Raw genomic sequence first — 144,179 nt, 5'->3', positions numbered from 1 at the left:
AGTATTTTCATTAAAAGTAGCCTTCATAGTTCGAAGTACCATTATCCAAGGCAGAACAAAGCTGAACATTGGTTTGTTTGGTTGCCTTTCTCTCCCACCACACATCTGACATTCAGGATCACAACGTACTCTGCAAGTCTTCATGTTCACTGTGCCAAGTTCTTCAAGTAAGCTGTGAGGGTTACTTGTCATGGTAGTCAGCCCTCCTGCAGTTTTAAGATATAATTTAATAGCTGGTCATGAACAACAGATGTTGAGAAGTGGGCAAACACCATATTGAGAATGTGAAACAGGCACATAAGCTGCAAAAAGCAAGGAGTAATCTGTCTCCTCTACTTTGAGAGGTCCTTAGTTGGGCAGCTCAGCTACATCTTGCAACAGGTCACACTCTTCAAGAAAGTAGTCTTACTCCAGGCAAGCAATAAGAATAGATAGGATGGATAGAAAATTTGACCTGTGAGGGGAAAAAAAAGGAAGAAAATTAAGTTCAGCTGGTGAACTACATAATAACAATTTCAAAGATGGAGATGTAAACTTCCCTGTGTCTGTGGTAGAAATGACAAAGCTGCAAGTGATCACTCAAATACACTTTGGGGCAAAAAAAGAGATCTGAGGGGCTGTGAAGCCTAGGAAATACTGTCCAGTAAATACTGTCTGAGGATTCGCTGTTATTGGAAATGTTGAAGAATAGTTTAGACAAGAACTATGTCCTAAATAAATATATTTAATCTTCTTTTGTTGTACAATATGCAGAAGCAAGCTATTGATATATACTCTGGGCTGGGGTTTCAGGACTAATAAATAAAGCATGTTATCCCAGAATCACAGAATGGTCAGGGTTGGAAGGGAACCCTAGAGATCATCTAGTACAAGCTCTCTGCTAAAGCAGCTTCACCTACAGCAGGTTGCACAGAACTGCATCCAGGTGGGTTTTGAATATCTCCAGAGAAGGAGACTCCACAACCTCTCTGGGCAGCCTGTCCTAGTGCTCTGTCACCCTCAAGGTAAAGGAATTTTTTTTCTCCTATTCAGATGGAACTTCTTGTGTTTCAGTTTGTGCCCGCTGCCCCTTGTCCTGTTACTGGGCACCACTGAAAAAAAAACTGGCCCCATGGTCCTGACACTCGCCCTTAAGATACTTATATGCATTGGTAAGATCCCCTCTCAGTCTTCTCCAGGCTAAACAGGCCCAGCTCTCCCAGCCTTTCCTCATAAAAGAGATAGTCCAGTCTCCTAATCATCTTTGTAGCCCCCTTCTGGGCCCTCTCCAGTAGTTCTCTGAACAGGGGAGTCCAGAACTGGACACAGCACTCCAGGTGTGACCTCACCAGGGCAAAGGAGGAGGACAACCTCCCTCAACCTGCTGGACATGTTTCTCCTAATGCTCCTTCGAATCCTATTGGCCTTCTTGGCCACCAGGGCAACCTGCTGGCTCATGGGCAACTTGCCGCCCACCAACGCTCCCAGGTCCTTCTCCGCAGACAGGTCAGCCCCAGCCCATACTGGTGTATGGGGTTGTTCCTTCCCAGGTGCAGGACCCTACACTTGCCTTTGCTGAACTTCATTAGGTTCCCGTCTGTCCAGGTCCTGCTGAATGGCAGCGCAGCACAGCCACTCGAAACAGATACACGGTTTTGTATCATCAGCAAATTTGTTGAGGGTAAGCTCTGCCCCTTCACCCAGGTCACTAATGGCTAAATTGAACAAGACTGGACCCAGTCCGGTTATGCTGTACAAATTATGCACTAACACACTATGAAAAGAAAACCTCTACATCTACTATCGAGTATATGCAGATGATTTTTTCTCTTGTCAGACACTATCTATTTATGAGAAATGGAGAAAGAAGTAGAGGAGGTCAGACACAATCTTGGTATGAGGCAGCTCTTCCTCTTACAGTGATTGCAATCTGGGATCGTTCTGAGCTGTACAGTGTGGAATGTCACTTGCCAACACTGTTAGATGGGTGAGAAATCTGGATCATATTAGTAGATGATTTTGTAGATGATTAACTCAAAGGACTGTCTGCCTGTTCCTGGGTTAATCTCCATTCTTTGTATATTAATCTCTTTTCTTTTGCCCAACAGATAATTTTCTTAACTTTTTGCACTGAGATTTTGAATCTATATCTTCTTAAACTAGCTATTCCTTCTAGTAGGTCTGTGCCACAGCTTTCAAATTTCCTGCAAATGTATTGCTACTTTATGAGCTTTAGATCCAAAGGAAAAAAGAAAAAGAAGAAAAAAAGAAAAGAAAAGAAAAGCCCAAATCCCTTATACCAATGATATATCATATGGGTTTTTTTCCGGGTCGCTCGACAATAAAAAAGTAGGCATGTGACTCCCTCCTCCATCTCCCTGGCACCACTTACAGATAGTTTATCTTGGCCTTTCTTCGTTTGTTCTTACCTCTCTGTGGGAGTTAGTTACGAAAGGGCTTTCAGCCCAATTTTTTTTTCTCTCTGAATTTATCTCTCATTGTTTTCTTTAGAAGACCGCTATGTATATAAAGACGTGACAAATGGAAGCTGGGAATTACAAGGGACAGAGCAGTGGGACATCAATGTCACCTAAGTTTAGGCACCTGACTGAGGCTTTTCAGGTACCTGCTCATCTGCAGCATCCCTGTGGCAGCAAGGAGATGAAGAGGTCTCCAGAAGACCATTCAGTAACCCTGGGACCTGAGTCACTACCTGGAGCTGTCTACACATCAGCCGCTGGTGTTAGAAGGAGACCAGGACAGAGAAGATAACACTTCTGACCCAGGCACCTTGCCTAGGTCAAGGTGTGCTCCCCTGCTCAGAAAGGGCAACCACCAAAGGCACCTACCACAGGCCCTTCTGCACAGAGAGGCAGGGTCTTCAAGCAGGTAATGACCATGTCCGTTGGGATCTTCACTGCAGGGTGAAGAGGCCATCCAGTTCTGAGCTCCTGGGTTAGACCAGTGTCAATGGGATCATTTCCACATCTCACTCACTGTGCCTTCTCCAAGAAGACAGTTCTTGGTAGCACTTGGACTGGTCTGTTCTTCTTTCTACAGACATAGAGTTTTTGCTCCATACTGCTTTCCCAGTGAGCTTGCCCATCCTTCTGGGGACAAAAAGAGTGGTGGGAAGGCAGGCAGGGGGTTGTCAGTACCTGTGTGACTTAGCCTGTGGTGTCACTGCAAGGTGGGTGAATCACCAGCCCAAAGTAAAGCAATTCTTGGCCTCAAGCTTATACATACATTTGTGCCACCTAGTGAAAACACCTCATGGGTGGGTGAATGAAGGAGTAAGAGCAAAAAGTGAGAAAGCAAAGGGCCCCAATGCACTTGAGGCAGGAGGGTCGACTCAAAGTGCTTTGCCCTCACCTGTCTCTCTCTCATGGCCATTGTTGCTCCTCAGGCAGGAGCTTCTCATCTGTTGCAGTTTTCAGCAATGAAAGTAAACAAATTCTCATTTTGGTTTGTCCTTACACATGGTACTCCAACCAAGCTTTATCTGTCCAAGAGCTGATTCAGAAAGCAGATTACACGCCTGCCTTAAGGACAAGTAAATAATGCCCAAGTTTAATCCACCATCACAAGCATGTCAGGGCACAAAGTCAGCAGTGGAGACATACCTAAGGGTTTACAGACATACACATCGCCAAGCAAATTAAATCCTGATACTTTCCTTGTTTAATCCTTCATGTATAAATGGTTGTCTTTCACTTCTTCCTCTGTTTGAGAAATGTGTGCAGGCAGATTGCAACATCCTCAGATATGCTTATTATTCAAGATGATTTTCAAATCGGTTTGCAGAATGTTTCCCAAGTGCAGAGCCTGTGAGTGTTTTGTAACAAAGCGCTGGTTTTCTGAGCTTTGTTGGTCGAGTAACTTGTGCATTACTGGGTTTGCCTCAGGAGTAGAGAACACAGTGGAAGGCAAATGGCAAGCTCTCATTGCCATCATCAAATACACTGCTGGGAAGTTATTGCCAGCTGAAGCATCCCTCTAGACTGAGTGTGCAAGTTAATAGCCTGTCTTCGCTTAGATGTGAATGCGAGAGTGTCGTGAACTCAGAACTTGGTATGGGATTCAGATAATTATTTATAGGCATGTGTTTAGACTGTTTGCTCAGCTCTGGTGGTGTATCTGTACAATTATTCAGTTAGGTGACAATGCATGTGGCAAAGTGGCAGCTCTGTAGCCTTAATTTATTCATCACAAGGTGCATTGGTTTCTTGATCCAGTTTCTGCAGCAATATTTAAACCTCCAGCTGGCACGATGTAAAGTAACATTCTAAAATAAAACCATGACATTTGCAGCCTTTCAGTATTTAGAGCGCCTATAAGAAAGATGGGGGCAAACTTTTAGCAGGGCCTGTTGCAATAGCACAAGGGGTAATGGTTTTAAACTCAAGGAGAGCAGACTTAGACTAGATATAGAGAAGAAATTTTTCACAATGAGGGTGGTGAAACACTGGAACAGGTTGCCCAGAGAGGTGGTAGATGCCCCATCCCTGGAAATATCCAAGGTCAGGTTGGACGGGCTCTGAGCAACCTGATGTAGTTGAAGATGTCCCTGCTCATTGGTGGAGGCAGGGGAAGGTTGGACTAAATGACTTTTAAAAGTCCCTTCCAACCCAAACTATCCTATGATTCTAAAGGAAAGAGTAACGAGTGGTCTGGAGTGGAGCTGACTGCACACATAACCTTGGCATGATGCAGGATGAAGAGCTGCTCAGACACCGTGTTCCTGAATCTGGGGAAGGCACATGCAAGAGAACATGGTGTGTCAGTGCAAGCTGCTGGACCCCTCTCATAGAGTACCCTATGCTAAGTACTGGCAGAAAAGGAGATCGGGTCCCAGTTCACCTCTCCGCTGACAGCCCTGAATTGCCATTTCCTACTTTTGCATGTGCAAGCACATGCTTGCTGTCCAGCGCAGTGATTCGGATGCACCTGTAGGGTCCCAGGATTACCAGGAGCTAGTCCAAGCACAGCCTTAGCACAAACTGCTGTGCATGTTGTCAAAAGCCATGTCCTCCATAACCAAAAGACACTCAGAGATCCACAAACACTGAATCAGGCCTTAAACTTTTATTATGTCTCTTGTATTGGTCAAGATGTGGGGTATTTTCATGAAAAAATACTTCAGAAGGCTCACATTTATATTAAAGAGGTAGAGCCTACATTGTTTAAAATTATGTTAAAAACAGGTGAAATAAATACAACTGTATATTTAAAAAAGCCAATACAGATAAAAAGGAGTTTATGATAAATAATCTCAAAATATTAAATTCCTAAGTGCTTCTTAAGAAGAAAACTCTCAGCCAAGTTAATTAGTGTTTTAAGAACCACTTTTCTCAGTGTCACTAATGTGACTTCCAGTGAGTCACTAAAAGGGCTCCGTTTTGAAACGATTTCCAAAAGATCTTTTGAAAGTCCATCTTGGTTTACAAGTTCCATCATTTGCTTAACATTATCTGAGAGAAGCAATGTCGCTTCTGTCCCACAAATTTCTAACTAATAATTTGTTTTCATATCCCAGTATTCCACATTAGCATGGAAAAAACCACTGTGATAGTTCGGTATTTTTCCATTTGCAAGAGTTTTTACTGCAGCTTAGTATGGAGAAAAATATAGTGGTGATACCCAAATAGAGGAGTTTTATTCAAGAATGTATATAGCTGTTTCTGCCTCAGTAAAGAAAGTGGTGCTTTTCCATGTTATTCTTTCATTATCCCTGCAGTTTTCTGAGGGTAGCCTGGGCCGATGTCTTGCTGGGCACGTCACAGTAGTCTTACCACTACCGCCTTCTGTGGGACAGCTTTAAGCTACCAGGTGGCCTCTGGCCAGCACAGGCCTGCCCATGCACCCTCAACCTTGTCTGCTTGCTTGGACTCCTGGCCTGCACCTTAGGAAAGTGATGGAGACCCTGGCTCCATCTCCAGGGTCTCGCATCAGCACATGTAAATAATAAAATCCTGTGCTAGCTTTTAGAAAAGAAGAGCTAGTTGTTTTTACCAATGAGACAATAGAAGGTATTTCATTGGCATAATATATTATTCCAGTTTGGAATTTGGGTAGGGAATCTCCTCTAACCGAAGTATGTCCTGGGACCTGGTAGAACAATGACATTGTTGTCACGTTATACGCACACAGTCATTTTCACCCCACATTGCCAGCTCCAGAAAATAATCCCCCAGGAGTATAATATTCTCCAGCACCATATTTGGGCATAATATCAAAATGAATTTAAAAAGAAGTCCAGCACTCTGAGGCTCTGCAGCACATCTTCCTGCAGTGCCGTGGGATCATCCTCACATCCCGTTCACATCATCAGACACTCCTGGCTTTTCTGGCACAGACAGATACGGAGAAGGTGGTTGATACGTTATGTGATTAAAGGCTAATCACCAGAAACACAGAGGCCTGGTAAGGAGCAGATGAACAACAGACTAGAGGAGCCCTAGCAACCCAACAACCGGGAAAATGATTGATACTGAATTGGCTGCAATGAAGACTCTCCAGGGAGAAGTACTCACCCGCTACGTCAGGTGTGAAACCCACCAAGACGAGTTAACTGGAAAAATTATCTCTACAGAATGCCTTGCAGACTGCCAGGGCTTATTGCCTGCAAGGGCGCAGGGATCACTATGGGATGCTGGGCATTTGGGGACTGTATGACATTTTTAAGGAGATTGTGGGAAGGTATGAGATACGGGATATTTAGGGGATGGAACAAAGGTGAGGAAAGGGAGGCATCAGGGTGGATTGGAGAGGAACAAGCAAGTGAAGATAGAGGTAAAAGGGGCTAGTTATGCGTAAACAAGTTGCTAGTTAGTGCATTTGCCTGCCTGAGCCCTGTGCTTCATCACCACAGCCTAATCGATATTCTGGTTACATCCTATTTATAACGATCTTCTGTTCTCAGTAGGAATGTGTGAATGCTAGTGAACTTCAAGCCAGACTTGTAGGCAAGTAGAACAAGAGGTGGGTGTACCAGCAACAACAGCAGGATTGTGAGCCTCCACGCCTAGTACATCTGGGTGCCAGCACCTGGGGAGACCAGGGAATCTGGGTCCTGCTACTGCAATGATCGTCCCATGTTTTTTTTATATATATACATACACACACGTAAAAAATATATATGCACACAAACACATGCATATTTTCCACTAGTGGACTTCAATCCTAATTAGGTGGAGAGGAGGAACAGTGCTGGGCAGCATGTGCTCTCTGTGAGTGCTGTGTGTTTAGGTGGGTGCTGGTAAGGCACTGTTTCAATGTCTGAGGCTGGGAGGTGGGGTTCGGGGGGCACGGACTGAGAGAGAGAGAGAGAGAGAGCATGCACTCAGCCTCCCCACTGGCAGGACTTCACTATCAAAATGTCTTTTTGACTTAAGAGTTCAAAGAAGAGGAAGAGTATATTAAATGTATATAGAGATCTGAATATATGTAACACATACATAAACTTTGAGAGATCACAATAAAAGCAGGACCACATAGCAGACACCTCTGGTTGGTGCAGGAGTACATTGTGCCACTGTGCATGCTGCTTTCTGTCAGCAATTTTCTTCCAGACACCCTGTTTTCTGTGGCATTTAATAACATTTGGAATGTTTCTTCACTGGAAGGAAAACCCTCTGAACCTTTGGCAGAGTTGTGCTGGGCTCCTGGGAGTGCACACAAGCAAACTGCAAGCACAAGATGCCAAGAAGCAGCTCTTCAAAAATTTCTCGTCTGACTGCAGAACTATGAAAGCCATCTCAATTGCTTATATTCTCTTACCCTTATACCTGAGTAACATTCCTCTTTGCGTTAAAAGAGAAACTGGACTCTTCTGCAAGATTTTTTTGCTGAGTGAAGGGTTGCTTTTTAAAAGGGAGCTTGTGCCTAGTTTTGTGGATGGAGATGTGGTTCTGATGTGATTATCCCCTCTTTGTATTCATCAAGAATTAACTCACAAGAAAACTATCAGTATTCCATTATAACCCTTCCAAGTCTGGCAGCCCTGTGCAGTGATTTCTTTACAGTGAAGTTTTTGAAATAAGGATGAGGATTCTCCCCTCCCTGCTCACCCTCCCCATCCTAATTTTTTACATTTTTAGTAAAGTTTGTAAAAAGATACAATAGATAGTAAGGCCTGTTACTAGGGTTTCTTAGAACAGCAGCTTTGAAGATACCTTTTTGAAACACTGTCCTTTACTTCATTAATAGTGGAAGCTGTCCAGGAGTAAACCAAAACTTGAGCAACAAGTATGACAAACACAATTGTTTTTTCCCCAGAAACAAATTGCAAGCCTTCTGGTACCACCCTTGCTTCTCCACCTGCCATCAGACTCTGCTGTCATACTGTCTGGTCCTTTCATAACTCTCAAAACCAACAAGAAATATTGTATTTCATTTCCAAAATAATTTCAGCTGAAATCCAGCTTTTAAGATTAGTCTTCATCCCTTCTCCATGAACATTAGCGGCACCAGCCTGTGTAACCTTTCCCAGTGTTCGTTTCACACGTATGGAAGTACACAGATGGCCAATTATGCCAGTGACTGCACTGAATTATTATGTATAATTAGAGACGGGAGCAAGTTTCTAAGCTGAGAAAAAGCCAGGTCTGATTTATCAGACTCATGGATTTACGGGCTTGAGGAGGGCAGCTGGTTTGTCTCTTATCTGTACGTGCAGTGCTTTGGCACAGGTATTTCATGAGCCGTTCACATCATGGATGTAAGGAGGGGACAGGGAGTGATGTGAGGTGCAGAGGAGAAGGTGATTGCTGCCAGGAGCACAGTGAGGAACTGGGGGCAGTGGGGAGGCAATGGGTGCCAGCTGAGGGGCAGTGAGGGATCGCTCAGCATTGGCCAGGGCTGCTTCAGGGCACGGGTAGGCGCACGAAACAACAATATTTCTCTTCATAACTCTTCTTGACTGCAAGGTATAGATTGCTCAGCTTCTTGCTAAATATTCCAGATTGAGAGAGGGAAAAAAAAACCCAGCAAACCACACACACCATGAGAAAAAGGAGGTAGTGTTATTATTTATATAAAGAGGATGGCTGAGGAGTAAGCCCACTTCTCCTCCTACCCAATCCTGAGATGACTTAGTGGCATTCATGTCTACCCCGCTATGTTCTACAAGGAACTCAAGGCTACACTTTTCACTTCAGGGTCGAGTAGAAAGACTTGACTGTGACAAATCAAAGCTTTTAGACAACTGCAGTCAGAATTAATACTAAAAGAATTACATGCAGACTGGTATTTTGTTCTCTTCTTTCAAGTTTATTCAAGTACAAAAGTAATTAATTCTTCAAGCACAGTTGAACCTTGCCTATTTTGTACTAAAATCTGGGTGACTCACTGGAAGTTGTTAAGTTTTTCCAATTCATGAGGATGAAAGCAATGAACAGCAGAAATTAATGCTTCTCAAAACATACATATTTTCATTTGATAACTTTTCTTTAATGTCATTTCAGATACTATGGAGCTGCTAATCAGTCACAAAAATACAATTATGGTGTATTTGCTAAGCGATGACATCTCAATAGAAAAGCCTCCTAGCCCCTTAAAAGATGTCCAGTGTAGTGGTCTACTGAAATGAGGGAGAGATTGCTGGTTTTATGAACCATCTAGAAAAAGGGCCAAAGGTGCTGACAATTATTTTTCAATATGGACTACTGTTTACTTTTATACATGTTTTGCAATAGCTGAGACTATATTTAAGGTGGCAAAATGTTAGATATTTGGCAAAGCTCCCTGAATATTTTTTGCAGGGTATATTTATTAAATTTCTATAGCAAGTATCTGAATACATTGCTCTATGCATTATTTTTTACAGTATTCTGTTTCCTCTCTACTTGGTCAAATAAAGCGTTTTTCAGCCAACAGACTCATCAAAACTTATCTGTCTCTAAACTTCCTTCCCATTTTTTAGGTGTAACGTTTGAAGAGTTATTACAAATATTTTAATGCCATGTTTATGAAAAACTCTTACTATGAAAAATAAATTATAAGGGATGTGCTTATCACAATTTTAAGGTTGTCAAGTTAAAAAATCATAATGATAAGAAATGCAAACCTCAGTAAAAAGCAGCACAGCGTGGCATGTAGTATTTTCTAGTTAATCTTGTTAAAATGAAGCTACATATATGTAATTCTTTCTGCCAGTACAAATCTAAAAAGCAGCAATCATCTCACATTTAACACTGAACCATCTCTGTATGGTATATATCATGTAATAAGCCCCCAATTTAAATAATATACATAAAAAAAAAAAAAAACCAAAACAAGCCACCAAACACCACCACCACCAAAAAAAAAAAGAAAAAAGAAAAAATCCCAACCCCCCAAAACTCTATAGTTTCAGCATTAGTTTTACACAGGTCTGAAGCTTGTTAGATGCCTTCTGGATTGCTACTGCTGCTTAATATTATCAGTGAGCTCCACTAACACAGTTTCTGCCTGCATATTAACAACAACTCTGCTATATTAATGGCTCACCGTTTTCTCATTCTCAACCTCCCTCTCCGAGGTTATGAGCATGGATTGCAGTACCAACAGTCATGACAATGTTGTAATTGTCATTACAAAAGTAAAAAAAAAAAAAAGGCTGAAGTAATCATCTGTTCCAAACATCATTAGGTCAGCTAAAGAGGAGTGTGATCAAAACAGTTTTATACCACCCCTTAAATGCTGCCTGGTTTAACCTTCTTTCATGTACAGCTGTGAAGCCACTAGTTCAAGCTTTCATTCTGATCCAGAGAGAATTCTCTGTGGGTTGGTTTTCCATCCAGAGATTAAAATCTCAGCCTTAGCTTCCAAGAGAGCCTAATACTTCTGGTTCCCATGTCAGGGTATCCTGCTGCATACCAAGGTATGGCCTGAAAAGGGGAATAAAATAACCAGGGCTAGCCAGATGACTCTTTTATTCCAACTTGCTTTACTTTTGGAAGAAAAGCAAAGCTGTGCTGAGCTGGGACACAAAGGCTAATAATCAGAACGTTTTTGTGGGAGGGAAAAGCCTGAAAAAATTCCACTTTGGAAGGATGCAGACATTTTTTCAGCTTGTTTTCTGGGCTGTCCAGCTCCTCTGGCTGCCTGCTACGTAGGCGGGCTCCCGCAGAGCTGAAAGCCTGCTCCACAGAAAGAGATGGCTGGAGAGCATGAGGGAGAAACCCTGAAGCCTGCTGACTACCGGGAAGTGAGACTGACCAAGGGACCGCTACTTTCTCCTTCCCTGGGCTGATATGGAGACCCTGGGCAGTGGATACCCAGCTAACTAGCAATCTATTCTCCTGTTAACCAAGAGGCCGCTGGTGTCAGGAAAGCCACCATTTGAGATGACAGCTGCGGAGGCAGTCAGCCGCTAACCCAGGAGCCCTGGCTCTGGTGATAACTTGGGTTCCACACTGCTCAGACACCAGCTACACCCTGCAACCATCAGCTGGAAGACTTGGACACCTTGGCCCACCTCCAGCTCACCAGAAACAAGCAGACAGAGAAGGCTTTGAAGACAGTCAAAGAGCAGGTTGACCTGGCAGAAGAGTTGGCTTGAGAAACTCTTTTCCAACAAAATTTCTCAATGGAAATCTGTTTCATAAGGAGGCTCCTGATCAACTCCTGTAACATATACAATAAGACTGAGCGATAGATTTAGCATGCGCACATTTAGGGGAAAAGTGAGCTTAGGTTGGTTGTAGGGAGCGTCACTGTGTCAGACCCTACCAGCTGTTCAGTGGCCAAGAATCGACCCCAAAAGCAAACATGGGCAGCAGAACGTGTAACGAGTCTGGAGCAGGGACCCGCAACTGGCCATGCTCCCTCGTTTCAAGTGAAGGTGGCACGGTCTGATGTGTTAAAAAGCTGGGTTAATGAGTTTTGTCCATTAGAAACCTAACATGTTCTGGGAGAGTTATCACACAGCTGGTAGCACCTTTTGAAAGTTTCAATAAAAAAGGCCTTTGCTGAAAAAAAAAAAGATGAATGTAGCTAGTCATCTAGTTCCCATTTAAACTAGGTTCTCTGCACCCGGACATTTCAAGATTTAATGTGCATTGTTCCCTGATGCTATTAACTGCCCAAATGTGGCCCAAGACAAAAATTAAGACTAAAACTTTAGAATAATTAAATTTGCTGCCTGAAGAGAAAAGGTTATTTATAAAATATCTAGCAACGAGGATACATTTAGCAGCACCTGACATCCTTTTGCTGTGCTTCATATGAGGCAACAAGATTGCTAATCCCCCTTATTTCTGGTTTTATGTATTTTCATACTTTTTTTCCTTTCTTTTTCCCCTCAAAGGGCTAAGATAAGCATACTCAACAAAGGTATTTTTAACTTAGGCCTCTGATCACATTCCTGCAGGACAAAGGAATTGTAGATCTGCCTGCAAATATTATGTTACTTCTTTTAGTTGTCTTTATGCAGTTTTGGATTAGGCTTTCAGTATCTACCTGCAGGGAATTCATGCTGAGCCATAAAAGCCTATTACAGCAGTGACTGGTGAGGCACTAAAAATACCTTAGTCTGAAACAGCTTGTTTCAGTTCTTTATCAGGCACTAAGAAAAGAAAGAAAAGTGTGCTGCATAATATCTTATAGGAGAAGGATGATTTGCAGAGGGCAAACACCATACCTCTGGAAATGATAGAAGAAGAAAAGCGAGAGTGTGACAAGCTAAGCACTGAATGTTCCCTTCCATAAAAGAGGAAACTTCACAAAGCAACTCTATATAGTCAAGAGAAGCTACCCTGAGAAAAGGTAGCCCCAGTTCAACGCTCTTGTTCACAAACTTGGCCTGCACCAGCCATTATTCTCTTCTCTTTCTAATTCAGCTTTAGATTACCTCTTCCTCCCTCTGTGTCTCATCACTTCATCTTTCCATAATTTCTCAGACAATATTTTTTATGATTTCTCATTTGTTGTCCTCTCTCACCTTCTGATCCTCTCCTACTGATATGCTGATACATCAGTGATTAATTAAGCTTCAGTCTTCAGCCTTGATTAAATTTTCCTTCTCTCCCATCATAAAACCTTCCCCTCTAACTCTGATATGTTTCTCTTACTTCTGCTCCCATCCTGCAGACTAGACTACCTTCCTCCATATGAATTTCACTTGACCTATTTTGTTTTAGCCATCTTCTATCTATCTCTGTTTCTCTAATGTAGCTGACAGTTGAGCCAACATTAACAGCCCAACATATTTTTACTTCTTAGACCTCCTCACAGGCAGGCCTGTTGCCTGAAGCACAGCTGGGGTTTTCTGACTCTTCCTCGCCAGCTGCAAACCCAGGGAGCTCATTCTTTCATAATACAGAATTGTTATACATTTACTTTGGTCTATCGTTTACTAATTCTTCAAGTCTCTGTATGAGTATTGACGTGACACATGGTCGTAGTGTCACCATTAGAAATAAATTGTGCCTTTAGGCCTTAGCCTTTCAGGAATTATAACAAGTCATAGTTCAAGTGTAGATACAGCTCAAGATCACAGTTCTTGATTTGTGAGATGAAATTCAGAGTGTTTCTGTTGTTAAAGAACGAACAAAAATATTTAGAGATTTTAAAAGAGAAAAACACTCACGCCTGTCTATAATTTGCAATTCAGGTCTCAGATTTGGCTTGGGAACAAGACTAAGTGTGAATCTATCTACCTTTTCTTGCAATTCTTCTTTCCAGAAGTCAAGTGGATATAAAACACCACCATCCACAAAGTTCAGTAATTCTGATTCAGCAGTATTTTTACCTGTCATTACATGGTGTGACATGACTTAAACCTGAGGCTTTGGCTAAGCAGAAACTATTCTCCTTGTTTTTTCCTATAGTCTGATGTTCCTACAGTTCAGAGGCAATGCATTATACAGCTGATTTTTTCACAAAATAATGCAACTAGCAAGGAAAGTTAGCAACAGAAAAAGGGACATCTGATGCATTGACTGTAATAACTACTCAGAAAGACTGAGTTTTAAACAGCCTAAATCAATGAGCACTGAGGGGCTGTTGCTCTAGCACATGCCAAGCCTTCCATCGAGAAAAGAGCAGGTTCTATAATCAACATATTATTAATATTTATTAATCATACACTTCGTTAGTCCATATATTTCTGGTCAGGAAAGTAAGTGTCTGGGAGATTTGGCAGCCCAAAGTCTGCCTGCTGCTGCTGCACTTCCCCACGGCTCAAGGCCTGAGCTGCCGCAGGCAGTGACTTCTGGTTGTTCCCTCTGTCAGTCCCGTGGCAGCGGGGAAGCTGCCCCCAGAGCCTTTCCTAGTTCTCATCCTGAGTAACACCCCACTGCACTTGAGTTAGCAGGAGTTCCAGGGAAGAGAAATCCCTGAGCACCCCTGAGTACCCACAGCAGCATGCTATTAAAGATACACCCATGTGCTGAAGACAGGCATTAAGCAACTTGTCCTTTGGATATTGCTGAAGGCCCCTGTAGAGGGAGACTGACCGCAGAGTGAAAGAAAGAATAAAAATATGAGGTGCAGAAGTTTTTAAATGCTCCAGTTTGCATGAACTGGAAGCTATTAAAAATCATAAGAAAGGAAATGCCAGAGCCCTGCACAAGGTCTACACAAAGTTCAGACTATACAAGCTAAACATTGTGCAACACCACCAGCATGTTCAGTATATCTTATTTGAATGAAGTGTAAATAGAGTTAGTTAATTTACTAAGTGGAGTCTTCCTTCTCTGTTATGGTTATGTGGAAACATCTTGTTTTCTTTTTAAATAGAAAAATAAATCACAGACACTCCCATCCCTTGTTTGCAACCATCACCCCCTCTTCCAAGAAGCAGCCCCTGACACACTGCATAGACAAGCTGTATCGAAGGCATCTTTATTTAATACAACAAATCTGTTACACGGTATCAGCATAGGTCAATAGTGGAAGCTCTGATAATGGTAAGTAAGTTTTACAATATCCATGAAAGAGCTCAGTAAAAAGCAGAGCCTCAGGCTCCATGGTTCCTGCTTATAAGGTAACAACCCCAGAACCATTTATTTTTGATGATGCTTCTAAATGAAGCAAGTAGAACATCAAATTTGAGGGTTTTGGGCGAGCATCAGAACTGAAAAAATAAGCCAGGAAAGGAACTGAATGGCTCTCTGCCATCGGCCCAGAAGCCTAAAATATTATGTAGTTCTTATGAAAATGTCTGAAGAAGCAAAGAAAGCACACAATACTTTGTTAGGATAATAAATGTTTGGTAAATATTTTACCTCCTCCTAAAGGGTAAGTCTGACACCTATGAACACGGTTACAGCAAGTTGGAAAGTTAGCAGCACCTAGAGCAGCAAGAGATTTGGCAGAGTTCTGCTAAACCCAATGACATTATGTTGTTATCTGATGCCAACATTAAATAATAGCCATTGTTACAAGACCACAATAAACACACTAAAAACGACCGATTTGTCCTCAGCAATCTGCTCCATGCACCTGAAGTGGAGATACCTACAGCTATCCATGTGACGAATCTCACATGCAACATTTTCATTAAATAAAAGTGTTCCTGTGAAGATGTGTGTTGTGTGGGGTTTAGTCTGACCCCTGTGACACACCTCTTCCAGCACATGTACTTGCCTGATACTTAAGTGAGTCATTGGACACTCAGTTCTGTTTAACAGTGACATTAAGGTGGTTGTCATCCAGCAGGAAATTCCTACAAGCCTGTTTTGGCTCGTCCCAAGCTTTGTCCATTGATCAGAAATTATTTATACGAGAAGGGGTCTCTGAACACCATGGGAATGGTGAGTAAACAGCGCAGTACAAAATGGGACAGTATCTGTAAAGGTCAAAGACCTCAAGCGAAAGTTGCTGAACTATTGTGTAAATGAAAAATTAGCCGTTGATCAGAAGCTGACCAAGGTCAAATCTCAAGCTGCAGGGTTCAAAGGAGTCCAAGAATTCCCAAGATGTTTATTGGGCTGGGAAAGCTAAGCCTACAGATAATCCACAAGAACTCATACTAACCCTTTTTATTTTTTTTCTGATTATTTGGTTTGGGTTAAGCATGACTTGTGGAGATCCATCAAACCAGAGATCAATGACTTCCCTCAAAATGCAGTGGAAGACAAACAAAACAAGTGGAAGACTGTTGACCTGCCATTGTTGGCGAACTGTGCTGCATTTCTTGTAATCGTTTCAGCCTACCTAAAGAACTGGTGTTTGTGAACAAGAGCTCTAATAAGACCATTACAGACTACATCTTCAATAACCACACTTTCCAAGAAAAGGAAGGAAACCATTGAGACCAAAAAAGAAAAATGCAAGAACTTCTTGAACTCTGAGCCAGTCAGTCTGCATCACTTATATATCCTCATGGACTGGACAATGTGATGCTCTGATCTCTGACATTGTGTTCTGTTGACTTACTATATTCTCTATAGAAACTTCGGGTTACCTTGCTGTCCTGGTTTCAGCTGGGATTAATTTTCTTCTTAGTAGCTAGTACAGTGCTGTGTTTTGGCTCTGATGTGAGAACAATGTTGATAGGGCAGTGATGGTCTTAGTTGTTGCTGGGGGATGTTTATACTAAATCAAGGACTTTTCACTTCCTTGGGCCCTGCCAGCCAGAGGGCTGGGGGGGGGTGGGGGTGGGCACTGAAAACTGGGAGGGGACACAGCCAGGACAGGTGACCCCAACAGGCCAAAGAGGTATTCCATACTATGAGATGTCATGCTGAGTATATAACCTGGGGGAAGAAGGAGTGTGGGGACATTTGGCGTTATGGCATTTGTCTTCCTGAGTAACTGTTACGCGTGATGAAGCCCGGCTGTCCTGGGGAGGGCCGAACACCTGCCTGCCTGTGGGAAGCAGGGATGAATTCCTTGCTTTGCTTTGCTTGCATGCGCGGCTTGGTTTTACCTATTAAATTGTTTTTATCCCAATCCTTGAGTTTTACATTCCTTTTGGATTCTCCTCTCCATCCCTCTGGGTGAGGGGGAGTGAGCGAGCGGCTGCCTGGTGCTTGGTTGCTGGCTGGGGTTAAACCATGGCAGGTTTTCATCAATCAGCTGAGGGAACAATCCAAACCACTGAGGACAAATCCAGTGAGATACTGAAGCCAGCTTCTTGTCTGAACTCTGAAGCCAGCTTTTCCTGCAGCACTTCAGTGAAAATGCTTGTTTATGCTTTTCCTGTTATAAGCGGAACTAAGAGGGATCACTTGGGAGACTGAATGTTGAAGGCTATAATTAATTAACTGCAAGTTGTAGGCAATTAAAGATGTAGATCCTTAACTCTTGAGTAAGCTAACAAGGAGATGTACTGAAAGGCACATTGCTTCAAAGTAATGTACAGTGCTAGTCTGGGAGAAGAGAGAAGATGAGTACCTATGCTGGTACTTATACACCTTAACTGTACAGGTTGTCTCGGCCAAAAGGAGGGAAATACCTCAGGAAGCCTGTGTTAAAAATCAAGGAGCTGAAAATGCAAGACCAGGATGAGTATTGTGTCAAGGAATCATTTTTGTCCTTGGTTATATAAGGCAGCCTGGAAAGATCACGTTGGGCTAAAGTCTCTTCAAGGATGATGTGCTCCAGATCTTGTGACTATCACAGAAAAAAAGAAGGGGTTTCTTCCCACTTGAGGAATGATCTTGCACCAAACCATCTGTTTTCTTTCTTTGATCCCTTTACTAAGAGGTGGAATTTTCAATTAGTAAAAATAAGACTGAAAACTTTGTCTATATTTGTTTCACCTTATTGCAGAAGTTTCACAAAGATTCCAGTACCGTACACAAGATGTAGATCCTATGTATCTGGCAAAACTTTGTCTCACAATTTCTTAAGGACAAGTTCCAAAAAAACCCATTTAGGAGTCTAAAGCACTGTTCAAGCAGAAGACATGAAGGTCCAAGACAGTGATTCAAAAAGAAAAAGTCTTCCTCCCCAGCCCTCCACCCCTGATGCCTGACAGTCTGTCTGTACCTAAGCCTTACCCAGAAAACTTACTGGGGTGTCAGATGCTGTGGGGTCACCCATGGCTGGAGATATTACCGTCTTGCTTGACCTGAACATCTGATATCAACCCATCTCCCATCTGAGATTCCTTGGGACACACAAAATAGGTGTGCCTCTCAAGAGACCCATCTGGAGGCCTCATCTGCACGTACTGCACATACGCTGAATTTAACGAAGTGACAGCAGTAATTGCCATTAATGGCAGTGGCAGCAGTAAGTGATCGTGCTTGTGCAATACCTTAGCTGTTAGGACAGTGGCCAAGTAAAGAGGAGGCTGAAGATGCTGCTCCTCATTTTCCACCTCCCGGCCTGCTTTTAACCACTCGGCTATTATCAACGAGACGGAAGACGGCCTGGTTTGTCTTTTCAAAGGATTGAGCCACTCGGTGTATCTGAAAGGGTGGACATCTAAAAGGGCAGCCTGACCCATGCACAGGCAGCCCCTCGCCCAGTGCCTGGCTACTGTGATTCTTGTTCTGAAGTGCCTGGTGGTGCCCAGCCAGGCTCTGGGGCATCTGGGATCTACTGGGAGCAGGGAGCCTTTGCTTTGCGCGCTGCAGCAATGGGTGACAGCCTCCAGCTCCAGTCTGGGAGCTGCCTCCAGGATCTCCTAGCAGAAGGATTGCTCTGTCACATCCCGCCAGTGAGTTACAAGGGGATGGAACCCTGGGGCAGAGGTGGCTCAGGGGGAATGCCACCAGTGAAAGCTGTCAGACTACAGCATACTTTTGCCTATAATCTGTTCTTTCTTCCGCCGTATGATCATTACGAGAACTTGTGGTTTCACAGCCTCTCAGACACTGGGTGCTGAGAATGGCCGTGCCCAGCTGCTGGGGTACCACAGAGGACAATCCTGCACCAGCAGCAGGTATGAAACAAGCCTTGGGGTTTCTCAAGTTAGCTGAACTCTACCGCCAGAAACAACATGCCTGCAAAAGCCCTGGTGGAATTAGTGTGTCAGAAACCATGGCATTTTCAATATTTCTGATTTAAAAAAATATACTTGGAGGAAATAATACCAAAATTGCCAGATATTTAAGGCTGAGTCATGTTTCCATAAAAGTCAGTGGGAGATTTGCCACAGACTTTTAAAAGACAAGGATTAGACTCTAAATAGCTCATTTATGAGGAACAAGTGATCGTTTAATGTACCAGCGTTTTTCCAAACTGTTTTAGGAAAATTATTAATAACTGAAGAAAACTGAAAAAAAAAAACCCTGAAACCTTGAAAAATGCTTAATTACCATAGCAACGCTCTGTGTTACTGTTGAATATCATAACTCCAAAGAGACATAGAGCTGCCATGACCAGACGGTTTCTTTTAAAATTTCCTGATTGCTAAAATCAAAGAATTGTACTGTATAATCCTCTTTAAACACAATAACAAAAACAGCTTCTCTCAGCATTAGTCACAGTCTGCCAAACAGTTTTCCACACCTTTCCATACACAAATGGAGATCACCTTTACTTAAAGCTTTTAAAGATCTTTTTTTTACAAAACGAAATATGGAATTGAGTTAAATAATGAATGATATTGCAAGATCTGTAGGGAACCTTTCCTTTCATGACTCAGTCTCGCCAAGGGAGGCAAACAGTCTGAACCCTCTCAATATTAAAATCCTACACACTTGCACTTAATGACATTGACTTGCTGCATAGAACATAAATATTAGCAGCACCCAAAAAACATAAAAGGAAACAAATTTATCATACTGTTATTAACAATGGTTATAGATTCAAAAGCTGATGACCTGCCTCTGAAACCTCTGTGTGGCCTAAATTTAGCAAAATACATGATAATTTTAAGTACACAGAAATATTACTGGTATCCTAAAAGGTGTCATTTAGCCTCTCAAAGTGAAAGGACTACCCCTGACCTCTGCAAACTTTAGATCAGACTTTGAAATTGCTGAGCTGGAGGATTTGTGGCCATAGCAGGGGGCAGGCAGACAGAGGGGAATAGTGCTGGGCAGTACATCGCTGCTCCTTAGAAGGTGTCCTCTTCCCCCACCCCTCCCTCCAGCCAGTAGTCCCTTGGAAAATGGATGCAGCAGCAGGTACCTTTGTGTTATTACCAGAACCTGTTATGAATGTTTGTATCCTAACAAATTTAGAAGACAATTTTAAGTAGTCAGGTCCATTACAGAGGACAAGATCCACACATTCACAGTCTTAACACTGACCTCTTACAACTGCTGTCAGTTTAAGTCACTGAAATTTTGTCAACTTAGAGCAATTTTGGCACACAGGAATGAAATCTTTGAGAAGACAGACCATGGAAAAAACCTGATGTTCATGTATCTGTTTGCCAATACGAGTCCCACCAAAGCTGAGGATGTTTATGGTGCAGGTGACAGCAGAGGGTGGAGGTGGTGGGCCAGCTTGGTGGAAGCAGTGCAGCCATGACGTGGCAGGGACACATTTGCAATGTATAGTCTTCAAACTCAGTTCTTCCCAGTTATTTTTGACTGCTGAGGAGCAGAGACCCTGTTATAACAAAGGAATCTTCTGATATACATGGAATACTATAGGGAACAATAATACAACTTTGTGGAGGAAGCAAGCTGGTTTACTTTACTTCTGGCTATTTATAGCTCACTTGAACATTTTGACAATTGCAAACAATTCTGTAGACTAGCTATTTAAACACCCTGCTGAATGTATCCCAACAGGAACTTGAGGAGTTTATTAATTTTCTAGCCAGAGAGAATTAAACTTCTGATTCAATGGAGAATGTGCCAAAACAAGTCAGCCACTGAATTTTTAAACTTTCACTTTTTATAACTGATCTTTTAATTAGACGGTTACCCCAATTGCCTCTCTCCTTTTCATGTGCAAGTCAGTCATTTAACATGCAAAAAAACCCCAAACCCCTCACTTAACAGTTCAGCACAGAAAATAGCAATATTTTATACCGGAACTTCATTTAAAATCTGAAGTCTCTTGAGTACTGTATTAAAAGGAATAACTTTTTGGAGGGATGGATCCATAGCACCAGCTTCACCACACTACAGGAAAACTTTCATTCAGCCATTACTGTCACCAAGGAAATTGAAGTTAATTCTAGCTACCACCTTCTTGGATACAGACTCCTGGTAAAAAATGTATAGCCTATTTTTGAAACCTCTGTAAATATCTCTAATGACTTTTGTTGCTGCCTAGATCAGTTTCCTGACTAGCACATTCCAGATAGCCTACATTAAAACATGTTTGATATTATGTGTTATTAGTAAGTGAGCACTCTTACCTTTTTAGATACAAGACATCTTTACATCATTTGCATTTGAAAGGGATGAGTAATTTCCAGCTTTGAGAGAATTTAACCCACATGATTTCTGCATAATTTTGCATTCCACTTAAAAATTACCTCTCTCCTGCCATACCTTTCTTATCCTTTTATGCTTAGGTTTCCCAGTATCTCTTGCCCTGACAGTTTGTCCATATCTCTCATGAGTACTGCTTGTGAACTCTCAGAAGGAAGATGAAAGCTCAGTCCTGCTCTGTTTTTCTTCAAATCGCTTCACCAATGTCTGCTGGGGATTATCCATGGAAAATAATTTAAGAAAAGAATTTTTTTACTACATAAAAGGCAAAGTAAAAATAAGATTTATCTTCTACCTGATTAATATTTGTGCTAACATAGCATTAGACTCTTTCTTTTAATCAATACTTATCCCCCATCTTCCATGGAGCTCCATGCAAGCCTGTTTCTACATGGTGCAAACAAACAACAACAACAACGAAGTGTCCTAGACCTTCTCCCTCTCATGCTGGCTTTTGAAGCAGATTCATTGTCTGCTTCTTTTCCACCAATAGAAATCAACACTGAAAAAAATAGAAGCAAGTCATCTTTTCTGTGTGGGTAAATAAAAGCTACTCTTCAAGAAGAATCACAAGTCATCTGATGTACCTTTTGCGAGTGTTGTCAGTGCAAGAATGTTCTCTGTGCTATGTACAAGATCTAAAGGATACATTTCACTACTGAAACTGCTGCCCCATCTCTTTTTAGTCCGTGTATAATGTCCTATGGCAAAACAAAGCAATGCACGTGGTCCGATGGTGAACAGTGCATCCCTTTTTTCATGTTTTACAGTCCTAACTTTATAATTATTTGCACTTGTGACCTTGTTGTTGTTTGCATAAATGACATATTTGCTTAGATTTAATTTTTTCAGATTTCCCAGCTGTAATTCTTATTTTCTGATTTCTCAAACTTTCATCTTAATAGCATTAAAGATCAAGCTTTGAGTAGGATTTCTCGGGAAATATACTGGTCATAGTGTAGTGTACTGGCTGTTTTTTAGCCAGTCTATAGTAACATAAAGTATTGCATGTCTGATTTTTGCTATGGTTTTATTATTATAGGTTTCACTACACTTGTTTTATTTGGCTGAGGTCAGTCAAATTATGTAGGAAGAGCAAACTTCCTCTTGTAAAGAGATCTGATCCCCACTCTTTGCTGCCCCCTCCCAATATTGCTGGAGCAGAAGCCTAGCCTCCCTTCTTTAAAGCCATGTTGTGAAAGATGCCAACGAGATAGTCCTTAAACATGATGCATCCCATTCATCTGTATGTCAAGGGAAGCAACACAACATTATTTATGAATGCTATACACATATCCACAATAAATTACTACAGCATTTTTGTGGGCCAAAAATTGTAAGAAACACTATTCCTAATCATGTTTGCTATGCACTTCTTTTCTGTAAAAACACATGGAAGTGGCAAATCAGTTACTGTTTTTATGCATACAGCATTGTATCGTGACTTCTCGCTGCATAATCTAGCATAGTCATCAGAAGTCATCACTTTTAGAACAATATCTGCATTTTCACTTAGCTGCTGTGCCAGCAGCATCTTCTTACTCTGCATTGCTGGGTTACTTGCACTAGAAACAAGACCATGAGGCTTCCCTGGACTTCAGTTTGTCTTGCAGGGATCACTGTTCTCAAGGGATGTCGTTGAAGTAGAACAATTGGCAGAACCAAGTCTCAAAAGCTATTTTCAGAGCCTCCACTGAAACTATTTTCTGCCATTTCTGTTCTGGTAGGCTGAGGACTAGCCTATGATATACGAAATCACCACAGGATTTCTCTGTTTATTGAGTAGTATCTGTAAGGGTGTTTTTTCCCCAACATTAATTTTCCTTGGTCAAGGTTTGACTTAGTCAACTTGCCAGTTAAACCAGATTGTCTCACAAAAAGAGACCTAAAATCAGCTTTTATTAAGTCTAGCCATATCTAATAATATCAACATCTCCAATAAATTGATTGTCTTCTAGATCTCTCAACTGCACTGCTTTATTTAAACTTATATACTTTACACCATCTCTTAAAAAGTCATGAAGGTGAAGAAGAATGTAAAATTAAATCAAATGTTGGTAACAAATTTAGATGAATTTGTGCAATTCCTAAAAGAGGGGAGGAAAAAAGCACGTAAGTAAAAACAAAAATGAACAGAAACAATCAGAATCACAAAAACCAACATATGACCTTAATTCAGAGGTTTATCTGATGTGACCTCTGCTTCCCCTTCTGCTTCAGTGTCTTTCCAAGGAGTTATTCTTCACAATACTATCCCAGGCCTGAAGTCTGTTTTACCATCGCTCCTTCTTTGGTCAGAGTAATTGTACAGCATGCAAATGTAAGTCAGTTTTATTTAAGAAAAGAAGAAAAAAATAGCGGGATTTTGCTTTGCTAGACACAGAATAAACAAATGTAGAAGTTTTCCTGCCTCTGTGCCTCGGAAGGTCTCACACTTTGCTTCTCTGGGTAACGTTTATGGGTATTTTCCAGACATTGCCTTCAATACATGTGCACATGTATGTATGTGTAAGCACACACAGAGCCTGCTTCTGGATGAGTCACCCCAGTACCATGAAGTTTAGCCCCAGGTTACCATCAGACCACTACTGCAGGTGGTGACAGTCACAGTTCTTCCCTGGCCCTACTGCCTAACAAAAAGATCTGCTTGCTCTTTTTATGGACCCTGAAGTAAGCTTTAGAGTGAGTCTTGGCATTATTTTTCTATTAAAATCTGCTCTAAGTCAACCTGTAACACCTCCCAGTAAAGAAAAAAAGTTCAAAGTCATTCATTATATAATTGCTTCACTTCTTAAGGTTTAGGCTACATAAACTAGCCTCAGGCCAGGCTCATTTCTCAAATCCCTTGAACTGCTATAAACCAAACTAAATTACCAGATCAGTTGATAAGCCAACATTTTGTTGTGTGACCACAGCTCCTTTCACCCACACTGACCAGAAACCCCAGCACACAGAAGGAATAAGATGGGCTGCTCCTGGACTATTACTGCTTTTAAAGAATATTTTGATATTATAAAAAGGTGTTACAATAGAGTGTTTATTTCAGTGATCAAATATTATTTATTCCACAGGATTTCTTACACATTCAATCCACGTGGTCAGTGTTGTCCTATGTCAAGTGAAGGTTGTGCACCAGAGGAAAATATGGCTCCCCAAACACCTGCCTCTTTCATTCCAAATCTGAGTGCTGTAGTAGATAGCCAGGACTGTATCCCTGCACCTCTCCTCAAGCCCTGCATAATGCTGAGAAGGTCACCCAAACCACAGTTTCCAAAAAGCGGCCACAAGTGATGCATTCCTCATTTTCTGGGTATCTACTATGAAACAGCTGTAGATGAATTTGCAGGCATAGTGAGTACTCACAACTCCAGCTGGAGATAGTTCCCACTGCATAAAACTTTATAAAAAGGTTAAGTGCTCTGAAACATGAATTCCAGGCTGGCTATCTAAAAGCAGCAGACGTTTCTGACAATAGAACATTAGCACAAACCATTTCTACAGGAATGCAGTGAAGACAAGTTCACTATCATTTGTGAATCAGAGCAAATCTGCAGAGATGTTGGTAGTGGAACAGATAGCTTTCAGGTGCCCTACCATAGTACAGGATCAACAACTCTGAATGAGTATTCTTCAAGACATTGAAAGGTTTTGCATGAAACCAGAGCAAAACCTGAACCCCTTATCCCACCACATGTATATGTAGTGTTATGCACACAAGCAAGGAGAGTTGAGGAAAGCAAGAGGAATAAACAAGCATTCCAGGCTAAACTACTTGTAGCTATTTGTAAATAAATATAGTTGTGGCAACACTGCAAGGCAGACATCCTTTCGAAAAGTTAGGTGTTTCTCCAGTTTAAAAAGCTTGTGAAGCTCTGCCTTCCACACAAGATGAGGAAAGGCAGGCATCTCCTAGAGTATCCAGCATGGTGGGTTACTTAACACCGGCATCCAGACCATGCAAAGAGTGACTGCTTTCACATTGCTGGGTTTGAGTACGTGCCCGTATCCTGCTGAGGCAAAGCGAGGGGCTCAGCTCTGTGTACCCTGGTTTCCACTGAAAGGAAGCCCAGCTGAGCATCACAGAGGCAATCGTACTATTTTTTCATAAATGACCAATATTACATAAGGGATCAACAGCTGCATGTAGACACGGATAAGCAACCAGAAAGGTACAGCAAGGAACAAGTTTACAGCATAAAGCCTACCTATCCCAGCAAGACTGTGGGAGGCTTGGGTTAAATTCCTTTTACTGCCTGAGGGAATCTGACCTGACATCTCCCTCCTCAAAGTGAATATGCCGATCACTAAAGGTCGACTATTTTAAGGCACACGGGTGAGGTGTCCCATTATTTCTGTTCAAAATGTTCCACTTTGCATGGAATGAATATTCATTGGGCTCCTGAGAGAATGAAAGTGCAAAAATGTGTCTATAACTGGGTTGTTAGGGTGCTCAGCTGGGAAGGTGGGTGAGAGCAACATAATCTTTTAGAATATGAGAGCATACCTAGCTAAGCAGCAGCACAGCAAGGGCGTTGATGATCTGTGTTTGGGATGAGGTGCCCACCTTAGCAATAGGACAGTATCTGAACGTTTAAAACTGATTGTGGGAGCTGCCCTCAGGCACAGTACCGAAAAGGCTACTTGGAAATCAACAGTTGTCTATTTAGGGCTGAAAAATGTGAGGAACATACAGTGTGAAACCACTCACAGAATGATGAGAATGACTCTCCTACAGCTGCAAGAGGGTTTCTCCCTCTAAACTACCCTTATATGTAGATCTAGGAATAAAAATGATCCTGGCAGAGAAGTAATTAAGTAGAATGAGTATCAGAGGTCTGATAGTACATTGTCCTAAATTCAGCAAAAAGCCCTTCATCTAGATATACTAAAAAGCAGATTAAATAACTGTTCACATGAACTCTTCCATGAAGGTATTTTTCCCTTTAGACTCTTGCTTTAATGACTGTGTAATTATTGGAATGAATTGGGTTTGAAGGAACACTAGCATTTTTAACATAGGTTTTATCAAGCAGTGACAGTATCTTTTGTCTTGTCATAACTTCTTATTTTCATTCTCTGATGCCTTACTGTTGGATCAAACTTTTCAATTGTGAAGTAGGTAATAAATTCACCTCTAGTGAAAAGGTGTTAATTTAAGTCTGTTTATACTGACTTCTGCTGGCTTTCCTCAGGAATGAATCTGTCTCACAAAGTTTATTGTGAAATTATTTAGAGAGATGTTGACAAAGTTAGACTCTACAGGTAAAGAAATAAATTTCTGTATATTGCCCTACGGAGAAGGGTATGTGCACATGGCTTCTTTTATGGACAAAATCTACAGATTTTAACAAGAGGGAACAATGCTGTTTTAAGGTTTAGTGACAAAAATGCTTTAGGGATCTGTATACATTATCCATTAGACCATTTGGAATTATATTTTAAAAAGTAAAGAAAACTTGATATTCCTACATGATTTTAGTTCTAGTGGGGAATCACACAGCATCCACAAGAATGAGCGGCCAGTTCACACTGACAGATCACTGACAGCTCCACTAAGGAGAAGGCCTGCTCTGACTGTGGCCCATTTGACTGGAAAGACAGCAAGGTTTTAACTAAGGAACACCAGGGATGCCTGGGCCTTTTCAGTTTAGTCAAAGATCATTTCAGATCTTCTGGCTGCCAAAGACCAGCAGGTTTTCTTCTGTTTGCATGTATGTGGCTGGTTTGGCAATGCAACTTAATTTTATGCGGAAGAGCAGCAGCAGCCACCGCCTTCACGTGAGCTTTGCTGTATAATTAAGTTTTACTAACAAAGACAGGATGCACCAGATTAATAACCTCTTCTTTACATTGCAGACTGGTAAATTAGAGTTGGGTTTCTGTCCCTCTAAGAAATGTTTCTAGATTCAGACCACTGCTTTGACACTTTTAATTTACTTACAGAACTTTTATGCCATCCATCTTCCATGAAGTGCACTTCTACCCGATGGCAATGTGCTGATTTATGTTAGCTGATGATCTGGGGACTCTGTAGGAAGATTTAGGTTATATTTTTTCAGGACACTTGAGAAAAAATATCTGGGGCTTGGCATGCTCTCACATTCCAAAAGAAAGATTTTTGAGTGCCCAGGGAGAAAACAGCCCTAGCAAGAATTATTTAAGAAGAGACAGAGAGAGGATTACATCAGAGGAGGGAGATCATCCCAAGCTTTTGGTTTACTGGCAGAAAACTAGGCTACCTCAGGAGCCCTCTAGGACTGCCCTCAGGACAGCACTAGTAGATTTTATAAACCGCAATTATACACTAGGAAATATTTCTTCTGTTCCTGTTTATAGATCCTTATCCCATCTGCTGCCTGGTAAGTGTGAACCTTTCCTTCTCCAAGGACACCCATGTGTTCTGTATAGGAACCAGAATGTACATTTGTCTATGCTATGAAAAAGGATGCACTTAATCTGCTTTGAGACTCATTGCCCTAAGACCACAGAGACCTGGGAAGGACAACGGAAGGCTGCCCTGTCCCTCCCCTGCACTGTCCCCAACAGGTGTTGGTATGAACTGTCCTTAAACACAGCCGATCAAAAACATGCAGATGTGTTCTTGAGAGCAACTCCAGTACTTCAACAGCCAAAATACTCCTTCTTAAAAGATTGCATTAATAGGGCAATTTAGAGCAGACAATATTTAGTTGCAACAATTTCTTGGCCTTCCTCGCTGGTCTTAAAAAACAACTGATCATTACTCTTTTTATAGTGATCTTTTTTACATACTAGAAGACTTATCCTGCCCCCTTTTTAGCCGAAAGGAATGGAGTTACCTTTCTTCATGGATTGTGTTTTCTAAACCCCTTAGCATTCTTTGCTTCTCCTCTTGATTTTCTCCAAGTCACCATCTTTTTTAAAATGTATCTAAAAGTGGACACAGTGGCCTGAGATCCAGTTGGCTTCCAAGGAGAGCAGAATAATTACTTCCCAAGGGTTGTGTACAATATTCCTATGAATGTATTTGTCTTTGACCAAGACTTCTTTTTTTCTAAATATTTTGTTGTTACTCATAGCCAGTTTGTGATTCACTACAACCCCCATATCCTTTTCTGTGTAATGTCACTCCTGTTACATTTGTCTATTGCATTTGTCTTTGTTGAATTTAATCTGCTTCTAATTTCAGATTATGTATGATTTTTCAGACTAATTTCCAGTTCTGGTTCTGTCCCTTCATATTGTCCACAGATTTTCTAAATGTTTTAATTGAATTTCATCATTCAATCATTAATAAAAATACTTAGAAGAAATGGGACTCCACGTGAGGTGCCTCTCCAGTTTAATGTGAATCACTGAAAATCATTCTTGGCAGTCACTCAGTAACGAGGACATGCAGAGGAGGGAGTTCAGCAGTTACTTTACTTGGGTGTGGGTAAACCGCCCCAGTGGCTGTGGTAGTGCCTCGCTCTTACCCAGGGAAATAAGATTTTTCTTAGCAGTGTAGTCTATGACCCCTTTTCCCAACATCCACCTTTCCAGAAAAATTATGCAGTGGAAGGGAGTAAAGAAGATGGAGCCAGACTCCTCGCTGGTATCCAGTGACGGGCTGAGACGCAATGGTCACATGCCTAAACATATGAAATTACATTTAAATGCAAGAGAAAATTTTGGGGTGTTTATCCTGTGAGGGTGGCCAAAGACTATAACAAGTTTCTCAGAAAGCTTGTGGAGTCACCATCTTGATGACACTCCAAAGCTGAATGGGCACAGCTCTGAGCAACCTGCTGTGGCTGACCCTGCTTGAGCAGGATTTGGACTAGAGACCTTCTGAGGTCTCTTCCAGCCTCCATCATTCTGTGATTCTATGAAATTAAGACAATGAGACAATTATATACCCTTGCTTGAACTCAGACAGTGTTTTGCTAGCAGTTTTAACTTTTTAGAATAATAATTTTAAATAGCCTGAAGTCATGGTCTGATCTGTAGTCATTCTACTGGAAAATCCCGAAGGTCAGTCTGGGGATTAGATTAGACACTTTGCCAGTCTGTGCAATACTGTGAATGACAAATAACATTTCAAACAGCATCTGAAACTCTGTAATTGTCTCCTCTGGAGATGTAGTGCACATCTTTTTAACTCTAGATCAAAGGTTTTTGTCCCAAAGTTTGAGCACTGCTATCAGACAGTTTCCCTGTTACAGCCTCCCTCTTCCCACCATTCCACCTTTAAAAAGCAGCACATTGTTTTGAACGAAGCTGAAGCCCAATGCAACATTATTAGTAAAGATCTACATTCAAATCCATGACTCATATGACCCAGGGTAGGCCTCTGCAGTCAAACGGGAGTGTTGGCAAGCATCACTTGTGACCTGGACTCCGTCCCCTGTGTTCCCAGAACCTCACAGTCACTTCATTAGTGCCCACATGGATGAGTAACGTGAATAGCATGAGTCACAGTCAGGGACTGGATATGCCTCAACAGTCTTTCCACTGTGCCTAAGGTTTTTGGATTAGTCAAGAAGCCCATGTCCCAGCAGGGTGGTCAGACTGGCAGATGGGCGTCTCTGGCCATGTTACAAGAGTCTCTAATCACAGCCATCCACCGAGAAGTTTGTTACTGGAGCAGCACCGCATATAACAGGATTATACCTTACTGAAGAGCTGGGCCAAAACTTACTCGTCTTGAAGGTGAAAATTTTCAACATTTATCCCTCCTAAAAGGGGTTTACCTTTCTTCCCTGCTGAAGTCAGTGGGGAACCTCTGGCTTCTGACTTCACCATGCACAGGACTTGACTCTTAAATGAACCCACAGCTTTTACAGATTAGTGTGACTTGGAAACTGATGGACTGGCCAAAATACTTTCAGCTAGCCTTGTAACCTGATTTTGATACTCGGCAAAAATTGTAAAAGTATTCATGCTTCTTTTTGCTCTCTTATTTACCAGATAGTTTTTCAGCATTTTTCCACTTTCACACCAGAGTTTCTGGTTGGGAAATTCTATAAAATTCACTCAACTATAATGGAGTTTTAAATTATCTGTTCAGACGAGTTACTAAAATACAATAGAAGCACATGTTCCTGAACAGCAATGCAATAGCAGGGTGTGGAAAACATAGCATTTAACACAACCCCGTCTATACATTTCTCTTATATAGTTGAAATCCATACTACGTCAGCTATGATATAATTATGTAATGGTGCCTCTTCTTTTTCTCTAGTATGTTATGAACACTATTGTTTTCTCACTTATTGGTAAACTTGCCTAATAATTTCCTTAAAAGACTAAATGGGGCTTTTCTGTTAAATCTTCCCTTGGAATTTAGGTATCCATAAATGTGTCTCTTTTATTGACAGATCTTCACATTTCCTTGTCTCAGATAAGTGATTCTCCCCAAAAGATCATTTTATATAAAGACATCTTCTATCCTATAGGTGAGATACAGATGGGAAAGCCTCATTTGTAAGTCTTGCCAGAGCATAGGTGTGAGGTGGACACTGGACGGCTGCATATCAATTGTTTCTGCAGAAAAGCGAGGACTTTGGTGATGTTACTACTGAAAACTGAGGTGCCATGGGGTTGCAGACATCTAAAGTAGTCAGGAGGGTTTTGTGAAACCCTGAATGATATGTGATTTAGGCACACTGAAAGGTAGTTAGGTAACAAGTCCTCCAGTGAATCTGGCCTCTTGACCTAGGTATTTTATCATATTGGTCAATCTTAAGCAAAATGTGGAAATGGTGAAGCATTAGCCTGACCGCTGAGGGGAGGTAGTAACTACACAGTATTCAAACCTAACGCTGCTTGTTTCTTCTAAGAACTCACTTTGATCTTGTGATCTTACACCTCTAAATCCCTTACATTTCCTCATCAAAGGTTGTTGAAATGTTGGTTTTACCAAAGACTGACTGCATATAGCTTTTTTTTTAATGGTAGCATGACCCTCTAGTGAGGCTAATTCACAATTTCTGTCTGACTTGAGGGTATATAGAGTCACATTTCTAATTAATATTCACATGGCTAGTTTACTAGGAGCTGGAAAATTCAAACCTGCAAGACAAACACAAAAATGTGTTTTTCTTCCTTTTCCTGGCAAAGCTTACAGTAACTGTGCAGATAGAAGAGGGTGTGTGGACTAGCAAGAGGAAAATGGGATAAAACTCTTAAGAGTAATTCCTGGAAATATATTCCTGTTAAGATGCTTCTGTCTTACTGCAATAAACTATAGAGATAGCACCCTCCCACTTCCAAAAAGAGCAATCAATCTTGCAGATTTACAACAGTGAGTCATGAATTCCATGAGGCACGTCAGTGTGAATGCTCATACACAATTGGTTTCTTACTTTGAAGTTATATTGGGCCAAGGCGTTTGCACATTTCTGAGACAAATCTACTGCTATAGCACAGAAGGCACATCCCCATTACCACATAGTGCTTAGCTATTTCAGGAATTAAGTTTAAGAGCTCCCTAAGGTTAAATACAGCATCCTGTGTGCAAGCCGAGTTGCTATGGTGACACTGCCTCATACTTGCATCACTCACTTGTTTAATATAGGCCTATGGCCTTCTGTTTTCTAATTGCTGATGGACTATCAAACTGTCTTAGATTAACTGTACAAAGGTGATGTGAATCATATTTCAAAACACCAAACTATATGTGATACGATTAAACCTGAGCAAAATACATCACCACGAACAAAACTCTGTTTGGACAGATTTTAGGTTAAAGCAGCACCTTTTAATTTGAAGCAATATTGTTGCAACCTAGTAGACACAAGATATGTTCCAGGAGGTAAAGCTGGAAGTAGGAGTTACAGTTACGAAAGCAAGCCACTAAATATCAGGAAAGTATATTGTTGTCATTAGAAAACACTAGCATGAGAAACTGCGTATTTCTAAGGTTCTGGTCTCAGTCCTTTATGTTGTCTTGGTCTCCACTCACTGTGAGTTGAACCTCATTACCTACTACTTGGAAACAAAAAAGTATGTTCATCAGATAAGGAAACCAGTAATATTATTTATTTATTTGCAGATAGTGTTTATATTTATATGTTTATTTAAAATTTGAAAAGTATGATGCTGTTTCAGAAAACTTTCTGAAAAAGCAATATATGATGTCTTGTCTATGGCTCTGATAATGATCCCGTGAGATAGCAACACAACTTCTTGATAGGGTTCTTAACAGAGATCACAGCAGTTTCCATAGATGTGGGTTTGGGTTTTTTTAACCTCTAGTAGAAATGATCAAAAGATATGTGAAAAGTTAGCATTTTCTAAAACAGTTAGGCCTTTTTTTTTTTTTTTTTTGGGGGGGGGGAGAGCACTGTGATATTTCTGTTGTGCTGGGAAGGCAAGATGTTTTCAGCCAGCTGGTGCAATTAAGTAGTCCTGATGCATCATTAAGAGGCAAAATATAACCAGAGTAGACATTTATCAGAGATCTTATTATCTACAGGAAAAAAAAAAAACAAAAAACCCAAACACCAAAAAAAACCCAAACCACAACCCTCTGACTGCATTTCTTACAAGCTTCAGAACATGCTGGAAGTGAAGGCTTCTCTGTCTCCTCCTCAGCATTTGGGCTTCTCCCTCAAGATTCTGTGTCACTCAGCATCTTTTGCAACCCAGTGATGTGCCTTCTGGTCAAACACAGGCCAAAAGAGAAAATCTGAGACATGTACTTCATTCTCTGTCATTTCATTAAAATTATTCAGAGGTAACACTTTTTTTTTTCTGTTCTCTGACATTCAACATGTTACAGCTCCTTCAACATCAGCATGCAAAACTGTTTTGTGTACAGCTACGTTTCACCTGATTAGGTGTATCCAGGCACGTTTTTAATTTGTAACAAGCAGCATATCATGCTAAATACTTCCCAAACACTTTGTAATTACTTTTCTTCTGATGAAGTCAGAATTTAGGCCCAGAACAGTAAGTGCTAGTTCTTGGAAGAGGAACAAAAAGTGGTAATTTATACAAAAAACCCTTGACTATTCTGCCAAGCTGACTAAGGTGATAAAAGGGGCCTTAAATGTGGATGAGGTCAATATATTCTTATCCCCAGGATGTTGTTCATTACGTTTGCTGGGTATATTAAGCTGAAGGTCACTTTTTTCTTAATTTCAAAGTTTCTGTAGCTAATGCTTATAAAAGAATAACTTAATACTGTCTACTCTGTTGTGCTGTTGAAGATGTCTCTAACATACTTGGAATGTGGTTTTATTTCCATTTTATTTTTATTTTTTATTAGTGCAGTAAGTGGGGAGTGGATATACTGAGATATCTGATTCACAGTAGATCAAGAAGCATATTTTTAGGAAAGAAAATCTTTAAAATACTGCAGATTTCAGCTTTCACAGTAACATCTAGTTTCATCCTTTAACGTATGTTCCTCTGGAGACCTGAGGAGTCTGTAGTTCAGAGGCTAACTAAATATTTTCCATGAAATCTGTGGGTATATAGATCCTAAACAGGAATTAAGAATTATCATTTAAGAAAGGAACAGTAACTAAGATGGTTACAACTCCAAGCTGTTGCCTTCAGTATCCGATGCTTATATGTCACACGCTGCAATCTAACAGACAGACCTCTGAAAGCTCATTCATCATCTTGGTTGCATGTATCTTGCAGTAGTAAATTGGAAGGGGGTCTTAAGAAAGTTGAGGCTAATTACCAAAGAAGTGTGGCAAGCAGTGAATGGGCTATTTGCTTTGGAGGGAATGAGCATGTGTGTTCAAATGAGGAGTATCACTGTACCATTTAAGGACAAGGGTTGGGAATCAGGGATCCCAAACTGATTATAAAACCCTCCAGTACCTAGAGAGAGCTAGCAATGAGATGCAGCCCTAACCCCATGTTTGCACACGTTTGCAGTAAATATAAGGTGCCCTATGTAGAAAGGTTTCAGGATGAATTCTACAAATTGCCAGGGTAGAAAGAGTGTTTTACCTCTCACCACAGTAAACATTTGCTAGCAATTTAGACAAGCCATGATAAACAAGCCACGCTTTCCACCAAGACAGGACGACTGTAAAAGGGGCATTAACATTTCCACGCAAGGGAAAGCAGCCTGTGAGCATCAGCCTGGTCTGGAATTAACTTGGGAGCAGTAGTCACAAAGGAGGTAGAAATCTAAATAGAAACCATAGTTCCAGTCCCTTCCTGCTTCTTTCCCATTCTGCATCCCTGATCATATGGACTAGGTAACTGTTAGTGTCTATGGCTTGTTAGCTAAACTTTCAGATACAACCTTAGGAATAATTGATGGTTTTCTTTAACTTTTGTTGGCAGGCTGTTACTAAATATCTACAATAGTGTTTATTTGGCATTTTCAAATGAGCACTTTTGTTTTCTTTAAATTTAATCTCTCTTGTATTACAGATTCAGAATAGCTGAGTAAAATTAAAATATACCAATCCTACAAGGAGGTACTTACCATTAGTATCAGTGTCCTGGGCAGTACTCAGAGAAATGCAAATACTTTGCTCCAGAATATGAAAAAAGCACAAAGGCATTCCTCTGCTGAGATGTTTTGGGAGCTAGAAATGGAAAACTATGTTCTCAATATCAGCATTATCCATATAACTTTTCTCTTCTACAGGTGTTTCCTTGGGAAAGTATCAGAGCCTTGTGGGTTTAGAATCATATAATCCTTTAGGTTGGAAAAGACCTTTCAGATCAAGTCCAACTGTAAATCCAGCACTGCCAAGTCCAGCACCTAAATGCCACATCTGCAGGTCTTTGAAATACCTCCAGGCATGGTGACTCAGCTGCTTCCCTGGGCAGCCTGTTTCAATGCTTGACCACCCTTTCAGTGAAGAAATATTCCCAAATACCCAATGTAAACCTCCCCTGGTGCAGCTCAAGGCCATTTCCTCTCACCCTTGTTACTTGGGGGAAGGGACCGACACCTAGCTCGCTACAACCTCCTTTCAGGTAGTTTATGAGAATGCCAAAAAGTAATGCACTTCCAGGGCTTGTAGGGAGACTGGTTCGATGAGGTGCAAGTCCATTGTAGGGATACTCAATCTTTGGCAATTTGATGGGTAGTGGGGAGTGAATTTAGAGACTCTCAGCGCCTAACTTCAGGCTCCTGCTCTGAATTTTCCTCTGGCAAAACAGATCTCTGGCTATTGAATATAAAAAGAGTAGGAAGAAAATCTCTTACTTAGTCGACTTAGTTACCAGATCAAATGGTACTAGTCAAGACTTAGATGAAAATAAACATGATGATTTGAGTGCCATTCCAATAGAGGATTTTAGCATGTAGAAGCACTGCAGAATTGTTATTGTTTTTCAGTACAAAGTCATGCATGAAGACTGCCTCTGTCCTTTTTAAGGATAGACTTTCTACATCTGCCTGGAGTAGATGGCAAAGTAAGAATACAGGGCAACTTGAGCAGTCACTGCCAGTGTTGTACCCATCCAACAGATAAATACAGGAAGACAGTCTCCAGAGTTGTCAGCTTGGTAACTTTCAAAATAATTTCAATCCGTGACAAAAATTCCAATAAAAAAGCATTCTTCTTGCCAGAAATCTTGTGATGAACACGTAGTACTAAAATCAGACTCCCTGCTGCCTTCCAATGTAAAAATAACTCAGTTCTTCTGAGCACACCAGAGAAGACAAAGCATCCTAACAATGTTTTAGAGTTAATGAGGCAATTATTGGATGCTAGATAAAGATGTGTTTCTAACAGTGTGTTTAAAGGGTAAGCCATGGGATGGATGTGTACCTGTTCTGTATTTCCTGTTTCACAACAACTATTTTTAAAAATCACATGGGCTTAATTGATATATGTGTAAGCTCCTTCTCACTCTAATGAATTAGACACATCTTAAACCAAACAAAAATGTCATTTGAAATCTACAATTAAATAATTACAAATATATTACATTAAGATTATACAGTGGACACCGTATTATCACAGAATCTGAAAGATTTTTCCGTGCTTTCTATCTTCCTTCTTGCAAGAGCTTAAGTCACAGTGGACCCCTCCACCCTGGTTATGCTGGGGACAACTCCAGAGACCCATTACTGATTCAAAGGCAACAAGAAACAACTTTGAGGGATACTGTCAAGATAGCAGCACTTTGAAGTCATTATCATCTACAGCTATAGTCCTTGCTCAAAACACTTCTTCTCTAGATAAAGCAGATACAGGAAAAAAGAATAACAGTATTTACACAAAGATTTGCTAAGGTCACTGAGGAAGGCTGGTAAAGACCTTGGCACAAGACTTCATTAGTCTTTACACCATCCTTCCTTTCCAATTGTAAGTTTCTGCTGATAAATGTCTACTCTAAATTGAATTATGAGTTAATTAGCTTTCAGAAGGCTGACTCAGAAGGCTCAGAATCTGTAGCCCACCGATTTGAAATAGAGTTCTTAGACACAGCATATTAATTGTAACAGAGAAAGAAAGAAAGAAAGAAGAAAGAAAAAATCCCCTAGATTCTTTTAACTTTTTTTTGAAAGAATAGTCATTTAAAAATCAAGACATGTAACTAGTTTCCAAAGCAACAGTAACTAAGAGAAACCAGTCATGGTTTTTGTTTGCTGTTTGACAACAGGGTTAATAAATGGAGGCATGAAATACTCTATCCAAACCCACAGCAGGATTAACTATTTTATATTACAAAGGGAATTGCAATAATATCATTAGCATAAGAAAAAAGATAATGTACACTTTAGTTTGTAGCAAATGTAAATGGTAAATTTGAGTATCAACTATATTTTAATATTGACAGTAGTATCTTGGTAATGAAGTGTAAATAGCTTCTTATTAACTAACAGAGAAATTAGTCAAACAGAAAATTAAGAGCTGGGAGGAAGAGCTTTCAGTGGAGTTCAAGGGATTGAGATCTTCAATAAAGACAAAATTCTGCTGGAACCTGACTTTTATCTTTGGTATATATGCAAATGTCTAAGAATCTATACTCATTTTTGCAATTCAGAGCAGAGCACTATGTTCAATCAGCAGGGGGTTTTATGCTTTTAACAGCTTGATGAAAATATTCCTACTGAAGCAGTATTTTGCAGAAAATTAGGGTTTTGGTTAATTTTCCAAGGTCTGCTTTTCATGCTCCATTTGATTTTTTTGTGAAATATGAAAACCTGAAAGACAAAACATTTTCTCTGAATCTCAAGATCTTATGTTTGGAAATGCAAGTAAGTGCCCTGTGAGTTTCTTTATCTGCCCATCGCCATCACCTTTTTGGGTTGCTCTCCTGAGAGCTTCCCCAAGGTGCACTGCTTTCATGAACTCCACTGATGCTTCTATTTAGCAACAGGTTGATCATCAGATACAGGATAAATAGAGAAACTAGACCAAAAAGAGAATTAAATATTGCTTGCGAAATAAAATAACAAAACGGTCACTGAAAAACTTCCACAGAATATGTGTCTGCATGTGTCTGTGTATGAGTATTGGTCTTCAGCATTTTTGAAACATGCAACTAGCTATACGTTACCCAACTAGCTCTAAAGATCACCATTAGTTACTGCTGTCCTGTGTAGCCACCAAATGTACAGGGCACATAGCTATTAAAATATGCATGATTAACAGCGGTGATGGAAACTTTTACACAGAATACTTCAAATTCACAGAAACTAAAGAAACACTTTTCCTTAAATCACTTGGGAAGTTTCATCTGCTACAGAGTCAAGCCACATAACTGTGCTATACCCTGCCCATTACAGATCTAGCTCCTTAGAAAATTATTAGCTGTGCAACTATCCCTCAAATGACTCAGTCCTGCAGAAGCCTACCAGAAACAATTGGCTCATCTGTGGTTTGTGCTAGCTTAAAAAAGCTTATAAAAGCTGTCTGATCCTGAACGCCAGTATTACCCCACGGGGCACTGCAATCGCCACATGCAGGATTTCATCAGTAACTGAGGATTTTACAATCAGGAGTCTCTTGAGGGGGATCCCCCTTCCTCCTCTTGGATCAGGAGAATGATGCTCCCCTCTGCATCCCTTGCCTGTGCCTCTGATGGCTCCACTATTACCAGCAGCCAGATTAGCCCAGGGACTGACAAAAGGAGAAAAGATAAACGGGACAAATACCATCTCCACAGCCCACCTTGTCCTAAAAGCGTCTGACTTTTCACGCCCTTTAAATAGCCCATCACTACATTCTCCCAAGCCCCAGGGATGTCGTGTCGATAGGAGTGGGGCCGCACGCAGCCCCCTGGGAGGCAGTGGGTCACCGCGCCTGTGCTGCGGCTGGGCTGGCCGGCCCTGAAGCTCCATCCTGGACCTCCTCTGAGGCCTCAGTCATGCAGAGGAGGGACAGCCCTTCTTGCTGGGTTTGTGGCCAACAGCATCTGCCCTCAAGGACCTGTCAGACATTTTTCTTTGGCTTTTGGGCCTGACACACCAAGCCGAGGATTTAAAGGGCATTGGTGTAGGGATAGGCACTTACAGGCCTGCCCTGCCATGCAAGAAGAGCTCAAAGCTTTAGGATGTTCCATCAGGATGAAGCCTCTACAATTTGTGTTGAAAATCAGACTTCCTCTCCACGGCCATCTTTAGTAATTTGTGTAAGATTGATCTGATCTGGGAGAGTACACCAGGACCTAGTTACTCTCAGAAAGTACATGCTTGAACTTGCTCCAAGGGGTCAACCCTGAGGCATGCTCATGTGCAGACACCACAAATCTGGACTCTCAACAGGCTGGAGAAGTCCAGATTCATTTCAACAGCCAACATACTGGGGCCTTTCCCCTTCACTCCGTGCCAGGATTTTTCCAAGGCTCAACGCTCACTTCTTGCAAGACGAAACCTCTTTAATGTATCAACTTGCTGTATGCCTGATGAAGTGTGTTTAGGGACTCGTACAGCAAAGAATGCTGTATAAATGTAAAGAAGTGCTATCACAGCTATGTGCACTTGTGGGACAAAATTAAAGGGAAACGGTTCCAGGTTGAGGCCACAGTAACTTGGTAATTGAAATGTTATCCACAGCATCCTTTAAACAATGAGCCAAATGCTAAAGACCTTATTTCAAACACTGCTTATTATTTCCTTTGAAGCTTTATGCAAGTAATGTTTAGAATAAAAAAAATGAGCTGGTAATTGAGGACTTTTCCCACTGTTTGTATACAATTTTCTTTTTAAAATATAAGGAGAAAAGGAAACAAAGGTTTCACAATGAGAACAAACTGAAATGCAAGAACTTCTGTGGGAGACTGAAATAGCAGCAGGATTAAAAGCAGAAAATACATGCATCCCACAGACTCCTTTCTTGCCTCTGAGGCCTCTCATTCAAGTACTGACCAGGACCACTGTGGCTTTGTTTATGGCATCTGACAAGCTCGAAGCCTCCGGCTGTAGGACTGCATTAGATATTTTTTAAAGCATTTTTGGAAGCTCCAGGGAACAATAAACCAGTATTAGGAATCAAATTCAGCTCTTCCACATTTGCTCAGCACTCCATCTATATTGTTAATGTGGAGGCAAATTTGTGTCTCTGTGTAGGCATGGGCGTGTGTGTGTGTGTATATATGTTGAAATATTTTATTTAACTATCACAGAATTACAAAGATCTGCTGTTTATATTGTGGAACTCCAGATAGTTTCAGAAGGACATGTGATATGATACCTGCATCTTCTTGTTTTATAAAACTGATTGACAGTATATATAACTTTTGTTAATTACATATAACAGTTATTTATAGCACATTAGCTTAATTTAAATAGCTTCTCTTTCAGGTTTAAGGGTTTCAGGGGAATTTTTAAGTATTTGTGGAAAAGAATGGATTTTTAAGGCTTGTTTCAGCACCACTGGAGTCAATGATTTCTCATCAACATCTGCAGGACTGAAGTCACAAAATTCAAATGGCTTACAGCTGTCATCTTGCCCTCTAGTGGTATTTCTTTAAAGCCACCACTGAATAAATAACAGATGTACTAGAGTATTTTAAATTCATGAAAAATATAAATTGACTTACGTTGCAGCTGGAGAGGCAAATAGATTTAAAAAATGCCTAACTATTCTAATTTTCCATAGCACAGCAGGCAAGATAAGGCTATTACAAAAGCTCTGAAAACATCACAGGAATATTTGCAATTGAAGGTCAGGCAACTCAGGTAGCTTCATTTACTTTGTTGGTAAAAAATACCCCCTTCTTTTTTTTCAACTTCTCCAGCATCTCAACTTTCTTCATCCCTGATAAGAATATACTCATGTTTTGGCATTTGATTTCCTGTACAGGGGCTAGGATGTCAGACTTGTTGGATCACTAAATATCACCCAGTTTTGCAAGGACTGTGAGCAAAGGTTAAAAAACCATCATGACTGCAGGAATTTCTGCCTGTGATTCTCTGCAGAAGTCTCTCTGGCTTCATAGGATGCAGAAAGACAATACTGAGATTCAAAACTTCCAGCAGAATGAGGAAGACAGAGGTCTTTTTATGCTCATCGGGAAACGGTGTCCCGACACTGTCAAAGCACTTCTGGGCAGGCTATGCTGAAGCTGATTTATAGCAGAGTAAAGGGATGCTGCATTGACCCAATCTATTTCCTATGACACTTCTGCAGTATGTCACATGCTTCTTATCTTGCAAAATATTTTGCTATCTGTTCGCACTGTTCTGTGGGTAAAAACAAAAGAGGCTGGGGGCAAGCCAAGAGAAAGACAAGTTGTTCTAAGGCAGAAAAGTCACCGAAAACTAAGAGTAAAGTCCTATAGCAACCTAGGACTTATACCTCTTTCTTAAGCCTTGTCACATGTTTCCACCTGCTTTTACACTGAACTGGCACCATCAGGTGAGGTTTGGGGAGCTGATCTAGCTGGAACCCAACTCAGCAGAAGAGGAGGTGACTTCACCTAGATCAGCTTTCCTATCCAGTTCACCAGGTAAATCTTAAGACTGAGTCAGGAGAGGGAAGACCTTCCCTGGAAACATGGACTTTGATCAGCCTCACCTGCAAAGGTCCTGACTGAGAAATCTAGCAGAGTTTTGGAGCAGCAAGAAGGAGAGGGCACGAGAGCACTGCTGTACAGGACCTCTGTGTGGGACATCCAAGCCCTCCATGTATCCTAGAGATTCATGGAGAAGAATTGCCTCATCTCTCAGAGTCAAAACCAGCTTTCTCCGTGGGATCATTTTTGCACAATTCTGTTCAGGAGACAATTCAAGATGTAACCTCTACCAGTTTTACACCCATTTATATTACCACAGGAGAGGAAATATGAGCCTCTGGCTTTTATGTTTCAGCATTTTTAAGTAGTCCATGAAAGAAGACTCTGTCAGAGCTACCTCACTGAAACTGTATGATGGGGAACAGACACTGCTTCCCTGGCAAAGTAAAAGATATCAGACTTGGGGCTAAATTTCTCCCAAAGCTTTTCACTTCTAAATAGCACAATCAGAACTGCAATATTCATAATTACGAAAATTCATAAAGACAACTCATGTTATCACTATTATACTCTGAGATGAAGTTACATTGGCTCTCATCTTAAGGATCGTGGCCACTGGAAAGGCCTGTTTGCAAACAATTCTAAAAGCAATACAAAGAAGTACCTTTTCAGAAAGATTTTTCTTTGTAGTAGTGTTGCAAAAGAGTTTCTACTTTGCTCTGGTGAAGTTACCAGATAACGATAAATATTTTTCTAAATTTTCCTCTGGGCCTAATCCTGAAGTCATCACTCTTGAGTCTGGCAAGCACCCTTTTGCTTTGAGGGTACAAGTACAAAGTTTCATACCAGTAAAGACACTTCTCACATCACCAGGAATGTTGCTGTGCCATGCTTTCTTTGATCATTCAAAACAAAGCATAAAATTTTACTAGAGATGATCGTGAGCCACAAAATCTTAATCTGTAAGTAAACACGTTTTTAAATACATATTTTGGCTCATTCTGCTGTGGAGATAGTCTGGCTAAGAGTTCATAACCTGAAAAAATACTAAGCAACTTTAAAGTATACTGACCTCTACACAGAGGTTTGAGTTCAGGCTACCCTCCAATTCTTCACTGTGAGATCATAATCTACCTTAGTTGACTGTCTTGATCAATTAACTTCCCTAATTGCCTTTAAAAGCCAGGCGAAATACACCAGTGACTGCATGTTCAGCCTGATTCTTTATTGTGATTATTATCATAAACATAGTTTATGAATCTAGAGATGCATTTGGATAATTCTGGTATTGGAACATCTATTCTGCCCTGACACTATTAGGAAAAATCCCACTGATGCCTGACATTTACATGCAATGCAGATTGGAGACAGAAACTTTATTTTAAGTGAGAAATAAGTTAGGTTAGTTACATTGTTCAACGATTACTAAAAGCAGTTCACTCCAGAAGATGGGAATCAGTCAAGCTACTAAACTGGTAAATGATGTATTGAATGTGAAACTTAACCACTATATTGCCATCCCTGACTCAGGAAATAAAAGCTTTGATATAATATTTGATATAACATAAAATATTCTTAAAATTTCCAATGAATTTTCTATGTCCTACCTAACTTAACAGATGTTCGCTTCAGAATAAGTTTAAACAGCCTATGCTTTCAGCATCAAAACCTCATAGACCCAAACTTGCAAAAGTGTCTACTGATCTAGGATATTTCCATTTTTACAGACTGAACTCATGATAGTTAAACAGTCTAAATTTTACAGTGTACTAAGCATGCATGCATAAGATGTCTCAAGGCTAGCAACCTAAATCATGAACCACTCCTTAAAATCTTTTTAAAATTTTGTCTGAACCACAAATGAAACACATTTCTGTTGGAGGCAATGCTGGTGTATGCAGTTTATATATGTGTATGTGTATATATATATCTCTTTTATTTATAAGGTATATATGTTCATATTATGTACGATCCTTTTTTATATATAAAGTAAAAATTTTTCCAGGTGTAAGACAAATAAATTTTGAGAAGGTTCAGGTCCACCTTTAGTTTCCAAGAAATGGTAGGACAGTCAGAACATTTTCAAAGACCTGTCCAAATATCACTCCTGCGGTGAAGTTGGGAGCAGCATAAATGGAGAAAGCTAGTCGCCAGCATAAGCATTTGGCCCCTAGTACTCCAGCCATTCACTTGATCACAAAGTTTCTTGCTTCATACTCTGAAAAGACAGGAAGCTATCATGCAGTTATCCACAGGTCTGGATAACAAATACTCTTGGACAAATGAGTGTGGACATAATTTTGTATTAACAAAGAGAGAAAAGAATGGAGTGGGAGTGCTATGCCTAACATGGGAGAGGCAAAAAGGAGATCTACAAAAGGCTGTGGTTCGCCTAACTGATCTTAAGAAGCACCTTAATGATTGATGTGTCTTCTAAAGGCTCGGCAATGAGCTCAGTTTCACTGAAAGCACTTAACATGTTTCCTTTTACCTGCACTGTTGTTGTAGGACTACCTGGATTCCAGTATGACCCTCACAAAGTCCCTGTGGTCAGATGGCGCTCAAAGCTCCATGGTGTGTTCTGTGGCTCTAAACATGAAAGCCTACACAAAAAGCAAGTAATGGTCTTGCTTGGCCTGAGTTGTAGGACAAAAAGGTCAGCAGACTTTCTTGCTTACCACCTAGCCTTTGGCTTTGTTTAAAGCTGAGAAGATACCACCAGTCTGTCTCTCACGTTCTGGCCTGAGAGAAGGAGACAGATTTAACCTTTGGCAAACTGAGGCCTTTAGGGACTTTTGTTTCAATTTTGTGGGCTGTGTTTCTATGAGAAGAGGAAGCCACTATACAGCACAGAAATATACGACAAGTGATTACTGTGTGCCAGATCTGTGGAGAGAGGGTGGGAAGTGTTCATCTGCATATGCTGTAACACTTCATTAAATGCAGTAAACTGCCTGCAAAATTTGCATAGTGGAAAGAAGGCATTTCATTTTTCCCTCTCTGAGAGAGACAAAGACTACTGAATATATCTCAGCAGTCATCATCTTAAGAGGATTCTGTTCACTACAGGGGAAGTAGTACCTGGTAACACTTCAGTGGGACTAGGCTCCTGCCTTGCGTTCGTCAGCTGCCCTCAGGCTCATAATTCCAGAGATCAAAAAAATATATTCCTAGACTAGAAGAAAATTTCCTTCAAGATTTTATGCAGCAAATATTCACTGCTACATTGGGTCTACATAAGTTAAACATTTGTAGAGTCACATAAGTGCAAGAGAAAATATCAGAACAGAGATCTTCAATGTGGCTGTGAAAGAAACGCTTCAATTCAATTGTCAAGATGCAGGATTTTGCTGTCAGACAGTATCATACAAGAAGGCTTTGCCATCTAGTTTGGGTGATCCTAGGTTATCTGACTTTTAGTACTTAAACTATGCCAGGAAACTGACAGCCATTCATATTTTCACTAAGTTACTTCTTCCAAGAGAGTCCTCAAGTGATTTGCCTTCTCTTGCATGTATTTGCAGTATGTAATTATTTTAAAGCAGAAAGAACACTATGCTTTTGCGCATCTCCTTTTGACAGTAGTCATCTTGGATTTCAGTAGAAATTACTCAGATTGAAAGGGATGTGTTATTGTAATTGACTCCTATTTATATGCCCCAAAATATCATTTGCTGTGGGTGGCGGGGGAACCTCCACCAACATGCTGATTTGTTCTGTTACTACATGTTCTTTGAGATTATCAACAACCTGAAAAAATGAATCTGCCATATGTCTATACTGAGCCATTCTCCATTTGGTTGAATGTACAATTCCTATTTTATAGAGCTCTGGAATTTACTCTCAAATCATGCTGAATGAAGAGACTTAGTACCCAGGTAAATCAATGATCTAAAGCCAAGCAGGACAATTATGATCATCTATCTGACCTTCTGCAACACATTTAATTCTATCTAGTCAAAGCCCAATCAATTTGTGGTTAAAGCAGGCTAACTACTTTAGGATGATATCCACTGTTTCAGTCAGCTGCAGAGAGCCTGAAAGTATGGGACAGAGCATCAAACATTTTTCTAAAGAAAACGGAATCAAGCAGCAGACATAGCTATGCAATCGCACCCATAGAAAATTACGCTTTTGGGAATGCACCACGTTTGGAGTATATCCCTAGATACTGTGCAATGTTGCTGGAGAATTTCAGGTCCTCTGTGTATCCTATTCTTTTCTTTCTCCAACAGTCACATGAAGACATAACATTTTATATAAAATAAAGTAAATGATGAGTACAAGGAAATTGTGGCTTGTCAACTAGTGCGACATGTCAGCGGAGGGCAGTCAGATCACCTGCCTGCAGGAATATTTCTGGTCCATTCACTGATTCGCTAGGGAGCAGAATCTTTAGTCAGGGCGAATACCTTTTCTGGCCTGACATATTACATCAAAGCACAAATATAAATGTGACTTTGTTATCAACATCTACAGGATACATCATATTAATTATTTCCTACCAGATAAGAAAAGCTATAGCCAAGTAAGATTTGGTGAGATCTTAAACACCATCATGGTGGGAAGTCCAGGTTCTGGTGCTATTTTGCGTGTTCTGGTGCCATTCTTTGATGACATGAGGTGGGAATCTCCTTTTCCATTGTCTTTTTCTCTCTTCTCTTGTTTCACATTGATCACTACATGCTTTGCAGAATTAGTTTCTTCTATCAAATTAGGACTTAAATCTGCCATAGACAACTGTTGTCACCTTGCAATCCCAGCTACTTGCTGTGGTGTTCTGAACTGCCTCACTCCAGTCCGTATTATCACTAGACCATTTTCAAGGCAAGTAATACTTTTTGTTACAACATCAGCTTCTCTTTGGTTACACACTCAAGAACTTCCCTAGCCTTCACTATTACCTGAACAGCAATGTCTGCTGCCCTTGATCCTATAAAATGCTTGTGTAACTCACAATGTGCTGCAAAACCTATCATGAATCCCCACCTGCAATAACACACATGTGGACCACAGGCTGCACCTTGATACGGGCCATGGTCTATGAGAACAGCTTCTGCTATTTAATGGTGAAAAAAGCTTACCTTCAGTTTCCTCCCTGCTCACCATAGAAGAGTGCACCAACTAGAAGATACCAAGGAGCTTGCACCAGCCCCACCAGCAGAGCCTCCTCCTGGCTGCCAGGGGGAACCGAGCGTTACGGGAAGAGAGGCGATTCCGCTGGGCACAGCAAGCACCAAAGCAGGGCTCTGCGGAGGTGCAATGGCACCTGGAGGACAGAGGACTTGTGGTAGGAGGTCTGGGGGTGCAAAGAGTCAGCCAGCCAGTGACAGGTATAGGTGAGTGAAAGCTGGGTACAGGACTTTGGAGGGGAAAAGTTAGACCTGGATTGACTACAGTGGCAGTGATTTTTGAGGGGAAGAGGGAGAGGAAGCATTTTGTCAGAGAGGTGGAAGATAGAGAATGAAGGCTTGGTGCAAGCCAAGACATATGTCTGTCTAAACTATCAGAGCAAGGTAGTAGCAAGCCCAATGTAAGGAAACTTGGGAACTGGTACTCTAGCGAAATGACTACAGAGTAAGACTGGGCTCTAATCTTGGCTTAAATATTGATTCGATGTATTGCCTTGGGCAAAGAATCAGTTAGATGGGATTAATTATGTCTATCTACCTATTTCAAAGGGCTGCTGGAAGGATTAATTAGTCATTGTTTGTAGATTTCTTTGAAGATGGAAATGTAGAACTGTATAATTAAATGAAGTCATCAGACATAAGGTTATGTGACTTTGATGTTTTCCAAAAATGCATAAATTAATACCATAACATCTACTTCCATTTTATTCTTAGACATATTTGTAATCCTGGATAAGGAATTAATGGTGCTTGTAAAACATTCCTACATAGCGGTTAAATGAATGAAATCCACTTTATAAATAAGGCTATATTAAAAGTATAAAGATTAAAGCAATAAAGCTTAGGTTTATATATCAAGCTTTCTGTTGATATTCAAAGACTTAGTGAATCTGAGATAGACCACTGCTGTTTTTAAGTATTTTTTTATCTATAAAACCAAGTATCTGATTACTTTCCAACACTTCGGAATTGTAGCTGATGTTCCTCACGGCAGCAGTGAAACTCCACTGGAGAGAAAGGAATTACCAATGTCCAGGTAATAAGGATTACAGTCTAGCACTGGAGCTGTGCCTGCTGGGGTGACATGCTAGCCGATGCGCACACATTTCAGTGTCCTCTCTAGGACAGCCTTGGGCCAGAATACATGGGAAGGATGACGGATCTTGCCCATCTCTCGCTTAAATGAACTGAAAGATGGTGATACACAGTGTATATGTTGGCACAAAGTTTCAGAAAGCATAAACTGTCAAACACATACCACATCAACTACACAACTTTCTGTCGTCATCTCAGGCCAAATAGATTAATAGCTATGACAGAATCATGTCTTTGAAGTTCAGTGGTTTTTTGATTCTGCATACCTACTCACATGAGTGTAACAGAAGTTCCTGTATAGTTTTACCCCATGATATAACACTGACTAACTTTATACCTATGGCAGAAACAGTTTCTGGTGATAATGAATTTGTCATCTTAAATTACTCTGAAACCATCATGGAAAGCTGCTGTGGAAGTTTCTAGACTAGATTTGTTATCAAAGACTTTTTTTTTCTCTTTTTTAAATGGAACTCTATTCTGTTTCTGAAAGGACACAACAGATCCACCACCACACAGTTTGCTTCTTTGTAGATGTTGCTTAGTATTCCTATAATTACAACAGCACAAATGAAGTTTTGTTTTCAACTGGTTGTTTTCCAAACAGCTTTTCTGCACTGATTTATTGGAGTTGGTGGGAAGGGGGGAGCGAGAGGGAGTGTTAGATTCCTTCAGGGTCCAATCATCCCACCTAATTTTTCACAGCTCCTAAGATCCATACCACCCCCTGGTAGGACCCATCTGCTGGTACAAAATGGTGCCTAGGACATTATATGTCACAGAAACAGAAGTTAGCAAAACAGCTAAACAGAAATAAAAGATGACTGTTTGTATTTAATTATCTTTAGATCACATGCAGAAAGCTTCCTATACCCTCTTATGGTAATACTCCTTGACCACGGAGCTCAGAATACAGTCCTTATGCAAGTCCATCACACCCTGTGGAAGCAAACCTAAAGAAGATTTCAGCCAGAGAATGTATGCCTCCTCCCTTTGTTAGCATCTGTCTGGAATAATTCTTACCCTTTGTTAGCATCTGTCTGGAATAATTCTTACCTCCGCAGCCCTTTTTGCTTTGTCCTTCTCACCTCCGCCCTGACTCCTGCTCCGCATCAATAGACTTATTGATTCATAATTTATTCAGGAGACACTGTCAATACTCACTCAAATTCTTCACTGCTTTCACCTCCTCGAACAGCTGGCACACCTGCTGAAGCCAGGTGTACACATCCCTCTCCTTCCTGAAAGCAGCACCTGTTAATGACGGCCACTCCCCAGACTTCACTAAGTGTTAAAAAAATATTTAGCCCACACTAAGGCAAAATGTTGTCTCTCACTTGGTAATGGACTGTTCAAATCTCATCATGAGTCTTACCGCATATTCAGATTCGTATTACATACAAGCATGAGTACATAAGCATATACATCTGCTTATATGTTTTGCCACACCTTACAGAAATATGTCCATGTATGATTGGCTTTTGCTTGAAACGGGACTTGGCAGTAATTAATCATGTGGAAGTGGTGAGGTTTGGTGCGACAGAACCCTGAAGCAATCTTTGAGGGACGCTATGACAGGCTTATTATTTACAAGACATGTCAATAGGAAGCGCATATTTCAGACAACTCTTTATGAAGGGGGTTTTCCTCAGGGGCATTGGGAAGAAAACATCCAGTACTTCCTCTCCTCATCTGGACTGCTTAGTTACAATTCACACACCTGTCTGCCTAACCAAGTGCATTACAGACACTCTCCATCCAGAGGTTTCCTGGGTCAACTATAGCAACTGAACTGGATGCAGAACAGAGGTCTGTTTTATAGAAAAGACGTAGAAAAAAGTTGTTAAGCATTCCAGACAAAGGGTCTGGTTTTCTACAATTCTGTACCTGTGTAGAGTGAGAACAGATGGCTGTAAAAAGCAGGAAGATCAAAATTATCTACTTGCAAGTCACGTGCAATCTCTGCATCTCACTATCTACACCATCACTACAAATATAAGGCACAGAAACATGTCTCTGTGGAGGCCGAGAAGAAAGGAGTGGTGAATTGAAACACTAATTTTATAGGATCAGAAGGAGGCCTACCCTGCATAGATGTAAACTGCCAAGAAAAACGTGAAGAATTGGCTTTAGCTGCCTCCAGTACCTGGGCTTAAACACTGAGTCACTCCAGTGGCTGGCCATGGGTCCTCAGTTGCCTCATGCATAGACAGACACACACACACGTCTGACCTCAGCCAAGCCCACACCCTACAGGCTCTCTGCCACACAGCTGGGACCCCCGCTCCTTCCCACAGCCAGCTCCTCCAATTGTCTCACTCTCACATGTGCACACCTGGCTCAGCAGCAATCACGCTGACTGACATACCTCACCCACTCCCCTTACTAACACCACAGCCAGTGCCCCCGGTGATCCCATGGCCCCACTCCAGCTGCTGGGCTCTCAAACCTCCTTGCACACAGAAGAGAACCCTGCGCCCAGGAAAACAAAAGTAGAGTTTAACGAGAAGACGGGACAGACTGTGCTGATCAACTGCAGGGATTGTCAGATAAGTCTACTGACCACTACCTGTTTACATGCAACTGCTGCCTTTTAGCCCCTTATCCCTCTGTTTTCCCATGGGTTTTTTTCTCCCCAAACCGGGGAGGGATCTCCCTTTCCCTGCTTGCAGTTCCTTTCCTAAACATCCTATGGAAAGTTTTGCACAATCCCAAAATGCTCTTCCCCTGCAACCCATAATACATCCTGTACTCTCAGGCAGCGACCCCCCTCAGTCTGTGAAGTGCTACAGAGACACACTCCCATCTTGCTGACAAAACTTTCTGTCTGTATAACAACAGCAGACCTGGATTCTGACAAAATTCAACATGAAATGAAAGCCTCTTCCCCTTACAGATTCCTCTACCAGTACAGCATCATCCCGACATCTGAGATGCTGTATCCATGTTCTCAGCTGCTCCAGAGCTCTTAGATCTTGCTGGCATCTGACACACAGTGATAGCTTGCTTTTGCATTCCTTGGTAACCACGTGGAGGGAAAAAAGGTGAAGACCTGCATGAGAAAAAAATACCCAATATGAAACAATACACTCTGGTTGTAACCCACCCCTCCCCTAAATCCAATGCACTAGCATTGTTCAAAAGCTGTTTATAAGAACATTAGCTGGCATAATCTTGTTGCCAGCTTCCTCCATGCTCTTTTTATTTCTATGTTCAAACGTGTGCGTTTGGACTCTTCACACGGCATAGACACCCCATGCTAGCCAACGTCTAAACCTGCAGCAACAATTGTGCCCTTCTGAACGGAAGGTTTGTTCAGCTGTAACATTACTGATTAACCACCAATTCAGCACAACAATGTTTTAAACTAAAAAATAAACCTGCTTCAGAAAACCTGGCATTATACTCGGCATTGTGTGTTCCAATACATACACACATGGTGCTGTGATGTACAGTTTCTAAAGCTGAGCATTTTCCTGGGAAGAATGTATCCCTGAGATGCGAGGGATGTATTGGTCAGGAGTTTTTTCTACCTTGAGAAAATTTTCAGCTAGGTATATATAACCTGGACACAATGCCTCCTGTAACAATAATTTCTCTCTGTACAAGAGTGGTGCAGCAGGAAAAAAAGAAAAACAGGAAAAAAAGCTTACTTTCAATAAGTATCGAAATAAATTTTCTATCAGTGACTAGAGATAAGTTACCAGCTCAGCTTCATCTGAAAACTGAAGATAATTATGTGTCCCTCACCAAATACATTTTCATAATACAATCAAGTCACGCTTATATTTCAAGATTTTCAGAAAGTCTTGAAATGCATTTTAAAAATCAGTGCCAGGCAAACTCTGAAAGGAATTTTCTTAACCAAGGGCAATGTATTGCTTTATCATAACAAATGCATTTTGCATATTAACAACATGATTAAGTTTTATAAAAACATCTCAGTTATTTACAATAGCTGTTATTCAAGTGACACTGCTCATTTCATCTAATTAATCCAGCTCTTAAGTTGAAATTGGGAAGAAATTGTATACAGCAGCTAAAAAAGAACTAGATGAGACTATATATATAAGTGCTTTCCAATTTAATAACATACTTGCACTTCTAACATAATGATAATGCTCCCTAGGTACAGACTGGAAATCAGATTCAAATCACCATAGGTTTGTACATGAACATAATGAACGCTAGGTATTCTTTGAAAAATAATCATAACACCCTCTTGCCAAAAAATAGCAACACTTCTTTTAATTATTTCCTCTATAACAGCCCCTTTTCCATGTGCAGAACAGATCACCTCCTGTTTAAATACCACAATCGTGACTACAAAATACCAGAGTCAGCCAATACTAAAAACACTTATGTGCTGTATATGTTCATAATAAAGAACAAAAATATGAAAGCACTTGCGAAAACAGACTGTGCACGTTAGCTTTGAGGCAGCACAGATTTGCACAATGACAATCTTATCTTGATACTGTGCTTCAGTCTGCAGTGGCCTGTTTTGCCTAGGAGACACACCTGCCTCATCATTTATCTGACATAAAAGACAGACCATTTTTTCAAAGATATATAAACACCTTAATATGTCATGTCAGTGTCATCTGGAATGGCAATGAATATTATTTCTATTCCAATGATCTTCTTTCAGATGCATTTAATTTTGGTTTTCTCTCTCTCTCTCTCTTTTTTTTTTTTTAATTAAAAGACAAGCAGGTGAAGCAGATGATAATAGTGCTTTACCTCACATGTGGTGTACTGTGGTCCATATCCCATTGTGGCACTTCTCCAGAGACTGAAAGAGAATGAAGGTGATTAGCAAAGTACTGAAGTCTCTGGAAAGGGGATGAGAAGGGGCAAGATGGGGAATGCTCATACATGTTCTGTATCAAATTACATGCTGAGGAGGAAGCAGGAGAACCTTCCTCAAAAACCAAAAGGGTGTTGTAAAATAAACTATGAGAAATTGCCTAGAATATGTTTCAGAAATCTGAATGTTATTTCTGCTGGTGATACACAGCAGCCTTTGGAAAATCACTTTTCTTTGCATTCTGTTTGTAAAATAGAATAGAATATTTTCAGTTGGAAGGAACCTACAATGATCATCTAGTCCAACTGCCTGACTGCTTCAGGGCTGATCAAAAGTTAAAGCGTTATTAAGGGCATTAAAATGGAGACATCAATACCTTCTTCCTTCTGTACTTTCTCTTGGCTATTCACTGTACAATTTCCTTGTAGCCAAGACTTCTTGTGTCTCTTCATGTTTATGTAGAGAGTTTAACATAATGAGGCCTTAATGTGGACTGAGGCCTTCTGGTGTCTTTGTAATACCAGTATTTAAAAGTTAGCTAACTTTTATTTACAGTTCCACCACGGGCTTCAAAAGAAATTCTGATATTTCTATGAATGTGTATGCAATTTGACTTACAGATTTAGTAAATAATTTAGACTAATATTTACCAATCATTGTGAGATATGGAAATTTAGCTTAACTAAGATGTACAGACTACTTTTACTCCCTACAATAAGTGAAGCATGTGAGCCTCCAGAACATTAGTAGCAACAGCATACCTAGCACAAGTTGAGTAAAATATTTTTAAAAATAGCATTATATTTGGAAATTTGATGCCTTCAGGATGGTTTCAATGTTCAGTGACGTACATAGTTTTGCCAATGACTATAAAGGGAAGGAGTGTTTATGAATTACATTCACTCATTCCTCTTGCTATTCAATTAGATGTGGCTGATATGTTAAGTGGTTTTCAGTAAGAACATAAGGGACCAGCAGGAATGGCTTTCAACAGCATTAATCAATAATGCAATAGCACAGTGGTTGATAATGAAAAGGCAGCAGTTACTAATGGTTAGCACCGTGCTCTGAGACATTGCTCTTCTCTCATTGTGGAGTGATGGTAACCCTTCTACACCATAGCCAGGTAAGCACGCACCCCAACAGGACATTTCTTAAGGCTTTTTACCATTTCCCGCCCACTACCAGAGCGCTACAGAGTTGCAAAACTAACTTGCACTTTCATGCATGAGATGTACCCATCCAAACAGCCCAGAAATTTCAGGGCGTGAGTTCATTTGTGCCATCCATCGCTCCAGAGCGGCGATCAGGCATTGCACACATGATCACATTAATCTGAGGAGAACAAATTTTGTCTGAGATTAAAAGGGGAAAAAAAAACCCCTGAGCACAGTGTAACTTCTTGCTGTGAAGCAGATCTGCCTTAAACAAAAAGTTTTACCCATAGGGATACCTCTTCAAACAAGGAATACACCTTGTCGTGACCCAAAGCCCTGAGGTTTTTTGTTTACAAAGATTTTCTCTGATTTCAACAAACAGTGCAAACAGTAAGACCTTCTGCTGCTGCCAGTCGTTCTTACCCCTATAAATCTCTGTAAATGTGATCCCTCCTTCCCCTCCAGATACCCTTGTGCTGGCTGCAGCCCAGATTCCAGGGTGCAGTATACACAGTTTTCTACACACCAAAGGCCTCAACACTGACTCCAGCGTTGGTGCCAGCTGCCTGCTTGAGTGAATCATGAGCTACCACAGCTGGGACAAGCAAGCTCATTGAAGCTATTTCTTTCCCCCACTAAGTTAACTGACCTCAGTATCTGAACTCTAACAGCTGAAAAGACTCATCAGTAGATGGAATCTCTGGTGCCAACAGAAACACTAACCAGAGGATTTGAAAAAGAGTACCTGAAAGTACCAAGTGAAAGAGCTAGCACGTACTCTGGCAGTGAACAAGGACACTAGTTGCAATTACCAAGGAGATTCTGGGGGTTGTAAAAGAAAATATCCAATTGGAGCAATAGCTTGCAAAATCCTAGTCTAGAAATAAAGACAAAACAGCCCTCTTCAAGGCTGTGAGGAAAGCATAGCATCTGCCATCCTCATGTTCCACCTCTCTTCATCGTGTTAATACAATTCTGTTTGCTTGTTTCAAAAGCTTGCTTTAAGTTTTGCCTTTCACTGCATAGCCTACTGATAAAAAAAAAAAAGCCTCCTCCCTGTCCTTTGATCTTCTGCCTTTTATTAGACATAGTTCAGACCCCGTTAAAAGAAAGACAGGTTCTCCTATTTATCTCCCTCTCCTGATGATCATTTTTCATTGACATGTTTCTGACAAGGATTTCAGCACCTCTTCTGGGCAGGACCAAATCCACAGTGTATCCTTTCTCCACTTGCGTAATTGGTTTAAAGGTCCTGGTGCCAAAAGACTGCTCTATGGTACAGTGAATAACCTACTTCACAAAATAATGATGCCATATAAGTTACAAAGCAGAATTACATTGATTTTCTAGTGCAATCTACATTATATCTGGCAGCAGGCAGTGTGTAAGTCGCCTCTGAACAGAGCCCTTTGACCATGTGCGATTATTCCTTTTATATGGTGATCATGTGCCACAGAGCAAATGAAACAAGAAGTGGAATGGGGTCAAATGGGCATCCTTGCAGAGTATTAAGATAAAGGACTTTATATTTAAAACTGGAAGATCTAGTCATCTTAACACAGGCTAAAGATTAGGATCAGTGCTTTTACAGTAAGATGAATTATACTTTGAGAAGTAGGGAATCTATCAGAACAAAAAGCCTGCCTCATGAGAGCAATTTAGCAAATGCAATTTCAGCTATGACTGTAAAAAATGATGAACTTGACATGCTGGTAAATGTCAGTTACTTGAAGCTTATTATTCATTTTATGTACAACAGAGTTGTCTTAATACTCTGCTTAGAGCAGCTGAAAACAAGAATCCATCTGCTTTGTAATTCTGTAGTTGTAGGTGCATGGCCCATTAGCAATAGCATTTCTCCTACCAATAAGTTCATAACATCCCCTAAAATTTTTATCTAAAAGGATAATGGTACTGAACTTCTACAGCTGTTTTCAGTTTCTTCTGTTTTTTAAAAAAAGAAAAAGGAAAATGGAAAAGTTTATTTTCCTGCAAACAGAAACATGCAAAGATATTTTTTTATGCTACCTCATTAAGTAGGGATGTAATCATTAAGATTCTTATGGTATTTTGCATATTGTAGCAAAAGTTGCTGGAAAAAATATACACTTTCTCATATAAAGGAGGTCTTTGAGTAAAATTAGGTTTTTTGTAATGTATCCTATCATAGCAGCAGTTTCTATCACAACAAACAACATTTAGATCAGATGTTTGTTAACATTGAGTTTCTAAAGATAAATAAAAAGCACTTTGGGACTACTCATGCTACAGATTTGTTTCTAATGCATTGTAACTTATATTGAGAGTCTACCAGCAATTTTCAGACTGTTAACCTTCTAAAATATTTGCCAGTTGTTTCATTGCAAACCATTACCATTTGATATAATAACGTACATGAAACATATCTCAATTTAGATTGCAGCTATCATGCATGAGGTAAACAAGATCTTTCTACTTTTCTCCAGCTATCTGATAAAATCTATGTCCTTGCATTGCTGATTACGGACCCTAGAGCCTCCACAGAGTCAGGAGAACAAAGTAGAGGTGAAAGACTGTTTCTGGTTTTCCTGAACACATAAAGAGAAACACATCACGTTTAGCCAGGTTGGGTGTGTACAAACTAAAGACGAGCTGAAGGGCTAGGCTCTTTTTATGGAGTGACATTCTGGGAATGTAGATGAAAAATCAGAAAGATTTAAATCTCTGAGTTCCATAAAGTATGAGAAAGGCTGTTAGAAGGATTAAGTAAATTAAATGTGTGGAATTTGGGGATGCTTACTTCTCTTCTGGAGTACATACTGTCTGATTCTTCTTCAGTATGTACCCTGCATTATTCCCTACCTCAGGTACTATTTTTCCTTGAGCAGCAACCAAGGGATGCAATCCTTGTTGAGCAGGCTAACAGATGTTACCAATTTGGGGGTTTTTATTACAAGAAATTTCTTAAAGCTCCTGTTCTAACAGTCAGGTGATTACATTAGTTTCCATTTTCAAGGAAGTCTGAGGAGTAGGCCTTGCACCTTTCTCCATCTGATCTGACAGGGACATGGCTTGACATGCCATGGCACAGTGGTACCAGTCAAGCCTCTCCTTTCGCAAGAACTCTACAAAGCCATTTCACCCTTCAGCACGGATGGGTTTATAAAACCTGGCTACTTCCTAATAACCAAGGAAAGCAAAGCCGCCAGAAGCTAGGATGTTTTGGGAGACATAAAACTGATCAGCAACACATGGTGACAGCAGCAACAAAACATTCACTCATCCATTCCACCAACCCTAGGCTAGATAACAAGCTTACAGACAATAACTGCTTGCACATATACCCTACAACTACCATTGCAGGGTTTCCTTCCTGCTGCGGCAGACTGTAAGGAAGCAGGAAAGTGTGCAGAGACACTCCAGGGCATGATTAGTTGGTTATATATTCTGCAAAAAGCATAGCATACAGCAATCACTTTCCATAGCAACCTTAATGTATGGAGAATCAATTGCAGAAATAAACTGATTTTAATTACAGGAGTGAATGTAATTAGCAAATAAGCTACATCTAGACAATGTAAGAGAAAGGGAAAGCCTTTTTCCAAAGGTGTTTTGTTTCTTCAGTCAACTGAGAGCTTAACCAGCATTATGCTCGTATTCAGTTATTTAGCGTATGCTTGTATTCAATTATTTAGTGTGTCCTCAAGGGCAGCTCTGCAGCAACTGAAGGGAAGAAACAGGCACAGTGTTGCCAGCTGCAGGTTTCTGATCATGAAACCAATGTTATTTTGGCAACTATGGTCACCAGGAATAAAATTTGTCTAGCCTAAAATAGTTGTAAACCTGTGAAATGTGTGTGTCTGAGTTAGTCACCCTAGGCTCATTTTATAAGTATTGGAGAAACATACATATTTGGTGTGAAATGCATCTCATCCTATGCTAGAAAACTAATTATTTTTCTCTGTAAAGAAGACCAGGGTGACATGCTTAAGATACTTAATTTCTACATGTAAAGGTAGGACTCAAATGGTCTTGACCAGCAGCAGAGAACCGGTGCTGAAGGCTGCTTATTCATTTCATCTAAAATGAGAGACCTTGGAACAGCAACCAGAAGCTAAGATTTCCCTCTACTGGACAAGTAGTTTAACCACAGTTTTAGACCAGCCTAATGAATCCATTTCTCTGCACATGGCACAGCTTCAACAAAAGGGCAAATTATGGCCCCAGGTTGGAATTTGGTCTATGAAACCTTGCTACTTAGGGGGAGAGGCAGACAATATCTTCCCCCCTTCCCCCCCCCACAAAAAAAAAAAAAAAGGGAGTTAAATTAGAGTTTTCCACTTCTTACTTAAAGGTGTATTTTGTAAGAGAAGAGTAACAGTAGTGGTGGCTTCAAACAGAAGACTGAACCTCCGTTAGGACTGTAAGAAGAAGGGCACTGCTGCTTGCCTTCAGGAAAATGCAGAGACTCTAATTAAGTGAAGCCAGGGATTCTGTTTTGTGAGCTGCTTTATACTGACAGTGCTAACTGCTCTTAAGCACCTGGCTTGGCAAAGTCTGGGCACCAAAACTTCTTTGGGTTTCAGCCCTCCTTGATAAAACAACTAAAAAGCGCTTCTCTGCTTTTCAGGGACACTGTTGATATAAACAGATCAGAGATTCTCAGGGGATCAGTAGTCTGGTACTGTCATGGTGCAAGTATTTTAAGATTTTATCATACATCCTTGTGTCCCAGTGATCTCATATTCTTGGCCTTTGAAAATGTCTACCTTTAGGGAGAAGGAAGAGTATGAAAAGAAAATTCTTTTCACAAAAAATCTTCAGCCTCTTACATGGAATCACAGAATCATAGAATCACAGAATGTTCAGGGATGGAAGGGACCTCTGGAGATCATCTAGTCCAAGTCCCTGCTAAAGCAGCTTCAAGAAGCTTGGTAGAAAGACTGTTGTAAGAGGTCAACACCTGTGTAAGACTTTAGGCATCACCAGCACACTGCTATATTATTAAATACCATTAGAGGGGTGCATTCATGAATATATTGCAGCACAGAGGATGTCTGTGTGTACAGCATACTACAGTATGTTTCTGAAAGCCTGTTGCACACTAACAATGACATCTCCCACAGGCAAATATGGCTAAAGCACCAGGATTGCCTTTGTAGCTTAATTTGGTTCTATTAGTGGATGACTGAAATTCATTTCCCTGAGATATTTCTTCTTGTGTATCAGTCCAGCTTCCTACATTCCTGAAAACTGCTTGCCAGCACCACCATTGAATCCAGCAGGTTTCATGCACTCCTTTATCTCACAGGACTCAAGGAGATAGGGAACGCTGTGCATCATGCACACTGATCAGAAAGTGTGGAAGGCTGTTATGCTTAGGGACTCATCAGAAGAAACAATGGGCCACCAGAATGGAAAGGGAATTATGCTAGCGGCAGGTAACATTATAAAAAAAATGAAAAGCACAGGTTCTTCAGGGCATCCCTATTTGCCACTCCCCCATTTACAGATTATGGCAAAAGGAGATTCCTGTAAGCATAAATTCCAAACTGCCGCATAAGAATCACCACTTACTTGGCACTACGCCTTTTTAAAAAGGTGCATAGTTTTGCACAGATTGCAGCGTCTGACCACATTTTCCTTTACAGCAGTGGCACAGCTCTCCACTTGCAGATCCCTGCCGGACTGGAAGCGCGTGGCTTGGCGCCATGCCCACTACAGCATCGGGCGCGGGCACGGCCGGAGCACCCTCCCGCAGCCACCCGCCACTTCCCACACAAAGCACCTCTGCGTAGTGACGTGCGGAATCGCAACTCTGCAACTCGAGGAGAGTTATAAAGCAGGTATGTTTATTGTGGCACTGGGTGCAAGGGGGATCGCTCCTCCTAACTTGCACACCGTTTCAACAGGCAGCCCGATAGTTATTATACAAAGGCACGCACAGGTTTCCGAGCATTCAGAATCTCCTCCCTCTGGCGCCTCTTCAAGATGTACTTTTCATCTTCTTGGGCAGTTACCTGAAGTTCTTGTTTATCTTTGCATACATTAGCAGTCTTTCTTATTTAGTTTGTTATCTTAAAACATCTGCTAGCTAACAATGAGCCCTTCCTTATTGCCCACTCTAAACATGCCAAGCTAACACATGCCCACAGGGCTGGTTTTAATCTGTACCAGCATGATCCCTGAGCGGGGGATCCACCCTCTTCGGGGGGGCGGGGGGGGCATTTCAGTAGGAGGACGCTGATCTACTACTACAATTCCTTTACCCTGGTTTGTTTTTCTTGTAGCAGTTAGCACGTCCTCGTCAGAAGGTTCCTTATTTACATTCTTGTTAGCTCATCTACATCGATACTAATTGTCCCCTCTCGAAGTGCTAAGTGCAAAGCTCCCGCCCTTCGCTCTTTCTCGGGTGTTAATGTTTCTGTTATCTAGGCAGCTTCTGTGTGCAGCAGAGTTCTAGGTTTTTCACCGTATCGGTAGGACTTCAATAAGCTGCGCTGCAAGGCTGGCCCCGGGCACCCCTCCCACAGCCCCGCTGCGAGGCCTTCCCGAGCCAGCGCCGTGGGGCGGCAGCAGCCCGGCCTCCTGCCTGCCCACCTCGCACCGCCCGCCTGCCGGAACCGAGGGAGGGATACGCGGCTCCGCGGCCAGCCAGAGGCACGCTACCCCCAGGCAGCGAGGCCCTGCAGGCCAGCCGCCTGGGCACGGACACAACGCTCCCACTGCCCGCCAAGCGCTCCCTCGCCGGCCGAGCCCCCCACAGCGGTGGCGGCGACGGGGCCTCCTGAGAGAAACCGGCGAGCCACCCCGCGCCTCCTGCCCCCGCCCACCCAACGGATGGTGCCATGTGCCGCGGAGGGGGCACCGTGACACCCCCCTCCGGACCGCTACTTGGTACAGCCCGCTCGCATCGCTTCCCGCCGCCCCCCGCCCCCCCACCGCGCATGCGCGGCCGCTCCCGCTCGGTTTGACAGGCGGCCCGGCGCCGTGCCGCGCGTGCGCAGCGGCTGGAGCGGCGCGCCCTGCCGGGTCTCCGCGTTGTGCGTCTGCGCGCCGGGCCGCCGTCATCTGCGCGCCCGGCCGCCGTCATCTGCGCGCCCGGATCCTGCCGCCGCCGTCTCGCGGGAGGTGGTTGCTGGCGCCGGTGTGAGGCGAAGCGCGGGAGCCGTCGCCATGACCTCTGCTTTGGAGAATTACATCAACCGTATCCTTCCGGCGGGCGGAAGCGTCCCGGGGCGGCCCTAGGGGTGGCGGGAACGGGCCTTCCTTCTCCTTCGTGCCCGCGGGCGTGAGGGGAGGCCGGGCGCGGGGGGCCTGGCGGCTCGGTGCCGCGGAGGGCGAGCGGCGCCCGCCCCCGTGGGCTGGTGACAGAGCTGTTGTGGGCATCGGGTACCTCCGGGCCCGGCAAGGTGTGAGCTGCCAGGAGAGCCCCAGCCCTAGGCCGGCTGCTGAAGGGCCTGCAGAAAGCATACCGGCCGGGGCCGCAGGCCTCCTGCATCCAGCTCCCGCGGGTGGTGGCGTTCGTTGGCCCTTCCTGGCTGGCTGTGTCCCTTTACATAAGGTAGAACAGAGGTTTACGGGAGACCCAGAGAATAGAATCCCCTATAGCCTCCCGCGCTGCAAACTTGATCCTCGTTTGGTCGGTGTGAGGAATGAGGCCTGGCCCCATAAAGGGCTCTTTGCATGTATTAAGTTGTCGGCTTTACATCGTTTGCTCAGAAGCTGGGAGTTGCTGTTCTTGGAACGCCCTTCTTGTAGTTCTTTGCACTCCTAATAGCCTATGGGCATTTTCAAATTTATTCACAAACAGTAAGGTAGTAACCCAGAATCATTCAGGATAATGGATATGTGGTCATCAAATTGGGATAGCCAGACTGACTTCAGAGTGAGGGCATGTAGAATGCCAGGGATCCCCACTAGCAAAACAGCTAAGCTGTTTTGAAGGACTTAGCTTTGAAGTGTTTATAAAACTTGTTTCAATTTTGAGGTAGTGCAGTTAGTAATGGAAGAAGAGATGAACTTAAATCTTTAGTCTGCCTATGGTGTTCATGTTTGTGTATAACTCTCCATAGTTGAGTAAAGTGAAACTTTAAAACAGAATGTCATAAAAAATACTGCGTTGTCAAATGTTGCTAACAACCATGGTGCTCTTTCTTATGAAAAAAAAAAAAAATACTGGTAGGCTTTTCTGGCTTTTACTGCCTCTTAAAACTTTCAGAAGTGTTAATGGTTCCGTTTCAGATATGTCTAAATATTTTCTTAATGAACTATCAGGTACTGTTGCGGTAATTACTTCAGATGGAAGAATGATTGTGGTGAGACTGGTATTTTTTAACATTGTATTTTCCCCCATAAAGACTCCATCATGGCATTAAAGAAGCAGTGCTAGGGTATTATCACTTACCTATTCACGACTTCACAAACTTTATTTAAAAGCTTTATGACCATTATTTTATGCTGTTTGATTTAAACACTGGTTCTTGCCTGTCAGCTTTGTCCATTGATAAACTTGTGCATGCAAATGCTTGACTTTTTTCAAATGTTTTTGTCTATAGGATTGCACAAGAAAATGCATTTTCTGTTCAGTAATATGGTTTCCACCTAAAATGTTCTCTCTGTTCAGTAAGCTTTTCAACTTCCATGCTAAAACCAATTCTTCTATATGGTAATAGAAAAAGTCAGCTAATAATTACTGAAGAATTGTGGAATTCTGTAAGCTTGAAAAGCTGAGGATTGGCAAACTGTTATATATCAGACTGCATAATGTTTTGGTTTTATTGCTTATGTATTATGTGGGGTTTTTCTTCCCCCTGCCCCCCATCTTTTATTCTTTTGTGCTTTAAGTTTAACTTTTTAGTGTGATCATTGCATGATGGTTATATCTTTCTGTCTGTACTTAGCTTTGTGCAGCCTCTGGACAGACAAAACAGTACTTTTAGCAGAAAAATACTAGTTTCACCCAATCTTCTGTCTGTTTGGAGTCAGTCTGGTAAATTTTGTGTTGTGATACAAGATCTTTTCCACCAAAAAGATTTGAATGAAATCAGTATATATGACTCATTGTTACATGGTTAGATGATATAAATGGATACTGCCACTGCTTGAATGATGGTGTTTTACATTAGTTGGAATTTCTTAATCAATTACAGATGGTAAATTGCACAAATCAATTACACATTTGGAAAAATGATAACGCATTAAAGTGGCACAGAAATTCTTCTCTTGATGCGTTTTAGTTTTGCAGCTTGGGTGGTTTGGGGTTTTTTGAGTAATTTTATGGAAATAAGCTAATCTCTTTCAAAGAGATACCACTTAAAATTGCATGTTAAGAATAGATTCAATACTGTTGACCACAAGAATCCAACTTTTCTGTTTGTTAATTTAATTATTTGATTTTTGGAAACTTCCGTACAAGGAAGACTAACACAGTTTATAAGTAGCAAAATTAGTTGTCTAGAAGGCCTTCGTTGGTAAAAAGGAAACTTTTATTTCTTTCAATGCTAAAGATTGCTGTGGCTTTTAGCATGAACACAGTAGTAAATACAGATACTTAAATTGATTATTGCTTTTCAAGTTTCATTCTCCAGCTGTTTGTGTTTAAGCCTAACAATAAAAATTAAGTAGAGCATCTGTTCTCCAGTGCCTTAGTATTGCCACCTTGTTTTAAGATATCCTTGAGACCAAAGATGATAAATTTAAAAGGTAATTGGAGTGTTTTATTTTTTGTCTGGTTTTTTTTCAGGGAACCCTCAAAGGTTTTGATCAGACCATTAACTTGATTTTGGATGAAAGCCATGAACGAGTGTTCAGTTCTTCACAAGGGGTTGAGCAAGTAGTGCTGGGATTATACATTGTAAGAGGTGATAATGTGTAAGTATAACATATTCATATTTAAACCAATTAATAAAAATTTAGTATGTGTGTATATATAGTGTATCTGTATACATCTTAGCCCCAGACGTCTTATATCTTTGCATCTGTGGGTAGCGCTAGTAGTACTGCCAAAGCTGAGGCAACCAAGGAGGTGGTTGAGTCACCATACCTGTATTTAGAAGACATGTAGATGTGGTGCTTATGGACATGGTTTAGTAGTGGACTTGGTAGTGCTAAGTTAGCCTTTGGACTTGATGATCTTAAATGTCTTTTCCCACTGAAACGGTTTTGTGAATCCTTATTAAATGGCTACACTTCTGTTACAGAAGTGATTGCATTGTAACGTTAAGATACTGTTAGTCTAGATTTACTGAGCTGTAAATTAACCAGATCACGTAGTGATTTCTATCTAGGAAAGGTCAGCATAAACCTCAGCATTTTCCTTTGAGTCAAGGCATTGTGTAGATTTTCTTTATTCCAGTCTGTGAAAGGCAGGATCCACTGATGGAGGAAAAGATAGAAGAATGAAAAAAGATTAGATGGAACTTGTGTGTAAAAAGTCAGCAATCTTGTATACAAAGTTGACTTTTAACAGGATTTTTTTAGATTTTTAGAAAATATATGAAGGTTCTGGCTTGACAATGTAACAGCTGCTGAAGCTGATATAGTGACATGTCAAACGTATGAGTTGATATTTGATGTTAAATACGCTGACAAAATGAAAGTAAAAGCTCATTAAATGCAGTGGAAATTAGCTATTATGCAGAACAGATGGGATGGTTATAAGAGAAGTGGAAAGAAGGCCTGGTAAGTGGCCCTGCAAGGAAGATGACTTTTGCAGCAGCATTCTGAAACTCATGGTAAAAAATGAGATTATTTTTTATCACAATCGGAAAAAGGGCATGTTGCAGTGACCAAAATGTGTACCTGGACAGGAATCTCAATCTTCTAATTCTAATGGATATTTCTGTACAAAGAAATGTCAAGACTGAATTTTATTTAGACTTATTTAGGTGTGTTTATCTAACATCATTGAGAAAGTGGATCATTTTGGAAAGCTTTCATCATTTTTGACTTGAGCTTTTAAGCAAAACCAAATAGTGACAAATGTACAAAGGTAGGCTAAACATGCTACTTGTAACTTTTCAAATTGTATGGATGTGTATAAAGCCAAATTACTGCTTCACTTTTTCGCCATACTAGGCTGCCACATTACTCAATTATATTCAAAACATTCTTTTATAGAAATTAATCTTTTTTTTAATCATAACAAACTTGGAAACATATTTGTTAGAAGGAATAGTTCCGTATTCATGCAACTCCTAACAAACTAAAATTCAGCATCCTTATAGGAAGAAGAAGAAAGAAACAACAGCTAAGTAACAGTAACTTCAAAATAGGGGACTCGTATAATAGAGAAGCTATTGAAAAATAAAAGAAACAAAACACTCAAGGGATAAAGTGCCTCCAGGCGTTCCAGTGTGTATCACTAGAAGCTTGCAGTGAATATACAGCATCAATCAGAAGAACTTGGTATGGTTCAACAGCAAGTAAAGGCTGTTAGAAGGAAAAAGACAACTTCTGCTTTAGAAGGTGTGATGACTTAGGAAAATAAAAAAAAGGTATTAATACTAGAAATTTATGTGTAAAACTGTAATAAAAATTGTGAAGAAAAGCTGATTAAAAAACCAAAACCTCTTAAATACATGTGTGTTTGTTCTGCTGCAAGAGAAACAGAAAGTCTGTGAAAGAGATATCAGGAGTGACCGGTATTGTCTGTTCCTTTTTCATCTAGGAGAATGTGATCTCTAATGAAAAGGCTTTATTTCTCTATGTGAACTAAAGAGAAACTTACGCTGTGATACCATAGATGGATTTTAATCTAAGGAAATGTTTTAAATTGAAGTGTCACTTTGGAAAAAGCTAGTAAATGAAATGGTAATGAGCATGCAGGATCAAGTCCTTTTCATGCAAGAATTCTGAAGGCACTCAAATTTGAAGTGAGGCTTCATGCTGGTCAGTGCTTGAATATTCAGTTGGCATAAGCAGTTTACATTTGTGTTGTCTAAGCTCCCAGTGTAGTGATGGAACTGAGAAAACTACTCGGCTAACCAGATTACTCTTTCAAGGCAAGTTAAACTCCTCTTTAGTTTCCACTGACTGTCATAGGAACCTGGACTCCTGTATTGGGATGTTTGCTCTTAAGCTCAGTCTCACCCTGCTCCCTGGCTATTTTGTGGTAAATATGGATTCACTGGAAGAAAGAATGTTAGGGGTTATTAGGAAGAAAACTAGAACAGTGGGCATCATCATGTCATTGTATAAACACCTGTTATGCCACTGTGTTTAGAGGGGTGCAGGATGAAATTACATGAAGAGCGCAAGTGAGAATAACTAGAGGTATGAAATGTTTTCTTTCAGGGAAAGGCTGAATAGGCAAGGGCTCTTCAGTTTGGAAAAAGCACAGATATAGTGGTTATTGTTTGCTGTGAAATCAGGAGTTGTAGAAGTTGGGAAGATAATTGCTTTATGTAAATTCCTCTGTTTTTTTTCTGCTATTGAAAACTGACATAATCTGACAAGTCACATACAAAGGTACTTCATTGCACACCGTAAAAGTTAATTGTAGAACTCACTGTTGCGGGATGTAACAAACACCAAAAATGGAAATGTATTCAGAAAGCTATTGGATGGATTAATTTAACAGTTTTTAATGGCTCTTAATTCATTTTGTGGATACAGCCATTAGCTCATAAGTCTCTGACATGGTGAATGTAAGGGTGTGTTGGAAGGAATAGATTCTGTTCTTACTTTCCCTCTGGGTTACTTCCCATCCTGAGCTAGTGTGATCTCTATTATCTTAGCCTTCTCTTTAAAATGGTTTTACTGAGTCCACTAGTGTTTTAGTTCAGGTAAGTCTTAACATAGCATAGGTGAAATACTATGTACTCTCCCTTGGATAAATGAACGTTTTACTAGGTTGTGTTGAAGGAAATTGTCTTGCTTCTCTAATGCCATAGGCACTTACGAATTGCTACAGTTAGACATTATTCTTGAAAAGCTGTTATCTCTCTAAAAGGTTGTGGTTCTTGTTTCAGAGGCTAACCTGCTGCCTAAAACAAACCAGTAGTATTTGGTTCTTATAACCTGTGTCTTTAAAAAAAAACCAACCAAAATCCAACCCGAAAACAACAAAAAATCCCAGCAACTTCCTTTAGATTCTACTTAAGACTATTTATAGTCATCAAAATTTGAAGTTCAAAGGATAGAGTTCTACAATTTAAAAAAAAAAAAATCTTCACTAACAACTTCATTTTGTGGCTTTCCAGTTTTGTACCAGGGGATTTCAACAAATGATAACCTGTTTGTTGTTTGTTTGTTTATTGCAGTGCTGTCATTGGTGAAATTGATGAAGAGACAGATTCAGCTCTTGACTTGGGGAATATTCGAGCAGAACCTTTAAACTCAGTTGTGCATTGAAAAGATGAAAATGCACATGGACTTTGTAAATCTTCGGTTGTACAGACCTATTTAACAACATGGATGATTTTTACAAATTGTGTTTAATTTTAGTCACCAGTTTTTTATTATGAATATATTGTAGTTTGCCATGTAAAGTAAAGTTTCTACGTTTTACTAAAGAAGTTTTCATTGAATTTCCTTTGGGGTTTCATGCTGTGTGATTTCACTCTGAAATATGTACTGGGAAATGTAAACAATGTCAGTGGTAGTCCTGTGTATATATACCTCATTCTTAAACAAAGATCTCAATCTTAAAGGAAAACCAAGGCTTTTTTAACTCAGAATTATTTGGAGGTAGATTGTGTAATGGTCAGTTTAACCAGCTCTAAACCTAGTTCTGGATGTAAGTAGAAAACCAGGTTTTGTGCCTTTTTTTTTTTTCATTTTATTTGTAGTGTAGAGAGCAAGAGCATTAAAAGCTTTTGCAGTCAAATTAATGACTTGTGCACATAATAGGGTTTTTTGTGGTTTATTTAACATTGTTCTCTAGTCCCTAAGGGTGTACTGGAGGTGCAAGAGTTCTTAGTGCCTTAAGACTTGCAGACAAATTAAATGGGGGAAAGAAAGACTTTTGAGTAGAAACACAGAACCTAAACCAAATATATGCATTTATTTGAAGCCCACTGAATTCCAGACCAACTGATTCTCTGTCTTCTCTTCTCACCAGATGTTGTGGTGCTCAAAAACTGGGTAAGATGTATAGAAGGAGAATTGTGTCTTTGCTAGTATGTAACCATTGTCTTGCTAGATTGGAGGTTTTAGGGGACACAGGAGTACTTTGGCTAGAGAAATTATTTCCTTTGAATGAAATTTGCCTTAATATTGGGTGTAAGAATTACATGTGACTGTAATAGACCTCCTCTTATACATCAGCAACACCTAATTTAAGTGGGACAAGCTCTGGGCAGCATGGTGTATTTTAGGCTTACTTACTCGCTACCTAGCCGAAATACTGGTACGGTGGCAGCAAGAGGAAGTTGGTATTGGACAGAGCTGTTTTCCTTGTCCTCTAGTGTGCCAGCAGGTCCGGTATTCCTTCCCCACCCACCCACCCCATATAAACGTGCTGTTGAAAAAAGAAAAGTGATTTTAATGTGCATATTTGTTTTTACATTGTTTTTAATATTAAGTGGGATTTGGTACTTTTTATTGCAAGTTCAGTTTGGAAGCCAAATACATTGAATTGAAGGTATTTGTTCTGCATGTAATTGGTTCTCAATTCTTGTAGCTTCCAGCTTGTTTTCTGAGATTGTTCTTAGTGACGCATGTGAAGCCCAGCAAACCTATTTCAACTTTATCCATCTTACGACCTGGTGATGTGTTGTTTTTTGTCCACATTTCTGCAGGGAATTGCTAAGCAGATGTCGAATTGGGGGGTTTCCGTGATTACCAAAGTCCGTAGAGTCTGGCTATAATTCATTATGTTAAAAGAATCGATCAATTTTTTTAAACAGTCAACAAAACAGTGTATAACAAAAAGCCCTTTTGCTACTCATACCAGCATGAGAGAAAAGATAGTATAGAAAGTGAACTGTATTGATAAAGGACAAGTAATGTGGATGTAAATTAGCTACTTTGGGGCTCAGCCAAAAGAAATGCGGAAGCAAAAAGGTAGAATCAGGATGAGCTGAGTTTAAATGCACTGCTTGGCCTTGCATGTATTAGGAGAGTTACTGTTGAGATACACAGGCTAAATACTTATAGGAGCTCTGGAACGACTAAGGAAGTCTGTTCCTTTGTAGCTGTGGAATTATGTTTGAAGCAGAGTTATGGAATGTTAATACATACAGAGGCCTTCTGCCTTGAGCACGTCATTTGTAATGCAACTCCTTGGCCCTGTGTTTGGTTGAGGACTTACAATATGATGAGCTGCTGATGTTAATTGAAAATTTTCTCTGTCCTTGAAGTGATTATTTCAGATGCAAAGCTGTGGCACCGAAGTGGTGAAGCTGATTAATAATATCTAGGGACTGAACAGATGAGAATTCTGAGTAGTTCAGGCATTGCTCAAGCAGAAAAACAGTCTGGAGAACCACAGTTTCACACAGTTATGTGTTTAAAATGCAGATTGCAAACCCTGTCATCTTCCCTTCTGGTGAGTGATTTCAGCTCTTGCATGCGCTCTTTCTGGACCTGTGAAATTGTGTGTGTGCAGGGTGGGGTCGTGGGGGAGGGGTTACAGCTTGAAAAATTAAGATGTGTTTCCACTTACAGGCTGACATAAACGGAGGGCGTTTTCCAAGGCATCGAGAAAGGTGTTTAAATTCCCTTTCAAAAAAAGATCCTAACAAAACCTGGCTGTACAAAGCCCAAATGGGTTGATATGCAGTGCACTGTCAACTTGATTCTTCTGCAGTGAGATAGGTGAGGGATGGCCAGCTCACTGGTCTGACTGGGATTGTGGGCAGTAAAAGCCCTGCCAAGGCAGAGCCCACTCAAAAGCAAAATTCTGTCTCAAACCTTAAAACTGGCAACTGTGGAGTTTGCTTACCTTCATGCTTAGGCAGCAGCAATGTAAAGGTTTTTGGAGTTGTGGGTTTTGGCTTACACTTAAATTTTGTTTCGGTTTCTGGACCACATTTTGCTTCAGTTTGATGCCATTGACTTTGATCTGGGTTTGACTAAAGCCTTTTCTGGATATACTGGTGAAGGGATCAAAGCCAGGAGACCCAGTCAGAAGGGGTATCTTGAAATTTAATCTAGGGCTTAATATGCATTTAAAATTCATAAAATGAAATTATAGCCTTGTGAACTTACAGGAGCTTTTAATCCATAGGGGGTAGCTAGGTCCCTGTATGTATGGTGGAGAGAAAGCACTCTGGAAAAGTGTTGGATGCAAGATGTTGAATTATAACCAGCCTGAAACTGTTCTCATAGAATCAAATCTGTAGTGCAGTCCAGCTGAAGAAATAGGTCATCACTGAAAGTTAGGGTTTTTATATCATTAATTTATTTTGATTCATTCTATTAAAGTAGGAAAAATAAATGGGGTTGAAGTCATAAAGTGGACATAGTTATACTTTAGTATAACTTGTATTATCATTCTAATAAAGCAAGCCAGAGGACGTTAGTTAGTCCCGGGAGGAGGAAGAGTCTAGGGTAGAAGCTCAGCAGGTGTGAAGGTTGTGGATTTATCTAGACTCTAGGTGAACCCACACTGCAGCCAGTGTAGCAAAAGTGTTGAAGGTAATGAAGAGGTAAAACATAGAGGAAATTAATTAGAGCTGAATTTTTGGGTGGAAAAGTTATTTCTGATGCTGAGGAGGTATGAAAGAGGACTGGAATGGAAAAAGAGCACCGCAGATTACTATTGTGTGTTGAGTGGGGGTATGCCAGTCAGTGTCTGTCAGCTGGCTGGGGCAAAGGTTCTCTGCAGATGCCCACTGATTGTAGAGATGTAGCAAAGGAAATGTCTCCTGGGAGATTAGGAATAGTGTTGTCTGCAAAAAGCCTTTGCTTTATTCTTGCTGGAGGAAAAGTACCCTCAAAGAAACAACAAAAAGAGTAACTCCCTTTTCTGACTTGAAGGCATTCACAGTGCTGGCCACTGTGGCTCTATAACTGAGCTGGTTCCCTGTGGTACGTGAAGAGCCCTGCTGAGATGGGAAAAAGGTCATCGTAGTCCATAGTGTTCTTGGAAACTGTCTTTTCCTGCAAAAAGCCTAGATTAAAGATTCAATAAATAACAGGTGATGTTCCCTAAAATCCAATGAGTCCTTGCAGAATAATAAACCAATTCTACAGAAATGAGTAGGGCAGAGAAAGGTGATGCTAAGGACAAGAGGAAGTAATGCTGAATTGGAGGTAATTGTCATATTCCATTAAGTTTCCTGCATTGCCCTAGGTTGGTCACTTCCTCCTTTTGTTTGTTTAATAGAGATCATGGAGTGAAAGGACAAATCCTGACGAGTACTGGAAAAGGATGCCTCCAGTGAAAGGACTCAGTTGGCTTATAAAGAGATTAAATTCGTTTGTTGTGCATGAAGCAATGCAGGAGCCATCTTCTGTGGTTCAAGGGCAGCATCCCTAATTGCAGTCCATGTGAAGTACCTCCATGTCCACATATTTGGAATCAAAGTTCTTAAAATACTGCATGGCCTATAGGCAGGTTATGGGATTGAAGGAACGTGGATTCTATTTTGAGGACTTATTCCAACAGTGGAGAATTTCTGTACGACTCAACCTTTGCCATCAGCTATAGCCTGTCATCCTTAGTTCCTGGAGTGTTTATTCTTCAATCCATTTTATAAGTAAAGCAGCTGAGTGACACATTAAACGCGCTGTGCTGGAGCTGAAGATAAAGTACAGATGGTTTGTACGATTTCTCATGGCCACTGCTGTTCTCATTTCATAGCAAATGTACCTTGAGTAGGTCCTTTGCACCTGTGGTAACATAATTCCACCTCTCAGTCTCTCCTGCAGGAATCTGTGCTCTACTAAGAATTTTATTCTGCAGATTTATACAGAAAAATTCCTAAATACCAGGGTTGTGTTCTCTGTGCATTGTTAAGAAAGAATTAAATTATTCCACAGTTAATGTGACAAATACCAAGCCATGAGCTGTTGTTCCTTTAAGAATTAAATGACAACCACCATGAAGGCACTTCTGAAGAAGGTAGATGCCTCGTTTGAAGAGACTTGGAATCTATGAATGTGAGTCATGCCAGTGAAACATCAAGATGGTTTGTGCTTGCTAATTATATTTGGTCTGTCGTGCATTTTGGCACCGGTGTATGCAACTCTACTAATTTTTACTAATTGTGTTCTTATTTCTGCTTTCTAGCTGGGGAAGCTGCAGTTCCTTGATTAGAATCACAAGTCTGTGGATTATTTTTATTTTCAGTGGAAGAGAGTTCTTCAGTCGCAGTAAAGATCCAGTAAAGCTGTGTCATGTCAATCAGTCTTAGCTTCCCTGTTGCTTAAATAATAAGACATACTTCATGTAGCGGGTATGCACAGACAAACCGCCAAACCTAGATGTGCCAGAAGGTGCTATCTGTATGGACCAAGCCTTGAGGTGAGGGAGGGAAAACTTGTACCAGGCTTCGGTTAAAAACATGACAGAAGATGGTAAAGAGCCAGGCATTTGTCCTGGAAGTCCTGTTCTAACAGCCTCTTCCCGGGTGCTATATTCTGTCTTAGGGTCCTTTTCTGGGCCTTTTTTTTTTTTTTTTTTTTACAGTAGTTTTTAGTTACGGCAGAAATGCTGACATTTCTTCCAGTAGCAATGTTTTCCCTGAAGAAAATAAAAGCTTCACCGACAAAGGTGGAAATCAAAGCTGAAAACACAATAGCATTCAGACTTTTGCCAAGAATTACTTGCTAGCACTAAGGGCCTGACCTCATCCAGGCGGTAATACCTTCCTTCCTGGAGCCTTCCAGAACGTTCCAGGAACTCTGGAACTTGCGTGGAACAACGTGCTGCTGCTGTTCAGCCTTACATCAGTCACAGTGCTGCCGAATGCCAAGAAATTTTACTCGGTGCTGAACTCCTTGTCTGCTATTTGCACCTTTTTGATACAAGGTGTTCATTACTCAGGGGAGCACAAGGGCATGTGCACACGCTGGTTTTGTCCACCAAAACAGCTTTAATGGTTGTCCCACCATCATCTTTTTGTTTTGTACTTTAGATTTATCTTTAGTGCCAATTTTTCCAGCAGTGATTACGGTGCTCTGCATAGAAACAAGTGGAGATTATGCAGGTGGAGAAATGAAAGAAGCTGGATATGAAGTAGTGAAATCCACAAAAAAAAAAAAAAAAAAAAGCAGAACACAAACCTGTTGAATGTGAACAAAGTTAGGTTTTACAGCAGTGCTCATTATAGGGACGTTTTCTCTAACACAGATACAATTGTTGCGCATGTCATTCATATTACAAGAAATACTGAGAAATGTGAGAAAACATTCTCTACCAAGAAATATTTTAGGCACTAGAATTTCATATGGAAGCTTCCTATCATAAAATGTTATTTTAAAATTTTTGTTCTTGCTTTGGATTTTTGCGCTTAAATCTTTGGCAGTTCTCACTTGTACAATTTCAGGCTTCATCTCTGCTTATGATGCAGATGGAAACCTACCTGTGTGCAGATGAATGCTGTGACGTTTCTGTGAAGTGGCCACAGTTGCAGGTGGCGTATGGCGAGAGTCTGCAGTATTTGCACTGATGGAACGTGCAGGTGATGTAGTGCCCTCAGATACAGGGGACAGACTGTCAAAACCGTATTTAAAGCAACGTGCCTGCAGAAGACCAGGAAAAAACATGCAACAGTGAAAACCTATTTACAACCATTTCAAATTCGGTTCATAGCATTTCCAATGAATAAAAGCAGTTCTTGCCAACTGCCACCTAAATACTGCTTCATCTATACCATTTCATGCACACAGACCAGGTGTGTGGGAGTTCTGTTCTGCAGCAAGTTGCAGTGCTTGAACAGAAGCCAGGGCAGGAAGCGATTATGGCTGAAGAGCCGATGCTGATTGAAAGTGTGTGATGCTGCGGAGGAAATATAACACAATAGAACCTCAGTTAGTTTGGAAGTAGATTTCAAAAACAGGGCACATTAAGATGTAAACAGTCAATAGGACTGGGGCCCACCTTTCTCCTAACAATCGGGTCATTAGCAGTAGGAGTGTGCAGAATGATTTCCATGATTAAACTGCAAGTGCAAAATGCATGAAAGTGCGTGCTCATCAACGCTGAGCGGAAATGGCCTTGCTTTTTGCCATGTTTCTGCTACTGCTTGTTCTAATTCATCCTGGATACAAGAGTCAGACGTAAGTGCAAAGAGGCCTTTGAAAAGGCAGGCTTGATTCTTTTGTGTAACTGTAATGGGGAAGCATTGCTCACTGGACTTGTGCTTCTGATTTTCAAGACTGCGTCCTTGAAAAGTCATCAGCTTGCATTCAGTTAAAATTGTCAGGATCTGAGTGGAAAGCATCTCTGATGAGACATGGAACAGAATTCAAATATTTGGTAGTGTTAGCTATTGTTATAATGTAAGTGATGATTGTTACATGGGTGAAGGGGGCAGCTTCCTGTTTTATCTAGAGGTTAATATCTTGCGTAGTTTATAATATCCATTAAGTAATTTCGAGTTTTATTCTCTAACTTCTGATTGCACCATTTTTTAGAAGTCCAGTCAGTGTAGAAAAGAGTAAGAAAGACAAACTTCAACCTGGGAGCTTTTTGTTTGGTTGGTTTTTTTGTGGGTTTTTTTGTTAAGATGTGTATGATGCTCTGCAATCACATTGTGTATGTCAGCAGTTTTCCTTTTCTTTGCTTTTCTGCAAAGTGCATGTGCCGGCAGAATTGCTCATAGCTGAAAGGGAATTGCCAGGCTGCCCTACTGCTAATGCCGTGCTTCAACACAGAGATGTACCCAGAGCAATGCCCTTTGTCATCTTGGGCCTTTCAGCAGCTGAGCATTATTTATGAAAGCACTGAAGTTTCCCTGCACTCTTCCATGCACCACCTGAGCCATGGTAACTTATTAAAGTGAGAAACTTCTAGGATGACAAAGGTTCTAATACAGCACCAAGAAAGGCTTTATCAGTGAAGATAATCTAGACAGAAGGAAGTTTAGGTAAGTTGCAAAAGCCAGTGATCCATCATTTTTCCCCTGCACTTCTTTTCCGTTTGCTACTGTCTGTGTGCCCATAACATCTACACATCTTGTCTTCCATGTCCAAAATGAAAGCTGATTTTTCTCACAGTGACTTGGGCCCCTCGTATGACAGATGGCAAAATGCAGGTGCAGGTTTTTGTTTCAGGGATAAAGTTGGAATGTAATACAGCCAGTCATTTATACAAGGAAGATTAAATTCAGCCCATGTTCAAAGTCATTTCTTCCTTGCCCCAAAATAGGTGAGTAAAAAAATCCCCCAAGTATGTCCTTTTCTTGATGGAAGATAGCTCAGCGCCATTGTGGATGCCAAGGAACAAACCAGGTTTTAAATCCCAGCTTCTCTGAGATGTTGGTGTATTTCTGGGAAGCAGCCCTGCAGCTCTCAAAAATTAGAGGACAGCATAAAACAATGAAGAGTTTATTAACAGTAAATACAAAGACACATTGTTGATTAGATTGCTCTGAAGATTTATGTGGAAAAGGGAGCTGGAACAGGCCTGTGTGATTTAGGATTCCTTGGTAAATAATTTCTAGCTGCTGTGAAAGGACTGTTAGCTTTGTACTGGGTTATTTTTGCCTTGATGCTCCAGAAATCCGTAAGCACGATGCTGTTCCATGAAAAGCCATTGAAGAGGAGCATTTGAGCTGGGTAATAACTGCCTATTCATTCTTGCAACAGGGAACGCAGTTTTATGCACAGGATTTTGATAATACAACCGGAGATTAAAAGTGAACTTTCTCTGAGGCTGTGGCAATTGGCACTTCACCAGCAAGAAGGTGACTGGCAGTAGTATTCGTGTAGGTGCCGTGAGCGTTCATAGAAGTGAAGCAAGCTTGCTTGTTTGTTTGTTTATAAAGGTGCCTAGAGCTCCATTCTACACGAAGGCATTGCTGTAGACATCTGGGGATGGGCCTGTGAGGTGGGAGCAGAATTTGTACTCAGTTTCTACAATTAGAACAGAATTGGCAAGAGGAGATAAAAAATACTGTCCTTGTTGTCTGCGATACACGGCTGTGCTCATAAGGCCCAACAAGTGTGTGGTCCAGATTATCCTGAATAAGACATGGACTGTGCTGCTTGTCTTCCTAACAGTCACCATCCTTGTTGTGCTTATAGTAATTAATTAATCATTTATAGTGATTAAATTTATAGTGATATAATAGAAAAAATAATAGTAATAATCATTAATAATTCATCATAGTTAATAGGTAGTAGAATGATCATCTGTTACAGTAACCTCAGCTAAAGTAGCGCTTATACTTAGGGAAAGGTGGTACTATCAATGAAAAGCAATTTGCATATTCAAGGTTGACAGTGTCAAGAAATATAATTATCAACTTGATTTGCAGGTGCAAACAGTCAACACCATCTGCTACTGGCAATATGTAACCAGGGGGTGAGAGGAGGCATGAATCAAACTGATGGTGTATTAAAAGTTGAAAAACTGGTTGTCAACCCCTTGTCCTAGGGGCCTTTTCTAGGTATCCTGATACCTCCCAGCACCTGCACCTTGTGCTTCTGGCTGTCGTGTAGAAGAGGTGTGTTGTGATGGTGATTCCCACAGTCTTCTCAGGCTAGCTGTACTAGGAAAAGGCATGCAAAGACATTATAATTATAAGCAGATTAAGAAGTTGTCTTTCACACTGCTATTTCTTTAAGCGTTCAGTGATGTTAATCTGTTTTAGAAGTTAAAAGAAATCAGTTAGCCAACAGCAATGTTAAGTTACCGGACGCTGGTATGAGGAGAGATTGGGACAGCCATTAAGAGTGTAAGTCAACACCAGCCAAAGGTCGTTTTGCCAATTTCTTGGGGTTTTATGGGTAAATAATGGGTACAAGTGACACTGGTGAGAAATCTGACCCATATGCATGCTGGAAGGCGGTGAGGCACCGAGTCATCAAGTGTTGGATTCTGTGATAAAAGCTTTTCTGCTTGCCCCCCACAAAAGAGACAGGGTGCAGGTGGGGTGGGACACTGGAATAATACCCTGCTCCAGCTGCACCCAGGCCCATCACGGGAGCTGCCAGCTCTTCAGAGGCCCATCTGCACCAGCTCAGGGGAGCAGAGAGGCCCAAGGGTGGGCAGGAACCCAAATTAAGGACCCGGAGGAAGGGGCTTGCCAAATCCTGTAGGCTGCTAGAGAGATCCACGCTGTAGTACCTGTACCTAGCTAGGTATCTCTGTCTACAGACGTACCTACATGCATGTATCTTTGTATATGTAGCTATACATGTTTTTGTACTGTCACATCCTCATCAGCCTACTGGATTTGGCAGTAGGAATTGCCTGACACTATGGTCTGGAGCTGGAGGTGTGGTGGATAGGAAAGAAACCAAAGCTCACGTTAGAGAAAATGCTCCACTAATAGGCATAGTTGAAGAGATGTGGTTTGGTAGTGGGAAACATCTCTTGGCGTGCTGTTTGTTCAAAGTCTCATACATTTCTGCCTTGCTTAAGAAAGGCATGCTTTGTTTGAACTCCTTGCTCTGGGGTGCAAGGAACACTGGCAGTGGGGAGCAGGAACAAACTGAAATTCCCTTGGTCACATGCGATTTGCCTGCACTGTTTGCATGGGACAGACAAAATGAAAAAAAGAACCCTGGGCATGCACTCGCTGTGTGCAAATAGTGTGTGGTCAAGTACTAAAGACGCTAGGTTACTGGTCCAGATGCTTAGTCGGAAATTATGAAAGATAAACACCTGCACAGAAGATCAGTTCCCTGCTTTATAGAACAGGACACAGCTCTGCTTCAGCATAGTGAGCTTGCCTATTGTCAGGTGTGGTAGCAGCACGCCCTGGTTTCAGCTGGGATGGCGTTAATTAGCTTAGGAGCTAGCACAGTGCTGTGTTTTGGCTTTGATGTGAGACTTTTCAGTCCCTCAGGCCTTCTTAGCAAAAAGGCTGGAGGGGCACGAGGGGTTGGGAGGGGACACAGCCAGGTCTGCTGACCTGAACCAGCCAAAGAGGTATTCCATACCATGGGACGTCGTGCTTGGTATATATATACCTGGGGTTGGCTGGGGCAGGGGGGTTGTTGCTTGGGGACTGGCTGGGCATCGGTCCGTTGCGTTGTGCACCTCGTGTTCCTTTCTTCCTCTGGATCTTCTTTCCCTCGCCCCTTCCATTATAACTGTTACCGTCATTATTGCTCTTTCATTTTTATTCTGTTTCAATTACTAAATTGTTCTTATCTCAACCTTTGAGTTTTACATTCCTTTCCAACTCTCCTCCCCATCCCTCTGGGTGAGGGGGCAGTGAGCGAGGGGCTGCGTGGCACTTGGTTACCAGCCGGGGTTAACCCGCGACACGGCACCACTTTCAGGTGGTTCCCAACAAGCAGCAGGAACCAGCCACCCCCATTTGAGAGCAGGGTTTTCACTGGCAACCAGAAAACAGACACGTCATCACTGAAGTTCCGTGACTTGCCTAGGCTTTCCCTCGTGGTCCTGCTCGATGTTAACACTGGTTTGCCCAGCAGCCAGTAACCTCCGCTTCTCGCTGACAGCCAGCAGTAAAGCAGCATTTACCAAGGCTTTCCTAGGTATATAGAATGTGTAGCTTGTCTGTTTTGATTAACAAGTGCTTTATCTCTGTAGCCAGGTAAGTGTGGTGAGAGGTACTTCTAGGGTAGAGGCAGGATGAAAACAGGACGGAGTTGGTCAGCATGCTTACGGGACACCGGATTTATGTTCCCTCTGCAAAGCATCAGTGAAACAGAGTGGCAGCCATCAGCAATGAATTATAAGCAAATGCCTGGACGTTTCAGAAGCCAGGACTCGCTGTGCAGACATACTAGTGCTGCAGTAGCACTACTCAACTGCTACTCTGCTAATAAGTAACAATGAAAAACTAATGTTTTGTAGCCATGACTCAACACATTTTGAAGACAGCAAAACCTGCAAAACTTCTGACACATTTGCTCATGAGGAAAAAGTGACTGGCATAATAAGATTTTCTGAAACAGAATTGTTTATTCCATACAAGTGATTGCAAAGATCTGCAACCTGCTTGTAGCTACTGACCGAAAAGGGTTTCTAATGTATCTTAGCAAAGAAATCAAGAAACACACTTGCTTTCTTCTTTGGAAAGAGATCCGGAAGTTCCAAAACCTGAACTTGACTGTTAATGCACAAGCCAGAGAAAGCCTTGCTGAAGTCAAGGTCAGCAACACGCACTGCTCCTCCTCTGTCCACTCGATTACTCGCACATCGCTAGAAAGGTACCAGATTAGTGTGGCACCATTTCACCCTTTGCAAACCCATGCTGGCTCTTCCCTACCAACTTCTTGTCCCTAACATCTTTGGAAACGGCTTCCAGAGTATGTGCTCCATCACCTTCCCAGGCAGCAGGATAAGGCTGTAGTTCCCCAGCTTCTCTGTCTTGCCCTTGAAGATGGGACAGACGTTCCCCATCTTCCAGGCCTCAGGAGCCTCCCTTAAGTGCCATGCCCTCTCCTGCCCCCCAGTGACACTGGAGATGGACTTTCAAGTGAAGGAATTGCCTGGACTTCTCTTTACTCCCCTCACCCTCATCATAACTGCTATCAATGCCTGTTATGGCAGATGCCAACACTGAATTTCTGTTCTGCTGCTCCACCAGCCAAGAGCTTTCCCCTCTCACTAACAACTGGCAGCAGAGCGCAGGTTAAGAAACTTGAGCACGGGTCGTGTCTGAGTTCATCACAATGACAACACAAAGTGAATGTCAGGATGTTCTGTCCCTGCTTCCTCTGTGGAGGGACACTAGAAAGTCACTTCTCTGTGACCACTCTGGTGCAGGCTGGAGAAATTCCGTTACACCTTTTGCCTTTGCAGCTACACATTGGCTGGCTCCCCATGGGATCAAAACCTGTGGGATTTCCCAGCGTTTCATGGCCACCAGAAGCTCACCTGCTACCTTCCGCCCAAACCACAGGAAGGATTGCTCTAAAATACAGGAAGAGTCTGGGAACTGAGCATTAGCAATACCACAACTCCAGTCCGTGGTCTTAACAATTGTGGAAAAGGACATACACACGTGCTGGCCTTTCACCTGGCCTCCAGGACAGGCTGAAGGTGCAGCTGTGAACAGAGCTGAAGCGAGCAGAGGAGAGCTCGGGAGAGCTGTACGGTTAGGGAAAGGGGTAGAAAGTCATGTCAAGAAGGGGAACTATAAAACAAAGACATATACTAGATGACAGAGTTTATTAAATTTCAAGTTGAAACAATATCTGGAATTAAATACAGTATATTAACTTCACAAATATGTATTCATATAAAAAGGAACAGTGTCACAGCAACATTCATCGCTTTCCTCACTGCCTGTTAACTCAAGTCCTTGAATTAGTGAGTAAAACCCCCAAATTTTTCCAGTCTTAATTCATCTGGCGACAACCATTCTTCCTTTTCCAGAACTGGGACTTTGCTCTATCATCTTCTGATCACTACTGAGTTCTGTGGACAGGAAACGACAACGCAGATCTTCAGTAACAACAGCTAACTCCCTGAAATAAGTAAAACTGCTGCTTTTATTGACACAAATGTCCCAGAACACTGGCTAACATCTGGGCTACAGCCACCATACCATCAGCTGCTAGCTGCAACAAAAAGATTGGCTATCCTATCATACAAGTTTTGGAAAGTACTGAGGAGACTGCAAATTAATATATTAACATTCATTTTTCCCGCGCATGAAGTGTTTCAGGTGCCCCACAGCTGCTGATGTAGTAACTGTGAATGTCTACAGCTGCAGCGATTTTTGATACAAACCTCAACACGAATACTGTGAGAGGCAATGGGCGCAAACCAAAACACGGAGGGTTGAGGCTGAACATCAGGAAATGTTTCTTTACTATTAGGGTGACGGAGCACTAGCACAGGCTGCCCACGAGGCCGTGGAGGCTCCATCCTGGGAGATAAAAGCCAGCACGATCTTGGGCAACCAGCTCTAGGTGGTCTTCCTTGAGCAGGGGAGCTAGAACAGGTGACCTCCAGAGGTCCTTTCCAACCTCACCCGCTCTGTGATACAAAACAAACATACCAAAACCGCCACATAACATTCTTGGCACTACTATACACTCACAGTAATTTTAAACCTAAGGCGCATAAAGTGACAGCAATGTAAAGTGCTCTGTTCTCCAGCATGAAACGTAAAGACTTCACTTTATCCACAGAAATATTTACAGCATCTGGACTGAAGCAGCAGGCTCAAATCACATCAAATGACATCCTAAGCATTAAAATAACACTTGAAACATTAAAAAACACATAGGGTGAAAGGATCAAGCAGAACAAAGGGAACGTTTTTGTTAAAACACAGGACATCAGCGGAGAAAAGTAATGCATCTACCTTAATACGAAACATTTTGACAATTCTGTCAAGCTCAGGAATCAAGATGAGTCATTCTGCTAGTCAGAAAAAAATACGTAGGCTTCTTATGGTGAGTGCAAAATAAAACAACTATGCATCAATAAACCAACAGGCAAGTGCAATGTGCTTGACATCCATTTAATAGACTTAGAGTTTATATTCAGATTGCACTAAACGCATTTTCACATCTGAACTGTGGGATGAGAAACTATAGATGCACTATGTAAACAAAATGATTTCCAGAACTTTTTCCCAGCATTCTGTTCAAATCAGGTAATTTTTGGTTAAAACATCACGGTACTCCTGTATCGCCCTGCAAAGGGGATCCTGGTCAACATGGATATTTCTTGAAGATCCATCAGTAGATACCATGGGAGAAGCTCCGGCAGATCCAGTTTCAAGTTCAGCAGTGGCTAGGGAGAAGAGAGACGAGATTCCAGTGTTGCTTTTACACTAGACAGGGCCAAATCAGTCACTATAAAAACATTATGGGTAACTGGAGAGACTACAGTCCAGAAAGAGATTTAAAAACTTCCAAGGGAACATAACAATCAAAGGGCTAGGCACAAAGGAAGAAACAATCTTTTTCCACATTTACTTACCAGTCAACAGCATTTCTAAAGCCAGTGAAAGAAATTCTATAGGCTACACATTGAACATCTTCAGGGAATCCACAAATGACTCCTGCTTACACCGGTGCTAAATTGAGCCCCCTCTTGAACCTCAAGTATCTGTTTTCGTTACACGTTCAAAGCAGCGATTTATTGGAACTCTACTCCTAAAAACCAGCTTCTGCATTCTCTGTGACACACTTAAAAAGAATCCGCCTGTGAAAATGCAAACATCTGTGCAATGCAGTCAGGCCAGGACAAGTCTCCTAGCCTGGCACTTTCTTTGAGGCATGTCTTTGTAACTCACCCTGGCAAAACCCTCTTTCCTCCACAAAAACACATACTCAATGAAAGCAAACCCACCTTTACTATCCTTCTCCAGCCACATTTTTCAGAGAAGGTCCTGAAACCAAACGCACTCTATGACACCTAGCAGATGCACAATTATGTCCAAAATGCACGTGGATGAAATGTGATGGCTTTGTGTCCATTTGGACACATGCAAAGAGCTGTGAAGCTACAGCTAAACACTCTCTGTATTATTAAAAGCATGCAGGAACAGAAGGAAATTCTCTCAAGGGCTACCTGCTTTGAAATAGCACCAGTCACTGCAAAGCAAAGCAGTGACTCCAGAGGAGCAACTACCATGAAATAGGTGGAATTCCTCTTTGGACACCTGGCCTCCTATTATAGAGCATGTTTTATGCTATGTGTTAAAAGCATTCAACTTACGTTTGCCTAAGCACTCCTAAATGATCTTTTCCTCAAGAAAAGGTATCTTTTATCACTAATTATGTTTTTCTTGCTTATTCAAAAAAGACTGCAACATATAAGCTACAAATACAAGCAGTGAATAAGAAACAGCAAAAATCCAGACCCAACAGCAGAGAACATGTGTGGTCTGATTTAGTGCGGAATGCAACTGATGCACTTGGAAGAAGCAGTGATGGCTGAAGTCTATGAAAATCTCAGGGCTTCTTTTATGTTTGATGTTTGTGCTCAAGGATTCACTCTAGCAAAAGGTGACTTCAGCTTAAGCCACCTGTGTAGAGGAAATGGGTTAGTTTTCTTTGCACTTGGTTTTTTCAGGCAACTGCGTAACATTCTACACAATGTTTCGGTAAGCAGGAATTTTTCATGTTCAAGTCTAAACTGGAAAGCTAGCAGAAAAAACCCCTATGCTTAGCACAGGAACTTGACAGCTTTCAAGCCATTATGTTCAAGAGTTAGGAACACTCTTTCCTTAAAAACTAACATAATGACACATTACCTTGTTCAAGTTCTTTAGTGATTTTTTCATCTAGTTCCTGCCGTACCTAGAATTATACAGAAAATACAGTTAATATTTTAACATTTACATTTTTCTAATATTAAACTTCTAAAACATTCTTAAAACCCACACATAATGAGATAAAACCTAAAAATATCATTCCAAACAGAGACATCTTGGTTTGGGGTTTGATTTTTACTAAAGAGAAACTTTTGGTCAGGCAGGCTGCAGCCGCCTCATTGCTCAGCAACGTTAACTGTAGCACAAAACAATCTGTAACTCACCAGCTGGATTATAACTGGGCAGTTAAAAAAATACACAGGAAGAAAGCAAGAAAGCCTAGCGCAGTTATTACAATGAAGGTATGGCTACAGTTTAGCATCAAACACATGAACAGAATGTCAGCTAGATGCCGAGATATGGACAAATGCCATCCCCGGGGACAAATCAGCCAGCTGAGCCTGGCTCCTGCAACTTCATAAAGAGAAGAGGCGCAACAGCAGCTGCTGCAGGATTGACATATACCGTTTGTATAGAAAAAAGCGTGTGCCGATATTCTTCTTTTCTCCACTTTAAGATGGGAAATTGAAAGAGCTCCTACAGACCACGCCAAAATTTTTCTTTATTGTAATTGCAAATACCATGACACACATTTATAAAAATACAAAAGCGCACACAATTTTTTCTTGCAAACTTTGTACTAAGAAAAGATAACCACAGCTACAGCTTCTACGCAGCAAGTGCTGTGGGATTTGTTATGTAGCTGGAATCAGGCTGGATCACTAGAAAGGAGCACTTATACCTTTTGTCCCCTAGAAAGTCGGTACTGTTACCAATTAAGTTATTCTCACTTATGATTCTGCCTTCAGAAGCCTTCACAAGAAGGAATCACATCTCTTTAAGAGTCAGTAGTCCAAGCGCTATATGCTGCTGTTTACATTTGATGATACTTGTTATTCCTACATTTTTTCCATCAAATTTGTGACACACAGAAGCGAATTTCAAAATAGATATCATACAGCTTCCAGGCCTATGATGGCCATGAAAACGCTGCAGGGCTTGGACCTTGTGAGCTATATGGAGAGGCTGAGAGCTGCAACTGTTTCTTTACTGGAGTACAGGAAAGCTCAGGGGGACCTTATCGATGTGTATAAATACCTGGTGGGGAGAGTAAAGATGATGGAGCCAGACTCTTCTCAGTGGTGCCAAGCAAAAGAACAAGAGGAACAGGCACAAATCCAAATAGAGGATATTTTAACGTAAGGATTTTTATACTTTTTTAAAAAAAATAATTTTAAGCATGGACAAACACTGGAACAAGTTGCCCAGAAAAGGTTGTGCAGTGTCCATCCTTGGAGACGTATAAAACCTGGCCGGACAGAACAGTGAGAAACCTGCTACGGCTGGCCCTGCTTCCAGCCGGGGTGAGGTTGGACTAGATGATCTCTAGAGGCTCCTTCCACTCTCACCCATTCTGTGATTCTCTGATTTTAGTACTGAATTCCTGGGGGAAGAAGCATTTATTTTATGAAATGAGCAGACCCACCTAGCAACATGACAACAAGAAGAATGGAAACACTGTACAATGTACTCAACAGGACAGAGAGAGCAAGAGCCTCAGGAAGGAAACTGCTCTGCTTACCCTCATAAGAGAAGCAGTAACAGGCAGTAGCTGCAAGGGTCAAAGAAGCGGGGCTGTAAACCAGCAAAGCGGAGGGAAGGGCTCCTCTCTCCAGGAACACAGGGACAGCTGTGACCAAATTCACCAGCTCCTCCAGGAGAAGCACCACCCTGTGATACTTCATTGAAATACTCTGTGCCAACAGAGCTTCATGAACAATGGAAAAGGACACACACCCCCCCCCCCCCCCCCCCCCGATCTCTAATTGTTTTCAAGCAGGTACAAGCAGAAGCAAAATCCTGGGGAGAAAGGACCCCCTAACACCTGAGATGAGACACAGGTAACAGAAAAAAGCAGGTAAACTAATGCCTAGACCAAAATAAGACCCAAACCCAGGACCAATCCCAAGCAAAGAAGCAGTAGTTGAGGTGTTAGAAGAAACCACTTTCCCTGGTTTCTGGAGTCTTCACAATGACTAGAAGGTCCACAGGACCCTCTGCAACATGTATGAATCGATCAAGCGAAGAAAAAGATCTTGTTTTTCTCTTATTCATTCCATCAATGTCTTTGTGATTCTCACCCATGTCTGAGGGAAGAAAAATAGGTGGAAATAAAGCCAATACACTGATTTCTGAAAAGGGAATGGATGAAGAGCCAGGCAAAATACACCTCTGCGGACCTTAACTTGCCTCCACTGTTCTCCTTCCCCCCACACCCCTGGGAAAGGCATCACAGCTGAGTATCCCAAACCTCCTGAGCGGGTAGCTCTCACCTCACCGCACATCTCTTCAGGCAGGCAGTTAACACACCAGGTGTTCATTTGCAGCAGTCACCTTCTCAACAGTTCTTTTTCAGAAAGTGGTGGTGACTTACTACTTATCCACACAGGCTGCTTCAGCACAAAGTGAGCTGGATCCAGTAAGACTCCATGAGATGACGCTCAGAGTCTAGGAACTCAACTTCAGAACAGTACTGGTACTCCAGACACAACTGCTGTGACCACCGAGAACTTTTTGAATATGAGAACTGGCAAGGAGGGTAAACCAGCCTACTCCTATAGTTCAAAGAAGTTCCATGCTAACAGATTAAATCCATAGATTATCATCTTTCAGATGGTTAACTACCACAGAAGCCGTAACACTACAAATACATAAAGCAGGAAAGTACTCTGCAACAGTCATTCTTTCACTTGGACAAACTAAAGTTCAAAAATACGTGCAGTGTTAGGAAAATGTGAATACATCAGTAAGTTGTAATCAAAACCTAACAGCATAAATAGACAACATTTCCAGTATAAAATACCACCCAACATTAAACAATGCTGGCTACAAACCTTGCCATGTATCTGGCTGCAGAGAAGAGAGAGACGGACAGATTTTTGATTAAGGAGCTGAAGAAGAAAGAAAAACGGCCTTAAGTTCACAGGTCTTCAGTGAGAAACAAGAACATGGCCTACATGTAAATGAAGCAAGTAAAAAAGCTAACAATAAAGACTGCTACAAGACTGCAGAAAACCAAATCAGAAACGGAACAGAAATTGAAGGATTAAGTAGGAAGCAGACATTTCCCTTCCCACATTACGTAGCAAAACTGGTTTCATTTATCCACTGATTCACCCTGGTTGCAGAGTTCACTATCCTTTTCTATCAAGACACCCACGTTCATTTTCACCAGCCTTTGGCACAACTGTTAGGATTTAAGCTTGTCATTTGTTAAACCTAACAACAGGACTCCAGTCCCAAAATCTCCTTGCAGCGCTTGCAGGAGACACTCCTTGCCTTAGTCTATGGACTAAGGCAGCAGGTCTGAAATTACAGTACACAGACCACTAACAGTGCCTCGTACTTGTGTTTCATCATCTTGATTCAATTTAGTTCTGGATGGTGACACGCCAATTCATCAGCAGCTTGGGAATCAGTACATCAGATCATAAAAAGACAAAAAGACCCCATCAAAGATCTCTTTATTCCTGTAAAGGAGAGGCAACATGCACGTACATCCTTCTTACGACACAAGTCCTACTATGAAACGGAACAAGTTTCAGTCAACCTCCTTCCAGAACATAATGAATTGCTCATTGCTACAGTCACTGTCTAATTACATGCACAGAATTTGTCAAGTACTTGTAATTTATTCCACACTACTGGAGTTCTAATAAAAATAAAAACCACCAAAAAAACCCAAAGACATTTGCATGGGATTGGGATTCTACTGGTTAATAAACTTGTGCCAATACGAACTTTTTTGTATTTTTAAAGATCCTTTTGCACTTCCACTTCAGGGTTACTCATTTCTGTAGCATATATATTTGATGAAGGGGAAGGGGCTATACTGTAATGGAACACATTTCTTTATGCTTTTTTTAAGAATAACATGCTCATTTTTTGCTGAACTTGCGACATGACCATCTTCAACATGTAAGGCTCTATGTGTAATCACTGATATTCACGCCTCATGTTTAGGAAAACGGTGCAATCTTTCAAGCCTTTAAACACCAAATTCCTTAGTTAAGTCTAAAGAAGAAACCGTGTCCATTTGCTAGTGGAGCACTTCTTCCTCCTGTCAGCATCGTTTACCAGTGTTTTTTCCAACAGCTGCAGTGGATGTGGGAATAAACACCATCACTTTGAATAACAGCAGTGTGGACTATTTTCACCTCTTTGCCCCTGAAGCTCTCTCAAAGCTTCTGCACAAACAAAATTTACATCAACATCTTCCTCTTAAGAATGGCTTGCATGTTCTCTGCTTCCAATAACCTTTCTCACCTTGAGGAAGCTACTACAAGGAACGCCAAATCTGAAGAGACCTTTGACTAAAAAAAAGAAGTGCAAAAGGACTACCTGAGGCACACTGCAATTTAAGCTTCGTAACTCCCTGTCATTACGAGCTTTAGTGGCAGAAGCATTTGTAATCTCCAGCCAAGGCAGCACTGCGCATCCTGAATTTAAAGGCAAGGCAAATTCTGTAGAAGGGAACCAGGTTAGTGGGAAAACAAACCTGAGGCATAACTGAAGTAAACACTGAATTGAAGAAAAGGCTTAGAGTCAGCGAAATTCTTCTGTCTTGAAACAGTCTGGTGAACAGACAGAATACTAAGCAGCACAAGCAGCAAAGCATTTCAAAATAGACTAAAACTAGAATCTCTGAACTCCTCCCTCATGCTCCAGCTTGCCTCCTGAATGGCATGGGACTCCTGTGGAAATGACAGCACAGACTGTGCATCTGGTAATTTTGAATTTGGAAACTGATTTTGATTTGCCACCCATTATTGTATGCAGAGGGATATGTGCAGTTTTTCCCTTTTGTTACTTCTTAAGTGTCTTACGTTCCAATTCAATCCCCTTCTTTCAGATGCACGTTACACACATGACATACTGCACCCAACTGAGAAAAATTAAGCCAGCAGTTCTAAGTGAAATACTCACTTAGATGCACGTCCTCTAGCAACTACTGCACCTCTGAGAACTCAAGTTTCTTTTTTCTGAAGGACTCAAGAGAAGATCAGGTTTTAAGACTTCCCTGAATACATCGAACATCAGGTGACTTGAGGCTACAAACAGTGCCATTACAATTAGTCTCAGTTGTTCCCTAACTGGTGATCACAGGAAGAAATATCACAAAAAGATGTGCAGCTGCATTTAGTCACAGGGAGGTTATTCTTTTTTTCCTGTTTCTTCTTCAAAAAAAGAAACCACAACTGTTAAACCCTTTTCTTTTAAACTAGGACAGCTTTTTTCCTAGAAGTGGGATGGTTTCCTTCTTTGCCTTTTTCTTCTTGTAACATCTCGCTCCCATCTCTCTGACGTTTTTCCCTGCCCTCACTTGCTCCCTGCTGCCTGTCCCTCTTGTTCCCTTGTCCTGGCTTTCTCCTTATTTCAGTTTTGCAGTGGATCCCTGAATCTTGCCTCCTTTCTACTGCTTGCATGCTGCATAATCCCTGCAGATGGTACTGTACTAATTGCCTCCCACGTTCTTTGTGTAGTGTTATGGCCACCCCTCTGACACAAAAACACATTCACAATGATACAGAGAAGTTATCTCTTAACTGCCACTGCTACGCATTACCTACACACTGCTTTGCCTATTTTTGTTTTCTTGTTTGGGTTTTTATTCTTTTTCTTAAACCAGGTGCAGTATGCAGACATCTTAGTGAAATGGATTCTTTCCGCTGTAGGTGGGACCACTGAACCGAGGTAAGACTTAAAAGTGAACAAATACTCCTCACATTTGTTCAGTGACAGAATATGTGAGGGACAGAACACTGACTGAATAGGCTTGTCCATGCCTCAGTCCTACGCTAGGTGGGAAACTGATTACAACTACTGACATCTGGTTTCCAAGTCTTATGACATCATGTTTACCATTCTGTGAGGGATGTGCGATCATGCTGACTGCTAATTACAGGGCATACTTTGACCAGAGGTATTGCAGAGGTTGCAGCTTTTGTACAAAATCAGAAAGCTCTGAAGACTTCCTGAGGAGCAGTTACATATAACACCACATAGCAGGACCTACAAAAACAAATGCCTCCTATGCATAGCATACATCCCACACTCAAGTGAGAAGTTACGTGATCCTGTTCATATCATCCTATTTTTGAAGCATCCCTTTGTTGGTATTGTACTAAAACAAGTTCTGGTGAAGAAACTGCTAAAACGAAGATCAGTGAAGAAGGAAAAGGTGTCTCAAACATAGATGTCCGATGGGATTTTGCACTCATCATGAAGTTAGCTGTTTTAATAACAGGTCATCCATAGAATGGGCTGGGTTGGAAGGGACCTTAAAGATCATCCAGTTCCAACCCCCTGCCATGGGTTGCTAGACAGGGTTGCTCAAAGCCCCATCCAGCCTGGCCTTGAGCACTGCCAGGGGTGGGACAGCCACATTAAATTTTACTGAAGAGCTATCTGGGAGCTTCCTATGCCACAGTATTCTTTATCGCAGTTTCTCTTCATCATTTAGATCTCAGTGTTTTTTGGTCTTTGAGCACTTTTGGAAACTTGTACAAGCCTGATGACCAAAAGTCTTCAGTTCTACCACCTAGTTGTGTACTGTTTTGATGATGAGCAATTTGTTCTGGCATATGAGAGCATATGGTTTGGAACTATAAATGGATTCTAAGTTTAGACTGAAAAGCACAACCTTGCTTACAGATACGCTTCAACACTAGTTGAGAACAGTATTTAAAGACGCTTACCTTAGCCACGTAGGCTTCAACTCTGTTTCTTGATGCTAACGTATTCACGGCTGGGCTTAGGAAGCTTCCTCCTAGACTTAGACTTCTGTTCAGTGCCAGATTGTTGCCAATATGTCCCAGTTCAGTTGAATACAGAACTGGACTTGCAGCCAGACCTCCAGTGACAACGCTACTTGCAATTAAAGGTTTGCTTCTATGGCGCGCCTGAAGGAGCTTAGCGTTGGCTTCTGCTAGTCTCTCATTAGCTCTGAAATGTTCAGAAGCACACAAAGAATTATCCTTGGTAGTAACACTTCTGCAAAGTTACCCTCCAGGTCTTTGACTATTATTTGACTTCTGAAAGCGGAAAGGATTAAGAGGGTCTAAAAAAATCCCCGTGATTTGATCTGAGGTTTTTTGGAGAGCCTATTTCTAAGTAGTCACACCACCTGCAAGAAGCAGCAAGAGTTAACCAATACTTTGGACTTCTCAGCATTCAGGCCTCAAAGCAGTCTGTGCACACCGTGTGTTTACATAGCTTTTCCTGAAAGGTACATCGCCTGCGTAAGAACTCTGGGCTACCCTTCCTTTCCTAAAGAAAGCTTAAACCTAAGGCGTGCTGCTAAAATGGAAGCCAAAAGATTTTTGTTGATGTCGCTTCACAGCATCAAACGCTGCTCTCTGAAGGGCCTATCCTTATTCAAGCAGTAGAGGACATGAAATTTATCTTTTCTGCCACACTTAGAATAAGAAGAGGAGATTAGAGACTGGCAAAAAGGCTGCCTGTTAAAACAAAATCAACTTCAAAAATATCCTATTAACGCCCATGATTGGTGGTGTTACTGCTGGAACACTGAAGAGAAATGAAGATAGTTCCAATGAAGAGGGGGGAGCCTTAAGGTACTTTCACCACAAATATGCTATCTTGTGCATAATGCTGACCAGATGTAGAAAGGGTATTTAATGAAGAAAACTGCTTGAGGAAAAAAGTAGTATCTTATTACCACCCCAAAAAAGCATGGACTTACCTTTCCAGTTTATTTGCTAGGCATCTTCTGTTTTTTACTTCCTCCAGATACAGGTCTTTGTACTTTTCCACTTCTGCCTGTGTGGATTCTTTTTGAAAAATACTGTCTTGTTGGGTATTTTTTATCCTGTCCAGTTCACGTTCGAGGTCTCGAATTCTGTGTTTTAGCTGGTTTCTCAGTGAAGCATGATGACTGGCTCTGATTTGTTCTAATCTGTCCTGGGAAGCTGCCTGCGTCTGAAGTAGATACGTACTTTCAACCACCGCAAAGAAAAAGAGAACTCTCCTCGCCAGTCAATTGCATGTACCCAGTTTCAAGGGCCCAGCTTTACTCAGCGAGGCAACTGGGCCTCCTCACTGCCATCAGCGACCAGGGCAGAACCCTGGAACTACCACATTAAATAATTCTTTTCATTCGGAAAGAACCCCCACCTTAGCACTATTATTCATCCAAGCTACTGATGAAAGAACGCTACCTCTGTAGGACAGGGCATAGCATTCCTCAAAGAAATTATGAGTCTGCCTCACCCTCACACCCCACCCTGCAACTGTGGTGACTTCTTTTCTGAGCATTGTCCCCTGTACAATGACTAAGGAAGATGTGTATGTCTGGCTGCGACAACTCTAAGTTGCAATACCCATTCAAGGATAAACAATGAGTACAAGACCCGTGGACAGTGATACCCCTCCAAGAACTGCAAAATGAAAATCTACCTTGGGCAAGCTTCTGATTCAGGGCCTGCAGGCACATTGCACACACATGAAAGCATCTTGCCCAACCATATCCCCTTCTCCCACTGCCCTTCAGGAAAAACAGAAGTATAACGTAACACATGGAATCAGGCACCAAAAAAACCCCAAACCCCTAAAAATGACAACCAAAACAAAAGTATATAACAGACACACATAAGAAATTAACTTACCTGCAAAAACAGATTGACTTCTTGCAGTTTTTGTCTTATTTCTTGTTCAGCTCGTTCTTCCACCTCTTTTTTGTATTGTTCTAAATAGCTGCGATCCACCATGTTAGTATCCACATGGTGTTTGAGATTAGCCACCTCTTCTTTCAGCTGGCTTTTGCTCTTTTCCAGTTTTTCATGGTTCCCACGCATGGTGGACAGCTCCTCTTGCAAATCGTGATTTTGTGCTTCTAGCTGCATGCATTTTTTAGACTCTATCTCCAGCTGCTGGGAAAGTTCATCAACCTGTAGACAGAAGAGGGGAACAAAAAGGGAACTCAGAGGGATCTAAAATTAGTCAATTCTGTGAAAACTGGTAAAGGAGTTGGCCATCAAGACTGCATTTATCATCTGCTGATTCAGTATTAGAACAAAAGTGAAACCAGGCTCTTCTTTTAAAACAAGAAGAGCTTTCACAGAATTTCTGATAGTATTCCTCACGTTCCCATCCTTTATCAGTTCTGCAGTGGGTCACAGACCAAGAGGTACCAAACTAGCGGCATTACACCCATAGGGCTAGGTTGAAAAGGACTAGGGCTATTCATCTGTGAGATGTTCATATGATCATGGAAAATTAAACACACCCATACCCGGTTACATCACAGCCACATTCTGGTTTCATCAAGAAAAAAAACATGTATCGTGCTTCAGAGGAATTTTTACATGCTGTCACGCAGTCAAAGCTTCATTACAGAACTGACAAGACAAGAAATGGGTACCCTTTTCTTCCATTACGCTAACAGATCTGGAAATAGTGGTTCAGACCACAGCTTTTACAGCGGTGGCGGTAGAAGGCAGTCTCTTTAGGCCAGAGCTGCAGTTTGTTTGCAAAAGATTTCCAGGAAATATCAGACTTCCCATAGTTCCCATTGGTCAACTACAGCTCTATCCCCTTCTTTCCCCCTCCAGAAACATACATTATTTATACCTATTAACCATAAAACATGATATCCCATCTTTTATTTTTAAAAAAGTGGAGGAAACCAGCATAGTAAACACTTGAAAGAGTCTCTAACATAAGTAGAAACTTTACACTTATTTAAAATGGCCCAAACGTAATTCCATGCCCTGTCATTCAAAATAACTCTTCCAACAGGAACACAAATATGCTGCTAACCTGTGAACTAAAAATGAGCCACTGTAAAGGCAGTTGACTCATTCTACAATAATATGTTCTAAAAAGGAAAACAACTTTGAAATACAGCTGCTCTAGCAACAAATCTCAGTAATGAGCAGAGAAGCAGATAAAAGGTTACATGCTACCAAACAGCCAGAGCAACCTCATAAGCACTTCTGGGTCTCCATGACCAGGGAAAGATGGACTGAGGCAGCTACTAGTAAGCAATAAGTTATTGCATTTTTAATGCATCACCTCACATGGCATTGTGCCTTAGGAAGCAAAGAACCGTTCAGAAAAGCAAAACCCCAACTGCCTCCTGCTCAACTGGTGCCTAAGACAGGCTTCTGGGGGTGATCTTGGGCAAAGCCAACTTCATGCAGTCGTTCCGAGTTATGGTGGCGTTACTCCTCTCTCTTCCGAGAGGGAACTCATCCGTCAGAGCCGGACGATGCTGCCACGGCCTCAAGCTGCAGCCAGGCCTGTGCTGGGCCTTCACTGCTCTCAGCCCTGACCCTCACCCATGGACGTGACGTCCCAGTAGGACCGCAGACCTGCCCATCCCTATGGACTGGCCTGGTGACCTGCACTCTTGGCAGACTCTGCTTACTGTCCCCAGAACTCTTCTGCTCTTCTTGGTGAGGGCCTGTGGGACTGATCCCCGGCCTGTGTGGTCACAGACCCAGCCAGCCTTGCCGTGACTCTCGGTTTGCCCTTCCTCTGCAGGACAGCCTACCCTTGATGTGCCCTCACAGATACTGCTGTGTATGGAACACTTTCATCTTTACCCCTAATAACTACATCAGTATTACAGTCATCTGCTACTGTGACAGTAGAAGGAACATCAGAAAACACTCAATTCCAAAATACAGCCAAGGAAAAAAAAATAATCAAAATCAACAATATGAAAAGAAGTATAAAGAAAGAACAAAGGTTCTGAAAGAAAAACCACCACCACCAAAATAACCCAAAGAAAGCAAAGCTCACCTTTGTTCTTAATCTGCCAACTTCATTGACCATTTCAGAAGACGTGTTCTTCATCTCTCCCTGCAAATTAAGCTGGGACAGTCCCCCTCTCTCCTCATAGACCCTTAGTTTCTTTGTAGCTTTGCTCAACAGCCTCTTCAACCTGTACGCAAATTAGTCACGAAAACAATGAAGCAAAGGAAAAAAACTGGACTTTTTCACATACTCTCACGTAATCAGCACAGACAGAGCTTATTCATCTTTAATGTGCTTGACACACCAGGAATTACTGAGAATAACCAGTATTCCTGTGCCACATACACTCGGAGAGTCCAAATTTCACCTGAAAAGAGGAATGAAAGACTCCCTTTTCCCCAGGAGAACTGCAGGGCAACCTGCATCTGCAGTTGTTTTGGCAGCTATTGAAAACTAGGGGCTGATGTACAGAAGCACCTTGCAAGAACTAACACGATGCTGCTCACAGTTAGGTACGCCTGTTTCTACATTACAGTTCAATAAAGCATGACTTCTACTTAGGGATACCTCTTCACCATACTAAAAAGCCGTACCTCTTACAGTCTTTCTGCAGATCGAGGTTTCTTTTCATTTCTTCGTTCAGACGTAGTTCAACTGGGCGTTTCAACTCTACCAGCTTCTTCACTTTCTTTCTTTCACTCTCACACTTTCAAAAGAGAAAAGAAATATGTATCATACACGCAGAGCACAGGAAAAATATCTATATACAGTCTGTACATCTAGCGTTCTCCACAGAGAAGCTGCCGGATGTCTCTATCTGTTAGCCAAGCTCCAGAGAATGGCATGGGACAGAATTCCTGAGAATATTCAATCACTTCAGGTTTCACATCAAACAAACCAATATCTAACTACAGAAGCAGATGCCCTCACTGAAGCTAAGGCCATCCTCTTCCGGACAAAAAAGGTGGAAAAGATGCTGGAGAACACTTCCGGCACTGCCTCTGCTCATAGCAGGGATTATGTAGGTATGCACTTCTTGGGAGAACATCGATCCATCTAAAGCTTTCATGGGATCTTCCACCAACCAGTAGGCAGGGGCTTGTGGAAGAATCTGATCTTTTGGTGTTCTTCAACATTTTATTCCCCTCTGCCATTACCTCCATCTCTTCTGTGTGGGTATTTATTTATTCACGTGCTGTTCCTCCTCTTGGTGTTTTCTCAGCCACACCAGAGGAGAGCTGCCAGCTGTTTTGACTTTGTACTTCCATTTTTCCTCTACAGAAAGGCAGAAAAGGGGAAGGCTGCCCCTTGGAAACTGGCAGCCACTGCTTGTTTCCCAAGAACTAGTTTATTTACCCAGAATTCCTTCAGTACGTTTTTCTGCAAGGCTTTTAAGCTCCCGCTACGCTGAAAATATACAGCAGCTCCTCCGTACATGCATTGGAAACAGCAAGCTTTTTAAACGTACCCAGAAACCAAGGGGTCAGAAGATGACCACATGAAATCCAAGGAGGAACTGGGAACTGTGGCCTTGCTCGATGTGCTCAACTGATAGCCAACCACACCGGGAACTCTTCCCAACAGAACCACTCCAGAACTTACACAAAGATACCTATCTAGCTTTTATTTGCTTCCTCCATGACCCCTAACAATAAGGTCCTTGAAGCCTGAATGGCAGGGATGACAGAAGACAGTGAGTATGTAAGAACTTGACCAAAAGGTGCATGTGGTTCTCCTGGGTATTGGCTCGATGCCTGGAGAATTTTCTGGGCTCACCTGTCCCAACAGTTCAGCCTTTTCCTTGTCAAGCTGAGCAACGCGCTCTTCAAGGTGGAATCTTGACTTCAAGTGCTCCTCCCACATGCTGTGCAAGTCCTTCGACGTCAGAGCCAGCATGTTCTGCTTCTGTGTCTGTGAAAGCAACAGTGCCAAAAGAAAAAGTAAGGTGGCCAGGAAAGACCAGAGTGCAGGAGAATGCAGTAACTTACACAGAAACAGGCCTAAGCTCTCCTCTCCCCATCCAAGACCTACAGTTAAGGTTGATGAGGAGTGTAAAACATGTTATGTAGGAAACATAACCAAGAACAGCAGCTGGAGCTGGTGGGAAGAAGGAATACTCTAGAAGTGACAAGATGAGGTTACAACTTTAGAGGATAAGATGACATGCGCGCACACACACACACACAAAATCACCCTATAGCTTTCCTGAAAAGGTCCTCTGGATTTCATAATGATACATACTTTATAATGTAATAATTCCTCTAGTGCTCACCACAGAAAATACCCTACCCTCACAGCCTCTGTAACAGCTGTACATCTCCTGAAAGCAAGAAAACATTTTCAAATCAACAATGCTATTAATGCTTCTACCCAAAGGGACAAAGATTTATCCAACAGATGCATTTGAGTGAAACAGAACTTGCTGATTCAGTTCAAATATAAAGAATGCAAGCTGACTACATGCTTTTAGTGGCACTCTAAGGAAAGAAAAAAAAAAAAAAAAAGATGTCTACTAATCTACAGAAAGTCATGAAGACCTTAGCACAAAGGCTTAGATTAAAAAAATCCTTAGGGTGTACAACTTTCTCAAGTGTCCTTACAGAGTAGGTGAAACGCTGGGTCTTACAACAGAAGCAAACACTGTCTCAAAGGTAAGCTCTGACAAAGCTGCAAAGATAATACGGATCTCCCAATGCCGGTCTTCTCTCTCAACGTTCAGCCATAGGTCTCCCCCCGCCCACAACATCCATCCTATCCATTATCTGCCATTTGGTTTAACTCCAGTGAGCAGCTCAGCACCACACAGCCATTTGCTCGCTCCCCCTGGTAGGATGGGGGAGAGAATTCATCAGATGAATTATGCTGACAAACACAACTGTCTTGCACACCACGACACAGATACAAAAGACAGCAGGAAGGGAATGAGGAAATTTACAGTCTTTTCCCTCGAGGGTGCCTTGCCCTAAAACCAGAAGGGTATTGTGAGGTGCACTGTGCCTACACAGCCCACCTGATCTTTTCAATTACCTGCACAATTTCAAAAACTGAAACACTCATAGAAGCCACTCACGTACCTCTTGATGGTGGTGGCCCTCTGCAGCTGCCTGCGTTGTCCGTAAGCTAGTTATCAAGTCTTCCAGGTGGTTATGGACCTACAGAAGCAAGAAGAGAAGCAAGAAGACACACTATGACTTTCCAGACTGAAGTTTACACCTCATGACCAAAAAAAACCCCAATATTACATACACCTCTTCATTCTTAGAGTCTTTACACCCAGCACCAATCAGAATGGCTTTAGTTTGATACCACTGTAAAACTGTCAGCAATCATCACCTCTGCTCTTTGCTTCGGGGAGAGAGAACGCCATGTGGTACGCAAAGGATCGTCAATGAAAACAGGCAGGAGTAGCTTTCTCCACCCACAGTACATTTGAAAACCGTACCCCAATAACCACAGGGGAAGGACCAGCGCCGTGACTGCCTTTCCTCTTCTCTTGTCAGTATCAGTGTATCACAAAATTCAACTTTCACATGTAGTCGTTTTCAAAATCTCTTCAGCACTAATTAACAACTACAGTTGTAACAGGAACCCTAGGTCACCGGTTACAATACAAAATGAATTTGCTTCATACAGGCCACAGGTGAAAGCACCTTCTCTGAGCTAAAATTAACCACTGTGTAGAGAGAGTGGGAAATTCCAAGGCTTGCACTGACTTACGCAAATGACACCACTGGCACACCTCTTCACTGTTTCACAGAAACAGACACACATCAAGTAGGCAAGGGAAATGCAATGCTGAGCAGCAAAAGCTCTGAGGAGTACAATTTTTGTTCCCATCTGATGATGCCCGTCAGGCCTCCAGCATCAATATCCCCTGTGGTATTTCCAAGATTTAACTTGATAAATACTTTTAATGCTACACTTTCCAACAAGTGCCTGAAGCAGCATCTAATGTCAAGACGGGTCTAAAGCAGACAGTAGTTACACCAGCATATTAGTGGCAACTCCTTACCTTTCAGAGCGTTAAGGAGGACTTGCTATAGTAGCATGGGAAAACTCAAACCCAGAAAGCTAGGGAACGGTTCAAGCAGCCTATAATCAGTAGAACACAGGGACTGAGCTCCCCTAGGCTCTCCAGGAAAACCTCATCTTATCGCTTTCCCACAGAAATAAGCAACTGGGCTCAGGAGCTCACAAAGAGGGAAGTTTATGACCAGCTTACCGAGGCAAAAGCTTGCAGATCTCTCTGAAGTGCTTCAATCCTATCGCTCTGTTGCTGGACTGTGGCTTCCAATCTGGCATTTTCAATTTCAAGGCTTAAAAAGAAATACAGGTCTTATTAGGGAAATCCACCCTAGCACCAATTCTGAAAGAACAGTGTGAAATAACATCATCTAAAACAAAAGCATCCTTCAAAATCGTGTATTAACTTGCTGTGATGCAACAACACTATCCTGTTCCCTCCACACAATCCCGGAAAGCGGCAGACACCTTGTTTCACTGTGTTATTCTCTTACCGTTGCACGTCTTCTTGCAGTTGTTTTATAGTAGTGTTAGTCCCAGAAGATGCCTTCAGGAGCTCCTGCAGTTTCTGGGAAGAAGCTGTTACTTCTCTTTCCTTATTATCCAAGGCAGCTTTCAAGTCATGAACACAATGCTCAGACTGAAGATGCTGTTCTTCCAACTCCCGCAACTGTAAACTCACAGTAAGAATCCACAGTAGTCAGATGAGCTTTTGTAGAGAGGAGTCAAAGGAATCGACTGCTGCTGAAGAATTCAAGTCCTGCATATATCTGCACATACCCTCTACCCAAAGAGCTGTAATCCTTTCAAGTACATTCAGACCTTCACTTCTCCAAGCAAATAAACACAAGCTGTGTTACTTCACCATCTTTTACACTGGCCTCTCCCATCCCTCCACTGATTTCCTGCAGCACGGTTCCGAGCACCGACACTGCCCCTCGTACCCTGTCAGTGACTTGGGACACTCTTTGTATCCACGTGTTTGCTCCTCCATTGAAAGTGTGGATTAAAAAGTTCATTCTTCTCCTGAAGTGACTTCACAACTGCCTCATAAGGAGATTTAAGATTATCTGTTTTCAGAACTCCAAGGCCTCTATACTTCAGTTTTCATAAGAAAATTTAAAAACGTGGCGCCCCCCCGTGCCCAAAATTAGCTTACAATTCACTTGCAAGAAAGCTGCTTAAACGTGGCAAATGAGAGCAGGGCCAAAGAAGAGGGAGGTGGAGGGAAATGCATATATATGCACAGTAAGTTACAAAAGCATTTGAATTCACAGGTTCTGTGGTGGTGGGGCAGGGAAGGAGCAGTGACCCCATAAAAAAGCACCAATGCAGCAGTACAGTATTTGTATTTTTTTCCAAAATCAGACAACAAGCTTGGCCAAACCAAATGCAATAAACTAGAGACACATCATTTTCTTTTGCAAAGCATCTTAGCAAATACAAACCTTTGCCCAAGTAAGGGCACAGCATCCTCGTGCCAAAGAGTTGGACACATTTGTAAAACAGTGAAATTAATTCACACGTCATTAAATCTGTTCTGTTGAATTTTTTTCTAGGGTTTTAGGACAACATTCACTCCTCCTTTCAACAGATACACTCAGATTTATTCATCTAGTTACAGACATTATGTACCTCAGTTTTAACCTTTTCCAACTCCTTTTGCAAGCGGAGCTTGTCTTCCTCCAGGTCACTGCGGTAGCGTGTAGTAACTTCAAGTGAAGCTTCTGACATAGATTGCTTTTTAAGTGCATCAGCAAGCTCCTGCTGCAGTTGTCTGACCATGCCCTAACGACACAGTTAAACGAGCATGAAGAAAGTCCTAAGAACACGAAATATGCCTTTAATTTATTCGATTATACAATTAGACCTGTCTTTAGATTGAACCCAAAGGTATCAAAATTTGCCTGCCACCAGCAGGCATCTGCACGGATGATGACCTCTCATCATCCTTTTCTCAGCTGAGCACCTCTGACTATCAGCAGCTGTTCGTGAGGATTTCTGCTTCCTAACACAGAAAAAAGGCTCAAGTATTGCTCTTCCTTGAACAATACACAAACACACACTGCAATCAGGTATTTTTTTCTAACAAAACCCAAAGAAATCTGTTGTGATCTAAGAGCCATAGTTTGACTGCAAATAGTACTCTGATGACTGAAGGCAGGACTTTGTATTAGATTGTTCTTTGTTCTGTTCCTTCATTATACAAATATAACTAAATGAATACATATATCTGAAAGCTCTTTTGAGATACACTTTAAGGGTATGTTGAATCACATCCTCTTGTAGTCTTCTTAATCAGCTTGTTTTAGAACAACAACTGCCTTTATACTCATAGATTAGGTTTACAAACCTCTGGATAGCTCATATATAGCTATATACATATACACACACACTCTCTCACATGATCTTCAAAAGGAGCCTGTTATTTTGGCAGTAAGAATACAAAGCAAGTCACAGATTACAATGATTGACAGTACTGCTGGAGTGTGGCTACACATCACAGAAGAGAAGAGAAAGCTTAAGGTCACCGTCTGACATGAACTTTGAGGAACAGGCAGGCCCCTTCGAACCCTCAAAACACATAAAGAAATTAACATCTGGACATTACTAATACTCTTCAATCTAGATAGCAACTTCCAGAGAAACTATTTTTTCCCCCTCTGTAGAAGTTTCATATAAATCCATCCCCAACCACTTCACTTGTCTGCATCGTCATTTCTCAGCCCTTGTGTATTGGACGGTTCCTCCTTTTATACCACTCTCATTCATGTCATCAGTGAAAGACTTACATCAAAACCATCAAATACATAAGACTATTCTATAGGGCATAAAATGGACTAAGTAAGAAGAATCACCTTTCTTGATCAGAGCTTAGACTTGGATACCTTTTTTCTGTTCTCTGCTTAGATCTGAGGACTAATATCCCGTTTGCCAAAACTTTCCGCAATTCCAAGAGAAACATAACAAACCACAACAAATCAGTATTCTTTGGTCCCATGCATATACATACCAGGTACATTGTAGAAACAAAATAATTTCAAAAACGGATAAACTTTAAATTGTTCTTTCTAAGCATATACTTTACCTCTCTTTCTACTTTGTCAGTCTCGTATTTGAAGACTTGTTCCCTTAAATCAGAACACTTTGCATTTAAATCCTTGTTTCGCTCTTCTATTAGATAAACTTGCTTTTCCGTATCAGCTCTGAGTTTGTTGAGAATATTATTAAACCGGTCCTGCACATCATTCACTACTTCTGCTTTCATGATCCTCTTGTTCTGCATATCCTCCAGTTGCTGACGCAGTAAAAGGTTTTCACTCTGGAGCTGGGCCAATCGCTCCTGCAAGGACTCCTGTTTTATTACAAGTTTGCTTGCTTGATCTTTCTCAAGTTGTCGAGCATGATCGTATTCCTTTGCCTGACACTGGGCTTGACTTAATTCTTTTTGTGTCATTTCTAGAAGCAAAGTTTTTTCTCTGAGGGCTTGCTTCAACTGGTGAAGCTCATTTTCTAGCTTATTAGCTTTGCTTTCAGCTTTACACAGCTGCTGAGACAAGCTCTTGTTGGTTTCTTGCATGTCGGAGAGGTCATGATGGAGCTTGTCTTGCAAGCGATGCCATTCATCACGTTCTCTGTGAAATCTTCGATCAGCATCCTTTTCTGACGACCGATGACGTTCAAGTTCTTGAACAGCAGTGTTCAGGCGGGAACGAAATGATTCAATTTCTGTCTCTAATCTGCCTTTGCTTTCGTTTGTCTGCTCAAGTTTGGAAGTCAGCACTGCAGATTCTGTCTTTAGTAAGTCCAGCTCTGCATTGTACTGAAGAACCGTTTGTGTTAATGCTTCCTCGTTCAGTTTAAGTTCCTTTTTGAGATCTTCATTTTTTTCTTTCAAGGTCTCATTTTCCTCTAAATATTTTCCTTCTTCCTCCTGGTGCCTAAGTCTTACTTGATTGAGTTCTAGCCTTAGCACAGCAATCTCGTCTTGTAGTAACTGATTCTTGTACAATAGATCCTTCTCTCTCTCACTGCTGGATTCCTGAATGACAGGGAACATGAATAAAGAGCCAACTGGGAAATGAATCTACAAAAAAACTTCAGCAATAAACTGCATTTTAACATTTCTAACACTGAAGCATGACTTCAAAGGAAGTTTCAGGCAATAAGCTACTCTATGAACCCATGCACATGTACAATGCATGTACACAATGGAAGTGTAACATATCCTTAAAACCTAAATGAACATCCCAAATACACAATGCCTCCCCCCCCCCCTTAAAACAGCAACCTAATAATAAAATTATTTAAAATATCTCAAGTGTAAAGCTTTTCAAATGACTGTGCTTTCTTGTATGTGCATGCCTGTATAATATTGCCTTTAAGGTTGAATTAGTTGTGCTACAGATCTGGTAAAAACAAGGCTAGAAAGGGTATTTTCCTTCTCAAATGTCTGCTGAACACTTATCCTTTTGTATTACTGAAAGTTAGCTATAAAACTCCATCATCCTTGGAGTGCAGTAGTCCTGTATATTTCCCCTTTCTTATATGTATAACTTTTTTCCACTTAAACACATTCACCCTACATTTATTGGGCAGCACAGCCAAGAACAAACAAGGCTTTAAAGCACTGCACATTCTTAGGAAATTCAGTAAACTCTTTTCAAGATCTTTTTTAATACAGTGTTTATGATTGCTTTTTCTCCTCTGGTTACTCTAACTCCTACAGAGAGTTGAATTCATTGTTGATATTCGATCATAAAATTTTAGTATGTGGAGGTGGAAAAGAAAGGCATACTTGAAGAAAGTTCAATAAGGGAATAAGTACTTAAAAGAAAAAAAATAATGGAAACACACTGTCAAACAACTTTCTTCCTGGTCAACCTTGACATAGGTAGCTAGGTGTTTCACTGCTAGAAACCCTAAAAAGTGATAATAAAATGTCTATGGAAAGAAAAATAACAGATAGGTTAAGAAACGGTGTAAACAGTGTCTTCTTTTAGTTTCCAACTTGCGCAAGTAATTCAGGTACACACAGGACTAATGCTGCTTTCCAGAACTTTAAGGACATAAGAGAAAACAGGAAAGGTATTTACAAAGTTAAGTTACACTGGTAAACTGTAAATAAACCATCAAAAACTAGAAAAAGTTATATAAGATTTATTATGACTTTAAAACAAACATGGTGAAATCTGATTTATTAGGAAAAAATCTGCTTACTTCTGATTTTTTTCCTATAGTTCTTATTGTCTCTTCGAGTTCCTTTTGTCTCCAAAGGTGGTTGTTCAAAATTCCTTCTTGAAGGGCTCTGGCACTTTTTTCCTGAGAGAGCTGTCTCTGTGTTTCATCACGCTCCTCTTCAACCTACAGTAATACAATACAACTACTTGCATCTTAAGAAAAATCAGAGCTAGCAATACATCTTCCCATTCTCCCTTGTACACTTGAAAATATATTTTATTCCCCACAGTTATGATAATCCACCTATATATAATAAATTGCAATTTTCTTCTGAAAATTCAAGAAGAAGAAATACAGGATGTTTTGTAGTAATTTAGAAGAAAGTCAGGCTTTGCCTGAAACACAAATGAAACTTAAATTCTGAAAAAGGAAAAAAGGAATAATAAACTGCAAAGCACAACAAAAAAAGAACAGACCAATTGTGAACCAACTGTACTCTACCGCCCTCAAAATCTGGCAATAGTTATCCAATGCCTCTTCCGTGAATAAAAGCACCTCTTTCTCTAGGCATACTGGAATACAATTGAGAAGAAGCAGAAAATAGGACAAAGTGTTCAATTCATTATTTCATATACCTGTTTCAAGAGCATTCTCAGTGTTCTTAACTCCATTTCTAAATTCCTTGAGTGTAACTCAAGTTTCTGTTTCTCCTCCATCTCTTTACAATATTGATCTTCTTGCTTTTGGAGGTTTTCTCTCATTTTCTCATACAGTACTTCTACTCTGAGCCTCTTTTCTTCTTCTTGTTTCAAAGAACATCTGGGATTTAACAGAGTATTTGAGAAACAAAACTACTGATATGAAAGTAGATATTCCACATTATGAACTTGCAGAGACAACTCAAACCATAAAAATGTTAAATGTTTTCAGATTTCATATTTTTACTGTACTTTTCAACTTTTTAAAGAATTCTAACTTCATTCCATTGTCCATGGTATCAGTTGTACAAGATATGGAAATAAACCTTTGAGTGATTTAACATTCATTTGTAATTTTACATTGGGAAATACACACTAGCGTGCACACTTCTATAACAAAAAAAGAATCATCTTCATATTACAGACATTTTGTTCAAAAAGGAGTTCGTTGTCTCATCAGATCAAAGCATCATAAACTTTTACTATCATTAATATACATTTTCTTAGTATACTGAGCATTGCCTACGTATTACGGATTCAGTGACTAGAAGTAATACTGATGAATCAGCACGCCACTTATCTACGGCAGACTCAACAATTTTTTTGCAAGCCTTCTGTAAGTCTAAAACAACTGCTGACCATAGAAAGAACAAGTAGTTTCTATTTACTCAAGAATGATGTCAGTGTTCAAAACCAGATTCGGAAATGCATAGGGTTTAAGCTTAATATGATTAAAAACAGTTTTAAACATCAAGGGATCTAACTCTGGGAGAAGGAACAGCAATTTCATTTTGAAGTTAATTTATAATGAAAGACTTGTGGAAGGTCATCTACTTTACTAACTCAAACAATCAGCAATAAGCACTGACACGGTAAAAAATGGTCCACGGTGTGCCCACAGTACCCAAACAAGAAAGCAGTTTTGTGTTTGATTATTATTTTGACTATTTTTTCCGATATACTTGCAATGGTGAACAAGAAAAAATAAAATAAAATCAAGTATGAACATAAGGGAAGAACTGCCAATTGAAAGCCTGCTTTAGAAATTCTGCAAAACAAGAATTAACAACTACTAAATTTACTTGAAAGACTGATGGAAACATTTGTATTTGAATGGTGTATATTGCAAGGAAAAAGATTTACATATAAGCTGTAGTGTGTAATTTCACAAAACGTGTAACTTTTAAGTATAAATTTAACACTGCTTGGAGAATTTATTTAAAATGAAAACATTAATTCTTTATAATTGATAGATATTTGAGAATTTTGAACAAGTGCTGAAGTCAAATCCAGGCCAAGCTGGGACTGCTTTGTCTTCCTCGTACTCCCCCCCCTCCCGCGCTGGGAGGCCCAGCTCCCCCAGCCTCCCCTCACAGGGCTGGTGTTCCTGCCCCCGGGCCAGCCCGGCATCTCCCAGCCGACCTCACACGGACTGGGTAAGATCTCTTGGGCTGGGAGGCCAAAAACCGGACCCCGGGCTCGAGACACATCTCAGCAAGCCCTGAGGAGGGGTGGGCACTCACTGCCCCACTGCGGGCCGCCCCAGCTGCCAGCTCACGGTGGCTCCTGCTGAGCTCGCTCTCTGCCTGGGCCGTCTGGCCCTGCTGGGCCAGCTCCCCAGCCACGCCATCCCACCGGGGACCACCACAAGGAGACCTCCCCTCCCAGGCCAGGGCTTCGCAGTTGGCCTTGCTGAATTTCCTACGGTGCCTGCTGGCCACCCCTGTCTGACGTGAATCGTGATGAGAAACCTCACTCATACAGGTCAGCTCAGGAGTATGGGGAAAGGGGCAATCCCAAATTTTACCTTTCAGCTAAACAAACAATAAGCAAACAAATGCTCTAAGCTCTGTTTTGAGTTGCACAGTGTGGAGTTACCAGAAATCCTAGTATAGATCAACAGAAGCTGCAAGGACAAAATAAATAAAAAAAATTACATATCTCAAATCTCTTATAGATCTGAGTTTCTTATACACACTCTCTTGTTCTCTTCTCTTGCGATAAAAGAAAGATAAAACAACATACACATACATGGAGCTGATACCCAGACATTTTTCCCCTCTGACATTATGCACTTTATAGCGTAACTTGCCCACAGGATTCAAAAAACCCAAACCCTAAAGACTGGAAACTTCTCATCCCGTTGCCTGTTCCATCAGAGTCTTTCGGAACAAAACCACTGACAAGATAATACATTATCAGAACACAAAGTTACATACTTGAGGTTTTGGATATCACTTTTCCATTCTGCTTCTTGGTGAGCCAATGTGGATTTCAAATCTTGAGTCTCCTCTGCTCTTAACTGTGACTCCTCCTTTTCACCTTCCAATTTCCTTACTTCTCTTGAGAGAGCTGTACACCGATTTTTTTCATGTTCTATTACCTGTTCATATTCAAGAAGTATGTTTTGCATTTTCAACAAAATAGTAGAACCTGTTTTGAGAAAGAAAAGACACAAAGTTGCACAAATACTTTCCAATGTATAAACTGTTCAATGCTTTGCTGTATTAGGTGCAGGTGGCAGGTTTCGGTAGTGGGAAGGTCCCTGTGAGAAGAAGGCAGGAGTCGCCCAGCACGGGACATGGATGGATTCAATGGACCCACTGCAGGGCACAGCTGAGCCTCTCAGCCGTGCTGGCAGCACCTCAGGAAAAACAAATTTAGGAAAGGGCAAAACCACTACACAGGCAGAGAAGGGGAAAAGCATGTGAAAACCAGCCCCGCAAATGAACATCCAGGCCAGCGAAGGAGGAGGGGGAGGTGCTGCTCCAGGTGCCAGAGCACAGACTCCCCTGCAGCCCCTGAGAGAACCATGCTGGAGCAGATGCCCACAGCGCAGTGCTGCGGAGGACCCCGTGCCAGCGCAGGTGGATATTTCCAGAAGGACCAGCGATTCACGGAGAGCCCAGGGTGGAGGAGATTTTCCCCAAAGGACTGCAGCCTGGGGGAGGACTCACACTGGAGCAGGGAAAAGGGATGAGGAAGGAGCAGCAGAGAGAAACTGCTACATCCTGACTGCAGAAGAGCTTGAGAAGCGGGGTGGGGTGGCGACGTGTCCTTTTAAGTTTTTTGGTCTTTGTTTCTCACTGTCCAAACGTATTTTAATTGGTGGAGTCTGTTTTGCCAGTGACAGTCACTGGGAAGTGACAGCCCTGCCTTCACACTGACCCACAAGCTTTTTCACCCTGTTTTGTCAAGGAGGGGCAGTGGCAGCCCCTGGGTGGGAGTTTGGCCTTTGGCCAAGGTTAACACTTGCCTAATGAAATTTTAGCATAGTTTAATAGACTAGTAAGTGATGCTTATGTTTATATAATGCTATGTGTATATATGCAAGCATCTTATAACAGTTGATTTTTGTTATACATCTATTTATTTATTTATTATTTTTAAGCAAAGCTGTTATTTTGCTGTACTATTTGTCATTAGCTATTGAGGGGTGTGCTGGTATTGGCTGGAATAGAGTTAATTTTCTTCACAGCAGCTAGTACGAGGCTATGTTCTGCGTTTGTGCCGGACACAGTGTTGGTAACACAGGGATGTTTTCGTTATTGCCGAGCAGCGCTTACGCAGAGCCAAGGCCTTTGCTCCTTCTCACCCCACCCCACCAGTGAGGAGGCTGGGGGTGCACAAGGAGCTGGGGGGGACACACAGCTGGGACAGTTGACCCCAGCTGACCAAAGGCATATTCCATACCACATGACATCACGCTCAGCATATAAAGCTGGGGGAGGAAGAAGGAAGGCAAAGACATCCAGAGTGACGGCATTTTGTCTTCCCAAATATTTGCTATACGTGATGGAGCCCTGCAGTCCTGGAGATGGCAGAACACCTGCTTGCCCATGGGATGTGCTGAATAATTCCTTGTTTCGCTTTGCTTGCGTGTGCAGCTTTTGCTTTTGCTATTAAACTGCCTTCATCCCAACCCATGAGTTTTCTCACTTTTCCCTTTCCGATGCTCTTCCCCACCCCACTGGGGTGGAACAAGTGAGTGGCTGTGCGGTGCTTAGGTTTTTAGGTGTGGCTGGGGTTAAACCACAACAGGGGGATGTAAAGAAGAAAAAGATCTTGCTAACTTTTGATGACTGCATTAGAAGGAGCTGAACTGTACTTTGCGAGAAAGTGCTTCTTCAGCCCTGACTAGACAGAGAACCAATGATAAAGTAAGGCACGTTGGCTGGTAATACAGGCAAACATCTCAGGTTAGGTCACAGTTTCACATCTTTTGAGGGGGATCTCTAATCATAAAGAGATATTATATCAAAATATGAAACTAAAATACTTAGGAGTGCATACAAAGAAATCATGTTTTAAGGGGAACTTGTAACAGCCGAAGGCAGTGACTTGAAAACATACCTGTATGATCCACACTAAGCTGTTCTAACAGCATCATAGCCTCGTTGTAGGTTGAAGTTCCTAATTTGACATCCTCTGAAGTTGAGACAGATGAGTGAGATAAATCAGGGTCATCAGTTACTTCCATTTGTCTGCCGACCTACAAAAAATACAGTATTTTCTGTATGCCACTGTCTAGTATTACAGATCATTACAAATGCATGAATGATTCGTTCTCTCCTTCACAGCCTACAGATTTGTCTCAAATACAGTAAAGCTGCATACTAGCAGCAATTTGTACATCTGGTTGATCACTACATAAACACGGTTCCCATCTAAGTGATTAAAAGCTGATAGAAACTTTATCAAGAAACTAGTTTTACAGTACCTTGTTCTCTTCACTCCCGGTTGTTGCTCCAGGTCTAGAAAACAGAAATATGTTTCAGTACTGGAGTGCTTATATTGCATTATGAATAATACCTGAAGTTGCTTTGAAAACTTCATTTCAGAACTGAATTAAACTAAAATCTAGTATAGCAACTTTGCTAGATGTAGTTCAAGACCGAAAGAATTATTATGTACTATTATGTCTACTGGAAGGCTAATTTTTCCGCAAGATATTGAGCAAATAGTTGAAATAACCGTTCTCTCAGCTTCACTCATCGACAGAAATCGTACAGCTACGGACATGTAGATATACAGTTATGTGCCTTCCCTGTTTAATACCAGGGGTTTAGCTCTCTTCAGTATTGAGAATCCTTCTCTTACAGGTCAAAGAACTGTAATTTTGGATTCTCTAGTGGACTGGGTCTGGCTGGGATGCAGTTTATTTTCTTCACAGCAGCCCACACAGCGCTGTGTGTTACATCTCTGACCAAAACAGTGTTGATAACAAACCAAATGTTTAGCTAGTGCTGAACAGTGTCAATAACTTCTCTTTCTCACTTTGCCACAACCCACACAAGTAAGGTTGGGGTGGGCAAGAAGTCAGGAGGGTACACAGCTGCAAAAGAAAACGCGGAGCAGGAAGCAGGGCAAAAAAACCCGAGATACCTGCAGTGAAAGAGCAATTTTGCTTTTCTGTCTCTCCTCTCCCTTTTTAAAAGCTATAAAATACTTTGATGCATGTGCACACACTCACATAATTAATCAGAATTTGTACACATGTGACCTTATCATTAACTTGGCCAGCATGCTCAAAGCACTCTAAACAAAAAAGAAGTGTTTTTCAACACAAAGCACATCAGGTAGTGTCGTCACATAAAAGAACAAGAATCTTGATATGCATCAGGTGTACAAAAAACCTCAAAACACAACAAAACCCCAATCCTGCCCCTAGCTCTTAGGTCAATTTTCATCATTAAGTAAGTTTTATTTTTAACATTCCTTATATGCATACCTTCCTTCATCCCGAGATGTTTCACTGGAAGTGCTATCATCCAGTACTTGACAATGATTCCCACTGGAAGAGCTCATCTGCTGGTGAGCCTTCTGCTTTGAAGACTGTCTTTTACTTTTCTTTGCAACGTTGGCATTCAGGGCAAATTCACTGCATTAAACAGAAAGAAAAAAAAATCACCGAGTAGGTTTACAAAAAATATTTCTGTAAAACAGACATACTTAAGATGATGTCCAGAAATGACTGAGATAAAAAATATCTACGATACATTCACAGACTTGACTGCAAAGATCGTGGAAGATACCCAAGTATTTAAAAAAACCTTCCCCTAGGAGTGAGGGGCACATGTGGAATCTGAGCTAGATTCAGGTTAAGCTGGATATCCCCGTTAAAGCAAGCACCTAGAGCAGAGATCCCTTTGAAGGACAGACAGGAAAAAACCTCCTGCTTAGGTTTACGTAAAAATATGTGTGCCTTCTTTAGACTTTTGAGATTGGTTTGGTAATATAATCTTTTCCCCTTTCCTGACAAAGGGCATATTAACTTAATGAAAAGGAAAACACCAACTGCATGGAGACCACTAAAATCCCTTAGAAAAGGGAGTAGTAGTAAACCACAAGTTCCTACTTTTCCTACTCACTATGGCTTTCACCACTGGGGAAACTACTTCAACTACTACAATATTAGAAAACCTAAGACACTTACATAGTACTACAAGTAAGAATTAGATATTATTTCATTAGCTTACTCTTTCATTGGCATTTTAATCAATTTTGAGCTCTCATCAGATGAAAAATTCTTTTCGCCTTTTTCTTCTATAGTGTTTTCATTCTCCATTTTCAAATAGTCATTCTTCCTTAAAGTAATCTTTTGTTTCATTTGCCGATCAGTGACGTTGCCTGATGGTATATTTAATTTATCAAGACATTCCTGTTTTGCCACCGCCTGCACTTTGGAAATTCTTTGTTTGCTTTTTTCCTTCTCAACCTATAAAAAGAAAGTTAAGCTTTGTGTATTTCTTACTATTTCTAGAAGACAGAAACACCACATCTAAGATTGATTAATTCAGGGTTTACCCCTGAAATAATATGAAATTAGAGAAGCATTTTCACAAAATTACACTGAAAGTGTATTATGTCATTGAAAGTACTTCAAATTCACTCAATTAAAGATAACAAAAATAAAGCCCTTAGAAAGAAAACAACAGTCTATCTTAAAACATGAACAACAAAAAAGTGAAAGCATTACTGATGGACAGAGTTAGGAGGACTGCACAATGTTGGCTGTAACAACACCAGAAAAAAGATCAAGTGGAACTGCGGGGGGATAATGCTCCCTTAACAAGGGGAGGAAAATAAAAAAGATGCCAAACCCACAAACACAAATGGTTTCACAGGAAAGAGGAATTTTAGTGAAAGGCAATGAAGACACACCATGCAGATACCACAGCACATGAATTATTAGTCAAGACCCTGTTCAGAAGCTATTTTCATTCTTTGATTCAGAATCAGAACGGATATAATTGTATGGATTTCTTTTTATAGCAATGAAGTGATAATTACTTACGCTGGAACCGAGTGCCACCTATTGTTAAACTGGAACAAGAATGCATTCTGTTTTCCAAAAATGGGGAAAAAGAAAACTTTCCACTGCTCTCTTTATTCACAAGTAACATATTTCCATCAGAACAAAACACAATTTGAAGGAAGCATCTTCCCTTAATGATGAATAGCTAAAGTGAACAGGACCATTGATATAGAGAGAGATTAAAGAATAAAGAGTAGCAGGTGAACTACCTCTTTTTGCAGCTGTACCTTCTCTTTCTCCAAAGCCAGGAATACTATTTGCAGCATTCCTACCTTACCCTTAAATCTTTCAATATCTTGTTGTAGTTCTTCATCAAGATTCCTTTGCAGCATGCTATGTGCTTGCTGAGCATTTGCAAAAAGACCTTCCATTTCTGTTTCTCCTATTCTGTTGTCGATAAAGCAGTCCCTGGGAACATCATCATTAAATCCAGAGTCTTTTCCAAGTTCCCTCTCTGTTACAAAAAGTGCATTTTCATCACATGTAGAAACTGGTCTTATTGTAGGAATAATATTAGAAATGTCATCCAACAGACTTGGTTTTAAGCTGTATCTCAGGGAGTATTCAGGACCTCCCACTACATTTCTACTACTTCCATTTTCATTCTCTTCCACTTCCATAGTAGGCATTTTTTTTTCCTCTCCTTTTGCTAGAGGCACCTTTGTATCATCGATATTGTTTGTGCAGTCTTCTTCATCTGTACTCCAGGTATCTTCCATGTTTGCATTTAAGTTATTTTGATCAGAAAGGACACCAAGAGTTGGAATTACAATTTCCATTTTGGGTACTTTTCCACCTCGTGTAAGTTTAGTATCTCCAAATTCAACTTTACTTTCTAAGTTATTACTTGATTCTGTTGCATGAGATGAAACAACATGAGAACTCTTCAATTCATCACTGAAGCCAACTTTTGACATTTCTTCCACAAGAGAAGTAGTTTTCCCAGTTTCATTAATTTCACCAAACAGCTGCTTTAGCTCTGCTGTAATGTTTTTAAAGTTTGTTTTCAATTCCCTTTTCTCATTTTCAACCCACATTCTTTCATATCTTTCCTCCCAAGGTTTTGGACTTAACTGCTTGTCAGCACTGTGCAATTCCTCATTTTCTGCTAGGGCTTCCTGATGTGAAATTTCTGCTTTATCAGTCTGATTTTCATGTGCTGTTTTTTCTATCAAGTTGGTAGTTTCTAAAATATATTTATCCTTACGTAAACAGGTATAGACAGAAAGATTATCAAGAAAAAATATTACAGTTAATCTATGCAATTTCTGTTGCAAACTCATCATGTAATAGAAATAAGGCATTTTGAAAGCGAGTTTTCTAATAAAAATCAAAGGTTACTAAATTAAAGGTTCACTGCATCACCATCTTCTTGAAAAATAGAAGGACTTAAGAGACAACAGTTTCCTGGATTAGATTTGTCTGGGCACTAGGGTTGCTTTTACCTTTTAGCCTGCTTGCTTTCTGTAACTGCTGGCATTTGTCACAAAGTATTTTTACTTTGTCAAGTTTTATTGCTTTAATACCATTTTACATTAAAACTGCCAACATTTTTCTCACCCAGTCCTCCCTCCATCATTCTCTACTGCCTGGCATTTTACAGTCCCCGGCCATCTAAGCTAATACAATGTGAATGAACATGACAAGCTTTTTACCGTTCACCACACAGAGAAGTGGCTAAGGGAGGATTATTTCTTCACTCAAGATTCAGAAATAATAAATTCCATTCCAAGGTCCAAAGAAAAGGATTTATTAGGGAAACCTGTCTGTTCCTTCCCTCATCCCAGAAATCAGGAACCCAACTTGCAGGAAAACCGCACCGTGCCTTAATCCTACCCAGTCCCCTCAAGTCCCTCTCCCCACGCTCTGTTTCTCAACAGCTCCGACTGCTTCTGCCCTGTGTCACAGTCCTCCCCATGTGCCTCCTCGGCTCGTGGTGCCTTCTGAACAGGTCCTGGCAGCCTTGGTGTCCCAACAGGCTGAGACCATCGCGCTCCTCACGCTCCTGTCGTATTAGCCAGGCCCTTTTCTCCCGCGGCAAAGACCCCTCCTCTCAGAAGGGGGAAGCAGCACCTCAGCCAGCCACCACCCGTCTCACCCTCCCTGTTCCCAAGCTCATCGGCCAACTACTACCACCTTGCAACAGGCTTTCTGTGCTTTGCCTGTTAAAATTAAGCATGTCCCTCTTCCGTGACGCCCGGGTGTGCGGTGGAAATAATTTGCTATACTGTCCCTTCACGTGCTCCAGAGGACGCCAGACCCCCCTGTGCAGCCCCTGCCCCGTATGCCCAACACAAGCAGGACGCCTGCCTCATTCCCCTCTAGGATACCCTCTGAAAAACCCTTTTCAAACACTTAACATGGCCAAACAAGAGCATACTTTGCAGAGACTGGGAAAGCATCAGAAAGGTCACCAAATCTCAAGGTGTTCTGTTTGTTCTTTGTTTTACAAAGAGGAAGACCAGGTATGTTTAATCAAACAGATCAGCATATTATAGACAAATCTCCCTCTTCACTTGAATGTGCATTTTGCACAGGCAAAAAACCCCCACATTTGGCTGCACTGTTTCTCAGCAGCGCACAAAAGGAAAAACCCTGCTCAAAATTTAAGCAAACCAACTGAAAACAAATCACTATAACAGCAAGTATCCAACATAATGGCAAAGATTTTACCCCACCATAAGAAGACTGTATCCAACTTTACTTCAGACTGTAATACAACCTCCAAGACTCTCCCTTTATTCAGCATTATTCACTGACTGGTAAGTTTTCTTTACCTTAGTGTATAATACAATTTACTGAATCAGACTGTAATCCAAAATACTTGGTTTTACATACCCACAGCCCGTAATTTTCAATAGCATCCTTCATGTTGTCTTTTTCAGCTGATGATGACATAGGAAAGATAGATCCTGAGTTCTCACCTGCAGTAAAAAACCACAAATTTTTATAAACAGCATAACTTAATACTACTTATTTACAGCTAGAGTGCATCTTGAATCATCCTATTTGTGACAAAAATCTTAACACAAAATAACACATCCCCTCAAATTTGTGCACTGTTAGAGAGAAAATCATAATACAGATTTAAGATGCATCTGTGTGAATTCCTTTCTTCCTTTCTTCCAGGGCATTATACTTTTTAATGTATAAGGGAAATTTGCTGAAATTCACTACATATGGCCACAAATAACCCATTCCTGTTTCTTAAACATGCACAATCTCTCTCTCTCTCATACGTAGATAGATACCTCTGTATCTCTGGCACACTGTGCGCCATACAGTATTCCTCCATCAATTTCAAGTTCCCTATGTGTTGTGCACAGAAAATCATGAACAACAAAGTCACAGGTTTGAAATCTTGAAGACCCCAGCTTTGTTCCTTGCACGACACAAATCTGTCTCTAGACATGGATCTAGACAGAGTATTTCAGTCAAACTGTTGCCCCATCTGTTCCAGAAGACACGGATGGGCCACTGAATGAAAGACAGGCTTGTGAAATGTGCAGAAATAACCCATGATCTGGATGTCTTTACAGTTGGAAACTGGATTCCACCCTTTCCTCTCTCAGAATTTCTAAGTAATACTGGACAGGTCACAAACTCCTCAGAAGCAGTCACTCAACTCAGTCTGGGCTCCCCATTATGGGGTGCCTACCTTGAATCTCTGTTATATCTGAGAACTGGACTCCAAATAGTTCCAGACACAATTTAGAAGCAGCAACTCATTGTCATTGTTTGTGTGGAAGGCACACTGAACATTTTGAAGGAACAAGTATTCAGAAAGAAACAAGTCCCAGCAGCTCAAGTGTGGCATCTAAAAACAGAGATGGATTCTTTTCACCTTAATCACTCTGGATCTCCTTTCCTGCTCCATAATCCTATGGCTTCTACCTAACAGCCTTTCTGTACACAAAGCTTCGCTGCTAGAGAGGGACACAACATTCTTCCCATAAGAAAAGCAAGCAAGAAGGAAGAAAATAGATAAAATCATAAGAATACAAAAGGGTCCACCATTTATGAGTCACAGGGCCAACCTCACTTTTGGCATTTTCTCCTGTAGGTGACTCCTTTTACAAACTTTCATTGTATGTGCTAGTCCTAGAAGCCTCTCCACCCAAGTACAGCAGGGGGTGGTCAGTCTGTCGGACAGATGGGGCTGCTCCAACTCTGTTTCCATGAAGGTACGCTTACCAGATTTCTTCTGTCACTTCACCAATGTTCACTCAGGTCAAAAACAGCAAAATGCAGGCAACTTCCTACCATACCATTTGATACGTGTCATCGCTCCCATCATCTAACATGGACACCACCATTTTGCTTAAAAGACAGACTTTAAGTATTTTGTGGATGCAGGAGAACTGTGACATCTTTCCTGTGCACAACACAGACTGAATAAGCTTTTCTGGTCAACTGTATCTGCCTGAAAACTGGATAAAAGCAAACCTGCCAGCACCCAGAGTTTTGTACTGGCCTTCTAAGAATGCAATTCACATTCTCTGTTCAGAGTATGTAGGTGTCTTAATGTTTTGGATTCTGTTTCAGAGTGCGGTCACTTTACAATTAGGTGCCACGCTGCTATAATCAAAAGCAACCCTAACTCCTGTTCAGCCTTGCCCATCATGGTCAACAGTAAAGTTTTCAGCAGCAGCTATTTGAGTCTGAAGTCTCAGTCTTTAGATAAGATTTTAGTAACATTGGAGGCCTAAGAATTCTTTTCCATAGGGTTTAAATCAACCTTGAAATTTCTGTATGATGGGTACAGAACAAGGAAGAAGGCAGGAAAGATGAAAGGCTACAGTGTTCTTCCCTCCTTAGAGTTCTCATTGTGTCAGTAACTCTAGTCAGTAATTACTTTTCCAACCACCAGAAAAATAACTAAAAAATAAACCAGACTTCTCCCATTAGCTGTTGCAAGTAAAATTTCTTCTTTTCTTGGAGCAGTAATTCATGAATCTATTTTCTGTATTATTGGCTTCTGTCAACATTGTGAAAAAGGATGACTCCTCATTGCCAAGAGTTCTTCACTTTTAGCACAGGGAGAAAGTTTTAGTTAAAACACTGGTAGAACCCTACTCCAAGGCTTCTGAAGAGCCCGTCATTCAAAAAAATGTATACAAAAAATTCACAGGGTAAATTAAATTCCAGTATTTTTGCCTATCATTTATTGCTAGCATGTATTTTTATTAACGGATGCCTGCAGTGCAGTGTATACAAAAGATGCAAGTCCCCCACCTTTTACTCTGTCTGCTCTCTAGCTAGCACTGAAAAATGACTTCTAGTCATCTTAGGTCTTTCCAATTAGTCTTTACCTCTCCACTCTATTCTGAGACTTCCCTCATAAATTGTCGTACATAATGACTTTTTGCAGATTACAGTGGACAGCAGCTACTCTGCTATACAGGAAACATGAGAACACCACTACTTTACTTTGACTCAAAAACAGATTTTTAGAATGTATTACTATGAGTCAGTAACAAAGTAAATAGAATGGGAAATTCCATCTCTCCTTGAATATTTAATTGCGCAAGATACTGTACCTGTTTTCCACATTTATGAAATAAAACTTGTCAAGGATGGCATTCAACCCTTTTAGAGTCAGAAATATTTGTGCTGCAGGAATCATGATGCTTTGTTGAAGCAATCTAATTTGCTTAAACCCAAATTCAAACATAAAATGTTTGAAAGAAAGAAATAAGAATTTTTTACATCTACTTCTTAGCACCTGACCTTCAAGATAACATACGGGTAAAAACCAGCATGACACAAATGAATAAAGCCATACAGGAAAAATAGCTGACCTGAAATGAGCCATGAAAAGGCAACCTTTCCTTTCTTTCTTTGTAATATTGTAACATACTGGTCCATTATGGGGCTACACTTCACATTACTGTGGAATACAGACATAACCAAAACTCATGTTTTAACTGAACAACTTCTAACAAATATCTGTGTGTCTTACAAGAACACTGTCACTGCAAAATAAAGGGTGAAAGAGGACTCGCTGCTTACCCATTGCAAATACGTGAGAGGGAGAAGAGCGAGAGGAGGAGGAAGGAGATACTGCTAGAGAGAATTTTCATCTCTATTATTGTCAAAAGAACAATACCTTTTTTTTTTCTTCCCCTACAGCAAAGATGCCCAAGAACTTGGAGCTATTTGTATTCTATACTTAGAAGTTACAAGTCCGCTTACTTGTCTACATATCTGTTCACCTCTCTCTGGTTTATAATTTCAAGAGCCAATTGTAGAAACTCTAAAACCTGAGTGGCAAATTGTTTCTCATCTTATAAACAAGTGTGATTAATACAAAATACAACACAAATAATCAAATATGCAAATCAATAAACATTAGAACAAAGAAATTAAAAAACCATTAAGGTTACATATCCTCTCTCCAATATATAGCGGACCAGCTAGCTGCCTCAATTTTAGCCTTGTTTCCAAAGGAAACAGAATTCCTGACAACATGCTGACACTGATTTCCTCCCATCTTGTCTCTCTTCCCCACTTCCTTCCCATACACCTCTGAACCTGCTGGTCATTTTCCATGAAATAAGAGAAGGAAGCCTTAGAGGAATGTGTTTGCTACATGTTTCAAAACAACTGCCAGACAGGTAGAGAAAAGCCAGGCAAGTAGTAATTCCTGAAAACTACAGCTACAGCATGAGCCCAAGAATTACCCTTTCTGCCTCACCTGCAGCTCCTGGACAGCCTAGCCTGCAGATCCCTAGCCTGGAATCAGCCACAGCACATGCTCAGAGACCCAGGAAAATCAGGAAGGGCTTTTTTTTAGAAACTGAAAGAAAAGCAAACTTCAAGACTGCCTGAAAAGGGGAGATGGCAGCAAGTATGGTGTAGGAAGCGTGTATCATGAAAGGGTATGTACAGTGCTCAATAGCAGACTAGAGGAGGGAGCAAATACATACACAGAGGTATATTTCAGCAGACCTTCTGCTCCCAGGATGCCTTGCTAGAGCCACTCATTTAACATTAGAAACAAAATTGCAAGTACAACGTGTCTGTCCATAAACGCACACTACAAAGAGATTGTTATGATACCTTCAACATCTTCTGCATCTCCTAAACCAAATTCCTCCAACAGATCTGCAGAACAAATCAGATGCTTTATTAAATACTCCTATCTAGAAAATTATGCTAAACCCAGAACCACATGAAGTGAACATTACCTGACTTCTGCTGCTTTTTTTTAGGAGAGGTTTCATTCATTTCCAAAACAGATTCAGAGGTCTTCAGCTATGAAAGACAATACAATGACAAAAAAAAAAAAATCAAACTTAAAGTAACTACATAATATTTAATGAGCAGAACAAGTAGTCAGTCTGACATGAACAAATACTTACCTGGGAATTATTGGGTGTCTCCAAAAAGCCTGGAGGTGAAAAATGTTTTAGAAAGTGTTATTTTATTTAATTTATACAATTTTTACTCCATCCAACATCAGTAGTTTCTACAACTAAGTATTAGTTGCAAGCATTATTTCATCGAGACTACGATACTGAACATTCAATTTACCTCATCATACAACATTTGTATCAGTATACAAGAAATGGACAATGCATGCTTCCCATCATGCACCTTGGATTTAAGAAATAATAATCACAGAACTAGTACAATCCATAGGAAGCAATAAGGACTTGCTTGTTAACAAAACAAGATCAAAATACTTATTTTGAGGAGCTGAATCCTGCTTTCTACAAAGATTATTTCAAAAGCCAAAGCTGGCTTGCTGTAATGAATGCTCATAAAATAACACTATGAATTATATAAAATAACAGCACTATGACCGTGATGTTGAGGGGTATTTTCCTTTCCATGGATGGGACAGAGAAAACAGGCGTGCAGACATAGAAACCTCATACACATCATACAATGAGGAAGAATCAAACTAGTTCTTATCAGGTTGTTCTGGTTTAGATTGCAAGGAAAGAAAAAAACCAAATTACAATTGCTTGTAACCTGCATTTATAACACAGTTCCAAATAGTTATTTTTTTTTAAAGGCTTTTGTCCAACATTAAGTAACTTACAAACCCACACAATCTACTGGCCCACCTATATTTCTCAAGTCCTCTGCTTTAGTCATCTTACAGTTTGAGTCCTCTCATGAAAGAAGCGTATGAAATGTTGTTAAGAATGGCTCCACAGCAAAATTTTTGTATTTAAAAAAATTGTTAAAAACCTAACAGCATTTGATTTCAGTAAACTTGGTGGTCTAGCAGTATGGAAACACCTTAGAAAGATTATCATAATCACCTTCTATCCCCTTTTTACACTGATTCTGGATTTGTATGAATCTACTAGAATCTAGTGGATTCACACAAAGCAGACTTTCATGACAACTACTCAACAAGTAAATTTACAAGCTCCCAGGAGCTTTTAAAGTTTTGCTTCCAGCTTACTAAACTAAAATTGGATTAGCTTCTTCAGCTATTCTATTGTACTTAAGCTACAAGCAGGACTGACCATTTAGCAAGAAAGAAATCCTTCAGGTAAGAGTTCTACCCCAATAGCAAAACCTCCCTGCCATTCTATGCTCCAGATGCTCAAGAGACAGTGTCACAAACTACAGGCAGAAACCCTTCACAGCAAAACCTGAACTTTTAGTCACATTTTAGCTCCTAGGCAAAGCATAACAGAAAGGTATAAAAAAGATTAAGATAGGGGGGAAAATGCTTTAGCCAGATCATAGCTCTCTCCTGCTACATTATCATCCAGGAATGTTTAGATGTTCAGACAGCCCTAAACCACATACACTTTCATCGCTATGCCACAAGAACCTGAATCCAAAAAAACAGAAACACATCCAAAGAACACACATAATGCAAACAAGATATCTTCCTTTACAAACTTGCCAGCAAGCACTGTGATAGCTGGTGTTAATTAACAAATACTAAGCACTTCATTGCTATAGTGCACACCCACACCATACCAGCATTCCTAAGGCAGACATTGATAAAAGCTCATGTTAGCCTATACGTGTTTACAGACAAACATTTAGTCCACCAGGAAGTTACCAGTCTTGTGGTCCCCTGAAACCATCTGTGAGCGTGCTCCGTGTCTGTCTGCAGCTGGAAGCAACACACCAGGTGATACTATTTCTGGACTTTCAGAATCCGTCTGTATAACATAAAACACATGCGTGAGAATCAGTACAAATTTTCAACTCATTTCTATGTAAAAAGTTCCTGCTAAGCCAACTTGCACAGCATGGAATCACAGAAGCCTTTGATAAGCCCCTTGGAAAGGGCACATCAAGACACAGTGGAAAATCACAGCAGACTTGTGTGTTTTCAGATCTTAGGCAAAAACCTCACAACTCATCTAAACTATTCTGTCATGTTGACAAACTGCACAGCCACAAAAGAGAATTAACATGGTAACTCAAGATGTGGGTTGTGAACGAGTAACTGCAGGTCTGTGGTGATCTGCAGTTTCGTACTGAACTGGTACCTGACACTCAAATTTGTGCTGGTGTTCCCCAGGCACATATCCTGCAGTGCTGAGTGAACACATGGCTATTCCCAATCGCAAAGGTTGAATCAAGACTGTTGGGGTTGAACAAAGACTAGCAAGACAAAGCTTACAGAAACTAAGGCTACCTAAAAAAACCCAGTAATATTTTAGCCTTGTATTTTTAAGAAGGGGATGGGGAAGAGTTCCTTCTTCCTCACAAGAAAAGTCAGAGGGGGTAAGCTACAGACTCTGCTTGTTTTCTTCTAACCCGTTACCATAGATAGAAAGAACTAAAGGGGCAAACACAGCCAGACCGTGTGGTATCTCTGTTGAACATTACTTTCAAAAAGGGCCAAAAAGGTAGAAAGGATCTTTACAGAAGTAGCTAATCATCTAGGCTGTAGACCCTAAGGGCAACCACTGAACAGGTCAGCAGGACAAAGTTGTGTGGTGAAAAAGCAACAATCCCACCAGCCCCCGTGGGAAGCTCAGAGTATTTTAAGCAGCAAGAAACTTCACGGCCTCAATACTATACTAGAAACCAAACTCAAAAGGCCAGTTGCTATGAGACCCAAATCATTAGACAGACCTAACTTCATCCCAGGCCTACTGAACAGCTAGTATACAGCACAAGTATTTCAAGGGCCCCCAGCTACAAACATACAGCAGAACCAGGAAAAGAGGACGTAAGCCTCATCAATGGCAGGGCCCAAGCTCCGAGTGCTTCTGGATCTTACTCCCCACCCCCGCCAGTGGGTGTCTTCACAGTCCTTCACAAAGTCCTTCACAGGAAATACCTCAGAATCCCAGGGAGATTCAGCATCTTCCTCTTCCTCTGCTCCAACTGCTGTCAGGGCACCTACAAATGCAGTAAGAAAGAAGTGAGGCACTGAGTGTTTATATTTCACTCTGCTTTTCCCCATCAGTCAGTCCCTGCATCCAAAAGATGCACAGTGGTTCTGTTGCTGAGGACAAACTAAGAAGTGAGTGCTATTCAAGGGTTTCTTCACACCCAGAAACATCATGGCGTTTCCTTTAGATCGCCACCTCTCTTGCCTCCTTTCCAGCAGAAGACAGCTATGCACAACAGCTGGCACAGCTACAAGCTACACCGAACACGTGTTTGGGTCACACCTAGGAAGGGGCTCCAGCACGCTGCAGTCCGGTGCTATACAGAGTTTAGGTCACCTGCTCTCCGGTCTACAGCTCCAGAAATTGCCACTGACTACCACTATCCACTGTACAACAAGTACCGTAGAAACATCATCCAACATATCTTCACACTCAAATCACCAAGAAACAATGCTCCTTTTGTAGCACTACCAGCAAAGATCTTCCTTGACTAACAGTTGTTATCTTGCACCTTCCCAGAAGGCAGACACCTAAGCGTTGCCATTTAAAAAGAGCAGAGGCTCACAGCCCAAAAACTCACCCCAAACACACAAAAAAATTGTTTCTATCTCAGGGGGCTAACATCCAAATCTCTTCTCTACTAGACAAATGTAAGGCTCAGTCTCAGTAGGTTCCTGGCCAGAATAAACTATCTTCATTTCTGTTTTAAGCTAGTCCATTAGGTAAAAAATGATTCAGGATTCACTCTTGTGGAGACATGCACACAAAAAAGGGGAAAGGAGCTAGAGACCAGTGAGGGCACCCATCCTAGCAGAGGGCAACTACTGGTTCCAACCTCAGCTATGACTACTTACACTGTGCCAAATGCATGCTTATGGTAAAATGCAGAGACAGAAGAGCGTGTATAGGCACAACATCTGGAATACAGCAAGTTTTGCCAGGGCCCATGTAGCATTTAACCAGCTCCGGTAACATGCTCCGGTACCATCTACCATACCTGCTCCGGTAACATCTACCATGCCACACTACTCTCTAGAGACAGACAATGGAAACTGTGCCTTCTACTCCTGCTCCAAGACCTGAGGTGAGTACCAAAGTGCTCAGCCCTGACTGACGTGGCAATGCTTTCAAGCCCACATAAGTGTGGCACTGGAGAGACTTTCTCCATTTTAAAACTGGACAAGGTGAGGCACTGGACCAGAACAGCTTTCTCTCAGACTGACTCAAATCTTTCCCAGGCTTCAGCCAAGAGCAATCACAACTTTTCAGTCTGACAGTATGGGCCAGAAAGGGGAATGCTACTCTCACACCCAAGACACTCTAGTCCTTCCCTTTTTATTCTGTGCATTTTGTTCTAATTGCTTCAGGGAGAACACAGCAACAAAACCAAGAATGACACTTGCTCCATATAGCATTGTTTGGAATCCAAGGCCACAATTTCTTCTTCAAGAACAAATGAAAAGGAACAAAAGCTACTTTCCTTCTCTGCCAGTGCCCCCTAGGGTTCACAGGCAAGGGAAAAACTAACTGTTCCAGAAGTCAATCACCATTTTGGTTCATTTACTGTGCATTAATGTTTATAGGAAAGAAGTGGGATCAGTATTTACTAACTCATTTCTCTCACCAGTGTTGTCTTTTGAAGCACTGTGGACTTGACGGCTATCATTACGAACAGAATTTTTCACACCCTCAACAACTGCAGTTTGTAGCTCTTTACCAGTGTCTTCCTTTTCCTGCTCTTCCTCCTCTTCTTCCCATTTAGGTGATTTTTCCTAAAAGAGATTAACCAAACAGCTGGAAATAGCAGAAACAAGCATCTTCTCAGCCACCGATTGACAATTTTAAAAACACTTTTCTTGTGCAAGACAAAAGGGAAACTTTGTTGAGCTTTCTTTCACAAGGCCTTCAGTTTTTCCATGGGAATCTATGAGTAGACAGCAATGACTCATGTCCTAAGTCTTAACCCTGGTTCTGCAAAGCTCCTGAGAAGCAATTCCTCATGCCAGCCTAACTCTAGCTTTCATTTAAGTTACATCATTCTGGAACGCACTCCTTTTCCTCTACTTTGCTCCAAGGAAAATCACTAGCTTCCTGCCCTCAATCTTACTCAAACTTTTTGTTTCCTCACTTTCAGCCATCACACCATGAATTTTACTAAATGGTAATAAATCCTGACAGATAAAACCTGTTCATACAACTGAGAAAAACCGAAATGATTTCAGAAAAATTATACTGCCTATTCTTTCTCCTGCAAAACCACTGTAACCAATAAAAAAAAAATGAAAACACTGCCTGATATTATTCTTATATCTAAGAAACTGCTTTGCTTAGGAGTAAGGCATTTTCTAATATAAAAAAAGGATGATCAAAAGATGGATATATGTGAAGTAGTACCAGAAATCCAGTTTGCCATTTGGTTCTTACCATTATTATCCTTAGAAAATACCTTTGTGATTGAATCGTCCTTATACAACTTACCTTGGTGCTTGAGTGAAATGCTGCTCTTAAATTTTCTTCATGCCTATTCAAGCCTAAGTTTTCACTTTCTTGTTTCAGTGCTTCACAGACTTTATTATCTACTTCATATTGCTCTTCTTCTGTATCTTCATCATCCACATGTTCAAGAACAACAGAGTCTGGTCTTTGACTTTCAAGCCTTGGGTTTTTTCTTGCTGACCAAGAACTATTATCACTTTCGAAGCCATTACTGAAGCTTGACTTTTTCTCCTTAAGACCACAGCTATCTGAGAGAAGCTGAGGTGTCTCTTTTTTCCAGTCTGTCATCTCAGAGCCTGCAAAATGGGAGTCATCATTTCTGTTCAACTTCTCCTGAATTATGCTTTTCTTGTTCCAACTTTCTTGTTTATCTTGCAAATTATTTAGATTTTGAAAGACAGTTGGCTTTGGTACTGACTTGCAAGATACTTCATTATTCATTATCTTTGGAGACACGGCAGTTACATTTTCTTGCAACCTTTCATAAGACCCAGCTATAAAAGACACAGGAGTATCAACAGATTTCTCCACGTTTTCATCAAGTTCTTGACTTATTTCACCATCATCACAGACAACTCCAGCTCCAGTGTCCAATTTCTGATTAACTTCCCCTTTAGGTTCTCTCTTCTCCCTCTGTTTCTCTTCCGGTATGTCATTAAACTGAGTTTCTTCATCTTCCAGATCTTCCTCCTCCTTTTCATCTTGAGTAAGATTTTCTTCCTCCTCCTCTTCTTCTTCCTCCTCATAATCTTCATTGTCATATACATTGTCATTTTCATCCTCCTCCTCCTCCTCCTCCAATTCTTCTTCCTCCAGGTTGCTTGCATCTGAGACATCTTGATTCAACAGTTCTCCACAATCTCCTTTGTTCCGGTTTGCATCTGACAAGGTTCTTTGTTTGAGGCTTTTCTTTGGTGACCTAGGGATTTCAGTTCTAGAACCATCACCATCATCTTAAAGCACAAGAAAAGGAAAAATGCATGTGAACAAAAGGAGTTATGTGAATAGCAACAGGCACGTTACCAGATTAATGGAGTAATCTGGGAATGTCTGGAAAAGGAACCATGTAAAGGATGGGCAGGATGGAGGAAGGACTTGGCCAGGGACAAAGGCTTAAGAGGGGATTAATATCTTCATTTTAACAATATGACTTATCTTTTCTGAAATGACTAAGTGCTGTGTTTTAAAAATGCTACTTTTCTCAGTCACTACAGGAAAAAAAATTGTTTAAAAAACACTTAGCAAATCTACTTTTATATATTAGTATACCATGCAATCTTTTCCAAATAGCTTACTGTTTTTCCTGAACTGCTGGGAAGCATTCATTAACAGTGCCAAGTTTGGCTTCTGCAGCTTCTGTAAATAAAGAAGCCAAAAAATAATTTGGTTGTGTTTTTTGTTTTGTTTTTTTAGAACACTAACGACGACAACAACAAATCCTTTGTTCACATCAAATCTTAAACAGTAAATGTAATCAGGCTGTCCTTTTCGTATGCAATTCAGTGAGCACTTCACCCCCAAAATACTGCGCAGGCACCCTTCTGCAAATTGTTTCCAAAACTATGTTTACATGCATAACAGTTCTAAGAATCTGTTTTTAATATTTGTAATATCTCAGTAAAATTCAGTTATATTTAAGATCGCAGCTTCTGGATGCTTACTTGCAAGCGTGCACAAGGAAAGTAACTGTTAAGAACCCTAGACTTAATGCATTAATTAGTCCCTGCAAGCACACTTAACAAAATATCCTTAAATTTCAAAATCATGCCAAAAAAATGCATCATTTTTATTTAAATCAGTGCAAGAAAATGAAATTATGTTAAAACTAAACATGCTTGCATCTCCAGTATTACAGAGCAGGTTGAATACCACACTGGTTCTTCATCACTGCAGAATCCCAGAGCAACAGAAGAGATGCTCCAGACATCACTGCAGAAGTTGATAATTCTTCAGAACATTAGCAAAAAAAGTAGGCATGAGAGCTTGTAGCTGACAAAAATAATACTACCCAAGCATTCAAAAAAGAGGGAAAACATGCAGTGTGAGATTACATGCAAGTACAGAATGCCATCTCAATAGAAGAAAAAAAGATGACACATTTGAGTAACTCATCCACTGAGCACTCTTAAGTAACCTGATGAGGAGGAAAGGAGAACTAGGTGATGAAGGATTTCAGTAGATCTTCATTAAAAAATGCCCTTTATCAGTCAGGATTCTATCACGAAATTTACAGGAAACATTAACAGTGTTTGGGGAAGAACAGAATAGGTTATAACAGTAACTTACAAACTTAAAATCTGACTCAAATGAACAAGAACAAATAAAACTGTGGTGGTTTATCTCGTCACCTATTGCTCTTTTGCCTCAAACCACAAATCTACTGCATGCTCTGCCATAGCTACAGATCTTTTAGGAAAAACTCACAGCAGAAGAAAGGCTGGCAAGTCAGAGACTGCTTCTAAGGAGAAAACAATATCGGCTGGAACCACAGTTTCTTTCAATCCCTCATTGCCTTCAAAACACTTACTTTTACAGGACATCTACTGTAAATACACCATACCTTGGGAGTAAAACCGAGTTCTTCTTCCTCAGAAGTATTCCAACTGACATCACTCCCCTCCTTCTCCGAGCTTCTTAAAAGGTAAAGCAAAATGAGTACTGTCTCTCTGAAATCATTCCTCAGGTAAGTGTTGGGTATGTTTAAAGTCTTACCTGATTGAGTCTCCTTGCGACAAGTCATCTATTGCTGTCAAACATTAATTGACATGATGAAATTAGATTTGGCATGCTAAAAATTAACCAGCGCATACAAACATTTAACATGGACAACTCTACATGTCATAACAGAATGAAACTCTGGGGAGTCAACTTAACATAAGACAGCATGAATGAATGCATTTCCAAACAACTGCTTTTTCAAGTCACACTGAATTATAAAAAGAAAACAAAAAAGACTAGAGTTATATCTCCTTTGAACTTTACAACTTAAAAGTTTAAGAACTATCTCTAAACTAAAAAAAACCCAGCACAGCATGAATATGCTACGTTAATAAAACAGTTAACAGAATACTGGTGCTTTAGCATGACAGTAAATAAATGAACTGTTGAAGTACTCATACTGCACACATGAGTATACATTATTTACAGAGATGTTACCATTTTATTTACTATCCCAGCTGCTGCTCTACCCAGTTACAGATTATTCTGAAAAGGGGAGAAATATCAAAAAGCATAACCAAGATCTAAAGCTTATCCTCGAGTAGAAGAATCACCAGCAGTTCTCTACACTGCACCAAAAAAGGTATTCAACAGGCAAAACCAGGGCATTCTATACTACACTCCAAGCTGTCATCAGTGTTATGAAGGCAACTTGCACATAGGATCACAGGATAAATCAGGTCACAAGGGATATCAGGAAGTCTCTCAGCCAACCGCCTCCTCAAAGCGGACTCAGCTCCAAGGTCAGATAAAGCTGCTTAGGGCTTTATCCAGTCTGATCTTGAACAACTCCAAGGAGGGAGACTGCACAACCTCTCTGTTTTACTGTTCTTACCATGGCCAAGCTTCCCACATTCCATTAGAAATTCTCTTGTTTTATGCCTCTTGTATCTTTGCTTCCTTGTCACACACCACTGGGAAGCGCCTGTCTTTGTCTTCTCCTTATACATACTGGAAGCTGCTGCTGGGTCCCCTTCAAAGTCATCTCTTCTCTAGACTGAACAAGCCCAGTTCCTTCAGCCTCTCCCCAAAAAGCAAGGAGTCCTGCCCCTGACAAAGTTTGATGGCCCTCCACTGAACTTGCTCACTGATGAAAGACAAATCTCTCTTGCACTGGGGGCTCAAAATTATACCCAGGGAGCTGGACACAATCCAGTGAGTGCCACGTAGCGGTGTACAATCACTTTCCTCAGCCTCTTGGCTATGCTGCTCTTCATACAGCCCAGGACACGGTTAACCTTCTCAGTTGGCAGGGCACCCTGCTGGCTCATTCTCAGCTCACTTTCTGCCAAGACCCTCTGGGGAATACCCAGCAAAGTAGCTCTCCAGCCAGGCAGTTCCAGCATGTGCTGTAGCAAGTGGTTGCTCCTTTCCATGTGCAGGAATTGGCATTTGCCCTTGTTGAATTCTGTAAGACAGGCCTGACAGTCCATTTACCCAGCTTGTCAAGATCCCTCCGAATGGTAGTGTGGCCCAGAAGCATATATTGCAAACTCAACGACTGTGCACTCCAGCACACCACTGATGTACTAAAGAAATCTGAACTCTAGGAATCCTGCCTGAAGAGTGTTAAAACTTCTCAATTATCAACAACTAAGACGAAATAAAGGGCCTCTTCAATTCCCAGGACAGAAAGGAAAAAAACAAATGTAACCTCCACATCCTATCTATTTCAGTATTCCTCAATTCCTCGATAACTAGTTCTTGTTAACTATCATCACAAAATGAAGTTGCTTATAAACAGGAGATTGGTGACCTTCCATAAAGTTGGATGATAACAGCCAAACCGAGCTCTTGGACAAAATCATTAAAAGGAAAAGAAAACAAAGGGCATACCATGTTGAGTAAGTTATCTGAACTTTTGCTTTCGATGTATAGTAACTTCAAGCAATGATCAAAACCAGTTCCCATTGTGCTTTAGAAAGCAAGAGAGAAAGTTCATGAGCTAGTTTTCAGACAGACCTTGATGCCCTGCTGTAGAAATGGGATCTAGAAAAGCAGTCTCTGGGGATCACTTGTTTCCACTTTAACTGAAGTCCATTTTCATTTTGGAGTAACAGAAGAGCATGTTTTTTTGAAAAAAATTTTTTACTATCAACAATGACACAAAGCAAACACTCAATTCAGTAATAAAGGACCCATGCAAAACATGCAAACAAATAAAAAGCGCCCAGAGCCTGCTCTCAGACCTAATTTATAAAACCAAAACCATCAGAATAGAGACCTCCAAGATAATAAACATCATAGGTGTGTTAGTATTTGTACATCACACAACATGTTTCATATTTGAAATGCTACTGTATAGAATACCTTTCTTTGTTTTTCCTGTTCTTGATGTCTGGTTAGGAGATTGTTGCATTCCTATATCCATTTAGGGAAAGGCATGTCAAGGACAGACCAAACAATGACATCAGAATAAATGTGAATTCCCAGAAATTTGGAAAACATAAGGAGTACATTAACACAGCTATAGCAAAGGGGGAATGTACTGTGGCCATCAGCCTACTCTACAGTTACAAGTGCTAGAAGCAACACCTATCACAATCTACAGAACTCTACTCTTACGGGACAGTGCCAAACAGTGTAACTTAATGTACTTGCTCCATGTAAAATACCTATATTCCAATGTTTTGAAATACTGAAACAGATTACTGGAAATTTAATGTACTGCCAACTTTATATGTCTCTCAACTTGACTAGTCCTTGTCTAGCACCGAAAGCAAATGCAATTCCTTCGTATTTGTAGAGTGCTTTATACATACAGCACACTTAAAATCCCTCCGTCTAAGCATCCCCAAAATCCGTAGGTGCCAACAAACTTCAGAGATACACTAGCCACTTGTGTCAGATGGTACCCGATGCAAACATATGCCCCTCCTACCTCAGTTCGAAGGTAAAAGCCCTGCATATATTGATTTGACCTGCTGAGCTGTTCACATACAAATGCTACGCCACCAGCCAGAACGCAGGTATGACAAGCAGTCAGAATGAATACCCTGTTCCCCCCAGGGCTATAGGGCAGGCCACAAGTGGACCAAAACAGCTGCGTTGACTGGTGTGAGCGTCATGCACGTGTGTTTGTGTGCGTACGCATGTCTGTGTGTTGTGGAAGAGAAGCTTGAGAATATAAATCACCATCCACCTGCTCTACCCATACTACTTAGTACAATTTTATATCAATGAATGGTGTGGTTCTGTTATTGCAGCTATCCAACACCAAATTTCGTTGTGACAAGGCCATAACATTTGCCTCAGAGCAGCAGGGAGTCCTGCTTATATTGATGTTACCACAAATACATGGAATGGATGTGGCAAGAGGACTCCTATCAAAACCACACACTTAAGAGTTAAAAAAAGGACCTCAAGATTGTTTCTCATTCCTTCTCCATTTCTTGGTCTTCTTAAAAGGTGATACAGGATAATGTTTCCTGACCTCAGAAGATATAAATCACACTGAAGCACTCATTTCTATTCCAAGAGCTCTATGATGAAAACCCCATGGTTTCTGTAGGGACTCGGGGAAACACGGAAGGAACAATACACTAATATGCAGTGCAGCAGCTAAAAAAAGCTGCCACTGCAGACATACTAGAAATCCGAACCCCTGCCTTTAGAAAAATTGCATAATTACTTTTTGCCAAAGAAATTCCAACTTCAAATCTGAAAAGTCTGTCATCCAATACGCTAGAGCTGGAAGCCATTCATTTGGAGGTTTTTGCAAGTCTGTCTGTAATTAACAAAAAGGTTCATGTTCTGACAAAAAGTAAACACCCAAATAAGCGTGACCCAACTTCTTAAATATACCGACTTGCTCACTAAAGGAGAGTATTTTGAAGAATGTTCAACAAGTGCAAAAGTAGTAAAAGGAATAAGGACTACATTGAAGATGCCAGAAAAACTGGAATGAAGAGCAAGATTAAAACAAAGAATTCAAAGTGGGTATTCCTCTGTTGTCTCAAGATCAATCTAGCTTCCCCTCTAACGGGGGCTTCAAAGCTTTTACTGCAGCCTGAAGGGACTCGTGATGCAGGACCTGTGCTTTGTGGGTGCAAGCAAGAGACTGCAGAATCAATGCCAGTAAGTGTTCCCTGCATGCTACTAATCTCTCTCACTCAACAGGCCAGAGTCATTTTTTAAGAGACTGTGCACAAGGAGAAAAAGATTTGTACTACTCAAGAAAACAAGCCCTACTATAAACAGTTTGAGAACACAGCATATTCTTTCTCCTCCCAAGTCCTTAACCCACATAACATAACATTCTGTTCACACTTACTATGCCTCTTCAAGTGAGGACTTCCCATAATATTGTGGGCTTATATTAGTACTGTTATCATTTTCAAGGAACTGAGCAAATTATTTGGTACAAGAACCCATATTTCTCTGAGGGTATATTAATTTTGGAATCACACAACAGTACTATTCTTCAAGCCACATCTTCTAAAATAACCCAGGCCTGTCAGCCATTACAGTGTGGTACACAGCAATTATCTATGTGCACAGGAGGCAGCAACAGAGTGCTGTTTAGGTAAAAGCAACGTTTTGTTGATTAAACTACCTGTACCAAGCCCTTTCCAAAAATAAAATAAAATAAAATATAAAAACCTCCACATCTTCCTTCAATCTATCAAGAAGCTTTACACATCTCTGACTAGATCAAAATAACTATTCCTAAGTCAAAGGAACAAAGTTTGGCTCTAAATTAAATTCCCCTATCTGGTAAAAGTCAATTAGGAAAAATATCCCATGTTTTGCTCATATTTCATGACATATCTAAAAAAGGAGTAATAAACTGTGTTTGAACACTGTCTGCTGCCCATTTGCCACAAAGTTCTGATGTAACACTCTTAAAAAAACCAGAAAGAATAAAACTTCCCACTGTAGGGCCTGAGATGTAAAGTACAAGACAGTTCGATCTATATTCAAGTATTAGTTTTCTAAGATACCTCCAGGGCTATATGAGCTCATAAGCATAGATTGGATCTTAAAAACTATGGAGTTAGTTTTTTTAATTTAAAATTAACTCACTGAAGGAGTTAATTTTTTGATAACAAGGCAATTTAATTGCTTTTCTGGATCACAAGGTAATGTGGATTTTTTAAAGTTTACTTTATAAAATTACTGGAAGTGGAAAAAGTGTTACTTTTACTGTAAATCAAACTATGTCCAAGAAGACACAGTACACGCAGAAGCTGCATTATTATTTCTAACAAAGTTACTTTTCCAAGACAATTTTTCCTAAGTATGTCTCTGCAGTACCTACATGGAAACAGTCATAACTGATGCTGAGAAATAAGACAACTCACTCAAAGCAGCTTAGTGCAGGTGAAACTATTAATATTAAAACAACAACACGCAAACTCAGTGGAAATCAACAAGACATGTATGGTCCTGCTAACTCATCTGTTGCTTCCCAACTACAGGAAGATGAAAACTACGCAGCGTGAACCTACTGCTTTTGCAATTTGTTTTCACAATCTGAATGGCCATCTATAGGTAAAAGTACGCACCCCAAAACCAAAAACAAAACCACTCTCACCTAGTTCCTTCCCTGTCCCCCTTCTCTCTCTGTATGAAAACCTATACAGATGGGCAATCTGACAGGCAGAACGCAACAACCCTATAAGCGAGCACGTAGCACACAAATTGCAGCTGCCTTCACAGCTGACAAGAAGCACCTCCAGCTAGCAACAAGTCAGCATATTCACAAAGCTTCTTGCGCTACTCCATCTGATGCCTCCACTAAAGTCGATGGGGAACACAGTGAGCACTGACAATACAAACCCCCTAAAGAAAAAGGCCATAATGATTTTTCCTCATGAGCTCCTCCATGATTAAAGATCCTACCTCCTCTGTCCACAGCAGGTGCACCCAATGTAAAGCCAGCAGCTCTGGCTCGGTGAGGAGTTCTAAGTCCTGGGATGCCTTGTGCATCACCTTCTCCTATATTTTCCCAGTCCGCGTATTCCGCCAGTTGTTTACTAAGACTATATAGGGAAAAGAGAGGAAACATATCTGGTAAAAACAACCACATACTTGCATATACTGTTTAACAAAATAGTTAACAGCCACTTATCCATCCCACATATATTCATAGCCATGAATTCATATACTTGTATGCATTCACCAAGGATAATACACACAGAACTTACTGCACGACTATTACATACTTCAATATTCATACAGTCATGTTCACTCTATAGATGCATATCCATACCTATGAAGCTATTAGCTCCAGCTTGGCACAGTATTTTCAGCCCAGCTTTTAAGCACACACAACCACAACCCTTAGAGAAGGGATACCCACAGGTACAAAGCTATCCCATAAGAGGGGTGAAACTGCTTAAGGTTTTAACAAAAGGGCTATCGGTTAGATCTCTGAAACAAAAGGCTGGTAGTTCCTGGTCGTAGTAGTGGAAGTCAGTAAGGACAACGGTGCTGGCCTGAGGATTGACATGCATTTTAGTTTGCGAACGTTCTACCTCTGGATAACTGTAGGATACAGACATGTTTTAGAGTTTATATTGGGCAGGTGCAAGTTTAGCAACAAAACTTGAAATCTAACAGACAATTCTGGGTGGAAATTTTCCTCAACTTCCAGATTAATACTAGACACAGGGAACGATACATATCAGAAGATGTCACTGAGCACAGCTTCAGGACAGGTCTCAACATACCATTAACTGGTGCTGTTACCAAAAACGTTCAAAAGCCACACTGACAACTGACAACTTATTCTAATGATAAAGTTAAAAATTTACCTAGAATATCCATGAATAACAGCATAATCCTCAGCTGTCCATCCGTTAGTGTCTTTATGGGAAACATCAGCACCGTATCGAAGAAGAACTTTTATTAAATTAAGCACTCCACCAGAAGCAGCAGTCATAAGTGGGGTTCTGAAACATCAAAAATATGATATCGATCATTTGACACAGACACTGTAATTATTTTTGTTCCTATTTGCTCTCAAAAACTACTGTCCTCATTACTGAATGAGCAAAAAAAAAAATGTTTTCATTACATATTAAGAGCAACCATAACATGCAAGAGGGAGTCAAAACAATTAAAGGTTCAATCTTCAGACAAAGCTTCCACATAGACAACACTTACAAATTATGCCACTATGCAGGAGATGTTTTTTCAAATTGAGGCAGTGCTGCTGAACTAATAGCATTTTTCCTGTCAGAAGGGCCACCACAGACAATGCCTTCTTGTAATCCTCAACGAGGAAAGCACTCACTGAGGTATGACAACAGCCAAGCGCAGACATGCTTTCACAAGTTATACAGAAATAGCTGCTATGTGGCTCCTTGGTTTTTTTTCAGAGCTCATCCTCATGCCTCTCAACAATCCAACCTAAAGAATACTAAAGAGACCCACAAACCGCTAACCTTTCACAGTGATCTCGAGCATGCACATCAGCTCCTTTCTGAAGAAGAAACTCTGCTATATCTTCATGATGCTCAGAGATAGCAAGAATAAGTGGAGTGTATCCCTCCTGAAAGGACAGATAAATAAATTTAAAAATCAAAGTAAAAAAACCCTACAAGAGAAATATTAATGCAACTTTCTGAACAAACTTTCTTAACAAATACAAAAATTTACCTTATTCTGAGCATCAATATTGGCATTATACTCAAGTAAGAGCCCCGCTACAGTTGTGTTCGGACACCGGACAGCAAGGTGAAGGGCAGTGTTGCCGTCAGCATCTGCCAGATGTGGGTTGGCACCGTGCTCTAGCAGAATAGCTACACATTCTTCTTGATGGCACTGTACTGCCTGGGAAGAGCACAAAAGGAAGAACTTCCAGCAGTCTGTTGCAATTACCCCAGCTTCCCAATGCTGGAAAATAAGAGCACCTTCAAAGCTTAGCTAACATATGCCTATTCCATGTGGATGACAACATGCATGCTTCTACACAGAGCTGTGTAAAGAATCCTCCCAGCCACCTCCCGTTTAATGCACAGTTGACAAGTCCCACTTACAAGAGTATAACATATTCCACATACCTTCATCAGTGGTGATCTGTTATCACCGTCAGTAAGATTTAACTTACAATTGTTTTCCACTAGATATGTAACAACATTCACATGGCCATTCGCAGAAGCGAGATGCAGAGGCGTCCTAAAAATTAAACATATTAAATTAGCACAAACAGACAACTAGAGAGATAATTTCAGGCTGTGATAAATTGATATGCCCACAAGTTTCACTTTGCAAAAAGCAAGCTTAAGAATTGATTTCTCATTCTGTTACCAGTAACAGCAGTTGCTCACCAAACACCCAAGACTGGCTAGCAAAACCCCTCCACAGCATCTGCTTAGTGAGGTGCCATTTCCTTCACTGTACAACTTAATCTGCACAGATCCCTGTGCTCAGGCGTTTGTCACTGCCTCCAGCAGGACTACACCTGTGGCACAGCAAAAGAGACCAAAGCTTGGGAATCAGAACTATGGCAAGTAACCCTCTAAGTTCTTCTATGATTATTCATGTGCCAGAAGTGTATCAGAGATGTAGATGGGCTTTATATAAAGAGTATTAGCGTTTCTCTGCACTTTGAGAATTTCTGCTTTTCCTCTAGCTTGCTTCCTACTGCAGCAAAACCAAGAACTCACTTGCACCAAAGTGCCTGTGATAACATGTAGCAAACCAGACAACAGAACACTGTAATCCTGAGCACAGGAAAGTAATATTTGATCTTTCCAATATGTATAACTATGATAGTCATAATAAGCCTACTACAGAGGAATTCCTCTCCAGGGAGGAAATACTGTGTTTCCATAATACATGACCAGCATAAGAAAATTAAACTCTTCAAGTTAAAACCCTGCCAGAAAGAAAAGGACTCCTTCAAACCACAGAACATCTTAGGTCTGATGTCAATTAACCAGCCTACTTACACTGAAAGAAATTGCCCAGAAAGTCCTTGCATGTGTTTCCCCCTAAGTCACAGGCACAAATCAGCACAAGCTTCGCTCTGTGCAAAGGCAAAGCACCTGCTGCTCTGCAGGACACCTGTCCCAACAGAGCAAGAGACAAGCTAGAAAACAGCTGGAACCTTCCTCCCTTGAAGGTGATGCAATAAAAATCCCACAGTTGCTCATGAACTGAGGGGAACACCAGCACTAGTTCTGAACCACATCACTGTAGGTAGGTCCTTCTCTCTATTTAGGAAAGCTCAACCAACCTTGCAATTGTTTTGGTACCTTGCTGAGACAGGAGCACAACAGCTCCCTGGCTAAGTGGGAACGGAAAGGGAGAGGTACACAAATGCAGCGGCAGGTGATGTAGAAACACAGCAATTTGTAATGCAGATACTTGTTACAGGGCAGTTGACAAGCCTCCTCCACTGCAACAAAGAAGAGGATGAGAGAAACACAGAAAACTTCAAAGAACTTGTAATGTCTTGCTACAGACAGGGAACAGACTGGAGCATTAACAGAAGAGTACCTCCAGAGCAACTACCACCACTTTTTCAGAAATTCCCATGTAAATATGCAGGATCCTTCCTCTCTGAAGAAATGACTGACTGAGATTATCTGAAAGCTAACCAGGACTGGTTATGAAGGAGTCCACAATCTGCTACTACCAACCACTAGGACACATGACAAATGTGAAGTAGTCACTATCAGCACCGCAAACAGAAAAGCCTTCAGAAAACTTGTGGACTTGTTGCTGTCCTCCTCAACCCAGACTCTCAGTTTGTCAACAGGAGATGGCTCTGCTTGGAGCGAGGCCTGCTGTGCTCCACAGAAGATCCACTTCAGGGAACAGGCTGGCAGAGAACACCAGTGTTCAGGGTTGCCTGTCCCTGCAAGAGGCCTCCAGTAACACCAAAGTTCTTCTGCCACCCAGCCCTGGGGACACTGCCCAGATCCTGTTCCTCCTGCTGCTGCTGCAATGCTACACTGATCACCTATTGAGTAGAGGAGAAGTGCTGATGCCTGAGCAGCCACGAAACAACCCCGCCGGGAAACAGCAGGTTGGCAGTACGCACTTTGAATGGCCCTTGGGCCGACAACCCAGCAGCTACAAGCCAAGCAATGAAAAGCTCTAGAGTTCAGTCTGACAGGCAGCTGACAGGGTAAATCTCTTTTAGTGATTAGCTTTGACCCAGGATCCATGACTAGCTGGCATTGTGCCTACAGTGCTTCCAGCTCTGCGCTGACTTTTCCCCCATCTCTGTCAGCGAGGCTGAAGGTTTTGCTAGACCACCTCTGAAAGCTGCCTGCTCCTAACTGATGCTGTTTCAAGCACATTTTTGGGGAGGTCTTATGGGCTACAGGACCCACTTTATGGAGGGAACCTGTATGTGTGATATTTGCCATGTCCCTGGTGCAGGATTTTGCTTTTGGAAATCCTGAGGAGCAGAACTGAGATATTCATATGAACAATACACACATTTTTGCCATTACTTCGCTATTTCCCATTCTTCATGTCTATTTCCAATGATATTAACTCTTCTTCCAACACCATGAAGCCCTGAAACTCAACTGCATCTGGTGGTCACTCAAAACACATCACACCCACAGCACTAAGAGGGCACAGGTGGCCTTGAAACCCTCATGGCTGGGTATAGTGTGCAGTGGCTGCAGCAAGCAGGCAGACTCTGTCCGCTGAATCACTCTCAGATAAGCTTTTCAGCAGCTTTTCAGCACTGGGCATTATCATGCCGAAACCATCACAATGCTCATCATGTGTATGCTGACTTTTCTTTTTTTTCTTCTTTTTTTTATAGTTTATTACTTTATTTGCCCTGTTATAACACTGATAATAGCCTGGCACACAGATGGAAACCCTTCCAGAGGAAATAAAGCTTTCTAGACGAGGTGAACTTAAAATGCAAAAACTAGCTACATTTCATACCAGGCTCTGCTAAGAGCTGATGACTGACTGAATCAGCCACAGTGAATGGGAAGGTAGTAAGAAGAAAAGAGACAAACATTCAGAACTATTTCTGTAAATGCCATCGGGCACCTTGCCTCTGGCAGCTGATGTATGCACAAAACTGTGCTCAAGCCACCTCAAACTGCGTGCCCCACCTCCAGCTGCATAAACTAAGATTGGCTGGCAACTGCTCAGGCACACAGCCCACGTGCTGACTGCCTGCACTCTTCATTGCTTTTCCTACAAATCCTGATAGTTTTAGGTGTTTTCAGGGCAATAAGCTAGCTGGCTAGCAAAAGTCCAGTCTTCAGAAAAGACAGCCTAGGATGCTGAAGTACTCTGATAAAACCAGCATCTCCTTTGAATATCATGGATGTTTTGACTCAGCCTTTTCAGAAAAGGCATTAACGGCTTAACACATACAAGACCCAAAAACTTCAGCTGATTTCCTCATGCTTATGATGGATCATGAGGAGCTATGCTGCAGCCCAAGGCTTCTCCTTAAGATGCAACTGCCAAGTACTTGTTGTGCTTGACTCAGAAACACACCTCATAACACCTGGCAGAAGCAGCAGCTTCTTCTGCATGGCACTGCCCCGATCTTCCAATCCAAGGCACTAATTAGCTGTACCAAGGCCACAGCGCAAACAGCAAAGTAACTGCCACCTAAAATCAGACTGTTGCTTTGGCTGCAACATCACAGTCACAAAAGGCACATCTGGCAACTGTCCACGCAGCACCAATACACAGCACATTTACTCTGTGCTATAACCCTTTCCTAAATGCGGTGCTTACCGCTATTTAAGTTACTCCCAGCTGAGGCTGTGCAGCTTTCTCAGCTCAACCACTCACCCCGCACGCTGAGGCCTCAGAGGGCTATACAATTGCACTCTGCCTTTAAAGCGTGCCTGGAGGATGGCCGTGAGGCTCCTTCTACAACCCGCCTTGGCCAGGCTGCTGCCGGCCCCCTGCCGCTCCTGCGCCCCCAGGCAAGGCGACACCCTCGGGAATGAGGGCACGGAGGGGGCCGGGGCAAGACGGGGATGCTCGGCCGAAAAGGGCTCCAGGCAGCACAGACCTGGTTCCCCGCCCAGGCTGAGGCTCCCCGCAGCGATGCTGCCGTTCCCTCCCAGCGCCGTTGAGCTGCCGGCGGCTGCAGCTGCGGCCCGCCCCAGCACCGCTGTCCCGCTCACCGCTCCGCCTTGTCCCGCTCGTCGATGCTGTATTTCTTCAGTCCCTGCCGCACCTGACCCAGGTCGCCACTGGCGGCCGCACGGTGCAGCTTGCTCAGGTCCTTCAGCCGAAGCTCGTAGGCACCGGTGGGGAGGGGCTCGGCAGCGCTGCTGGACGCTGCCGGCTGCCCCTTCTTCTTCTTCCCGAACCCGAAAAACCTCTTCATCCCGCGGCAGGGGCGCGGGCACGGTCCCGCCTCAAGGAAGCGACGGCGGGAGGCAGCCGGTGGGCCGCGTCAGGGGATCGGGGCCCCGGGCTGGGACGGGGAATCGGGGCCCCGGGCTGGGACGGGGGATCGGGGCCCCGGGCTGGGACGGGGGATCGGGGGCCCCGGGCTGGGACGGGGGATCGGGGCCCCGGGCTGGGACGGGGGATCGGGGGCCCCGGGCTGGGACGGGGGATCGGGGGCCCAGACAGCGGCTCGGTAGAGCTGTCTACGGAGCGAACCGTCAGGGGGGCGGGAACCTGCGGGCAGGAGCTGCTCCCAGCGCCGGCAGCTGCAGACAGCGCCTCCCTCACCACAGCGAAGCCCGCGCAGGCGCGGTCAGACACGATGGGAAGGTAAAGGCCGGCCCGCCGCGCCGGGAGGGCCTGTGGCTCTGCGCATGCGCAGCCTCTGGCGGTGCGTGGGCGTTAGCGGGGCGGTTAAATGCCAAACGGTCACTTCCGGGGCTGGCCGTGCCGGTTGCTGCCGCGTGCGTCGCAACGCGAGTGACGTCACTTTCTGCCCCGCGGGCGCCAGGCAGGGATGGCGGTTGTGGGGCGGGAGGCACCTGGACGCGGCGCTGCCGAGCGCGGGGGGGGGGCGGCGGGAAGCCGGGCGGGTGGCGGGGGCGCAGCTCCCCCCGCAGAGCACTCGGGCCGCTGCTGGGAAGCCCGTGGGGGTGCCGGCGTACCGGGCAGCAGCTGCCCCCCGGCGGGGCCTGGTTGCTTTCAAAAGCAACTGGGAAAGCGCTTGTCGTTCAGGGCAAGGAAACCTCAAGGAGTTACGGGCACAACAATTCTCCGATGCGGTTCCTCTCCTGCTTTATTGAGCAGTCCTGCTCGTGTGCCATCGTTAGGCCTGGGCAAATGGATGCCAAGGGAACAAACTGCAAGGGTTAATATAACGGGAGGTGGGCTGGAGGGGGACTGCAGGCATCAGCTAGTTACCTGCCTTACCATGACAGGATCAGAAAGTTATTTTCCATTAAACACGGCTGAGCTGGCACTGCCATGAAAGAACAAACACACCCCCTGAGCGTACAGAAATGTGGTACAGAAATCAGAAGACAGGTTGTGCCTTTGGTATAGAGAAGTTGGGGCTCCTTCTCTGTATTGTACTGCTACGGTGATGCTGCTAGGTAGTTCAGGGTGGTGAAACCTTACTATAAGATACCATATGGTTTTGGGGTGATGTCACAGTCCAGTATACTCTGCACTGTCTGACTCATGGAATGCCTTGCCAGAACACTTCTTCCTAACATTCGAAACTGCTTCTTGCCTGTGAGTTTGTGAAAAATGGAGAGATGGCAAAGAAAACCTAGGTCAGGAAGAGGGACACACTTTGCTGTGATAAGCAGTGAAAATACTGATTGCAACAGGACAGGAATCTAGTACCACTTTTTAGGGAGGAGATTCAGCCCTTTGAAATACCTTCTTTTCCTTCATCGCTAATAATGGTGCAGCTACTAAAACCTTCATTTTCCTTTTCGGAATGAGTCCTCACAGTTTTATCAAGCCTGTTTGCCTTCTGGCAGTGTTCTCGCCGACCAAAGTGGCTGATGTACAGTCACCTTTCTTAGTTGATGCTCAGTGTATTAGCAGTGTTCTGTTATTTCAGACGTGATCTCTCGAAGTAAGAGCTATAATAATAATAATCTTAAAAAGACAGAAAAAAGACTTGCTGAAACTACAGCCAAGTAAATTCAGGTTGCAAAACCTGAATTCTGAGTTTTGGGAAATGGCTATGAGCAGCAGCCATTTCGAGAGTGCCTCTGTAATCAGTCTGACCATTTAATGGAGAAGTGGAGAGCAAAATGCATTTGTTAATGGGGTATATTTGTTTTCTTCCAGACATTAGAAGAAAGGCAGGATTTTATTTACAAGATGGCAATACAGAATAAACACAATCCGTCTCTGTGCTCTTTCCAGGAGGAAGTATTTCTTCTCCAGTTCTTTTTCAAGTGCACACATACTCAGCCCCCAAAACTTTGGTTTTTTTACAGGTCACTCCCCAGCCAAGACCAGGAGACCCTACAGTTCCTGTCCAATATCAAATGTTTCAGAATGGTATTAAAACCCCCTGTGATTACACAGTTTTAGTTGGTAGGGACTTGGGTAGCTGGCTGGGCTGAAATTCAGTTTCAGGCTTTGCAGATAAGGGGGTGCTGATGAGTCCTGTGGCTATAGTCTTATGGGCACAACAGGCACTGTTTGTTTATTATTAGCCAGAAAGGATGCAAAATTAAAAGCTAGAATCTAACACCTAGAGCAATCTCAAAAGCACTTCTGGGAACTCTACTTCTGGGTCTCCATGACCAGGGAAAGATGGACTGAGGCAGCTACTAGTAAGCAATTTTTTCTGCATCACCTTACAATGCATAATGCCTTGGGAAGCAAAGACACCATTCAGAAAAGCAAAACCCCAACTGCCTCCTGCTCAACTGGTGCCTAAGACAGGCTTCTGGGGGTGATCTTGGGCAAAGCCAACTTCATGCAGTCGTTCCGAGTTATGGTGGCGTTACTCCTCTCTCTTCTGAGAGGGAACTCATCCGTCAGAGCCAGACGATGCTTCCACGGCCTCAAGCTGCAGCCAGGCCTGTGCTGGGCCTTCACTGCTCTCAGCCCTGACCCTCACCCATGGACGTGACGTCCCAGTAGGACCGCAGACCTGCCCATCCCTATGGACTGGCCTGGTGACCTGCACTCTTGACAGACTCTGCTTACTGTCCCCAGAACAGTATAAAGAAAGAGAAAAAGTACATTCAGACCTTCACTTCTCCAAGCAAATAAACACAAGCTGTGTTACTTCACCATCTTTTACACTGGCCTCTCCCATCCCTCCACTGATTTCGTGTAGCACAGTTCCGAGCACCGACACTGCCCCTCGTACCCTGTCAGTGACTCGTGACAGCACTGTGCTGGAGACAGCCTCACCAGGAGCAGTGGCCGTGGCCTGGAGCTCCCCAGGCGGTGCCAGGGATGCCCTGACCCTCTCAATGTACATCCCTGAAATGAGGCGGTGGCAGGGGGGACGGGTTTTACTGTTAGTTACATCTCTGTCCACATCGCATAATCCATAATCGCAAGGCAGCAAGGAGTCTTGCCGAGTCAAACCTGCATGGCTAAGGATTTTCCCCTGCCCCCTTCTTTTGCACTCTTCTCAGAGGTTCACAGCCTCTTGCAGCCGGGACTTCTGAACTCTGCTGAGCCCTGTCCTCAGAGCTTCCCCATGCCCCGTGTGGGGGCTTCAGCTGTAGCCTGTTTGTGGAGGTTTTTATATCTTTTGTGTAACTAGCTTTACAACGAAACTGGATGCAGAGGGAGGTGGGTAATTAGGCAATGTTGGGACTCAGTGCAGCTTTTCCAAAGGCGCTGTGCGTGCTTGGGCAGGGCTCTGGTGCTGCCTTGTTGTCTTCCTGCTTGTGCCCCTCGAGCAAGGAATCAGCTCCCCTGGATGAAGAGACACTGACACTCGTAGTCCCCTCCGGAACGTGGTGCTGCTTTCCACGTGCGCTTTTTGCCATCTAGCGGCAACAACGTATTGGTGTGCCATGTGTGTCTGCTAATTGCACTTTCCAGCCCCACAAAATCGTGCTGCGGAACTTCTCCATCAAGCAGCAAGCTACAACTGTCCGTCCATGCTACTGACTGTACTGCTGTGATGAAGGGACAAGAAGCTAGCTTTTCCTGGAATGGTCAGACTAGGGGATGTATCTAGTGTCAGGTAAAACCACAGACATGCTCAAAACTGGTGCTTTTCTGAAGCTTAGTGGAGTTTATTTAAGCAAATGCTTATTATGTGATCGGATGCCTTGTTACTGATTTGGGGATGTATCCTGAAACGTAAGAAATCTTACGAGGAGGGGCTGAGGGAACCGGGGTTATTTAGCCTGGAGAAAAGGAGACTTAAGGGAGACCTTTGTTGCTTTCTACAACTATTTGAAAGGCGATCGTAGACAGTTGGGAGTAGGTCTGTTCTCCCAAGTTACAATCAATAGGACAAGAGGAAATGGCCTCAAGTTGTCCACAGGAGGTTTAGATCAGATACGAGAAAAAAATTCTTCACTGAAAGGGTTGTCAAGCATTGTAACAGGCTGCTCAGGGAACTGGTTGGATCACCATCCCTGAAAGTATTTAAAAGATGTGTAGATGTAGAGACATGGTTTAGTGCTGTACTTGGCAGTGCTATGTTAATGGTTGTACTCAATGATCTTAAAGGTCTTTTCCAAGCTAAATAATTCTATGATTCTCTGATTGTGGTGCTTTTAAAATGAAAAGTCATATTTTGATGGGAATGTTTGTTTCACCAGCGGCCCCCAGCACATTTAGGTATGCTGTGTCTCTGAAATGCAGCAATTATGCTGGTCATGCACGTAGTTAAACCATTTCCAGGACAGTGATGCTAAATTGCTTTAGAGGAATTTCCCTCACTGAATTACAGTCCTGCACATCTGTAGGGAGTTTGTGTGCCCACATTCCTGAGCTTTCACACTTTTGAAAAAGGCTGTGTCTTGGAAATGAGTTTTTCTTCATTTATGGCTTCTTCTGGCTCCTGCTGTGAGGTTATGAAACGTGTCTTTTCACATGCAGAAATTAGAGGCCTGCTGTTGGTCACCCCACATCTGAAAGATGCTATGATCTCACCAGTTTGCAAGTATGATAGGAATAATATCTATCCATATTGCTGTTGAGGTACTGAGTCCTAAAGCAACGATTAACAAGCTTCAGCATGGATAGTATGTGTCAAAAGGCTGTAGGAGGTATGTTCCAGGTGCTTTGAGGTGTTCCAGGTGCTGTGTTGCACACAGGAGTAGACATGACATAACATGTAACTATTCATGGAGTGTTTCGGGCATGTCCTGATGTCCTGAAAAGTGACCTTGGAGTGGTCCTTTAAATAGCTTTACCAGGGCAACCCTGAGGAGCAATCTTGAAGAATAACACTGAAATGGCCAAATACCCTCCAGTAGGTTATAATGTCTGAAGAGTACTATTCAATGCATACTTTTGGAAGGCAGGCTTGTTTGAAAATGTGTTTTTCTTTGCTCCAAGATGTGTTATTTCCCAAGATACAGAAACACTGTGCAGCATACAGTTCAGTCAAAGGCAATATTGAAATCACAGCTCAAGTTAGGATTGCACTGGAGATGGGGAAATGAGGTAGATCTACATTCCATGGTAGGATGGCTTTCTTAGCGTAATTATGTTGCCATAGCTAGATTTGCTCCCGTGAGCAAGTGAGGTTTTTTAACAGTATCTTCACCCTGTTCACCAGGACACCATGAGGACAGACACTTCATCCCATCTCATTTGGTATGTCTGCGGAGTTTCCCCACTCAGCTTTAGTGGCACACCTCTCCCATGTGTGAAACCTGCTAATTTGCTTTTCCCTGTGGAAACTTCACAGATTGCTATTGCCCAGTTACTATGCTGTTTCCAGATGTCTAGCTGATGTTTAGCAAGCATCTGTGGTGATTTAAGGTGATCTTCCCTCTAGCTGCTTGCTGTTGCCTTCTACTTTGAAGGAAGGATGTTGCCTTTCACCTCTGTGGTACACGTAGACATTCGCTGATGCCCTTTCCCTTTTAAAGTGATGGACTGGATTCTCTCTGAAGCGATTGATTGAGGAAGTACTCAGCAAAACAATCCACAGGCTCAAGGTAATAGCTTTAGATGGGGATACTGGCTGCTGTTTGCAAAATTACTCTCTGCTTA

General features: G+C 41.6%; 3 protein-coding genes and 1 long non-coding RNA gene across 9 annotated transcripts; 1 reads left to right on the top strand and 3 right to left on the bottom strand.

Moving 5' to 3' along the window:
* Positions 1-50,234: 50,234 nt before the first annotated feature.
* LOC129784693 (uncharacterized) lies at positions 50,235-59,492 on the bottom strand. The gene is made up of 3 exons (XR_008747694.1): positions 58,859-59,492; positions 52,079-52,130; positions 50,235-50,387 (listed from the first exon to the last, which is right to left on the bottom strand). It is a non-coding gene; the product is annotated as an uncharacterized LOC129784693 (long non-coding RNA).
* Positions 59,493-60,342: 850 nt separating this feature from the next.
* Positions 60,343-66,817, top strand: LSM8 (LSM8 homolog, U6 small nuclear RNA associated). 2 transcript variants are annotated; one of them, XM_055807396.1, is made up of 4 exons: positions 60,343-60,488; positions 61,559-61,599; positions 63,027-63,154; positions 66,547-66,817. In XM_055807396.1, exons 1-4 carry the CDS (start codon positions 60,458-60,460, stop codon positions 66,635-66,637), a joined length of 291 nt encoding a protein of 96 aa, XP_055663371.1. In that variant the 5' UTR covers positions 60,343-60,457; the 3' UTR covers positions 66,638-66,817. The 2 variants fall into 2 exon arrangements, with proteins under 2 accessions (XP_055663371.1, XP_055663370.1); XM_055807395.1 differs by lacking the exon at positions 60,343-60,488 and having other exon boundaries at positions 60,526-61,599.
* Positions 66,818-79,471: 12,654 nt separating this feature from the next.
* LOC101924529 (ankyrin repeat domain-containing protein 26-like) lies at positions 79,472-138,789 on the bottom strand. 5 transcript variants are annotated; one of them, XM_055807389.1, is made up of 39 exons: positions 138,221-138,789; positions 134,150-134,264; positions 133,746-133,919; positions 133,532-133,638; positions 132,899-133,036; positions 131,985-132,124; positions 128,451-128,501; positions 126,135-126,168; positions 125,983-126,055; positions 124,718-124,778; positions 123,405-124,375; positions 122,551-122,698; positions 120,872-120,933; positions 119,636-119,738; positions 117,963-117,991; positions 117,789-117,855; positions 117,661-117,705; positions 113,437-113,522; positions 109,760-109,998; positions 109,012-109,161; positions 108,001-108,034; positions 107,634-107,772; positions 105,500-105,713; positions 103,218-103,401; positions 102,622-102,765; positions 100,490-101,443; positions 99,037-99,189; positions 97,896-98,071; positions 97,601-97,694; positions 96,453-96,530; positions 95,155-95,289; positions 93,972-94,084; positions 93,424-93,565; positions 91,284-91,565; positions 90,362-90,597; positions 89,355-89,601; positions 85,491-85,547; positions 82,537-82,582; positions 79,472-81,068 (listed from the first exon to the last, which is right to left on the bottom strand). In XM_055807389.1, the coding sequence occupies exons 1-39, from the start codon at positions 138,424-138,426 to the stop codon at positions 80,920-80,922; spliced, it is 6,576 nt and encodes a 2,191-aa protein (XP_055663364.1). In that variant the 5' UTR covers positions 138,427-138,789; the 3' UTR covers positions 79,472-80,919. The 5 variants fall into 5 exon arrangements, with proteins under 5 accessions (XP_055663364.1, XP_055663365.1, XP_055663369.1 ...); XM_055807390.1 differs by having other exon boundaries at positions 125,983-126,052; XM_055807394.1 differs by lacking the exon at positions 85,491-85,547.
* LOC114013593 (uncharacterized) lies at positions 110,006-113,430 on the bottom strand. Its single transcript, XM_027793993.2, has one exon. It carries the CDS (start codon positions 111,900-111,902, stop codon positions 110,778-110,780), a length of 1,125 nt encoding a protein of 374 aa, XP_027649794.1. The 5' UTR covers positions 111,903-113,430; the 3' UTR covers positions 110,006-110,777.
* Positions 138,790-144,179: the final 5,390 nt, after the last annotated feature.

This window comes from Falco peregrinus, chromosome 6 (assembly GCF_023634155.1).
Source record: "Falco peregrinus isolate bFalPer1 chromosome 6, bFalPer1.pri, whole genome shotgun sequence".
In the NCBI taxonomy this organism is placed as follows: domain Eukaryota; kingdom Metazoa; phylum Chordata; class Aves; order Falconiformes; family Falconidae; genus Falco; species Falco peregrinus.
Note: the sequence above shows the minus strand (reverse complement) of the source record. Positions and strands in the feature narration are given on the sequence as shown.

What these genes read in the sequence shown, in the direction of transcription:
- LSM8 (XM_055807395.1), top strand. Translation starts at nt 61,411, where the DNA reads ATGTTGCTAACAACCATGGTGCTCTTTCTTATGAAAAAAAAAAAAAAT. An exon ending in CAGATGGAAGAATGATTGTG is followed by an intron (nt 61,600 to 63,026) that starts GTGAGACTGGTA and finishes GTTTTTTTTCAG; the next exon opens with GGAACCCTCAAAGGTTTTGA. An exon ending in ATTGTAAGAGGTGATAATGT is followed by an intron (nt 63,155 to 66,546) that starts GTAAGTATAACA and finishes TGTTTATTGCAG; the next exon opens with TGCTGTCATTGGTGAAATTG.
- LOC114013593 (XM_027793993.2), bottom strand. Translation starts at nt 111,902, where the DNA reads ATGCCTTATTTCTATTACATGATGAGTTTGCAACAGAAATTGCATAGA.
- LOC101924529 (XM_055807389.1), bottom strand. Translation starts at nt 138,426, where the DNA reads ATGAAGAGGTTTTTCGGGTTCGGGAAGAAGAAGAAGGGGCAGCCGGCA. An exon ending in AAAAAAGCAGCAGAAGTCAG is followed by an intron (nt 117,706 to 117,788) that starts GTAATGTTCACT and finishes TTTGTTCTGCAG; the next exon opens with ATCTGTTGGAGGAATTTGGT. An exon ending in TTGAAAATTACGGGCTGTGG is followed by an intron (nt 109,999 to 113,436) that starts GTATGTAAAACC and finishes TTCTTTTTATAG; the next exon opens with GTTGAGAAGGAAAAAAGCAA.